This window comes from Pieris brassicae, chromosome 2 (assembly GCF_905147105.1).
Source record: "Pieris brassicae chromosome 2, ilPieBrab1.1, whole genome shotgun sequence".
Classification (NCBI taxonomy): domain Eukaryota; kingdom Metazoa; phylum Arthropoda; class Insecta; order Lepidoptera; family Pieridae; genus Pieris; species Pieris brassicae.
Window position 1 is genome coordinate 22,570,695 of NC_059666.1, and position 144,179 is coordinate 22,714,873.

At 34.3% G+C, this 144,179-nt stretch overlaps 10 protein-coding genes across 11 annotated transcripts; 5 read left to right on the forward strand and 5 right to left on the reverse strand.

Moving 5' to 3' along the window:
• Window positions 1–4,668: 4,668 nt before the first annotated feature.
• Window positions 4,669–95,119, forward strand: LOC123720355 (Kv channel-interacting protein 4). The gene is made up of 5 exons (XM_045676924.1): window positions 4,669–4,701; window positions 86,687–86,881; window positions 91,536–91,609; window positions 91,890–92,102; window positions 92,415–95,119. Exons 1-5 carry the CDS (start codon window positions 4,680–4,682, stop codon window positions 92,523–92,525), a joined length of 615 nt encoding a protein of 204 aa, XP_045532880.1. The 5' UTR covers window positions 4,669–4,679; the 3' UTR covers window positions 92,526–95,119.
• Window positions 89,449–91,278, forward strand: LOC123720356 (small ubiquitin-related modifier 3). The gene is made up of 3 exons (XM_045676925.1): window positions 89,449–89,610; window positions 89,757–89,873; window positions 90,731–91,278. Exons 1-3 carry the CDS (start codon window positions 89,593–89,595, stop codon window positions 90,866–90,868), a joined length of 273 nt encoding a protein of 90 aa, XP_045532881.1. The 5' UTR covers window positions 89,449–89,592; the 3' UTR covers window positions 90,869–91,278.
• Window positions 95,120–95,186: 67 nt separating the features above from the next.
• On the reverse strand, window positions 95,187–98,966 carry LOC123720455 (delta(14)-sterol reductase TM7SF2). The gene is made up of 3 exons (XM_045677063.1): window positions 97,486–98,966; window positions 96,980–97,400; window positions 95,187–96,685 (listed from the first exon to the last, which is right to left on the reverse strand). Exons 1-3 carry the CDS (start codon window positions 98,704–98,706, stop codon window positions 96,399–96,401), a joined length of 1,929 nt encoding a protein of 642 aa, XP_045533019.1. The 5' UTR covers window positions 98,707–98,966; the 3' UTR covers window positions 95,187–96,398.
• Window positions 98,967–99,527: 561 nt separating this feature from the next.
• LOC123720706 (probable phospholipid hydroperoxide glutathione peroxidase) lies at window positions 99,528–101,042 on the reverse strand. Its single transcript, XM_045677422.1, has 4 exons — window positions 100,891–101,042; window positions 100,523–100,728; window positions 100,052–100,215; window positions 99,528–99,795 (listed from the first exon to the last, which is right to left on the reverse strand). The coding sequence occupies exons 1-4, from the start codon at window positions 100,977–100,979 to the stop codon at window positions 99,652–99,654; spliced, it is 603 nt and encodes a 200-aa protein (XP_045533378.1). The 5' UTR covers window positions 100,980–101,042; the 3' UTR covers window positions 99,528–99,651.
• A 584-nt stretch (window positions 101,043–101,626) lies between these two features.
• On the forward strand, window positions 101,627–112,340 carry LOC123717565. Of its 2 annotated transcripts, none has more exons than XM_045673636.1 (8): window positions 101,627–101,931; window positions 102,806–105,209; window positions 106,739–106,997; window positions 107,640–107,756; window positions 108,302–108,411; window positions 109,294–109,426; window positions 111,611–111,852; window positions 111,924–112,340. In XM_045673636.1, exons 1-8 carry the CDS (start codon window positions 101,817–101,819, stop codon window positions 112,018–112,020), a joined length of 3,477 nt encoding a protein of 1,158 aa, XP_045529592.1. In that variant the 5' UTR covers window positions 101,627–101,816; the 3' UTR covers window positions 112,021–112,340. The 2 variants fall into 2 exon arrangements, with proteins under 2 accessions (XP_045529592.1, XP_045529602.1); XM_045673646.1 differs by lacking the exon at window positions 101,627–101,931 and adding an exon at window positions 102,206–102,241.
• An 8,006-nt stretch (window positions 112,341–120,346) lies between these two features.
• On the forward strand, window positions 120,347–121,529 carry LOC123720046 (pupal cuticle protein G1A-like). Its single transcript, XM_045676486.1, has 2 exons — window positions 120,347–120,416; window positions 120,488–121,529. Exons 1-2 carry the CDS (start codon window positions 120,405–120,407, stop codon window positions 121,463–121,465), a joined length of 990 nt encoding a protein of 329 aa, XP_045532442.1. The 5' UTR covers window positions 120,347–120,404; the 3' UTR covers window positions 121,466–121,529.
• A 3,629-nt stretch (window positions 121,530–125,158) lies between these two features.
• On the forward strand, window positions 125,159–126,035 carry LOC123720047 (cuticle protein 16.5-like). The gene is made up of 2 exons (XM_045676487.1): window positions 125,159–125,181; window positions 125,259–126,035. Exons 1-2 carry the CDS (start codon window positions 125,170–125,172, stop codon window positions 125,991–125,993), a joined length of 747 nt encoding a protein of 248 aa, XP_045532443.1. The 5' UTR covers window positions 125,159–125,169; the 3' UTR covers window positions 125,994–126,035.
• Window positions 126,036–129,160: 3,125 nt separating this feature from the next.
• Window positions 129,161–130,463, reverse strand: LOC123719979 (larval/pupal cuticle protein H1C-like). Its single transcript, XM_045676353.1, has 2 exons — window positions 130,438–130,463; window positions 129,161–130,235 (listed from the first exon to the last, which is right to left on the reverse strand). The coding sequence occupies exons 1-2, from the start codon at window positions 130,447–130,449 to the stop codon at window positions 129,246–129,248; spliced, it is 1,002 nt and encodes a 333-aa protein (XP_045532309.1). The 5' UTR covers window positions 130,450–130,463; the 3' UTR covers window positions 129,161–129,245.
• A 2,506-nt stretch (window positions 130,464–132,969) lies between these two features.
• Window positions 132,970–134,009, reverse strand: LOC123719981 (pupal cuticle protein C1B-like). Its single transcript, XM_045676355.1, has 2 exons — window positions 133,926–134,009; window positions 132,970–133,625 (listed from the first exon to the last, which is right to left on the reverse strand). Exons 1-2 carry the CDS (start codon window positions 133,935–133,937, stop codon window positions 133,050–133,052), a joined length of 588 nt encoding a protein of 195 aa, XP_045532311.1. The 5' UTR covers window positions 133,938–134,009; the 3' UTR covers window positions 132,970–133,049.
• Window positions 134,010–135,782: 1,773 nt separating this feature from the next.
• Window positions 135,783–136,611, reverse strand: LOC123719983 (cuticle protein 16.5-like). The gene is made up of 2 exons (XM_045676357.1): window positions 136,583–136,611; window positions 135,783–136,391 (listed from the first exon to the last, which is right to left on the reverse strand). Exons 1-2 carry the CDS (start codon window positions 136,592–136,594, stop codon window positions 135,855–135,857), a joined length of 549 nt encoding a protein of 182 aa, XP_045532313.1. The 5' UTR covers window positions 136,595–136,611; the 3' UTR covers window positions 135,783–135,854.
• Window positions 136,612–144,179: the final 7,568 nt, after the last annotated feature.

Below are 144,179 nucleotides of genomic sequence, written 5' to 3' on the forward strand. Positions count from 1 at the left end.
TCGCTGACTCTGTCGCTGATGTGGTCCTGCAGGGCATGGAACTTTTTATTCCATTCTCTGCGGTGCCGGTCGGTGGCAAGTCCCAGCCTTGGTTTAGGCGTTCGTGCAAAGAGGCTTTGCGCCGTAAGCGTGAATGCTTTAAAGCCTGGGCAGAAGCGGCGACATCCTGTGATGCGGCTATCGGCGAACGTAAAAAAGCATACAATTCAGCCTCTAGGTCCTTCAAACGGGAAATCGCTAAGGCAAAGTCAGAGCATATTGCCAGGTTTGGTGAGAAATTGGCCCACCTTCCTTCGGAAACTCGAGCCTTCTGGTCTCTTGCCAAAGCTGTCCAAGGGAATTTCTATCAGCCCTCTATTCCACCACTGCATAGGGAGGATGACTCACTGGCCCATACTGCAAAAGAGAAGGCCGATCTTCTAGGCTGTCTCTTTGCGTCGAACTCAACTTTGGATGATCAGGGGAAGGAACCACCGATATTATTGCGGTGTAATACTACGATGCCTGAATTTACATTCCGGCAACGTGCTATCCGTAAACATTTATTTTCCCTGGACATCCATAAGTCAAGCAGGCCTGATGGCATCCCCCCAATTGTGCTGCGTACTTGTGCTCCTAAGTTGGCTCCGGTCCTAACGCGCCTTTTCCGGTATCTGTACTCCCTCAACACTGTTACGAAGTGCTGGAAGACAGCTTTGATACATCCGATCCCTAAAAAAGGCGATCGCTCTGATCCGTCCAACTATCGCCCAATCGCAATAACCTCCTTGTTCTCCAAAATAATGGAAACCATTATTAACGGCCAGCTCTTGAGGTATCTAGAGGGCAGCCAGCTGATTAGCGATTCTCAGTACGGCTTTCGTCGTGGTTGCTCAGCTGGTGACCTCCTTGTATACCTTACACATAGGTGGGCAGAGGCAATTGAGTCCAAGGCGGAGGCGCTGGCGGTAAGCTTGGACATAGCGAAAGCCTTCGATCGGGTGTGGCATAGAGCACTGCTCTCGAAGGTTCCAGCCTATGGGCTCCCCGAGAAATTATGCAACTGGATTTCCAGCATTAAGGTCGTCATCGACGGAGCATGCTCCGACCTTAAACCCGTCAATGCTGGTGTCCCACAAGGCTGTGTCCTATCCCCGACCCTGTTTATTCTGCATATTAATGATATGTTGCAACTTAGCAACCTTCATTGCTATGCGGACGACAGCACTGGGGATACTTTTTACACGGGCTGGGCAGGTATTTCTCGGGCTGTTGTTGATGAGTGCTGTAACAAACTTGTGTCTGAAGTCAAAACTCTTTTACGTGGAGTCTCGGACTGGGGTAGACTAAATCTAGTCCAATTTAACCCCAAGAAGACACAAGTATGCGCGTTTTCCGCTAAAAAAACTCCCTTTGTCGCTACTCCCCTCTTTGAAGGCACTCTCCTTAAAGCCTCAGCTAACATCGGAATATTGGGCGTTGACATATCGAATAACGTCCAGTTTCGCGGTCATTTGGAAGGGAAGGCTAAATTAGCCTCCAAAAAGCTTGGTGTGCTCAGCAAGGCGAGACGGTACTTCACTCCGGGCCACCGCTTGCAACTCTATAAAGCGCAAATTCGGCCCCACATGGAGTACTGTTCTCACCTCTGGGCGGGAGCTCCCCAGTCCCAGCTCCTTCCACTAGACCGTATTCAACGAAGAGCGGTTCGAATCGTCGACGACCAATCACTTTCCGTGCGGCTTGATCCCTTGGCGTTGCGTAGAGATGTTGGGTCCCTCTGCATCTTCTACCGCATTTACCATGGGGAGTGTTCAGAAGAGTTGTTCGGTCTAATACCCGCAGCTGAGTTTCATTATCGGACGTCAAGGCAAAATACAAAATACCATCCGTATCACCTCGACGTCCGTCGTTCCACAACTGAGCGTTTTCTAAGGCAGTTTTTGCCGCGCACCACCACTATATGGAACCAGCTGCCCACTGAAGTATTTCCGAACCAATTCGACTTAGGGTCCTTCAAGAAAAGAGCGTACCAATTCTTGAAAGGCCGGCAACGCACTTGCGAGCCTTCTGGCAATGTGAGTGTCCATGGGCAGCGGTATCGCTTCACATCAGGTGAGCCTCTTGCCCGTTTGCCTGCTTTGACATAAAAAAAAATATCCTTTTTAGGTCCGGGCCTCAGATTTCTGAGTCTGTTTAATGATCATTTGTCAATCTAATTGGCCAAAAGGGGATACTTTTTGGGTCTAAGGCGTTTCACGATTTTTCCTTCACCGTTCGAGCGAATGTTAAATGCGCACATAGAAAGAAACTCCTTTTGTCCAAGCCGGGAATCGAACCTACGACGTCAAGGATGAGAGTCGCACACCACTACGCCAAATTACCAACCGTTTTGTTATTGAAATTTAAAACATAACTTTTACCATAGTTTGCTTACTATTTTTCGTTAGACTCACGCAATCACCGAATTTGTTCGTGTAATTAATTATTGTCTTTGTTATCTTTGAATTAATTGAGAAAACCCAAAAGGTTCTTTGATAATAAGGCGATAAAACGACCGTACTAACTAGTTTCTTTCACAAATTTTATTACTGACTACGTTCTGTTTAATCAGAATTTCTTTATTTGAAATGTTCTCCATACAATAACTACCTCTTTCATTTTTAAATTATCGTCATTTTAAATTAGAGTCTCCGATGAATCCGGGATCAGACTGCACTTTCAAAATAATTTATTAGAACTGTAGCATTTACATAACAGTATTTTTGTTCCAAGATACAATGTTTTTGTGATAATGTATCTTTTTATATAGAACTATATCTGAAGGTTCCTAATTGAAAGTCAAGCCCATAAAATAAAATAAATTGATAAATCATTGGCGCTTCAACGTTTTTAGGTCAGGGTGTCAGAGTTCTGTATCTGTTTCATGATCCAATTCAATTGACTTTTACGTCTGAGGAAGCCGGTTTCCTCACCATGGTTTCCTTCTCAAACCAATTGGTGCCAGTGATCGAACCTGCGATCTCAGGGATGAGAGTCGCACGCTGAAGCCACGAGGCCAACACTGCTCTTATTTCAACATTTTATGTAATCCGCGGAGTGTTATACAAAGTATGAATGGGTTCAGTATGCCAAGAGCCAAAGAACAAAGATGTGGTTTGTTTTTATTTTAATAGAGTCTTAACGAGGTCGCCTCTAGAAGGACTAGGCGACACCATTGTACATACTTGACATGGACTATTTAACGAAACATGAAACGTTTCAGAACGAAGCTAAAAATGTTTGGACACAAAGCTTTTAAATTACAGAGCGTTTTTAGGATGGATCCAGGATATTTCGGCATGTTTCTAGTTAAAAGCATTTCATGCATCGTAGCATATTTAGACGTTTTCCGTAATGAAAATCGTAAATATATAAAATAAAAAAGCCTTTTTATTTCTTGCAATAGAAGAAAGTCAACTTAATACTATTGTATAATTATAATGTCTATTTACTAAATCTTTAGCACGAACCCTACCGCAGGTGAAGGCCTCCTCCATGGATCTCCAGGTCTTGGGTCAGTTGCATCCAGCTAGAGCCAGCCGTTTTAGTAATATCATCCGCCAATCTCGTGTTTCGTTTCCCAATAGGGCCTCCCCACCATGTCACCCGTATAGTGCATCGAAGGTCAGACAGTCTTGCTACATACCCTTGAAAATCGCAAATATGTTATAATTGTGACTTATTTTACGTCGGGTTTCGATCTGTGGAAATGTATGTTTTTGATAGCGTATACAAATTTAACATTGAATAAAATTAATATAGTCAATCACGCTTTCTTATATAAAAAAATGTCTCGCAGTTACGGTGAAACTTATAACCAAAAACCAAACAAAATCATACTGTGGTTGTGAGGAAGTTGCATGGATCTGGTTAGCGGTGCGCCTTCTTATGTTCTCATGTCATTTTTACACATGTATATCTTTTCTATAACATATCTATAAGTAGGTATCAGATTGTTCTTGTGTGATGTTTGAGAGCAAAAATAAAATAAAAACATCATGTTCCAAATTGTGTTATCAACTGTCGGACTTTGTCAAGGTCTCATGTTAAATCTAATACAAAACCTAGGTATAAGAGAGTAACGAAACCTTTGACGGGTTTGAAGTACCCTTCCTAATTTTCTCCAAAACACGAGGCTACTTCTGCCAATGGTCGGCACCGTTACTCGCATTCTTAAAACGTACTAATAATTTAACAATGTACTCGAGAAATATTCACGTTTTATAATACGTTTCGTATGTATTAATAAGATTTATTATTTAAGAAGTGCTATGTCATGTTTACTTTTCACCGCCTTCAAAACACCCAAAAGTTTTTACATGTGTAATTTTCTTTTTTTATTGTTTATATTGAAGGATATATAGGATACCTCATCCATCGTGTCATAAGATTGTATTTGCAATTGTATTGTAAATTTATCCAAATAAATGTAAAAACACGAACTATAACTGGAGTGTACTCCTCTCTCAACGTCGTCGACGCACCAACTAAAAGTGGGTGTCCTGCGAAAATACTGCCCATTTTGGGCATCTCATAGGCTCCTTTGCCCGCCTATTATATAAAAAATACCATACACATAACACGTGCCTTATACCCGAAACATTTTTAAGATAAATGTATAGAAGTTTTTACATTTTCAGGTCAAAACCTTCATAAAGATGAGCTACAAAAATTTGGATTGTAAGTAGCATTTATGACACCTTGTAACAACTGTCCTAAAAAATACTAACTATTTACTCCACTAAGGTTTTTTTTGTAAGTACTTTACACAAAGATACAATGTCTCTTCAGTGAGACATTATAGCCATCCAGCCAACTCAATACTAATAAGTAATTTAAGTCTAGTCTAATCAACTAAAAATGATATTTAACATAAGAAAGTGTCCAATAACACTACTTACAGTTTCAATTAAATTAACACTCTGTTCTTGTGATCTATTTTCTCACTTACCACAGTTTAGCACTTACGACTAACGTGCACTAACACTAATTTACTAATTCAAATGGTACCACTGAGGATTAATCAATACATAACCGCGGAGCTTAGAAGTTACTCTAAGCGCTTCCCCGCGTTTTGTAATATAGAAGTGTGTATCGAGTGTTTATGTACACTTCATTGCACAAATAACACACAATTTAAGTTTTTCCATGTATTAACAAATTTAAGTAAGTACAGGAAGTATATGTTTGACGTATAGTATACTTTCGATTTACGAAACATTGTTATATCGGCAATTGCAGTTATTTAGTCATTGGTTATTATGAAATGTATTTAAAGTGATTTGTAAAATTGTTTAGAATTGATATACTACACTTTATATAAAAAAAGAATCATATTATGGGTGAGAGCAGTGCGCGAGTTGCAGCTTCAGCGTGCGATCCACCTCTGAGGTCGTAAGTTCGAACCACGTGTTCGTATAATATTTGCAAATGATTATCCAAATTATAATATTCGCTCCAACAGTAAAGGAAAACATCGCGAGGAAACCGGCTTGCCTTAGATCCAAGAAGTTGACGGCGTATTTCAGCCACAGGTGGCTAATTACGTGCCTATTAGATTGACAATTAATAATCATGAAACAGATACAGACATCTGAGGACGAGATCGAAAAAGGTCGTAGGGCCACTGATTCATTATTATTTATTGTACATTATAGGTATTGTGTTTAAGTTCGCCAATACAAATAGACAAATTAAATCTTTGTTAACGAGCGCATTTCATTGTGTCATATAATATTAATGAAAATTGCATTTTAACTGCGAAATAAATAACAAACGTTTCAAAATAGCACCTTATAAATTATATTGCAATTAACACCAAGTTCGCATGAAAATGAAAAATTTTCAAACCGTTTTAATTAACCGCTGAATTAATATAGTCTCATATTTTTTTTAAAGGTTTTTATTTGCTGTTCAAGTGGTTGATAATTACGATACGATTATCATTTAGAACACATCATCATTATTTATTGATCCTTTGAATTATTACTCTTCTCGTCAATGAGACTTTATTGTCAATGAATTATTAAACCAGTAGCTAACTTCATTTGCATGTCAACCGTAACATGTAATTAATATATACAAATGATGAAAACAATACTTTATTTATTTTTTATGGAACAGGGGACAAACGGGATGGAGCCTTATCTGATGTTAAGTGATACCGCCGCCTATTGACACTCTCAATGCCAGAGGACACGCGAGTGCGTTGCCGGCCTTTTAAGAATTGGTACGCTCTTGAAGGATCCTAAGTCGAATTGGTTCGGAAATAATTCTGTGGGCAGCTGGGTCCACAAAGTGGTGATGCGCGGTAAGAACTGCATTAAAAAACGCTGAGTTGTGAAACGACGAACGTCGTGGTGGAACTTTCGTATTCTGCCTCGACATCCGTTAATTATTGCCTATTACGTATAAAGAATATTTCATCAAATACAGATAACTATACTTGCTTTTATTTATGATTTATTTTAAAGTTTTATTGATATTAAGTAATTGATATTAAGTATAGAAAGAATGAAAAAGAACTGTTGGAGTTTAATGGGGTAATGATCGAAAGAGATTATTTTTAATATTTCTCAACCCTCACGTTTGGGATGAGCAAATATAATTAACTTGTACAGTAATGAAAAGATAATAAATTCATACAATAAATCCTATTCAAACAGTATACTTAATTCAAATATAACTTGGAGTTTTCAACCTCAAACAATATATGACTTAATCACAATATTTTTTTAAGTGTACCTACATTTTTTATAAAATAGCGATTACGAATATTATTTTTAGGTAGGTAAGACATTTATATTTAAACAATTTTTTTTCAAATACAGATTCTATATTATGTGAGAATCGTTACTAACCCACTATGGGTTTGATTTTAACATAAAGTTATGTTGTTTATGCGCCTTTATAATCCATGCATTGCGCAGTACAAATCTGACGCCTGTGATATGAGATCAGTAAATAGTATAGTATAGTATAGTATAATAGGAGTATAGTTAAGACAAGCCTCAGCTGACAAGGAGTACCAATTATATGTGCTGGAGTTTATAAGACGTGAACACGTGACCACCATGTTTCTACATAATAATCTAGTTAAGTCATTGGCATTTATTCGAATGCTTTGTACATTTTACATGCTCTGATATAAATATATTTATTAAATAAATAAAAAATTGCAGTTGCCTTAGTAGCTTCAGCGTGCGACCCTCATCCCTGAGGTCGTAGGTTCGATCCAATGAACTTTCTTTCTATGTTCGCATTAAACATTCGTTAAGGAAAACTACGTAGACAAGATGAGGGCGTGTGTCAGGCACAGAAGGATGATCACCTACTTGCCTATTAGATTAACAAATGATAATGAAACGGATACAGAAATCTGAGGCCCAGACCTAAAAAGGGTGTAGCACCACTGATTTATTTATTTAAACCGATTTATTACCGATGATTACATTTGAAGTCTAAGTATGTATCGAAATATTGTATCGAAAATATTAAAAAATGTATACCTATTTTTAATGTTTGTATTGTGTATTTGTTTTCCATCAAAAGATCTCCAAGTTTCTCGTGTTTGAAACTATCTATTTCACTTCTATTAATATTAATAAATTCAAATACAAATATGTTATACCTGTAGTGTACGTTTGTTAGTTTTATATTAACATTCATTATACGATATTTATATAAGAGTCTGATATTACTCGAGAGCGCTGAAAATAAGGTTCTTCGAAGATGTTCATATTAAATTTTTATATGTTATCAACAGACCTGAAATTCTAAGAATATTTTTTTGGTTACACAATGATCAAGGTTCGCTATTTTTTTCGTTGAAGCGGTATAACTATAAATCTATGAGTCCCATGTACGTACAAGCTTAACCAGCATTCTGAAGATGGTAAAACTGATCGGCACCTTCTTTTCGATTTATCGATATCCTCCAACTGCTCTTTGATTATTCTCCGTTGTCTTTCCCTTTGGAGTAGAGACTCTTGGGCTCTGGGGTTCAAATGCACAGGCGCTAATTAAAGATTTATGTTGGCGCTTGGTAACCCATAGCTGGACGCTTTACTTGCCTAACGACAACAGCGAGAAAATGCTGCCAGCATTATGGGTACACTGCCACAGAGACCATACGTCCTAAATTTGTTTCATATTTCTATTTATCAATTTATTATTATTATTTATGCATTTTTAAATTTAACATTCGTACATCTAAGGTCAGCCATATTGTGGAAGCTGGTTCTCCGATTCAAGTCTCTTTTAGGCCTTAATGAAGTTGAAGCACCAATCCACCAGTAGTACACCAATGAAGCTTTGCTTAGCATAAATGAACGCGTTTTTTTTAAATATTCTCCTATATATTTTAAGATGAGGTTCAAGTCGCTAGAGAATACCAAATACGTGAACTTCTCTCTTCATATACGTGAATCGACTGCTTATCTATATAAATGTTAGCTTCTATCTGTATTCGATAAAAAAACAAAAGCCCTATTCTGCCACTCCAGTCGCTCTTGAGTCGCAATTGTTTGTTTGGGATCGAGCTTCGTGATTAGCATAGAAAACAACTTCTCTTCATTGATATTCCGCCCCGGTCTACTCTATACTTTCACATAAACACACTTTCAAATCAATAGCAAACTTTTATTAGGTTTGAAATTTTAGTCCATACTTATGAACAATACAATATGTAAAATGAAACCATAATAATAAAAGCACTCGTTTCCCGTTATCATTTGGTGTTTTACGTATTTTATTGCAGAGAAAACAATTAATCTTTATATTCTAAAGTCTGATCCCAAAACACATTTATGCAATAGATTGTGGAACTTCATACATATATATATACTTTCGGGCAATATATTACTTTGCAGTAGAAACCTCAAGATGATTCACTTGTATGATAACTATAATTTATCTTGTATTTTATCCTACAATATACGGTGCAAATTGAATAAGACACTTTAGAAGGACTCAGCAGGTACATGACAGTCAGTGGCACAGTGCAGACAGGAATGGCGGGAGGAGGAGACTTTTGCCAAAAACGGGCACACAGATACTTAAAAAGGAAGAGATGCTAGAAATATAAATGTGTTTAACTGTAAAAGTATCTGAAATAAAAGGCTTTTATTATATGTATTAGTTTATCATTTAATATGAAGTTGTAGTCTTATATAATTTTGGTAAAATAATTCGGGGACCAACACAAATATGCCGGTTACTGTTAAACCTACAGGTTACTTTTACCTCTTAAGGACATTAAAATCTTTAACCTAGCTTAAAATGTAACCTTACAAAAGCTTCTTAAATTTGGTAATTTCGCATAACGTGAAAATCTCGTCATTAGCATTGTCAGCCGGAAATTAAATCTTCAACCATTGAATTTAAATTATCTCATAATTCTACGTCAGTGTTTAGAAGCATCCATATATTTCAAGGAAGTGGTCATCAAATGTTCATTTTGCAAGTTATTACGAAGCTTCCCTTCTGTACCTTGCAATGACAGTGACGCATGGTCTAATTCCAAGCCCCAAAGCATTTTATTCTTTATAAGGTCTCAATTCACTGGTGGCTTAAGGTTTATAGTCGTGTGGTGTGAAAAAGAATTGCCTGAGTGCGAATCTCTCAGAGGACCCATTGTCCCTGTATGAAATAAAACTACGACTCGCAGTTCTGCGTAATCTTATGCAGCAAAACCATGGATACATTTTGTTTTATATTGTCGAAGTAAGATAAATTTGGTTAGATTTGTTTTTTTGGCCTATTTTTGATGATACACATATTATTGTTATGTACCTAACTAATCTGAAAATCTGTAAGTTCGATTAGACTTACAAATTATTATTGGTTGAAATTAATTTTACCATTACTCGTTTCATTTGCATGGGCCCCGCCAGTATTCAATTCTAATGCAAATGTAGACCAAACAACAAAGACTCACTAACTGTGTTCATTCAATATAACATTGTCATAGATTTATTCTAAAGCAAATACATATAAAAATGTACCCATGTATCGTTTCATATTTTATTATAACAAAAATATGTACTTTAAATGTGTTTTAAACGTTACTAAACAGGGTTTCCTGTAGGTAGCTGTACTGCAAAATAACACTTTTACTAACAAACATATTTTGTTGCAGATTTTTCCAGCTTTATCGCTTGCCGCATGCATTGACAGTAACAATGGTTGTCGCTCACTAACTATAACCATACCTAACCATAGTGAATTCGTGCTGTGTAAAAGTGTGTTAACAATCGTGATCATATGAGTGAACGATGCCAGTGATGTGCTTACGATAAGCAGGCGAGTTGTTTCGATTAACGCTGGATGCAATAAGCCACGGCGTCTTCGTTGGAGGAACGAACGGGTGCGGGTGAGGCGGAGGCTTCGCCCGCGCCCGATGCGGAGGCTCCTGTGCGCCGGCGCCGACCGCGTCCACTCTATCGCCGACTCTTCCACTACGTTCGCACCGCATGGACTGGCGTCAAGTTTGCATTAGGTAATATTCAAATATATACACCATTCATGACAACGTAAAAGTGAGTAAAATAAAAAATGACGCTTGACACTATCATTTGATAAATGCTTAGTATTTTATCAAATATTTATTTTCTTGATTTTTTTAAAATTATAATTCTCGATAATTCCCCGACTATGTAGTCGTCGGAGGTATTTAATAGCTTAGTATGTTATTCCTAAACCGGATGGCTAAACACTTATTTTCTAGAATTATTATATATATAAGTATTTATTATATATAAGTATTAACTTTTTAAGATACGAGTTAAGTCACCCTATACTAAAAATACATTATTAGATTTTCGTTTGTCTAACATATTCAATCATCCATGAGCTCAATAATCATTATTTACACCCCAATCCGATCCAATATTGACAATATATTTTAAACCAATTTAAATTTCATTATCAGTTTTTATCGACTCAACATTTTCGCGATAAGAAATCTTTGTTCCCGTAGCAAAAGTTTTTGAACAACAAAACAGTAAATTAGGATACTTCAAAATTAAGTTAGGTTACTCGTTTACAAGTTGAGCGTTCTGAAAATATATTTTGTTCTTAACAATGTCAAGGTATATTGCTTTTGTTTCCTAAGGGCAATAACAAGCCTTAACGTTTAAAAACCTGGAAAAATGCAACTCCACCTTATTCTTATAAACAAGTACTTAAATACCTGACCTAGTGTTTTCTATTATAAACATAAGTTTGCCTATTTGCTTTGTCAAAAAGCAAATCAGCCTTGATACAATTGTCCTAAAAATGTTACAAAACCAAAATTCCTAAATCAATTAAAGCGCTACTTATATCGCTAAGGACTTATCCTTGTTTTATAACTGTTAACAAATATATCAATTATTTATATAAAAATTAGTAGGTACCTAGTCTAAAGCTATTAATTATTTCCGCTTAATTGTGTTTCCAACGTGTGTATCTAATATATATTTTTCAATATGGTTCATAAATACTAAACAATAGATATTATTATGAAAAATATAAAACTATCATGCAACATATTTAATATATGATATAGAATTTTATTCTCGGCAAGTTCACTTATCTACATTTAGTTTATATTTAAGAGCGCCCTAAAAGTCAACAGTTGAAACATAGCCAACTGTCGTCTAGACTTGTGTTGGGAATTATTAGCGTCATGGCACTACTCAGTACCGCATTGTATTGTGTACATAAAACACAAAGTTATTTCTCTACGTGTTTCGTTGTAAATTTAGGTGAAATTCCCTGTAATTTATTTGAAACACGGAGGTCAAAGAAGCTCAAAACGTGAATTTGAACTCGAAAAATGTAACCAATTACATCACTCATATCGCGAAATCAAATACATTAAGTGGGAATGTGCTCTAAGAAAGTGAATTTTTAAATAAAACTGAGTTTACTGAGAGGCAAAAAGACTGAAAGCGACAAATGTGAAGAAAAGCGTAAGGTTTGCGGAGCCCGCGACCCATGAAAAGATTCCGTTCAAGGAACGCTTTGTGAAAATTTTCCGCTTTTTGTGTAACCTCACTGCGACCGTTAAAATAGTGCAGCGTAAGTTCATTTCAATCTTCATCTGTTTTAATTAATGTGCTTTGCTTTGACATTCAAAAGTTAATAACTTTCTTGGCATAACAATTTCTTTCGTTTGCAAATTTTAAAATTAAATGATACGTCAAGAAATATTGATTGTTCGAAATACATAATTTCGATTTAATAATTTTTGATGAGGGTGATCCCAAATAATTTTTTCTCGGCCGATCGTCATATTTATGAGTCGAGTCTGTTGAGATTTACTCGTTTTACGTAAGACACATTTTTATTTTGATATATACTTTTTGTTAATTATAATTGATAATAGTTACATCCACAATTTAGAATTTTATAGTGAGTGTTTAGTGCGTTTTTGACAACTATCGTGAGAGAGAGAACTATTAGCATCAGTCTAACCTCTCTTTGTTCCCAAAGTAATAGAATTTCTCCAAATCCTTACGGCTGATAATATTGTGTGCCTTTCTTCCTGGTAAGAAGATATTGTAACGAGGTTTGTACTCAGGACTTATTATTCTAGTATAAGATTGTGTATCAACGGCATCGAACCGTTCTTTGTGGTACAATAACTTTCTTGGCATAACATCTTCTTTTGTTTTCAAATTCTAAAATTAAATGATACGTCTAGAAATATTGATATTTATGGAATTTCCTCTCGATTTATACATTATTATTCAAATCAGGGCTAGTGAAATTAGGCCTAGTGAGGCATGAGAAATAGCTTTAAACCTTTATTAGCCTAAAACTGGTCACAGGGTGTAACAAGGTAAAAAAATTATTTTTTCACACATTTATTGCAAATATCTCGTACCAACGGTTTATACATGTTTATATCGGATTATCTCCCATTCTGAGGTGAACTCTCTAACATTCCTGAACTATATTTGAAAATCGAATTGATAATGATTGATCGACTCAGACCTTTTTTTGTATAGAAAAGGAAACAGATATAAAATCTACTGTTAGTTATAGCATATTATAATTTATTGAAATATTATTGGAACTAACTAGTCCTTGAATACTTCTTCGGGCTATTACCGTTCAATAAAATTGTGCAACGAGAATACACAATCTCGGTCAGTAGATGAGTTTACGGTCCGTGAACGTTAAACTTAGTCAAACAAACTCTTCACTAGCTAATGAAATTTCTCATATCGATTACTTTAATGGACGTTTTTAGGTGAATAATTTAATTTATCAACCAAATTCACTCTCAATATGAATGATCCTATAAATAGAGATGATTTTATGCGCGTATTACAAGTGTTATTCACGTGGTTCAGTGCTAAATGCACATGACACTGGTTATCGTTGAAATAATACCTATTTTGGGAAGCACTTTTGCATACTTCAAAAATGTAATTGTTGCTGATACTATTATGAATACGACTTTTAAATATAATTTATTTTACGAATTATATTTCCATTATTATGTCGACACTTAAAAACTTTACAGTCATTTTCACGAACGTGCTCTGATGACGAAACATAAACTTATACCATACGTATAGAAAGACGTAGTTAAACTGAATCTCAATTTAATATATCTAAAGCTTTTTATGAATTTTTATTATAGTAATAATTTAACTCTTTATCTTTATTATGTTAGGTTAAGTTGCATAGATAATACTATCCAACTACAAAGTAGAATCCTCGACCAGTCTAACCCCTGACTGACCGGCCTTGAAGCCCCAGTGGCTGATGTCTAGATATTGTTTTGCGGGGAGCACTTTGATAGCGCAATTCGGTGAAATGACATCATCATACTGATTGTAGTAGCAGATCATATCGTCTATCGTCTATCAGATATCGTCACAGACCTTTTTATTTGAATAATTCATTTGAAATTTAATCCTTAAATTTTCTTATTACATTTCAATAAGCTATATGTTACCTGTTCTACCACATAAGCGAAACGATAGAGACGCCTATATAGATAGTTATATCAACGGCCTATTTAATCGATGCAATAAATATACCTACATTTCATTACGAACCCTCGAGCGTCGCATAAAGAAAAGAGACCAATAAATTCGTGGGTCATGTCATATCACCTAGACTGAGTCGTAAACTAGAAACACGCCGGGGACAACGATAATTTATCACATACCAAGGTCAAGACGTAAAATTTATTTGGACTTTTCAAAAACTAACGGATATTGTATATCTGGAATATAATATGTCTTTTTTTCATTTAAACTACTCGTAATACATGGTTATGCATACATTGGTAATAAATTACTTAACTTAATGTCCTAAAACCCCTAGATGGGGCAGACGGCGTCCATAGAGTCTCTATCGCGTTCGGTCTTTGGCCTCGTATTTCGCCTGGCTCCAAGTCTTTCTGGCCTCATCTGCAACTTTACGACGGTAAGGCCACGTTTCCGCTTTCCTTTCGGGTTCCAATCAAGCCGCTGCTTGGGGATATAATTGAAATCTCTCCGGAGTGTATAGCCTATAAATTTCCACTAGCGTTGCTTGATCTGCTGGCTAATCGGGGTTTCTCGGTCCTGGCACTCCCAAAGTTGCTCGTTAGAGATCTTCTTGGGCCAGTAGCTCGGGGCTTAGTAATGGAATGGAAGTTACTATGATAAGTCTTTATTGAGATAATTCATAAAAAAATGATAAAAATTAATTACGAATCATTAAAGTGCAGTCATTTAACCAATTAGATGATACTCATTAAATGGTAAATTATTAAAGGCCGGATTTTCCTCATGTATCGGTTACCGACCGATGTCCTCAGGTGCTTAACAGATTCTATGGATTCTTTTACATAATAAAGCCGATAATAACAAGGTTATTACTAGTTCAAACAATGCATAATGTAACGTAATTTATAAGGCTTGTTCAGTTAATTACGCTATCAGTAGCTGCCATGAATGATAAGAGATGCTTCCAATTAGCTACGTCTCAATTATACGGTCCAGTTTAATTGAGTCCGAGGCGAATACGTAACTCCTTGAGGAGTTGAGAAATTGCTTGGAATAGCACAGAATCCTGAGATTTCTACATAGATTTTTTATTGCATCTTAATAAGTCAGACTGTCTTGGGTCGTGCTACAATCTTTGTCTTATGGTTTTTGTAATGTGTGTTACTATGTCTAAAAATTGTCTTAGTCAATGCGAGACGATAGGCAAAAGCATCGTTAAAAGTTACGTAGGCTAGCTATGCTTGTATGTTATACTAATAAATACTGCACAAGGTACCTCGCCCTTATTAGTTGTGTGAACTTACTTCAAATCCGCTAAACAATTGACAATTTTAGGTTATTAGGTATACTGTCCCACGCCCCCAGGGATGCTATGGAATCACATGTATTATTCAACGACTACATTACGATTTATGTTATTAATAATAATGAAGTGGAAACAAAGCTATAAAATAATGATACAGACCAGTGATATGAGGTATATAGGTGTGGTCTCATCAAATGTATGAAGCTTAACACAGCTTTCAGCCCGTGAGTGGACATTTCCTGTCAGCGCTGACCTTTTACGTGTTTTTACGGTGCCCCGAATTAGTTACGAGCCGAATATACAATAGAAAAAACTTTATAAATAACACGTTCCGTTCAGAGGGACTTAATTAACTTCTGTAATTAATCAAAACACATACGTGTGATAGGTAACTAGTAAGTCTATTCGTTCGTTACGTTACTTTATGCGAAGACACAATAACTATTTAATAATCGTCTTCAAATTGAAACTTTCTAAAAATCAATATAATATACACTCAAAATATATATGTATGACTATGTAATATTATATTGCACTCTCTTGTTTTTACTGAAATATCACTGAATAAATCCAAAAAATCTCGTTAAATATAATTAAATTAAATATATAAATTTTTCGAATATTTAAATCATGCTAATCAAAGGATTTGTTCCAGTTCAAAATTTGTATGACTCAAAGTTTACCGATTAAAAATAGTAAGTAATAGAGAGTTTCTTGCCCGCTCTACGCCCTTGACTTGCGAACCGGAAGTAAATGTAAATTTAGAACTAATTTAACATCTTTTCTGTTAAATAAGTTCAGTTGTTGCAGTTGTTGTTCATAATTTGGTTCATAAGGACTTGTTTACCTATAGGAATAAAGTTATTTTGAGTTTGAGTTATATAATATTCCGTACAAATTTTATTGTAAACTTACACTGCTGTTATGTAAGCTACAGCCTTTCTATGTAAATAAAATACTAAAATAAAATTCAAACTATAAATTTTCTTACCAACAAATTCTTGAACTACTAGTACAGTTTTTAAATATCGCAGTTTTTAAAGCTTTTAAATATCGTAACTATTCAAATTTGATGATTTCATTCGCTTAATGGGCTCACTCAATAAATGCCGAGAATATTATTGTTATTCTTATGTTTAGTATTGAAATTATTATGACCGTACCCGAGTCGTGGCATATGTAATAATTTGTGAATATTAGAACAGTGCATGAAATTCTGAAATTGCTTTTGCGCGTAATAACCTAATGTTTATGTATTAAAAATGTTTTTTCCTGATTCTATAGATTTATAATTATTGCTTTTATTTAATAATTTAACTAAATATTTTTTTTGATTACAAAAAATGAATTATCACATGGATTTTAACATTTTATGCTGTATGGCAATATTGGATACAAATGTTTATATCATTACTGTATCAGTGGCCTAGAAGCTCCCCTAATGTTAAAATATGTAAATGGACAGATTGAATGATGGCTCACAAATAGTGCATGTATTAATTATAATAGTTTCTGTTTTATTAAGAATTGTCAGTCAAGTGATAAGGAGTGTGTTTTGAGACTACTGATTAAAATCTTTACGTATATTCTTCAAAATTGTTTAGTGTCAGAGTGCCCTTTAAGTACGGTTTAATGTTAAAATTAATATTTATTAATTCAAAAGTGAAACACTATAAAAAAATCTAAACAAGTTATAAATATGGAAAGTGTCCTTAGAATAAAAACCATAGGACACTTAGAAATACTACAAAACTACTACTACTACTAAAATACTACCACTTAGTTATACAAAAATATCAGAGTAATAATTCTTTTTATAAATAAGACTGTATTGTATTGCTGATAAATACTTAATATGTTTCAAACTATATGGGCCAGTTTATCTACATTAACGATGTGGTGTGTGTTAATAAATTTATTAACAAAATAAATAAACAATTTCGAGAAATAATAATTTAACCACATAAACTTTAATGTTTTGTGTCAATAAATGAAATGTCATGTTTAACATTAATGAATTTTATCCCAAACGAATTGAAGTTTACATTTAAGTATATCGAACAACAAAGATGCCAAGAGATGTCACATCTCTACGCAACGCCAAGGGAAAATGACTGGTCGACAACGATTCGAATCGCTTTTCATTGAATACGGTCAACCGGAATGAGCTGGTACTGTGGAGCTCTTGCCCAGTGGTGAGATCAGTCTATATCTATTGGTATAGTCGGAATTTGCGCTTTACAGAGTTGCAAGCGGTGGCATGGGGCGAAGTAACGTCTCGCCTTGCTCAGCACGCCAAGCTAATTAGCCTTGCCTTTCACTTGATCGGTCAATCTAGTTGGTGTACGGCCACGCCATCTTTTTCCAACCACGATCAGTTTCTCAAAGTTCTCCTCGCCTCGGAGCATTGTACGGCCGAAATAAGATGTCTGAAGAAATCCACGTTAAACAGGGCAATATACCGAATCTAGTCTAGACTAGATATACATACAGACATACGCAACACTGTCAAATAAAAACATTTTAGCTGGAACTAAACAACATTATCGGCTGCCATAAAAAATGCTACAATATTTACAGCATGGCAATGTTTCAGCAACCACGTTTAATTAGTGTAACTTCATTGTTCAAACGTTTAGTAGTCATAAAATTGCGTAGTTTTCTCGGACTCGGGCGAAGAATGGAAAAGATCTATCTACTTTTTATTATACATTTATTAAATTTAAGTTACATGCATTGTATAGGCTGGATCCAGAAGGTATCTAGCATGTAGGTTCTTAAACGAGTTGGAGTGTCGACAAAACTTATACAGAACATTAAACAACGGAAAGTTCTTTCATAAAGTATTATAGTACGGTGTGTTGGTAGAAAGAATAAAATATATGAACTGGTATTGCGACTGAAGAAGAGTTGCTGCATCTGAAACAAGACAAGATACTTTACGATACTGACGGCCGACCTCCAATTTGTGCGCAATTTAAACAGTTAAAGAACATGAAGAGAGACTATCGTCCTAGACCCAAAAAAATAAAAGTTTTGTGACTAAATTATATCACATTCCGGCCATATACAGCGCATAAGCGATGAGAACTTGGAGACACTGATCGTGGTATGTACCACAAAATACAAAAGATCATGTGACGTTCACAAACCAGATGAACCGGTCAAGTGAAAGAATCGCCCTCAAACTGTTATAAAAGAGGCGCTGGGCAGAAACCGGTGGAAACAGATTGCTTGCTCCAGATGTTTCCTTGCTGTCCACAACTCTCAGACATGAGCTACCGACTAAAGAGTGAAAACTAAACAAACCAAATGTATTCCGTCTTTGTCATCATCTAAGCGATAATTTGTTTCAGATAATTTCACTCATAATATAAACAATTTCAATTAACAGCGCGATAAATTATCGAATTTAAATTAACGATCCTGGTCGAAATATAAACATTCGATACCATACCTTTACGTTCTATACATCGGAATGAAGGAAATCCTGGTTCTAACATTTTGAACTCGCGTAAATATCTTTAAAATTAATCATTATATAATCAATGATGGATCATAGAAGCAGTCGAGATGATATATAATTTTTTTTAACGTTAGTAGTATTGCTTTGTCTTTACTGAGCATCTGTATGCCCAGTGGGAAGAAAAAAGAGAGAAAGCCCACCAGAAACCTGGGAAAATATTGGAAAATAGTAGCGAAGATGAGAGATGAATGGAAGAATTTGGAGGTGGCCTTCACTCCGTCAGAGGTCATGTACTAATATTAAATTAATGTAATACTTATGTATTAATATACAGTACTTGAATATAGACTGAATGTATCAAATTATCATATTCTAATTTATAATTAAAAAAATAGCTTTAACAATCTAACAATAATTATAATTAGGGTATACTTAAAAGCCTAGGAGACAATTTGTTTGCTAGATTCTGTTTTGACGCTATGTGGGAGAAACGCCAACGAACAAATCTTTTAAATCAAAATTATAATATTTGCCGACTGCACGCCTTTCTCTGTTCTCTTTGATCACTTTCCGCGTGTGAACTGACGTTTACTGATATGCATTTACCAGTTTATTCCCGTCTTCCCATACAAAAGGTATTCCGTACGATTAATGAGTTATCTGTGATGTCTGTGAATATTGACATGGAAAACTTTTCGTTCAGAAAGAACTTCCGACGGCGTACATTAAATACTCTAAAGTCCGCTGTCAGTGCGCTGAAACAAATTACAAGTGAGTTTGAAGTTTGCATGAAAGTTCATAACTATTATGTTTTAATTCTTTAAGCACAGTATAGCGTAGAATTTTCGGGCTTTTCATAATTTAATCCTTTAATTAAGAATTTTTCTTAAAACTTTTCAAAAATTGAAGTAATTATTCATTTATAAAAGATTGCCAACGCTCTGAACACTGATACATTGATACAAGAAAAATAAAATACAATATTTAATGTGTCCAGCACTTGTAGGCAAACATAACATACTACACTAAAATCGATTTCTAAGTGTGAGGGAAGCTAGGGATATCCAAACCTCGTTTATCAGAAACCTCAATCTGAATATCGGAGTGTTGTCCAAAGCACGTTCTTCTAAAAGGACAAAATATTATTTATTTTTTACTTTCGATGGTCCCATTCAGTCCCTGGTTCGCACTATAAAACATTTCTTTAATAGCCAATAGTTTCCGCAGCGTACGCTTATAAGGGCTTTTATTGCAATTTTTTCACATATTGGGCTATGCCGAACTTTTTGATTTCTATATTCATGATGTATAATGTAGAATACTGATGGAAATATTTTTCCAAATCGGTACAGTGATTTTAGAGCCAATTCACTTCAAACGATAAAATCATTCTTCTTTATAATATTAGCGGAGATATACTTCTTTAGATATAAAGTCTTAGTTATATTTAACACAACATCATACAAATATCTCTTAATATATTGTAGAATATCACATTGTCAAAATTAACTGCGTATAATTTTCGCTCTCATTCAAAGTACGCGACGACAGTTAAATGAAGTGTATTTTAGGCTATTGTTCACATTCTACAGACGACTTGTCACCTGCAAACAATTTTCACTTTAAGCAAATCGTGCAATGAATGTTTTCGCTTAAGTATTTTCTCGCTGAAACACCGCAATTTGTTGCCTATTCAATGAAATATTTGATATTCGTAAATATATAATAAATATACATATAAAACAAATTATTTGACGTAAGACGTTTTGATCGTTTTGGCGTTACTTTTATATCTTGTCAAATTATAGCTCTGCAACCCACAAATTTTCTTGATATGAGAATCTTCCAGCGCTCCCCGTCCTGTGCCACCGTCTTCTTAACACGATCTTCTGACGATCCAGCGGTACCAAGGTCGACCTACTGGTCTCCTACCCCGACTAATTTTAATGTATTATCAGATTAGGCTTGGCTGTATTCATTTTGAAATTATTTGCGTGTAATGTTTTAAAAGAAATATATCTTCACAAAACACCTACCTAAATTCACCTAAGAACTTAATGTGTTTTATTTATAAGCATTCCATATAACAGACAATTGTGTTTACCAGTTGTTGACTAATCAATAAACTAATTAACTGAATAATTTAAGACTGATACACTATTAAATCGACTTAAACAAACCCCGGTTTTGATTTAAGTCAACAACTCGAAACTTTTCTAAACAAATACTGTCGCACAATACAAACGCTATAATTGAGTTATTAATATAGTCATGACTCAAAATTACATAAATATTCATGAGTTTCTCGACTTTCTCTGCAGACAAATGCGACAGTAATTTTTTCTCATGACGAACACGACGTAATACATGGTAAAAGAGAATGGTTTTTGCACATTTTATTTACTAATCCATACTTAGAATATCTCCTTTAAAAGTTAACAATTACTTCTCTACTTACTGAAGGTCATGTCTGTCTTTAAAAGCCCTAACCGATACATCGATTGCACAGATTGTCTCAGTGCATTAGGGATGTTGAGACCCATAATTGTCTTAATTTGGTCGGACCAACGGGTAGGCGTTCGAGCACGACTTCTTCTGCCATGACTCTACCAGTTTACACTTTCACAGACTATTCGTTCTCTCCTGGCCAAAGTAGCTTAGCACCCGTTTGAAATCATAGTTGATAGTCTTATGGTAGGGTTTGTTGGTTAAGAATGGACTTATTGGTTCTTTTTCCAGCTCATGGTATTCGCAATCCTTCCATCATATCTTGAACGCCTCCATCTTTTTTCGGTCCACGGCACGACGCCATCATATTACTATAAATATATCTAGCATAGATCCAATGGAATGAAAAAGATTCAGTGTCCTTGAATGTGTGGATACAACTTGTTGAAATACAGTCTAAATCTATTGCAACTAAAACAAATTTACTGGGTTAAACTTAACAACAAGTTAATCATAGTGTTCGAAATACATAATGAGGGTGATCTCAAATATTTTACTCGGCCGATCGTCACATTTATTAGTTGAGTCTTTGTTGAGAGTTACGTTAGACACATTTTTATTTTTATATATACTTTTTGTTAATTATAATTGATAATAGGTACGTCCACTATTTAGAATTTTATAGTGAGTGTTTAGTGCGTCTTTGAGAACTATCGTGAGGCAAGGTATTAGCATCAGTCTAACCTCTCTTTGTTCCCAAACTAATAGAATTTCTCCAAATCCTTACGGCTGATAATATTGTGTGCCTTTCTTCCTGGTAAGAAGATATTGTAACGAGGTATGTACTCAGGACTTATTATTCTAGTATAAGATTGTGTATCGACAGCCACCGAACAGTTCTTTGTGGTACACATAGACATATAAATTGTTAAAGTTGCACAGACAGACCTAATAAGACATTTTCTTATTTGAGTTATTATGAGGTTTATATTATATGTATTTCATCTACGTGTATGTCGGAGCTATGGCGCTGGTATCAGCTACCATTGTCATTATATGTCACAAGAGCTCGCTACTACTATCTGACAGTCTGTTAATTTGTAGATTTAGTAATATTGGCTAATCGAATACACCATAAATATTAACGATTATAAACTGAGAAACTTTGTCGTTTTTAATCTACGAGATCTTATGACATATGATGACAATGACAGCTGATGCCAACGTCATAACTCCTACATATAGGTAAGTGTTGTAACTGTCAGCCTCTCTCATTCTTAATTATATGGTTTGAACTGAAATTTTAAGGACTTCCGGTTCAAATAATTTAAAGTATCTCAAAACTCCTACATTCATCTTTAATCATAGCATAATTTTCAATTATTTAGCTCCACACATTTAATTTCAATTGAAACCGAAATGAAAGCTAGTATTTTTAATATAATAAGGGAAGTTTAATCAGCGCTTAGCGCAAGCTAATTCGAAGACTTTAAGGCTTAGTGCCGAAAACCACGTAGAGTTATTTAAATTAAGTGGTTTTATCAGATTGAAATATTTAAACTAGCGAAAATTTTATAACGCAATTTATTTTACAATTTAAACTATTCATTCTAAATGTATAAAGTGTGTTTATAAAATGGTTATCGCAGTTTCACATCAACGTTTCCTTAATTTATTAAAATCTACAATTACAAAACTTATAATGCAATAACAGACCCATTTGCACCTTGTATTTTGTTTCTAACTCTCAAACATCACACATGTTAAAATTAGAACAATCAGATACTTATGAGTATATGTTAGAGAAATTATTTATATGTGTAAAAAGTACATAAGAACTTAAGAAGGCGCAGCGCTAACCAGATCCATGCAACTTCCTCACAATCGAGTAACTTCGATGATTTAATTTAATTTATTATATATATTAGCGGAAAAGGTAGAGGTAAGAAAAGCCCTCAAAAATTAATTCGGCAGGAATCTAACCTCAAGCATTCTGTCGCATTGATAAAGCTTAGTTTTTACTGCTATTTTAGGTCATGGGTCCTGTATCATGATGCACATCTCTTCTTTATTAAATTAAATTGTTGGTTCCACATATAGTTGCATTAAAATGAAGCACTTTGTATTTCATCGTAACCCCTTTATTGCCTATTAAGTAGGTTAATAAAAGCAAATCCATCAACATTACGCTCTTACCAACCAATCCTGCCACAAAGTCTCTAGAGCTTAAAGGTTTATATTAAATCATTTAACATTTTTAATGGGAAATATATACTTTTTGAATATGATAATAATTACTAATTACAATTACAAAATCTGATTATAAAATAAATAATAAAATTTGTGTGTTCTAGGCTTTATAATATTTAATGTTAAACTTTAATAATTGTGTGTAGTGTTAAAAGACAGAAAATATATAAGTTTGTATTCGACCTTTCTGTTGTCGCGCAAAACTGTTAAACAAAACTAATTACATGTTTCCAAACGTGCGGCTAACCAAAACTTTTACACAAATTAAACTGAAAGTACATTATTAAACTAGATATTATGATATATTATTACATTTCTAATTAATGATTAATTATATATCATAGTAATATTTCAATGGCGCTGAAGCTGTCCTCGCCCTAAATTGCATTCGTTTCGTTGATTTTAAAAGACAAGCGTTCTGATTCACGTGTCCATACTTGGGTTTAATATGTGTAGGTTTCCTTGATTATATTTTCTGAACCGAAAAAATTTGGAAACCACTAAACCACTGCCAAATACATCTCAAATATTTTTGTTATTTCATTTTAAGGTTAGTCATATCAGTGGATATGAGAAAATAAATCTTTTCAAAATTAATGTAATTTAATTATGTACGAGTTACTTAGAAGGGTTAATCTCATGTGAGAGATCCAGGGCTTACTTTTAAAATGGCAAAAGTCACATTCTATGGCTATGAGAGATTATTTCATGGTTGTTGTTTGCCGCATCAAACGGTTAGTCAAGTTCATCACTTGCGTTTAAAAAAACACAATGTATCAATCTGAAATCAAGAGCCAATAAGAGTTAACGGATATTATAATTATATCTGCAAAGGAATGTGTCATATTTAATAAAAATTGCCTTTATTCGAGTACTACCACTAAGTTATCATATTTTAATTACAACTATTATTGGTCGCATTAGTATAACATGGAGCTCAGTCCTCGTTCAGATAAATAAAAGTCATATACAAAACAAAGTGCTGCTTAATCGGAATTGACATACAAAGATGTAACATATTTCTTCCATAAAATTACCATACAACGCTTTCGTACGGAAAGCTGAAATCGTCGTATCCAATGCTTCATATAAATAAGAGCATATAAACCACTTTCCCATATGGAGAATGGGTGTGTTTGTTGAGTAAATATAATATATATTATGAGGATGTTGTATAAATTTTCTCTATACTAATACTGTGGTAATACAAATGAAATAAATTGTGATAGCGGATACATATTTAGGCGTGGGAGGCAACGCTAAGCCCGCCAAATTGTTATATAATGTCTATGTATTCTTAGTTTAATCCTGTAATTTAATCTCTTCCTTCATCTATGTAGTGTGAACTCAGTTTCCGCACTTAGACGCTTATATGATCCCGTAGGTGTAAAGACCTGGACCGTAAGACATCCTAGCTTAGAAGCTCAGAAGTTTCCTGGGACTTCACAGACTTTTCGGAGCAGCAAGGTCACTCCGTGAAGCCTGTGATGCCCAGGAAAGTACAGATTTATGTTCGTTGGGAAGCCACAGCCGCGCATTGCAGGACTACGTGGGTGACTGATTTCTGATTTAGAAGACATGACTGATACTCATGTCTTCTAAATGACAAACATCTTGATATTTAGTTTCTGTAAATTGTTATCGCGTTTACCATTATGTCTTTGTGGTAATAAAGTACTTCAAACCTTAATTGCATATCGTAACTTTTATTTATTTTCTATATTTTTATTTTTTATAGTCAAACACTACATTTTATGTCTAGCACACTTTGATTAAATGTATATGATGATGATATATCAGGGTTATTTGGTCCATTCTAGATATAGGCTTCCTCCATTTTCCACCAGTATGCCTAAAACTTTGTCTCCAATGGAAGCCAGCCTACATGACGATGTCGTCAATCCACCTAGTCGGTAGGCGGTATTTTACCGAGGTCTCCATTACAGAATCCTGCGGGTCTATCAGTTCTTGTTGTACCTTGTTTTTCGTAGGCGATTGAGAAGGAAAAACCAAGCATTGCACGCTCCATCGACTCTCAGGCTTTCCGCTGTGTTGTGTGAGCGTTATGGATCGGCAAGAAAAGCAAGATACACTGATTAAGGACCATTCTTTTGAGTGCTTTAGAGTGGGGTCTCCGGTTTATCCCTCCATTTGCTCCAAAACCTGTCCATATAAAGTTTATACACAATTTTAGATAGATTAGTAATTTACAGGAATTTTCGCGAAGGTTGTTATTTTTTCGGTTGTTTACTTTTATTCACCTATAATTAGCAATTAAATTCAATAAAGAAGTGATGTATTTAAATAGGTATACAATGTATGTGACACCAAAGGAAAAGGGTGTGGCATCTGACGAAGGTCCAATAATTTTCTTATGGGAGTGAAGTCTATAACTATTGTCCCTTTTCCTTGTCAAGAACTTTCAGCCCGCTTCACTAGCTTAGTCAATTTATGAGTTCCATACTGGGGTACGAGACAAACATGTTTTAGGATGCATATTACGTTTTTGTGATCCTCGTCTCGTGTCCTTTAAGGCTTACGCAAGTTTTATTGATAAATTTTATTAATGACATTGACTTGTTTCACTGCGTTATAGTGTTAGTATATTTTACTACGAGCAGTGTTGTACGAGAGGCTTTGTAGCTTCAGCGGGCGATTCTCATCCCTGAGGTCGTAGGTTCAAGCCCCGGCTGTGCACTAACGGACTTTCTTTCGTGTGTATATAACATTCGCTTGAACGGCGAAAGAAAACATCGTGAAGAAACTGGCTTGCCTTAGACCCAAAAAGTCAAAGGCGTGCGTTAGGTACAGAAGGCTGAACACATATTTGCCTATTAGATTAACAAATGATCATAAAACAAATATAGAAATCTGAGGCCCAGACCTAAAAAGGTGGTAGCGCCTTTGATTTATTTATATTTTACTGCGATATTTGGTAGCATGTTCATTAGCAGAACATGAGGTCTCGGGTTCGGATTACGACAAATACAAAAAAATAAAAACCCCATTGGTTTTTATTACCGATTAGGGTAATCCTATGAATATAGTACCTTCGTCCACTATAATACTTCCGTAAAACTGCAAAAGAATGTCTAAAGATCAGCCGTCATAGTCCAATAAGCCTAGAACATTTTTAATTCAAACCTAAATTTTCACTAAATGTTTTTTGCTAAGCATGATATACATATATAACTATTACATTATTTTGTTTGAGCTTTATATAAACTAAAGGACAAGTAATTTTTCCAACAAACTAACTCTAAATGCCCAATAAAAATAAGCAGTTTTCTGCCTTTGAGATCCCTCAACAGCAAATTATATTCTCGTAAATATTGGAAAAACATACCCAACTATCTTCCAGGTCGGTGAAGTTTGTGGGGTTTTCATGCCTCAGTTCTTTTTTTAACAAAACGCTTACAATGGGACCTGTTAATATTATATTCTACGTTCTGAGGGATAAAAAGGGGTTGTATTTGACCAATTGAATTTTGCTTATGAGCCCTATAAAGGAAAAGATTTTTATACTATAATTTCGTTTTGGGACGCTATTGCCTCCGCATTATCAATTATTCTGTACTGAATTTTGTCTGATAATAACAATATTTTTTATTTCCTTTCTTAAAGAATAAAATAAATATGTACAAAAATAAAAATAAGAAGCCGAAACTAAGAAATTCATTCATAATTCGCACTGAATCTCGTACATGAATATATCTTAGTCAGATTTGTGTTATACCATCTGTTACGCTGATCACAAACTTTTGTGACATGATTTTTTGTCGGGTACCATGTCAAGATATTACCTTCTAAATAAAAATTCTTTGCGTTCTTAAACATAAGGTTCTATGTTGTATGCATAAAAAATTGACTATGGTATTTGGCTAGTTGGAGTTTGATGGCACTCTTATATAATATTATGCCTATATACAATAATAATGTGATAAATATATATTTATAGCTATATAGCTAATATTAACACGTACTTTATACATAGTACCTCCAATTATAAAGCTTGTTACTTCGTAAAGGTGATTCGTGACGAGATCGCATCCACGTTCACTTCGTATTCGCAAAGCTGGAACCAATTAAACAGGGAGCACAGCAGGCTTTGGATGACAGCAATTTTCGGACACCTATCACTTGTTTTTTTAAAATGGGCATTTCAATCGTGAAAAACCTTGATACATGACTGTGCACTTTTCGTAACGATTACGACATCCGAAAACAGTCTGATTCATGCGGCAAAACAAGGTTTCCCGTTTGTTTTCGAGCATTGGTTTTAGGAAAATTGGAGTTTCTAGCCTAATTGGGTTTGTGATGTATGAAAGTTTACGTAAATGTACATCGCATATTGTTTAACTATTTATTCAAAAATATATTAGTAAGAATCTCGTGTCTATATATGTACATTATAAACCCAGGATTATTTCGTGGTTCCTAAAAATCTATATAATTAGCTTATTTTGAAAGATAACATTGTTTTTTAAAGATAATTAATAAATATGACTCGTCAAATTAATAACATCATCCGTATCAACATTAGTTAAAAACTAAAATAAAAAACCATCTTATTTTCTATTTCAATTTAAATATTTTTTTTTAACTTTGGCCAAAATCTCCATAATTCCCTATATATTGAACTAATGACTACGACGAGCATTGTTTTATCTCATAAAATGTCAACAAAACGTCGTCTACATTACAGGAAGTGGTTCCCAATATTTCAATTTACCAGGTAATCCGTGAAAATAGGTTATCAAGGGTCACGGAGGTCGTAATCCACGTTTTCAGTAAGTGCCGAATGACAAATGACTCGCTGAAAATAACCACCCAGCAACCGTTATTTTAGCTTCGATCAATCGCAATAAATTGGGACGTGAAAAAGGTTACATATTGTAATAGCGCCGGTTGAGAAACGAATATAAATCTACTAACTATACTGGACGTCAAGGATATATTAGAATATATATAGTTCTGGACTGCAGACTTCTGGATCTGTTCCGTGATCAGCCTTCTGAGTCTGACACACGCTGTCAAGTTTTGTGTCTAGGTCTAAGGCCGGCCTCACGATGTTTTCCTTCACCGTACGAGTGTTGAATGCCATCGCTAACAATGATTACTTAAAAATTACCCAAAATCTATTTTTCGTATAAGTACGCACTCGGGCATAATTCGCTAATAAGGCGATGAAGTGAATTTGCTAAAATTTATTTTATAATAGAAGGCTGTGTCAGCGAATGCCTTTGATAAGGTGTAAATGTCCTCAATGGAAATTTCCTCTAAGGGAGGATGAAGTGCTCTCGAAAACTGATGACGTGTAAAGGCTGATAGCCCGTCGGGGTTTCATTTAAATGCCACGCCACATAGCTAAGGCGTTCGCGGGTTTCGAGGTCACTTTTCCCTACTTTATATAGGTTTTCACTACGTTTATTGACAATTAGACATAATTTTGTAAACTGGATATAACTAAGAAACATTTGCGTTGGACGTTGAATAACAAAACGTATCAATATAATTTAACTGGTATGAGTACACATTAATCCCGAACAAATACTTGAGGCTTCGTGGGATTTTTACGATTAAATTGAGGTGAAAATCACTAAGAGTGATTTAATAATCTTAACTAAACTAACTAATAATTAAATAACAGGGCAAGGTGCCAATTTTGTATAAAATAAAAGGCAAAGGGGCCGGAGGTTCACCTGATGGCAATTGATACCGCCGCCCATGGACACTCACAATGCCAGAAGGTTTGCAACTGCGTTGGCGGCTTTTTAAGAATCGGTACGCTTTCTAACCAAAACACTTACAAAATTGTGTATGTAACGAAATAGTGTAAATGTATTGTGCAAATGTTCCCAAGACTTGGCAATTAAACAAAACTAATGATTATTCCAACATCGTTATATGTCTTTGCTATTCCATCTGTGAAGTGTTCAATTTGTCTATGCATCAATATTTATCTTGAGAGCCGAGTGAAGAATAGCGAGTAGGAAATGTTATATGATTTATCTTCCATTGCAGTATTTGAATTTATAACGTTAAAGATATATTCCTTGTATTAATTTTAAAACATTTAACAGTATTTTCTGTCTTATATATATAACTTGTCAGTATCCAGTGTAAATAGTGCAATAATGATATTAGTAAAGCCCGTTTATTTACGATCTTTACAAATGTTTAGATTTTTTTGTTACTCGATACTTCCTTCCTTCAGTACCGTTGATCGGAATTCCTTTACGGGTTAATCCTCCGTCTTTTCCCGAATATCTGTATCTATGGTTTTCTTTCTCCTTGCACTTTTGCCTAATGACTCTATATTATCCAACGTTTTAAAAGGCCTAGAGCGCCTTTTCCCTTGGTCCTTTCCTTTTAGTTCCATAAGGCAAACAGTGCAATAACTGGGTGAAAACACTGTTTTATAATTCTAACATATTGAGTGATTTTATTTCTAGATATTTTTTGGTTTAAGCTTTGTGGGGGTAGATTTTATTTCATACCTTAAAAATAAAAATGCCATCTAACGTTGTAAATTGTTACTGAAATTAAATATCTAATATGTATGACGTCCCAAACATTACTTGCTGTCTTTTGTATAGATTTTTATGCTGACGTCGTTTAATTCAACATTTTATAAATTCCGTTGTGTAATATCTTAAAATATCACTTCCAATTTATTTATGAAGTATTAGCTCTGTCTAATTTTCTGGTGAAATATATATTGCCTTTAAATATATTTTAAAGCCCCAATAAACAAAACACACTAGAGGCGCTAAATTAATTTATAGCAAATAGGCATGACGTTTGACACGTAATACAATATACATAGAGTCCAGACCTTTAGAGTTCCCGCCAAATACGTGAAACATTATAACTAATATTAATTTGATAACTTTATAATATATTTTGTTGATGTGAAAATGTAGTGTAAAAATAATATAAGAATTTACTATAATTATATGACGTATAATGTATATAACTTCTATTATACCTTTTAAGATAAATTTGCCATTATGTGTGGCAGAATATGCGAACTTTAGATTGTACCACCATATTATTTTGGTACCATATTCTTGCAAATCAAATATTATTATTGTAAATAACTTTTCTTAACTGGCTTTTAACAGTTTACACCGGCATTTTAACACAGTTTTCAAAGAATAAGACCACACACAATCGAATCGACACCACACTTTGACATATGACGGCGATGAAACTCAAGAATTATCAATAAAAAAAATTGTTGCCATTTAAAAAGAATAGTCTCAATAGTTTTCCGCAATATGACGAGGTTATATAAGAGATTGTAAGACGGATTTCATTCAAAAATAAAGCTATTAAGCAATCTCACTGGGTCGCCAAGTCAGTCTCATCGCATACATATTTAATGAGGGTCTGTATGTGATTTGACCAAAACGTAACGAAAATGTTATAACATGGTTTGAAGATAAAATTAAGACTAAGTGAAAGTCGTGACAGATTTTCATAAACATACGTTGCCTTGTGTCGTCAAGAATAGAAAATGGAAACAAATAATCTATTAAAATACTCAACCGTACCGTAAAATTATACCTAGTCCAGCCATAAGTTCATTAAATTAAAATGCATTTTTTTAATAAGTATACATTACTTTATTATTAAAATTTATACCTACATATTCATATTATATAAAAAATATTCAATTCGTAATGGCCACTTTTGGCTTTTATCAGGCCTTCAATCTGTCTGGCCACGAATCTATGGATTTACGCTTTAAGACTTTTTGCTTCCTAATGGGGTTTAATAACAGCCCCCTGATTTTTTCTGGTTTTCGATAGACGAAGTATCGTTGTATCTGTGGATAGGACGTTATGCGAACATACGGCTGATACCAGGCTTTTGAAGTTACTGGAATATTTCCAGTAATAATGATCAATAATTTGTTTATTAATTTAATAATTTCGAAAAGAACTTGACTTGAATTGACTTGAAACAAAAATCAACAAATTATGTTACGTTCACAAAGGTACGAAAATAAATTAAAACAGAAAAATATTCTAAATTTGAATAACACAAGGCATTTAATCAGAGCTAAAAAAATACTAAAACTTTCACCCAATAAACCAGCAAACGCACGCAAAATTTTTCACCTAAAATTCAGTGCCGAAAATCGCCGCTTTTGTTCACTGTAACACCTGTTTTTAATTACTCTCAAATATGTCGATGGACCACTGAAACACTCCATTCGCCATTACATTGCAAAATTACTGCGGACTCTGAAAATAGGACACGAATTCCTTTGAAAACACGAAAAAGTACTAAAGTTTTGCCATTTTTTATTATACAAACTGAACCCATAGTTTGGAGATTTTCTAGAATTATAATACGCTATAGTATCAAGATAGAGTGCATTAAGTTTTATAAATATGTCTTACTATAAAATTATTTTACTTAAGATACCTATGATTATACGATCTGCTACTTTTAATGATCCAGTGAATCTATCTCGCTCTTACAACTTAATTACTAACATTACTGAAAGTATTGCTATATTTTTCAACATTCTTCCAACTAGTATTGTCTTTTATTAACATAACTTTTACATATTTAAAGAAAAACCCTTTTTTACCGTCACCGTGACCACACAAGCGAAACGTCGGGAAAAAATTATGTAAAATAATTATAAGTTTATAATAATACATTCTTCTTCCAACTAACCGCAACTAAGTTTATTATGCAATTAGATTTAAATGTCTATTTAGTTTTAGTTATTATTATATTTTCTTTGTGGCTGCTTGTAAAAAATTTCCCCTAAATAAATATAATTGATGTGTATGTGTGTAAAATTTGTGATGTCATATTTTCTTGTATAATTTTACGTATACACTTTGTTTTATAACTCAATAATCAATTTCTGTTATGTACCAATAATTCATTTAAAAAAGCATACAAGATATCTTTTATTAATTTCAAAATTACGAGCTGGCTATATTTTAAGTACTAAAGCTATTTATAGAGTTGATCAATATAAGAAGTCTAAAACTTGAGCTTTCCCGGAAGCTTAGCTATACTGTTTGCTTTATTGAGTCAATGAATTTCCTTCCATTACTATACCAGTCTTAATAACACGCATGAAAAGACACATTTGAAACCTGGTTTCAAACCCCACGACTCAGTTGTGAGTCGTTTATTTAATAGGCTTACGCTGATCGCCTTTAGTTGGTATTGTTGTCTAAAACCAATTTATTAAGCCACTCGCAGGTTTCGACATAATATCTACCTTGATTGATTGTGATATTCATCAATATTTCTTTTCAATGTGAAGACATGATCATATATCACGCTAGCCGTTACGTGCTCATAAATTCATGTCTCCTGTTCGGGGAAAATGTGAATTTTCCTGAACACATAAGGCGTTTCCGAACCGGGTATTTCTATTTATAAACCAAGGTATGTATAACTAAACCTATAGATACGATCTCATTTAAGTTTCTGTAGTATAAATGTATATCACTAGTTTTTAATGAATTTCATTTTAATTAGAACTAACCGTTAACAAAACATTGATCCACTTTAACCGAAATTATGCCGCCAAAATTCTTGTATGCACGAATGGAATCTAGAATAAGATTTTTGCACGGAATGAAAACAAATAATTTTAAAAACATAAATTATTAATAATATTTTTTAACGATTACTACTTTGTGCATCATTTAGGATAGAATTAATTAATTCATAGTTTAGTTGCTATTAAAGCTATTAGGAAAACCTCAGAGAAAGGACTAGGTGATTTCGTTCAGGCAAATCAACAGTGTTGGCTCTCTCTGGCAACTGGAAGCTCCTTAACTTCGTGACGTGCGTAAAATATATGGGTCGTGTTACGTTTAAAAGTTTTATTACAAAAGAAATGTAAATTATGGATGACATCTCTTTGTCTATGTATAGAAAGCTCTATCAAAGCCTACCTATATGTGTAAGCCCACGTCACGTTTAGATTTCATCCTCATAAAATGTAAACATTCGTAAACCATCATCACAAATACACAGAAATTCACTTTTAAGAAATGTTACCTTTACACAAACAATCCAGTATATTTTGTATTTACATAGAGATGTTTGCGTAGTCGATATGAAATGTGGTCGTGTGTGGTGGCACTAGCAATTTTCTCAAGAAAATAGGCAGCGAACGTGAAGAACGAACTAATATTTACGTAATGTGAGTTTTATAGGCTATTACACAGGTTATCGCTCGTTAAATGAATAACGTCATTCGTTATTGAAAGCGAAATACATTAAATTTAGTAGAGCATTATCTTAGATCCAATAGCGTTTTAATAATGGGGTCAGAGTATGTAGCTTAACAAGTTTTACGTATCTACTCATTACTTTCTGGTCAAATCCTCGGCATATTTTGAACCGAGAGATTCTCTAATCATCTACTATGGAAGTTATGCAACGTTCAATTGGGAAATTGAGAGGAGTATAAACCGGCGAACGTGAAAGTGGGTGAGTCATACGCTGCAGAGGGATCGAAGTCCCATTACCAAGCAAGCTCTCGGAATTTCAAGACCGACAGAAGCACCTGGAATCACATGGAGTGATGTTAAAATAGACAGGTTATAAAACCTGTCTATTACGCTGGGTACCGTCTGCCTCATCTGGAACACATAGTCAGTCACATCTGTAAATTAGGCCATTCATGTATGCAAATATGTATTTTTATATACCCGTACAATTTTAAACTTGTATTTTTTTGACATATAAAAAACTCTTAAAACTACTAAATAACACATTTTCTGATTTAATTCTCTATGATCAGAACTTGTGTTCCAAAAACAAACTATACGTAGATTTTACGATTACAAAATGAACAACAAGTCAACTTTTGCCGCTGCTGTGCCATTCCGAGTAACGTAAGAGTGTTTTAATTAGTTTTGTGAAGGGCTCTTACGCAAAAGGACGCGAGGATTGAGGGGTATCATAAATTATAATTAGACTACAAATTTTAAACATGTTTTAACATTGTGAGCTCTGTTTCTATTTTATTGAAATCGCACTACATAACGAAACTCACGAACAAAGTTTAGCTTTCGAACGAAAACTATGGCGCATCCAAAACCTTTTCAATAATTTCCTCTATATCGTTCTGGTATCAATTCACTTTCCTATTACGAGAGACAAATGACGTTCTTTTTTTAGACTTAACAACCATTTTATTTTTTACAATTTAAACGAATGCTTCGTCAACTTGAACCTTGTTTATTAACTATGTTAATCTGTGACATATACGCTATAACAATGCAGATAATTTACGATTGCCTTTTTGTATTCATCTCATTGAAATTCGAATTTAGGATCGAGCGAATAACTGAGCTAAGATAATAAAAGTTAGAATTAAAGTCACCAATTTGCTTACGCTTATTGATTGATTATCACTTTTAGTATTTTCAATTAATAGTTTATTGTATTAGGATATATTCATATATATGTTTGCACTAATATTGTAAGTTTAGCTTTTATATACTATATTATATAGGTTTTACAATTAACAAGATTGCACCTTGCTCTCAGCACAACCCCATTTTCGGTGTTTTTCTTTGAACGAGGCTAACATGTATAACCACTAACTGCCTGATTTTCCCCAGGTCTCACAACGCAGTCAGAAAGTAAGACACTTTGGTCTAAGCATGATGTAGACTCATTCAATCATAAGGTTCTACATATCTGTGATAACACCACATTCAAGAATTTAGCTAATTTTTATTAAAATTACCATAGCAACATTATTTTTAAACATTTCCACAGTTTAACAATCCCTTTAACGTAACACCTATTTTCTGAGAAAAAAATACCCCAAATGTTTCTTTGTTTTTGTTGTTTTTAAAGCTGTTATTGGTCCCGTGAAAAATATGCAACATATATTTCTTTCATTGGCATTTTATATTTCTTCCCTAGATTAGAATCTAGTGACTAGTCACCTTGAAAATTACGTATATAATGTTTTAAAATGTTTTATTGATTGCTATGGTAATTTCCTTTATTATCATTAATCCCTTCTTATCAACATTCATAGAAATTGTTATACGCAACACTAAAATAAAACAGCATCATTTGAATGCCTTAGATACATTAAATCTCTATAGTCACCGATAGCCTACTCTATTACTGGGCTAAAAAGTTTTAATTTCATCCATTTCAAACTAAGCATGTCAATATTATTAACCAATTGACTTTTCTAGATTAAGATTGATAAATAATAGTTTCGTAGAATTTAGATAATTAAATTTGAATCCTTATCTCACACAAGAAAATTGTGTGTACTGTAGATTTAGAGTAGTAGACATTTCTATAGAAAATTATTATTGCCAACGACGTTTTCTCTACAAAAAGCTAACAAAATGCCGATGTTTTGGACGTGGAACCCATTAGTAAAATTCTGCATTGGCAGATACGGTAAGTGAGAAAAGATTATGTAAGATACAAAATACATAAACCGATAACACTTACATATACAAAGTAGTGTTAGGAGTATTATCTTTTAGTCTTAAGACAATAAAATATTTTATTTGGTGTTGAAAATTCTCATTTACAAATGGCTTATTAAACTCAATTGTATTGTTTATATTTCACCACGTACAACATAAACATTGATGGTCTTCGATTTTTCTCTGATCAACCATGATACCAAGCTACTAGGAAAACGTCAATAGGCCTTTTCCTGAAAAGACTTTTAGAGCATAAAGGCGTCAACATTATATTTATTAGAACTAGAAATTCAGTGAACAAAATTGAGCGATTTTGTAACGTACTCTTAAACCTTTGAAGAAAACGTAAACAGTTATATCGCCGAAGCTAAGTCTGATACTTAACAGAGGCACTTGGATAAATGAGAGTCGAATTTCATTGAATTACAAAATACTAAGGTGCTGTATTATCTACCAGTGAGGCTCGATTTCCTTTCGCTCTTCGTCCAAACAAATTAAATTAAAGCGGGGTTGTGCGCATCTGTTTTATTTTCTTGTTTATTTTCCTTGTTTGTGCATTCGACTATATTACACAAAGCAAATTATGTATAATGTGAAACCAAGATAGATGCATCGATTTCAAACGCTTCTCAACATTGCGACATTAATAATTTAAATAGAAAACCGTATTGAATACCTCTAACTAGAGTACAGCGATTCTGTAAACGTCAATAACCGAGTTCAGATATATTTACAGAATGCAGGAACTGTTGCAAAAAAAAAACATAACTTTGCCAAAATTATTATTCGCTGTCTGTAGTTACAGCATTTTGAAATGTTTGAATAAAAATATGGCGCGGGTTTACCATAACTACAATGTAGTACTAAAAGAATATTTTCCTCTAAAACTTGATACAGGACTGACAATTTTCTCGCATAACAAAGCTCCTGTCAGTTTTGATATTGCTATCTTAGGCAGCTAAACCTCTTTTTTATTAGATTAGATTTAATAAATTTAATTTTCCCAACCCCTTATAAAGATATTCCCTAGACAAACAATTGTGTGTCGTATGCAATGACTAAGTTTTTAACATAAATTGAGGAATGGGACAAATTTTTCAATTTTAAATTCTAAGCGTAAATAATAAAACCATATTTACATTTTTATAATAAATTGTCACTGTACAACGACATCATTTAACATCGATCTAGCCTAACTTAAGACTAATAAGTAATTCAAGTCTAACCTATTTTAATAAAAAGGATATTTAACATAAGAAAGTATCCAATAGCACTACTAACAGTTTCTATTAAAAGGAAGACTTTGTTCTTGTGTACTATTTTTTCCACTTACCACTGTTTAGTACTTAATACCAACGTTACCACTGATAGTTGACCAGATCACTGTACGGGAGGAAATTTATCTTGCCTTGGATTTTAATCACATTAAAGCAATATAGGATACGTTTTCATCATAAAAATAAGAGTAACGTAAGTAAACTTCTGAACACATAGGAGTCTCAATATTTGACGTAAGAATGGAATATTTTTCATCCAAAAATACCGTTTAATATTCATCGATGTGAACGGAGGCCACTTGTAACAAAATTGTTATATTTCTTAACGATTCTACCCCGCTTCTTGCATTTCCGATTAGCACAATGAAATTTATAAGCAAAATATTTTTGCCAAGTATTTATATACCGTTTTAAATATAACCAGAAACCGAACCCTACATAAAACCCTGGGGTTCAGATTATTCTTTGATTATTATGTGATCAACACTTTGTCTGATATAACACAACGTATAATTTACATTTTCGCAGTACGAGCAAGTTATCGTGCTCAAAGAAAGAAAAATCCATAGGTACACAGCTGGGATTTGAAAGTTGTATGTTCAAATCCAAAGTTTCTACAATACAAACTCAGTTGACACACGCTTTAATCACTTAACCTGATATTTTTTATTATATTAATACGCTGAAAATTATAACAACGTTCCTTATAACTCGCAAAAGAGATTCCGTTTGTCGACCTAGATTTTTCCTCAACAAAAAAAAGGATTGAATATAACAGATTTTCAATATTTCTCTTTCATAATGAAAAATAAAAACAATAAAAAATCCTATTATACAGCGACAGAAAGGCAGATAAATGAGGGTCCGAGCTCCCGGCTGCCTGCGTTTCAACATTTACCATCATTTTTATGCAGAAACTGTTATCTCGAGGGCGTGATAGATATCGTGGGAACAATTTATTTTGTAAACAGACGCATAAATAGCAGGATTTCATTGTTATGCATAGTATACATGAGTTCTATTTAACTTTTGTTTGATTTCACACTATATATAGATGCATATGCATATAGTTTGCACCTACACTTTGGATTTTAGTTTTGCCTCTTAGAATTTAGACTTATCAGCAGAGCTTTGTTGCATATGTGAGACTTTACTAATTGTCAATAAAGCTTTAAAAGCTTTTAGAAAAAGCATACATAAAGAAAGAACTTTTTTTAATGTGACCAGCGCCTACAATCAAACATAGCATTCATAAAATGAAACATAATTAAAATTACAAACACGAAAGGGAGCAATTTGAGATTTAAATACTTTAGAGACTTTGCTCATTAATCAGAGGCGAATCTATACATCAGCAAGTTTTGGCTAAAAGGCTTTCTTCTGCAAGGAGGGACAAATCCCATCATCCTTGGTTATGTCAAAAGGTGGGGAAATCTATCTGATTCTTAAATATTTTAATCTCAAACTGATTTTTAAAGAAGTATATTCTAATTAGAACCTACCGATAAAAAAAATTCTGCACTTTAACCGATAATACATATCCAAATTTGTTTCCTTGTACACATGAATATATTGTATGAAAGGAATATAGAATCTTGGTTTTTGCAAGAGTTAATTATTACATGAATAACGATGATTTAGTCTCTGTGAATAAAGTATTACACAAATAGGTACGTAAACTATTTGAGTGGCATTACACAGTAAAACCATTGTTTCTATTACAGAAAATAATTAATTGAATAAATTAAAAATTTATAAGAATCAAACCTAGTACCTACCCTCCAATACCTAGTACATACACTCTACTATTTAACAATTTTTATTGTATAATTTATACAGCTGTAAGATTACGATATAAATAAATAAAACTGAGTCAACTCGTTGCTTAGGTAATATTTAATTAATTCAACAATAGTTCAATCACCATTTTAAACTCCCTTCATTTTCTATTACCATAACTTTTAAATGGAAACGACGAAAGTGGAAAATTACAGAATTGAAAAAACCATCTGATTTGCAAGTTAAAACCTTTTTAATTCTTAACGTTTTGCTCTATTTTGTAATCTCGCAAAGAGATTAATCATTTTCCTATAAAGCTGCAGTGTATGTTTTATTAAATTTTTTAACACAGATGAAGTAGCAGAGTTCTGTTTTCCTGGAGCCGGCCTGAGCTAACGGCCTGGCCTTAAAGAAATTTGATGTTTCCAGCGCCATGGAGCTGAAAATTGATCTGTGAATTGGATCTGAATACATACCGTAAACAGATTTACGACCTCTGGTTTCCATTTTCCATACAACATCCAAATCGATAGCCTAAGGAAACGGTGATGGACATAATAGTGATGTGGGTGTAACTGTACAATGATAATTACATTATACAACTACTCTACAACTAACTTAAGTTTGGGACTGTAGGCGGGGGCTTTGAGCTTTTAGACGAAGGTAGAATTATTCAAATTTAAAATGTTTTTCATGTGAGCGCCCTATTTGGCCAATTGTATGGGTGGGAGTGGTATGAATTGATATTTTCATACATTTCCGTCTCGAAATTCCGGCTAGGGCTTGGGAAAATTTAACATTTCAAAGAAAATTCTCCATACATACCATTTCGCGGGCCGCGTGCAGCGAGACACGGCGTTTGATCCTCGACATAAGAAATTTCGGAGAGCAGAAGAAGAGAGAGAGAAGCAGAGCATTTGACTTTTCACGGGTATTGCAATTACAGAATTTAGTCCTTTATATCCTCAACATAAGAAATTTGCCAAGAACGGAAAGCGTTTAACATAGTATTTGAAAGCATTTCTACTTGACCAAGTCCACACACTAATTGCCACACACATGACAAGACCACAAATTATTTTGTAAGAAATTTGATTTATTTTCCTAATTCATAGGAATGAAACTCTTCAGACCCCAAAACGCTGACCGCATGCAGTCCAACACCGCGTAATCTCCACCAAAGTTATTAGCTGCGGAAATAGTTTCATTAAGTACTGGAAAGCATTTCAATAACTAACAGGTGTATCCGTTGCGGGCCGAGTATGAGTATCAGATCAGAGTTGGGTTGTTCTGTCTTTGAGGAGATGTGAACTCAGGTATAACGTGGTTCCTAACCCCTTACACCGCTATCTCACGGCCCAGAGCGCCGCGTGACAGGAAACGTCCTATAATATAAATAGGTTGTCTATGTTGTCTATTCTTGTATGTATGTATGTCTTACATATAAGTAATTTATAGTATATCAATACGAGCTACATAGTTTTTATTAAATAAATACCAAAACAATGGAAACGCGTAAAAACAAATACTTTGAACATCATTACAGACCAGAGTTTTCTTGTTCTTTCGAACTATGAAGATAATTAAAGTTTTAATGAGATTTCTGCAAACTAACAGCTGTAATCCATGCTTAAGAATAAAAATATAGCAGCCCTTTCAAAGTAGATTTTCCATAAGATCAACAGGAAACTTTATCCCGCGTTGGAAAACCAAAGAGCTCTTAATTTTTAAGGTCAGCAAAATATTCAGAGAAGATAAATATTTTATAAGCACATATTATAATATTCTACGCATTTTTAATTGTTAAACTAAGCATTTTAATGCTAAGATCTCACTTCCTTCGTGCACTTCTAGAACGTTCTTTTAACATTTAGATCTTTCTTTTTAATAAGACCACTGGCAATCCTTAACATCGTTATTTAACTTTAATGTATATTATATGTGTTTATGTCTTTGGATTCTAAACACTTGAGCTAAATTTGTTCGAAAATCACTCAACTTAGTCCACGAATCGAGCTAGTATACGAAATATTGATGCTCTTTTGGGAAAAGTTAAAGTTGTTATCAATTCGCGAATACAATTTTAATCTATTGTCAAAAAATGTAAGTTTTAGTTATCCGAGAGAGCTTCATTCATCGCTTTTACTCAAACCAATTTTTTTTTATATACATGTGTCTTTACTACGACATCATGGAACATTACAATCTAGCCTAACTTAAGACTAATAAGTAATTTAAGTCTAACCTAATTTACTAAAAAGGATTGTTATCATATGTAAGTGTCCAATAACGCTACTCATAGTCTCTATTAACGGGAAGACACTCTGTTCTTGTGTTCAATATATTTTTGTTTTCATTCACTGATTAGCACTTAATAATGAAGTTCACTAACACTAGTTCACTAGTTCAAATGGTTTTATCCTTTTCAATCTTCTCACTAGGTCAGTGGTGTCAAGGAGTTGAATAGCCTCGACATTCACGTGATGGTGGAGCCTATGTTCGTGTGCTCCAGCAGCCTTTTTTATTAATGTGGTGACGTCCTCTACATTAAGGTCCCGATGGAGGTCGTAATTGCGAATGTACCAGGGAGCATTGACTATTCCCCTGAGCACTTTGTTTTGGAATCGTTGGATTACTTGGATATTACTATTACTGGTACAGCCCCACAGCTGGCAACCATAAGTCCATACAGGTGTCAGGACTTGTTTGTAGATCAATAAATAATTTATTTTGTACTGATAACCGAGCAACCAGTACAATTTAGAGTAACGGAGTAACGTACTCAAACCAAAATGACACACGGGTATGTGAATTTGAACTTTCATTTCATTGAATGCCAAAGGTCGTGTATGGAACAATGGTTCATACAATTGTATAGTTAGAATCCAACCTACTCTTAAATATTTAAGAATATTTATACGTTTTTTGACTACATGAAGAGTATTTCAATCTTAGGCCTTGGATATTACAATTTGCAAACATAACATAGCATTTTTTTTGACGCGATAACGTCTCACGAAAATAATTGACTCATTTGTCACGTTCCGCTTGCACAAGCGAGAGCGCGGTACAAGCGATAGAGAGGCACGATCACCAAAAGCGTTTGGCTTGTGACGCTTATCTGAAGTTGTTAATAGCACATTGCTACTGGTAATTAATCTGTATAATTTAAGTAAAAATAATTGAATTACCGAGTGCAAATGTAGGTTAATTTATTGAAAAAAAAGTAATTTTCGATTAACTCCTTTGTATTATACATTATAATGAGAATTTGGTAATAACAATTCAAGTATCAATTTTTTATCACTGCGCTCCTCTTGACGTCTCGAAGTTATTAATTATACCAGTTATACACATATTTATAATGTATATTGAAATAATATTCTTTAAAGGATTTAAATACTAATGATTTAAATAACTAAACATAATTATTAAACAGAATTTCAAACTATATGAAAAAATGTAGTTAATCACAATACTTCCTGTATTGTATACATATGCAGTCGTTTAAGAAAACGTGTTATTGAATAAAGGCCCTGAAATGCAGTTAAAGACAATTTAACTTATAAAAACTAAACATCAAAAAAGGTCATATTTTCAACATCAATAGGTGGAATATCACTAAAATATTGTACGAGCCTGGAATATTTTACCCCGGGGTAATAAGATTAACATGATGCGGCATCACTCGAATATAATACATATTGTTTAATGCTTTTGTACTGATATTGCAAACGACATTTTTATTGTTTTAGTAGGCATCCCTACTCAGGGGGTTCTTCTAAACTATCATATCAAATTAAAAAAACAACTGAATATCATGAAATATAGTTTAGAAATTGTAGTCTCACGTTAGTAATAACGATTCCTTATTAGCCCGAAAATTAGTTCCTGACTCAAACCAATAGAGCTTTATAATATTCAGAAACGATTTATTAGGTCAAATTGCAGTTAAATTGCGGGTAGTTGTAAAAGTGGGACGTAATTTGTTTACGACCTTTTTTTTAAAAATTTAATATATAAGAATGACATTTTTAAATACCCCTGGCTGTTTTCTGCTTTAAATTTTACTTGTTCACTCTACACACATAAGACAATATAGAAGCTGTTCAAAATACTATCAAAGATCTTGCGTTTCTCTCAAAACAGGTATGACTGAATTCCTTAAGGACCGCCACGAACAGCCCTGAAGTTTGAATTTTTTCAGACTTTATGCATTTCATGATTCTGATCTCCGATTCAGATGCTGTTGGTTTGTGGAGAATCAGAGAGACAAAGAAGATCACCGCTGTGTTTACCAAAGTCACCGAAGTATCTCTGAAGATGATCTTCCAATAAGTCGTTGCCACCATTGTAGTTAGCCCAAGAATGATACCCCTAGGCCTGTGCTGGTGAAACTCCGTGATGTCCACATAAGAGATAGTATTTGGTTTGAACCCTTCCCAACCAAGTAGGGATGTCTACTAGGGATACTTGTATCATATGTTCCATAATAAACATATTTTATTTTTCTTTTTTGACGGGTACAACAATATCAGAATTTCTTAATAAAGGCTAGCATAATGATTTTATAGAGGTGAGGAAGATATTTGGAGTCTCTAAGCGGTAGACAAGGAACGGCACCATCCACATTATCGCTTCTATGGGTACCATACCCATCATCAAGTGATTTCTATAGTTTTTTTTTATGTAATAGCAGGCAAACGGGCAAGAGGCTCACCTGATGTGAAGCGATACCGCCGTCCATGGACACTTACATTGCCAGAAGGCTCGCAAGTGCGTTGCCGGCCTTTCAAGAATTGGTACGCTCTTTTCTTGAAGGACCCTAAGTCGAATTGGGTCGGAAAAACTTCAGTGGGCAGCTGGTTCCACATAGTGGTGGTGCGCGGCAGAAAATGCCTTAGAAAACGCTCAGTTGTGGAACGACGGACGTTGAGGTGATACAGATGGTATTTTGTATTTTTTCTTGACGTCCGATAATGAAACTCAGCTGCGGGTATTAGACCGAATAACTCTTCTATTGAGCTGAAAGCAATGCCTCTTTCTTCTTCTACTGCTACTATTTGGCCTAGTAATCAGACTGTCTCCAGGGTGGTCATAACATTAAGAAATTAATTTAATTTTTTAATATCCTTCTTATATAATTTATGTTTTCAGATGCCTCGTTCACTCATATCTTTCTATAAAAAAAATCGATTTACTTTAATTTTATACTTTAAAATAACATTTTTTTATGTTTAGTCACTGTTTTGTCAAAATTTCAGTAATTGTTGTAATAACAATAATAACTTACCTCTTGAGATGAGGCGAGTTTTTTTCTTCGATACTAGGGTTATACGATAGAACTCGCTTGTTTGCAATAAGGCCGTCGCCTAATAAGTTTACATAACTTATCTACCTTACCTTACCTGTGTTTTTATATGTATGTTTAAGGTAACAAAGGGTAAACAAATTAATATTTACGCATGTATTTTATGTTCATTGTTCTGTAACGAACAATTGATATAAGTAATAAAAAGGCTGAATAAAATTAGGTTTTATGACTACATAATGTAAGTGAAATAAAAACATAAAATTTTAACGGGTACTTTTAGAAATTAAAAATGAAAAAAAAACTCTTAAGTTAACTTCTAAAATTGCCATTATACAATATATTTTGTACTAAGATTGAAAGAATAACTTTTAAATAACTCAGTAGGTACGAGAAAAATAAATTTCCTTGTCTACATTAAGAGTTAAGGAAATTGTTTTTTACAACAACCGCAAAGTTGGGGAAGAAAGGATTCGTTTCCCAAGAGATTATGTTTGTATTGGAATAATATACCAAACCTTTTTCAACATTTTAGCTTGTAAAATCATAAAATGCAGATTTATCGACTGTAACAATACTATATTAGCGCATAAATTATTTGAAGAAGTCAATTAGGTTTGAGGGTGTGCAACGATTTAATCAATTACCATCTAAAATCTGCAATATTAGCGCGTTTAACAAATTCAAAATAAACTTAAAAGTAACGTTGCATAGTTATGCTTTGATGTACATGGTAACGTAACAGACAAAGAACCATTTTTACCACAGATGATACGAAACTTTTCATGCTCTTTACCAAAGAGAAATTGAATAAATCCAGACATAATTTTAAAACAGAAATTGCTCTAGTAAAAATAATAGCCTCTTGATTTAGTATAGTTTTGTCAAAGTACAAAATGAATTCTATAGCTTTAGTTCTAGTGTTAAATAGTATTAGTGTTAAGAGACGCTTGTGATTGCAAAATTAAGCAATGTTTTTTAATAATTATTAACGTCGATGACAAGCTTTTCATCGGCTATCTGTTATGTATATGATATTGATATGCTTATTTACAAGCCTCATTGTTTATAATTTAATCTAATTGTTACGTAGAATTGGGACGTGTATCTCGGATATACATAATATTAAGTTTCTAATGTAAATAAATATAATTTTGTAATGAGAAATAAAGCTCTTTAAACATTATATTCCTAAATGTGCTGTGCTAATTTGGTAGCAATATTAGTATGATGTTAATACCTAATACCCAGATATAATATTTTACACATATTTTTATTTTATGACACTGCTACATTACACTTTTAGTATAGTAGAAACTATACTGAATAAAGTAACAAATATCTTTTGTAAGTTTGCAATTGTTATGCCCGATTAAAAAACTTCAGAGCGTATTAGTCGCTTTATTTTCTTTTTATTTCACATAAAACTTAAAAGTAACGTTGCATAGTTATACTTTGATGTACATGGTAACGTAACAGACAAAGAACCATTTTTACCACAGATGATACGAAACTTTTCATGCTCTTTACCAAAGAGAAATTGAATAAATCCAGACATAATTTTAAAATAGAAATTGCTCTAGTAAAAATAATAGCCTCTTGATTTAGTATAGTTTTGTCAAAGTACAAAATGAATTCTATAGCTTTAGTTCTAGTGTTAAATAGTATTAGTGTTAAGAGACGCTTGTGATTGCAAAATTAAGCAATGTTTTTTAATAATTATTAACGTCGATGACAAGCTTTTCATCGGCTATCTGTTATGTATATGATATTGATATGCTTATTTACAAGCCTCATTGTGTATAATTTAATCTAATTGTTACGTAGAATTGGGACGTGTATCTCGGATATACATAATATTAAGTTTCTAATGTAAATAAATATAATTTTGTAATGAGAAATAAAGCTCTTTAAACATTATATTCCTAAATGTGCTGTGCTAATTTGGTAGCAATATTAGTATGATGTTAATACCTAATACCCAGATATAATATTTTACACATATTTTTATTTTATGACACTGCTACATTACACTTTTAGTATAGTAGAAACTATACTGAATAAAGTAACAAATATCTTTTGTAAGTTTGCAATTGTTATGCCCGATTAAAAAACTTCAGAGCGTATTAGTCGCTTTATTTTCTTTTTATTTCACATAAAACTTAAAAGTAACGTTGCATAGTTATACTTTGATGTACATGGTAACGTAACAGACAAAGAACCATTTTTACCACAGATGATACGAAACTTTTCATGCTCTTTACCAAAGAGAAATTGAATAAATCCAGACATAATTTTAAAATAGAAATTGCTCTAGTAAAAATAATAGCCTCTTGATTTAGTATAGTTTTGTCAAAGTACAAAATGAATTCTATAGCTTTAGTTCTAGTGTTAAATAGTATTAGTGTTAAGAGACGCTTGTGATTGCAAAATTAAGCAATGACGTAAAAACCAATAATGTATTATATAAGAATAAAATTGCCTTGTTTTTTAATAATTATTGACGTCGATGACAAGCTTTTCATCGGCTATCTGTTATGTATATGATATTGATATGCTTATTTACAAGCCTCATTGTGTATAATTTAATCTAATTGTTACGTAATTATTATATATTGTATAGTTTTTTATTATTTATAGTTAATTCGTTGTCCGAATAAATAGTACTACGTAAAAATACATTGGTTTTTATAACACTTTTTAAGCCAAATTACAGCTGACTATAAAATATAGATAAGCACTGCAATACATATAATGGTGCTCAAAGGCGCAAATTGATTTTGAATTCACTTCATTAGTTTTCTATAGAGCTGAAAGGGTCAATCAATTGATATTTTATTACACGTGTAATTTAATCTTTGTGACTTTCTAAATACAGAATTATGGTAAAAATTGTTAAGAAATATTACGTGTTATCTGAACTTGTCTCATATAATAATATAAAATATAATTTTCAATTACTTTAGTATATTTTTATGCATATCCGAGTATATGTTAAAGATATTACAAGTAGTTTCAACCTACACTTTTATATTTGGAACTGTACTTGTTACCTCGTCACGCCTTACTAATGTCTGTCACATATATTGTCTAACACAATTAATTATTATTCTAAACAAGGTTAATGAAATTAAAAGTATAATATTATGCAGCAACAATTCTGTTTTCATAAATGTTGCGTAAGTAGACAAAATTCTGGGCGAGATAATAAAAGGATTGCTTAATTAATTAAACGCTCTACTGAACAACGTGTCTGCTCTGACGGTGACTTTAATTAATAGGCTTTGATTAAAGGCATATTTTGCGTCATAATATGTAAAGGTAAATTAAAATCTTTAGCCACATACAATATAAATAATCGATATATATGAGTAAAAATTGTTTATTAAGTACCAATTTTTACAAAGATATAGTATATGTTCGAATCTCTAACAAACATAATGTTAAAAAAATGTTTGAAATCCTAAAAAAATAGAATATGTTCAAGAATTTACTCAACATGATTTTCTGCTGCAGAAAAGAAAGTTACTGTTTTGTTAGAAATACACATCAAGCTGTATATCTGGTGCAATGCAAACTTCATACTATAGATAAGAACAACTTTTACTGTGCTTATTATATAGAATTTTCAAGTATTAAGAGCTGACCTAACCTTTTATCTCTTAAGGTTCTAACATCATTACTCAATATTTATTATAATACACGTATTAATAAAAAAGTTAACTCTACTGAACGGAAGTGTGATTCGTGTCTTATACGTGGAAATTTAAGACGAACACTTCAGAAACTAAGCTCGTATATGCTTTCATCACACTTGAGTGAACGCCTTACTGCCAACGCCTAAATGTAACACATGCTACGAATGAACTTACTAACTCTTGAATTTATAAATTCACGGCTCAATTTTAATTGTTTAATTTGTAATGGCTTTTGCGCTAGTCATCTTTAAAGTAAAAAGATTCTCAGACAATACATACTGGTATTTAGGTGGAGTTCGATTTTAGGGTTAAAAAAAATCAGTGACACTACAACCTTTTTAGACCAATCTAGTAGTAGCCTCCTGTCCTGGTCCTGTGCAGGTCCTGTGCCTGTAACACGACATCGACTTTTTGGGTCTAAGGCCAATCCGGTATGTTTTCCATCAGCGCACATCAAAGCGCACATTGACATATAGTCCATTGGTGCACAGCCGAGGCTCGAACCTACAACTTCGGGGCGAGAGTCACGGTGAATCACTACTTTAATTCGTTGTAATTACATTTCCAACTTATTTTAAAAACATTTTATAGGCGGTGGTGTCTGTGCTTAATTAAACAGTATAAATTGGAATTGCGATGGGTACTGCATTGATCAAAATTGCTTTTCTGGGAACGATCGTTTGATGCGTTAAGTGATAAAGGGTAATTCCAAATGCCCATTTTCCTTATAATAAATACTTATTGATGTGGAAAGAAGGGGAAAGGTCTCCTGTAGCTAATGACTGTCACTTCGTTATATTGAACATGTCATGCAATACCTAATATATAGATATATATGAAGTTAATACAAAGTATATAATAGTTCCTATGTGAGTGCCAATTGAAGTCATCTATAAAAAATGAAATATTAGGGCTATTCGCATAAATCATACACTACGCAATACAAGATATATTACTCGTAAAGAAACTCTCTTGGACTTATTACGGCTTTATGTATTCTCAATAAAATCAATATGCTCTTGTAAATATATAAACAATTAATTTTGGTAATTTAGGTGATTGTTGAAATACGAAAAGGCTTCTTATTAATGTATGCTACTAAAAAACTTGCTATACATTAATAAACTATTAAGTAAAACACTCTAGCAACAAATAAATTTCTAGAACTTTGGTTACTTTTGAGTACTCGGAATATGTATTAATACAAATATTCTCCCATAAACTATTGTGTATTCAAAATTCTATTTTTTTTGGACCGTCAATGGCATAGGGAGGTATTATTATTTACATAACAAGTAGCTATTAATTCATATTTACTAAAACAATTTCCGAGAATGGCAACACACAACTTTTGACCCATTTGATACATTAGATTCACCGTGAATGCGACTTAAGTTCTACGGTTTGAAGGAAATCATCCGACATAGGAAGCAAATGAATTTACACTTTTTGTTGTCGCCACGTTCTGAACAATACTTTCTATATCTGAAGTCGAGTAAATAAATTGGTCTTGCCTACGTGAACCTATTGATTTCCATGTTGTTCTCATGGAAATGCGTCTATTTCTTACGTTTGCCAGATGGTACACGCTTGACGGAACAAAGAAAATATTACGGCAGTTAACCTACCAAATGTCTAAAGAGAATTCCATATTAAATTCCTTCTTTCGAAGTCGCAGAAATTGTGTTTGTTTTATGGTATCTTCTAGTTGGAGTTAATTATGAAAATTCATGTAATAAAGTAGAATATAATTTCATTTAATACTTGGCAGACATATTTGTTTTTCTTTTTTTCTTTGATGATATAAAAAAGCTATGAGTATGAAGAGTGTAAACTGTATATATACGAACAATAGAAGAGATTAATACCTATAATTGCATTGTTTTGTCGCCTAAGTCACAACTGTTGAAATGAAATCACAATGGCCGATAAATATAATTATATATTGCAAGAATCGTTAATTTAAAGTCATACTTTATACAAAACTTTGCTTTCATATTGTCATCACAGAAAAGCTGTTTATAATTTACAAAAAATGGAGTTCACTGTATCTTCAGCTTAATAGAGAAGGGATGGTCTAAAAATGAAATTGAGTGAGTATAGAAAGTGCCACTTAATCACGAACTGCTACTTGGAAACAAGTAAGAATGCACGAAATTCCTAAGAAGATATATCTGATAAAATATTACACACGTCTTAAACAATTTTGTTCGTATTTTTTGTAAATATTATATGAAATTTACGCCTGTGAAGTAATTGTTTAGTTAAAGTAAACACGTTCTTATTTTACGACTATGTGTAGTTAATTTTTAATATAAGATCAATAATGTTTGTATAGTGAAATTATAATATTAATTTAAGACATTCTTTTTTTATCTTAGTGCTAGAGCTTACTTTTTTCATATTACTTATATATATTTTCGAGTGACTAAACATAACAATCAAATATACAGTATTTACAACTTAACTTTTAAAGTAATAATAAAAATAATTTATACTAAAGAAATTTAAATAGGTCCCTGTGGCAGTATACCTTTAACGCTGGCAGCAATTCCTCGCTGTACGATTTATTCGTTGAGCGATAATGATAATTAGATTTCCTTAGACGCGAGTTTGGTGATGTTTTTTTTTAAATTTCAAATTTAAGTCGAGGTCAAATAAATTTAAAAAAAGCGATACATATCACCGTGTATACATCACACATACGTGCCCAATATGTTATTATGAAATAGACACAACAATGCTATATGCCCGTGGACACTCAATGACAGTGGGCTCACCGGTGCGTTGTCGGCCTTTTATGTATTGGTACGCTCGTTTTAAGACCGTTATATTTAAAAATACACTTCGACTTAAGAATAAATTATAGAGGTTTAATACTTTTATAAAAAAAAGAACGTCTTTATACAAACTAATCCAAACCTACCAATAGGCTTTATCTAGATTTGTAGAGCCTGAGCGCAATAAGCTTACGAGTCTACCTTAGCCAACTAGATTTATTGTAACAATTTTCTATTTCGTTTCTATTTAAGGAAAGCATTTTGTTTCATCTTGAGAAAAATGTGCTTTGAATAAAATTTTTCCCTTTTTCAAGCTTCGATAATAAGTAGATTTTATTCGTAACATAAATTTACAATAGTATAAGTAAACGCGTTGTGCTACGCGAGTATTTGATAAATATTATTGATTGTACATATATAAACGCAAAATAATATCTAAAGTGAAATAATATCGTTAAAACTAAGTTTTAACTTAGCCCTGATCTGTCACAAGATCGCCCTAATCGTCCTATAAGGATTCTTCATTGGCTTGGTGCGTTATCATGCTAGATATTATATATATTCCCTGGTATAACTTACACGACTGGTTGACTCTGCATAAGGTTTCCATACCTGGTTGCCTGCCTGAGTTGCTGCCTTTCCAAGGTATCTACGTACCCACTACACTGTAATAAATCATTTATTATGTATAAAAAAAATATTAACCAAATAATTGTCGCTGAGGACACTAATCGTCGAACCATATAAAATTTTTAACAAACGCGTTTTCACATTCAAGAGGGTTTATCAGAAACAAAATTACTTTTGTATTTTTTTAATTTGCAGTATAAAGAGCAAGTAAATTGGGGTATTCAATAAATATTTCGCCATTTAAAGTTTCGGATTGGTGTTGAATAGTCATTGGAAAATCGAAGTTAACCGACAATTGAGCGAGCTGGACGATTCCAAGCCATTTATCACGACATCCGTTTGTTACATAGATAAGTCGATACGTAGCTACTTTTTTGATGATATATTTTATTTAACTTTGTATTTATGTCTTAATGTAGAGGGAAATATGTCAAAACATCTATATTTTATTTTAACCTTTATATATAAATGGAATAAAATAATTTTTCGGCCTCGCGACATGACGACCCATAGCCCACTGGTGAAAGAACCTATGACAGAGGTTTTTCCACCAGTGCAATCAGTCAACCCCCTTCATAGTTGGAGTGCCATGCTGTTGCCTTCGGACTTCAGCCAAATGGGCAGGCACGACTGGTGCAGTACCACTGTGTCCCAGAAAACCGTCGTGAAGTGATGCAATAGGTTCGCTTTATTGTACTCGCATTTCGTACAGTGAGAGATATTCCCATGGCCCATCCCTCTTCCCCACAATATGAAGGTGCAGAACAAACAAAAACTACCCCAGGAAACCACACGCGCTCGAGTGGAGTATGTTCCGACCTTAAACCCGTGAATGCTGTGTCCTATCCCCGGCCCTGTTTATTCAGCATACCAATGATGTGTTTCAACTTAGCAAAATTTATTGTTATATGAACGACAGCACAGGGGATACTCTTTGCAGGTATTTCTCGGGCAAATGTCGATGAGTACCGAAAGAAACTTGTGTCTGGTGTCGAAACTCTGCTACGTAGAACAAAACAAAGTTTTGGGCACTTCCGCTAAAAATCTCCCTTTGTCGCTAATCTTCTGTTTGAAGGCGCTCCTGAAAGCCTCAGCATTGAAATACTGGGCGTTGACAAAAGAAATTATGTTCAGTTTCGCGGTCATTTGGAAGGCAAGGTTTAATTAGCCTCTAAGAAGCTAGGTGAGCTCAGCAAGGCGAGACGGTACTTCACTCCGGGCTACCGCTTGCATCTACACCGTTGTGTCAGTATTACCGGACCAATTCGACTTAGTCTTTAAAAAAAAAGAACATACCAATTCTTTTAAGGCCGGCTACGCACTTACGACGCGCTACCCGTTTGCCTCCTATAACATAATAAAAAAGAATCGGAACTTACCTTTTTAGCATACGAAGTAATAGCAAAATAAAATTATAAATTTCGAATAATATTTCTATTTAATGTCATAATTATGAGGGTAGCAATATAACGTAATTAGGATCATCCCTTGGTTATCCATGTTATTAGGGCTGACGCATATCAACTCTGATAAAGGCATAAAAATTTAATTATGTTTGGGTGAAACAAAAAAAGATAGGAAGGAACAATCATATGGTTCAATTTTTGTGAGACTTCCTGTAACTAAAATGTTTATATATGGGACATTTATTTGTTAATTTTTTTGAAATTTATTATATTACTAGTGGACCCGACAGACGTTGTCCTGTCTTAACAATTAATATTAATTTCGAATTGGTAAAATAAGTAAAAATATTTCAGAAACAAAGTGTTTATTTGTCTAATGTTTTATGATAAACAACATTCTTTGTTTGTTTTTCTGGCGCGTATATAAATAGTTTTGTTGGTATTCCGATACGAGAACAGGCGACATTAAACTGGCCATGTGCAAAACATAGATTCTCAAGATTAATGCCACAAACAATTAGCGACTGTAATTATTTTATCAATATAATAACTCCGATGGAAGCATTTGTTTTAAACGATATTCATTTTTCTTACAGCCTCTTCGACGATATTTTCTGCACGCATTCTATCAATGTTATGTTAAACGCCATAACGTTACCATAAAAAAGTTTGATTTATAAAGCGCTATGGACTGAAAAAAAATTGTTATCGTAACCAAAGTCATGATTACTTAATATGGTGGTTAAGTATTCTTAAATTTTCTAATTTGCCGCCCAATTTTCTTAATTTTTTCTTTCATAAGAACCTTCTCCTGACAATAACAAACACAACAAAAAAATAATTTGCGAAATTGGCGCAGCCGTCCACGCGTGATGCCGGGACCAAGGGAACTAGGGATTCATTTTTATATATATAGATGAGTATTTGGTTATTGAATCTTTATCCCTGCAATATTTGGTGTTTTTTTAATAAACATTTATGTTGGTAATTTGTTTGCACCAAATATTCGTGTCAGTTATACAACACAAAAATAAATAAGAAAAGGAATACTAAAGCTATCGCAGAATAGGGTTAAAATGTGTATTAAGCATATCCATAGCGCTGAATCACCTGCATCATGAGCACACCCCACGTACACACCCTCACGTACATACACTCACTTTAACACCGTAACCATTGTATAGTTATATACCATCTTTCGCTTTATCTTTAGTATAATCGTTTTTGTTGTTTATATTTATGTTAGCGGATGTACGAAATACATCAACACAAAGAAAATACAGACAATGAAATAGAAGTATAGTAATTTAACATATAACACACAAATCTATAATTAATTGTCAATCATAAAGCACGGCAAACGTCTCATAAAAGCACCAACTGTGTTGGAACTTGTAATCGACGCAAAGGTCAACAAAGGTCGACAATATATCTAAAAAAAATATCCTTAAAAATAGTATTTTATTTTGTTAACATAGCTTTTACACATTGAAACAAAACACTTTATTACCAGATTGATGCTATGTATTATTATAAACTTATAATTATTTTACATAATTTTAAGCGTGCGTGGTCACGGTGACTGAAGACAAAAGTTCTTGAATGTCAAACAGTATCACAGCTGTAGAGAAAGTTGTATCTGTATTTAATTCCCATGTAAAATAATTATCAGTTTATAATAATATAAGCTTCGATCCGGTAAAAAAGCGTTTCTTTCAATCCTTAAAAATACTTAAAGTTTTGATACTACGATAACTATTACTATTACTCAATAGTAATGTCAATAACAATGTTCCAATGAACATTGGCTTTTATGTCAATATATTTTCTACAATTACCAAGCATCAGCATACACTTAAGGAGCACGTCATGGAGTCTATTGCAGTGACTTATGTAAGGCTACTCGCTATTACCGCTAGTGCACCCCTGCACGCGCTCTACTAGAAATATAGCTTGCACATCGTTGCATCGTTTTATAGACATAGACAAAGATGAAGTAAATAAACTGAATATAATCTCTCGGGTAGAGAAACGTCCCACTTTTGAGAATGATTTATTTTAAAAAACCACGTAAAATATCCATATTTACAATTTGCATGACAAATACGAAATTGTGAACATGAATTCGTTCAATTTGCACACCGGCTGCAATTTATACGTACGTAGCAACACGCGATCATCGCTTCGATGAACGAAACAACGCGCCCGATAACAGATGCATTTTATTACTCTTAAAAATAAAATGTCAATAATACTGGGAGTTCGAAAAGTTTTAAAATCACCAATGCAGGTGTGTAATGTCAGTTAAAAATATAAAAATAAAATATTTATTCTACGCTTGAAGTTTACTAACAGTTTGGTTAGTGATATTGTGAATATGTAATTTAATAGTTATAAACTATTAGTTTATAGCATGTGTATATTTAATACTGTTAAAATAAAAGTTGTCTATAGTTTATACTGTATTCTTTCTATGACTATTAGCTCTCTCTTTGCTCTGTGACAGTATAAAAGACAGTTCGTTGTACTCCAAAACTTTCGGCCATAATCAGATTAGGGTAAAAAACCGCCATCACTGGGGAACCTTTGCTGCGAATTTCGCTCACTTCAGTGAGCTTCCGTCCTGCCCTTCAGGCGATTGTCCACCCCGCGACGGCCCAAGCCGAGGTTCGAGTCTAACAGGAGGCCCTTGCGCTAGCCGCGGGATAAACGCCAATTCAGGCCAAGCTACGCTCGCCAAAACTGCCTGAGCTATAAAGGCCCCTAAGGCCAACGGTGAGATTCCATTTCTAAAAAAAATATCTCAAATATTCAGTATCGGCTGCGCGGTGCGAGTAGAGACTGCGTCTCCCCGCGCTGCATCCCCCATCAAGGGCTACACAAGTTACGTTTACATTTTGAAGTTGAACTAAAATATCAATATATAACTTTTGGATATATACTTGATCTAAAGACTAACAAATATAATCACTTACATGCTGTTAGAAAAACACTACCAACTTATAATTTAAATTAAAGCTTTACATGTTACATAAGAGGAATATAACAAAAGCCTATTTATTAAATCTAGTACCCTTATTTAGTAAAACAAAGCCCTTTAAATCGTTCAACCGGGGATCGCTCGATTTTACAATAGTAAATCAAGATGGCGGCGGTATTTCAAACCCGTTTTCGAAATTCGAATTTCAACGCCACCCTACTTCCGATTCCTGTCCACATTGTCCGAATCGAATATGAATTAGCATTTTACGGATGTGGCTTTCCATGTGAAGTGTAACAAATAATTGGAGTTAGAGTTTGCAGGTTTTTTGTGCACAATACCTCATTACCACCGTGTGGTGGACTTAGTCAAGCGCTTGTTGCAATCAAAGTAACTTAGGGAACGTTCTTAGTGAAAAGAACAAGCTGTCTGAAGAGATTAAGACGTAATATTATAAAGTTATATAACCCGTATATATATTTTATTCAGGTTAATCTATTTTTTGAAAATCGGTACACGTATAATCATTATATATACTATACTAAGAAATCCAACAGACGTTGTCTTGTACACACGCTTTACATACAAAAAATCAACCATACAAGTTCAGTGATATACACATATACAGTAGAGTCATATACATATATTTGTAAAAACAGAAATCCGATCAAAATATAAACGAATAATTAAAAAATGGCCGTAGCCGTGATTAGCCTGTCTGCACTGTACTGATTTTAATAACTAAAGATTTTATTGAAATTATTGTGAGAGTACTAGAACAGAGAAAGCAGACTGTCACAGGATACGTGTAATCAGATTGAAGTTCATTTAAAATTCAGTAAAAGTATTAAGATTAACCCTTCCGAATCACGAGCCCTCAATAAACTTGTACCCCGTAACGTGCTAAATCTGTGTCGAACGTGCCCCAAAAATTGATTCACCTTTGGTCACTGTTATTCAAAAGCAAGCTTTTATTTACCGAATAATATCTGAAAATTCTAGGGTAGAAATTATGGAATAACAATTCCAAGTTATATAAAATTTCTAACTTACAAACACTACAAAATAAATTAATAAAAGCAATATTTAGGTACAATTTTTTAACACAGACTATCAAGAAACCAAAATTATGACGATTAAACAACTATACATTTATACCATCTGTATCTTGATTAAAAAAAAATTAAATAACTCTAAAAATCAAACCCACAACTAGACATAATACTCTTCCTTATCTACACATATCCTCTTGCTTATCTTGCCGATGTTGCACACAAATTATTTGAAGAGGTCAATTAGGTATGAGGGTGTGCAACTATTTAATCAATTACCATCTAAAATTCGCAATATTAGAGCGTTCTAAAGGGCATTAAAAATACATGTCAAAGTTAATCTACTAGACTAAAATTGGGACGTGTAACTCGCTCGTATATACATGTTAAGTTTCTCATGTAAATAAAAAACAATTTTGTAATGAAAAAATAAAGTTCTTTGAACATTAATACTTGAATGGCGTGGGCGTCTAATTATAAGGGTCAAGAGTTAATAGAATAGACATTTTCTAATGTCTAGGGCCAAAGGTCTAGGTAGGATCAATATCCATATATTATTTGATTTTCCTTTGCTTTCTTAGAGTATTGGTTAAATTATGTTTTATACAAGTTATTGTATTTCTAGTATCGTAGTCACGTATGTTGCTGTCATTTGACATGTTAAGGTTTTGGTGATGAGACATAGATGTTTGCGGTTTAGTAGTAGTTTAGAGAAAATAAACATATCTTAATAATACATGTGGACGTGCGTTTCATAATGCAAAATATATATGTATGTATTTATTTACAGGTAGAATTACCAATAAAAAATGAACACATGATATGAAATCCAGACATACAAAATAAAAAAGTAAAAACATGCTAAATAATTACTCTATAGGTATTAATTAAAATAATATTATTTGGTAATGAGAAAATATAATATTTAACTAGTTGACCCGACAGACGTAGTCCTGTCTTAACTTTGAATATTTATTTCGCTCTGGTATAATTAACTAAAAAAATATTTCAGAAACAAAGTGTTTATTATCTTATGCTTTATGATATACAACATACTTTGTTTGTTTTTCCGGCGCGTATATAAATAGTCTAGTATTCCGACACCGGAACAGGCGACATATAACTGCATGAGTTATATGTCGCTTGCGCAAAAGTCATGTGCAAAATATGGCCGTTCAAGATTGATGCCACAAACAATAAGCGACTGCCCTTGAGATTTAATTATCGACATTGCAAATAGTATTCTTAAATTTCGCCCAATTTTCTTTATATCTTTCTTTCATAAGAACCTTCTGACCAGACAAACACAACGAAAAAATATATATATATATATAGATTATTACCTGAAATTTTTTATGTCAGCTTTTCTATGTTTTCAATAATGTAATATTTACTATAAGATAACAGATAATATACCTCGATTAAGATCGCAATGCTTTGCTCGTTTTAATCCTGTAAGTAAAATTAATATGATTGCTTCTCTGATTCAAACCTAGGATCCCTACGTTGAATAGGCTGCAGTGGCGGGTAGACCTGAATAAAACATGCTGCAATATGCACACGTCGGATGCATGTTTGTGACAAAAGACAGCCATGAGGTTGTTGATCTCATAGACCGTATTGGGCATTCGTACTACATTGTAAAAGCGTCTACATACGGCCGTAAATCAGTGGTGATATCAGGACATTGGTGGTGGGGATGAATTCTGCTCGCAGTTCGAATGGGCATGGAAATGGGAGTAGCATACAAACGAGGGTACGATTTGCCTACACACGAGGCGATCTAGGGTGCTCACCACTTCGCCGATATTCTGATTTTAGGGCCAGGTGCTTTAAACCTTAAAACGTCTTGAATATTTTCAGCTTATTTTTTTTATTTACCAATGGTTCTACAATCCTTTAGGTTTGGGTCTCAGATTTCTCATAGCCAAGTAGGTGATCAACATTTTATATCTCACACACCGGGTAATTTTTGGATCTGAGGCATGCCGGTTTCCTCACGATATTTTCCTTCACCGTGCGAGCCATTGTTAAATGCGCTCGTAAGCAGAAAGTCCATTGGTGCACACCCATAGTTCGAAACTACGGCCTCAGGGATGAGAGTCGGACGCTGACGCTGGGCCACCACTTGCAACTCTATAAAGCGCAAATTACATGGTGGGTACATGGAATACTGTTTTTACCTCTGGGCGAGAGTTCCCCAGTACCAGATCCTTTCGCTTGACCGTATTCAATAGAGCGATTCGAATCGTCGACGACGACTCTCCGAGAGCCTTGATCCCTTGGCATTGCGTACAGATGTGGGATCTCTCTTCATCTTTTACCAGATTTACCATGGGGAGTGTTCAGAGAAGGTGTTCGGACTAATACCTGCAGCTAAGTTTCAGAGTCGGACGTCAAGGCAGAATACAAAATACCATCCGTATCATCTCGTACTACAACTGAGGGTTTCTTACTTTCTTAAGGCAATTTTTGTCGCGCACAACCACTTAAGTGGAACCAGCTGCCCACCGAATTATTTCTGAACCACTTCGACTTAGGGTCCTTCAAGAAAACAGCGTACCATTTCTTAAAAGGCTGCTGGCCACGCTTTAAGACGTTACACAACCAAAGAAGTATAAAAAAAGTATCACTATGCAATTTTTATCAATAATTGATTTTTTTGTATTATTTGATTTGTTATTCGATCATTACTTGCTTTTAAGATGACGTTACGGTAGGCTGACAAATCTAAGGATACATGATACATGAAAAAATGTCTGCATTTTAAGTAGAAGGCTGTAGCGCAACATTATGTGGTACAGCCAGGTAAAACGTTGAATGGATATTTTTGTGGTTACATTGTTACAAGCATTATACAGACCATGGAACACGAGAAACATCTTGAAAGTTTCGAAGTACCACTAAATCAAAATACTTGAGCTATTTAGGAACTATAACTGAACAATGAAAATCGACTGGATGTCAAACTTCGAAATGGGACGCAGGCGAGAGATGCGTTGAACAATAGCTTTGCTAAAACAATAATGGTTTATCAAGAATTTCAAATTTATAACAAAGGATACCCTTTTAAATTGTTATAATATAGGAAATATAAATTCTATTATCATACAGAATATATTTGTGTTACAAAGAAAAGGTTAGTACTACCTATTTATTTAACACAACATATGTCTAACATAAACTTGTACTCGTATAAGCACCACTAAACATAGCTTTGTAATTTAAAACCGCTGCTGTCAGCGAAGTAATTGTTTGTACGTAGTGTTCATGCTGTTAGTATTATTATTTATAAAGGGCATAATTTAGTTGAAAGGGGAAAGCTAATATTATGGAAATTAAACCTTTGTGATATTATTTTCCGTATAAATTTCAAAGTGAAAATAAATAAATCATTGTCGTTACAACCTTTCTACGTCTAGGATGAGATTCTGTATCTGATTCATGACGATTAAACTTTTTGGGTATAAGGCAAGCCGGTTTCCTCACGAGTCATGATGTTTTTTTTGCACATAGAAAGAAAGGCCATCGGTGTACAGCTGGGGATCGAACGTACGACCTCAGTATGAGGGTCACACGCTGGAGCGAATATTGCTGTCGAAGAATTACAATTACGTCTGTAGATGAGGTAACTTTATAGTCCGGAATATATATCAGAAGCCTTTTATGCACATCTCAAATGTAGGGTATAATAAATGACAATCTACGAACCTACCACTCGGCCTGTTAAAAATTGAGTTAGGTATTTAGGTTGGCTATTAATCGAATGATATAATCCCAAAGATAACACTTTCGTCAACATCTTGACCAGATTGTAAAAGTAAAATACAAGTAGACGTAATTCAATTTCACTCGACCCTTGGATAATGTGAAATAAGATTGAATTTTCCATTGGCGGCCATTTTGAATTACGGGGACCGTGTTCACAAATTCAAATCGATGCCGCAGACTTTTAAATGGGATAGGGGCTAAGCCGTATTATCTTAACTGACTGACAGAGCAGATTTCAATCTGATCAATTAATTCCTTGGAGTCTTTGGATTTTTTATTGAACAACCCATAATAAAATAAATCAATGGCGCTACAATCTTTATAGGTCTGGGCCTCAGATTTCTGTCCTGTTTCATGATCATTTGTTAATCGAATAGGCAAGTAGGTGATCAGCCTTCTGTGCCTGACACACACCTTCGACTTTTTGAGTCTAAGGCAAGCCGGTTTCCTCACGATGTTTTCCTTCACCGTTCGAGCTGATGTTAAATGCGCACATAGAAATAAAATCCATTGGTGCAAAGCCGGGGATCGAACCTACGACCTCAGGGATGAGAATCGCACGCTGAAGCCACTAGGCCAACACTGCTCAGCCCGAAAGCTGAATAGCCCATAATAGTGTCGTTTATAATAAATATCTATAATTCAACTTTGATTTAAACTGACTGAATCGGTATTATTACTTTCGTGTTTTTTATTTAAAATTTATTTTAATTTAAAATAATAATATATATTAAGATTTCTTAACTAAGATCTTAAATCGCGAAATAAGGGTGTTTTTACGAATTGATGTGAAAGCTATATTTTATATTTCAAAGATAAATGATGTCCAAACAAGTCACCTTCGAGGAGGGTTATAAGCTTTGTGAACACAAGTGCTATTATAAGACACATAATAATATTATTGATCCCCTGTTTCTCTCCATGATTTTAGATTATTGATGAGATTTGATATTATTAATACACAATATTTTCTTATTTATTGTCGTTAAATAATAACAACTGTGTTGCAAGTTGTTGAAACGTCAAGTTTTGTAAATCTAAAATTAGAAGCATTTAATATGTACTTATTTATTACAACAAACAAAGTAACAAAAAAAGCAGCTCTTTTCTCTCCCTTCGAACCTTTTTCTCTTAATTTTTTTTAATAGGCGATTCATCTTCTGTCGCTGATAGACGCTATCAATTTTTGGGTCTAAGGCATGCCGATTTCTTCCTGATGTTCTCCTGTTCACAGTACACACTGTGAAAAGTCAGGTGGTGCATAGACGTGATTACAATGCACGACTTCGAGCTAAAAGGTCAACACTGCACGTAAATACAGCCTTAAAATACCTAGCCCGTGTCAAAGGAATCATTAACCTTTAAACTAATAATAAATTACCACAAATCAGTTTATTTCTAGATGATTAAGATCTCTCAAACTTTAAATGGTAAAAGTTTTCGTGCTTCTAAAGTATTATACAGCGGTCACAGGTGGTTAATAATAAAACAGCTTATTTCACAATTTACATCCATTTTTATATATTTTATAGATTTTGTAAACGGGTACTATTGCTTGATTATAGGGCAGTTAGTCTCAGATAGTTCACGCGTTTGCTTTTTTATTATAATTGTCCCTTTCATTGTTTACATAGATTTTAATTGATTTTTTGTTCCATTAGTTTTGACAAGTAACTATATGTATTATGTAGCTTAATGATTCTTGTGATCACTTAAAAAAAATCTCATAGTGTATACTTGCAACGAAGTGTTACTACATTAATTACATAAAAGATGTTTGTCAGTTTCTCTGTGATATAGATATATATATATATATCACTATTTATTTAAAACTACAGTTGACCTGCATTTATTTTATTTGTACTGAGTATATGAATATTTTTAAAACGATATTAAATATAGTATTGTCTTTTGTGGACATAGCTTTTACACATTACGAAAACACTTTTTAAACGGATTGAAGCTATGTATTATTATTATAAACGTATAATTATTTCCATAATTTTAAATTGCCACAGTGACCACGCACGCTGTAAAGCAAGCGAAACGTCGGAAAAAATTGAAATTTATGTAAATAATTATAAGTTTATAATAATAATACATAGCTTCAATCCGTTTAAAAATTGTTTTCTTGATATTAAATATGCTACTATAATATTGTGCTGAACGAACATAGGTCGAGAAATTCATGTGGAATTTTCGTGGAATCACTCACAATATTTTTCTTTACCGTACGAACGAGTATAAATAAATGACTATCTGTGCGCGTGCCACATTTTGCGCCATGACAGGGTAAAGTCATGGCTACGCAACGTTAGGGAGTGGATGGGTATTGTGACTGAGGAAGATATACTTCACGAGACTGACGTCCAAACTTCACTAATGAAGAGGCATCACACATTCAAGGTTCATTCAGAGTTAACAACCGCCCGTTAAACCACTAAGCAAAATGATTTTGTCTGATAAATATTTTTTGTATATCCTTTTACTGTATTTCTACAAGTAAAGTCTAATAAAGCTATAATGTACTAACAACTTGCAATTGTATAACTGCAGGTTACAATTAAAGAAATCTCTAACTACACTTAAGTGGCCACCTCGAATTCAGTCGCTCTGGAGTTTCTTTATAGTTTGCCGAATTAAGTTTCCTTTGTGAAATGTTCGTAATAGCGGCTAATTTTCGAGATGTAAACCTTAAATGAAAGTTGCACTTTTACGTTTTTCTTCTTCTTCTTCTTTCTTCTTGGAAAAATTTAGCACGAGACCAACTTTTCTCAGATTATTTTTTACTTTTCGAACTGACCGACTTACTCATCAATAATTGAGATACTTATTTTTCCTTTGAAATAATAATCCTAATAATCCTACCATTTTTAGTAGTGTATATAAAATAATTAAACTGCATATGAAGTAATAATAATAAAGGCTTGCAACGGACACACCTTCACAGAGCCTTCTAGAAGGGGTCAAGAGTCTATAGGCGGCGATTTCATCGAACAACAGGTAAACTTGCTTTCCGTTTGCTCTTTAAAAAATCCATTTTTTTTCTTTCTTTAGTTAACGCGACTTAATAAAAATGCAAATATCATAGACAACCTCGTGTTTGATAATAATAATTTTAATAACGTCGTGTTCCTTATATTATTTGAATAACATGACGCATAATATGTCACTATAAGAATAATAATAAAAAAGACTTTAAATTCAAGTACTTTACAATTATAGACATTTATATATTATCTATTTTCCTTTTTTAGCAAAAGCCTCCACCAAATTCCGCCATTTCTATATGCACTGTGTCACTCTCTGCCATGTGCCATATACTTTTTCGTTAATTAGTTAAGACTCACTTTCACGTTCTAAATTGTTTTCCTTTTTTGTGTTTAATATACTTTTTCATTTCATTGTAATTTTAAAGTGTAAATTATTGTATTTAAAAATTTTACTAACAACAATTTACACTTTGTAACTTGCACCGTATAAGTGCTAATTTACGAGCGTTAATTATCCTTCTCAAGTTATCATAAACATTAAAACAGCTTTCAGAATATATTCTAAATAAGTCTCTCGTTTATATAAAACTAACTTAATATCTTAAACATCCTATACTAGTTAAACAATGGCTATACTAGTAACAGTTTGATTTGACAGATTTGTGTTTTTTGTATATTTGCAAGCGAAATGAATTAACCCAAAAACGGTCGGGCCGATGTCAATAATAATTTCCCAATTAGAATTATATATTACCCTGAGTAAAGTATTGAACTGATGTCCATAAACGAAGAAGAGGAATACAATTTGGAAGGTGGAGGCCAAATTAAGGAAACCAGCCGGTTTTACATGGCAGAGAGTGGCACAGTGCTGAAAAATTTTTAAATTACCAAAAAAGGGCACACTGATAAAAAGAGATTTAGATTATAAATGTGTTTAAGTGTAAAAGTATGCGAAATAAACGGTTATTATATTATCCTAAGTAACACAGGCTATATTTGTTTCTAGAGCTTTAAAAAAAATACCAGCTCTGTGAAGCTGGATCGGGCCGTTACTTATACTTATTTTCTTAATATACAAACACATTTATTCACATATTCGTTTAATAGATTTTAGCTATATATTGTTTACTTGCATACCTTAATTGAAAATCCTTCATATTATTACGCCCCGAGGCTTATGTCTGAGACATTACTGAGTAATTTCATTTGCTACAAGTTGCCCGAAGGTACGGTACAGCGCTATACCACGAAGGCGTCTGTAAATTAGTCCCTGGATTAACAAGACACTCGCTCTGGATTTATATACCTGAACATATTAAAAAAACTTACAAAGAAATAAACACATTCATTGTTGAGTTGAACATTACCTATAGTTTTATTCCTCAGTGAATATTTTTATTATAGGACGCATAAACTGTACAAAATTTGTCACTTGTTGCTCAAGACAATCAGACCAAACACTCTCCATATACATGATGACAGTATGAAACCTCTTCTATTAATTTATTTATGTGGTACTCTTACTTAAATTAAATATAACAAAAAACAAGTATGCTAAATATAGAATAAATAATGTTTACATAAATGTTCAAATATTTACGAAACTTAAAAATTACTAAATTTCTAAATACATTTAACTGAGTAATACCTTAGTATTGTCTTTTGTTAAAATAGCTTTTACACGTTAAGAAAACAACTTTTTGAACGGATTAAAGCTATGTATTATTATTAAAACTTATAATTATTTACAAAATTCTAAATTTTATCTTTTTTACCGACGTTTCGCGTGCTTTTCAGCGTGCATATACAATAATAATAATATAACGTAAATACAGATAAAACAACTTTCTCTGCAGCTGTGATACTTTTGACATTTAACACCTTTTGTCTTCAGTCACCGTGACCACGCACGCTGATAAGCACGCGAAACGTCGAGAAAAAAATTAAAATTTTTGAATTATGTAAATAATTATAAATTTAATAATAATACATAGCTTTAATCCGTTCAAAAAGTGTTTTTCTTAAGTAATACCTTTTTTTTGCTGTGTTATGTAATGGTGTGAAAGTGAGGGTATGTACGTGAAGGTGTGTATAAGGGGCATGGTCATGATGCAGGTGATTAAGGGCTATGGATATTCTTAACACTCATTTCAAGCATATTCCACGATAGCTTGAACAAGTCAAAGCCTAAATCGTGGTCGCTGTATGTCCGCAGATAGGAAGTCTAGTAGGTAGGCACATGGAAATGCAATTTGTCTAGTAGTAATTAATTCGTATAAGCAACGTCATATAAACAGTGTAGACTTAAACATAAGATATTTTTATGAGTTTCAAATTACAGTGAACGTAACTGAACTAACGCGTTTGTATTTTAGGTTTAGGACCAAATTAAATTTGGCCAAGATTAATCAACGTCATCCGAAACCCCTAACATCTAAATAAATCTCGGTGATATGGCCAGTAATAAATCTGCTCAATTTGCCCGCCGCGTCTGGGGACAGACCACAAATGGTGTCGAGTTACTTATGTTCTATGTAAGAGAGGACAATGACCTCATCTTTTATTTTAAGACTAAACCTATATCGAGTAATTGTTCGAAGCAAACTGATTCCCACAAAAAGTAACTCACTACTTGCACATATAAAAATATAAAACACATTCATTTAGAGGTTTATATATCTAGTACTCTACTATATTATAAGCTACTTAAGTAGTAGTATAATATCTCCAAAATGCTAAATGACTGTGCCAGGCACAGCATACAAACTCGCATACAAACCCAGTCCTATTTTATTTTTATTTATAAGAGTTTCGTGTCGTTTGAGGAAGCGCAACTTTTTAATAGCCTGCGTCGATTACAGATACAACTGTGTTGGCAGTTGTTAAGAGACGTTTGACGTGCTTTATTAGTGACAAATTAATTATTTCTTTGTTATTTATTACATTACTTCTATTTATTATCCATTGTAGTTGTTTTCAAAGTTATACTTCTTTTAGCGCTTTAGGGAAATATGATGAGAGTAAATTTTTCCAATGCTGGCCTTCCGCTAGCTTTCCGTTACAAAAAACCGACATCCTGAAGTTAGAATAATCAATATTTTAAAATAAAGAATGTCCATTTCTTTAATTATGTAGAAATATTTTTTGTAATATTTAAATAAACTTGAACTACAAACATAGAATAATTTTTTTAAAGAGATTTTTATGTTGTTACACCACATTAGTACATACACTTTTTTGTGTTTGATATTTTGTGTTGTGTAACTGTGTATAACCGGTAAATCATATTCCCGTTAATTTAACGATACTACATTACTTACGGTTTAAGATATTCATTTCTAATTAAGAACATTACAACATTCACTTACATGAAAAAATATAATAGTATAATATAATGGTCTTACCTGACCATGTAATCAATTACTTAACAAGTTTGTGAAAAATCAGTGCGCACAGCCAACATAATCGGGTAATTATTGTTTAGAAACGTCATATAGTTAAGCTATGTAAGTGACAAAGAAAATACAGAGAGAAAATCTAAGATAAGTCAATAACCAATATCACTTGTTGCTACACTAACGTCCCACCCACGTTAGGTCATTACAGCTCATTTACATTTCATAAGCGCGCGATCGTACCGATTTACATAATAGATACCTTTAGTGATTGCGAATTGTTCTCGTTTAGCCATTTTGCTAATTATCACTGTATTGGAAATAATTTTATACAAATAGTTGCATTGTCATGTATTAAAATTCTCAGTTATACTATGTATTTATATAATCTCATTTCATCACAGCACATTCGGAGCGAAAGAGACGAAAGAGTACTTTAATAAAAGTACTATTACAGTGATTTAACTTCATGAATAGGAATAAAGTTTATATGTATGTTTGGTAAATCCAACATAGACAATAATATGTATTTTCTAACTAGTAATAGCTCATACTCTTTATTTAATTATATGCAATATTTATAACCATCACACATACAAAATTTACAATTCTTAAGCTACTTAGTAATAATGATGATGAATAAATAGAAAATAAAAACAAATTTTAAAAGTTTGGTCAATAAATTATTAGTTCCTGTTCAAATAATATTCACATAATTTACGGAATACATACCTTGATGCCCCTGACTGCATATTAGATTTCAAATATCAATGTTTCCCGTCCTTACTTCGTACCATGCCATACAGATTATAATACCGTATAATAATAAATAATTAAAAGCAGCGTAGGCCTACTGAATTCGTGCGACTGTCATTCCTGAGGTCGTGCGATCGATCCCCGGCTATCTATGTGCGCATTTAACATGCTCGTACGTTGAATGAAAACAACGTGAGAAAACAAGCATGCCTTAGACCCAAAAAGACGGTGTGTATCAGGCACAGAAGGATGATCACCATTTACCTATTAAAAAAATAATCACGGAACATATAGAGAAATGTGAGGCCGAGACTGTATATAGAGGTATATATGTATATAAGAATTATAAATATAACAATACAAATATCAACTAGAATTAAACCTGTCAGAGTATCCGTAGCTGTCATAACTGTCAGCTGACAGATCCATGCCGTGCATAGAACAACCAAAACCGCTCATTACTAAACGATAATGTACATTTCATTAACCAACGAATCACACTGATTATCGATAAAGCCAACAGATTTTGAGCGTCAGTTTGACGGACTAGTTTAATCCTTTGTCCAAATTTATAATCTATGATCTCTCTTTAATACTCTGTTGTAAATGAAGCTTCATTTTATGGATAAGTGGATGTTCTATGTGACCTTTTTTTCGGTTTTTAAGTGGAATTAAAACTTTCTTCACTTTAAAGGTATTTGTTTAAAAAATCTATATTGAAGTTAAAAATAGTTTAGGATGTGTGCAATTTTATTTGTGTAAGTAAAAAATGTAACTACCAGTTACTTGCCAGTGTTCTAGATAGAAGAAAAAGTCAAAGATGAATTAGCTAAATTCAAAATATAAACGCGAACAGTATCGTTTGTATATGTTTTATACAGGAAAATCTATTTAATTTTTCTTTTTTTTTAACTCTTGATAGATAGATAATACAGTCATAGAATCTTTTAACTAATAATATAATATTAATAATAATAGTGTGCTACAATTAATACGTTTTGTTTGTGAGTTTAATTAAGGTATTACCATTATTGCATGAACAACGGAATCTTCAGAGTTCCGACATACACGCCATTTCGCACCTGTCCAGCCAGACTTAACCACAGGAAATTGAATCCCATTCTAGTTACGGATAACAATGCACTTAAACAGGGCTTGTGCACAAATAACACTCTTTAATGAAAGATTTTTCCTTTTTAAGGTCGTAAATGCTTTAGTTTAAAAGGGGTAATATTAACTAAATAAAATCAGATCTCAATAAATTGTTCTCCGTATTTTAACTATATACTCGTATATAATAATTATTAATTCTAAAGATTATTCTTAATAAAGGTAAGTTATTTTTCTTTTTAATTACGCTTTAAGACGCCACGATAAACTTAGCAAACAGATGACGTGATCGAAATAACTTACTTGCGTCTTTTGTCGTTACCTACATGTAATGTCTTATTTACATTGTGACACATTTTGTGTGCCAAAAGTAATTTTATGATTAAATTACAAATGTTAATCAAAATTTTGTGGCTTTAATATAACAATCATCATAATTTATGGTATATCAAAAGTTTCTTAAATCAATATTCCTACTATACATTTTTTGTATTTTTTTCAAATATGCCGCTTGTTTTATCCGTATATACTACACAAGTAATCAATACACGTCTGGTTTATTCGCTTGCGGTTAATTTTGCTGTACACAAAAGTAAATATTGACGCAACGTGATCGTTACTCTGAACACGGGAAAACTATTTGGTATATAAATATGAAGCAAAGTCAAAGCTGTATTGTTTTTCAATTATCTCTGATCTCGAACATTCTCAAACATTCATAGCTTCATAACAAAATCGTTATCACTTAAGGATTGTATATCCTTGCATTGTATGTTCCTAAACATACCACTCACTTAATAAATGGATGCCATCGAACTCGCGCTCTGGTTAACGGTATTAGAGGCGGTTCAATTCTGTAGTTAATTAGTTTATTAAGCCTGTAGATTAAAAGCTCAATTTATATAAAAGCTTCAGTGACTCCCATACCTGAGGTCGCTGATTCGAACCCCAGCTGTGCACCCATGGACTTTCTTTCTATGTGCGCATTTAACATTCGCTCGAGCGATGAAGAAAAACATCGTCAGGAAACCGACATGCCTGAGATCCAAAAAGTCGACGGCGTGCTTCAAGATCACCTACTTCGCTTTTAGATTGACAAATGATGATCTGTTAGATACAAAAATCTGAGGCCCAGACCTAAAGATCATTATCAAAATCATTTATTCATATAGGTAACACAATGCACACTTTTGAACGTCAATAAAAATACATAATAAATGCTTTTAATTTCACATTTACTGTCATTTCACTAATCAAGGACGTAGAACGGAAGAGAAGAACTGGCAATAAACTCTGCGCCACTATTTACAGATTTTTGTTTTACACAACGTTTGTAAGCTACAATTATAATGGTGGAACATGGGTTCCACATGACTTCTCAAAAATAAATTGAAAACAAAGATTCGTCCTCTATCAGCAAGAGGCATGGTGAAATAGAAGCACGCACTTACATTCTAGAGGGAACAACACGCAAAAAAAGGTCACTGATTAGTAGTGATACTAGTGCGTACATGAATTTAAAGATAAAAATAATATAATGTATCAGATGATAAAAACAAACAAAAAAAATCAACTTTTTAACGGTTCCTAATTGGTGCTTCGTCTAAATAAAAGTTGATTGTGATCATTTTCTTAGCTACTAAACACAATGTTCGTGATTTCGTTAGATTAAAAAAATTGGGATTCAACTTGGTTTTAAGTAAAAAATACGTGTGTCAGTCAGGGTTCGAACGAAGCTTTTCCATAACGAGCTTACTAGTTAATTCCACAACCACTATTTTTTAACTGACTACATCTCCAATTTTTTTTTTAAATCTTTTCGCAACGTTTATCACGCGTGATGTTGGGTGCATACAAGTGAATGATGAGTGTGAAGTGTGATGTGAACTACATGTTACAGGTCTCAGGAGCATCTCCAACTCCGCGTAAGGATTGTTCAAAAACCAGTCCTTTAACCCCTTTTTTATGTGTATAATATTTAGGAAATACAGCTTCTTATAGTATAAAATATTTATATTTTATTGAGAGAGAGAGAACACGCCCTTTCTATACTTATGTATAGAAAAGGCATTGTCATACAGTCAAAACTTTGCCGAAATACCGGTTAACTAGAATATGGAGCTTACACTAGCTTTTGAGTTAGTGGTAAGAACTTATTTGGTCGCTTGCATTCTCAGACTTTGTCCACTTATAAAGCAGGAATTTTAACTTTGCTTTACAACTAAAATTAGTTCGGGTTTTTACATTGACAACGAAAACAATGCTAAAAAAACTTTTCGTATCACATTTCAAAATTTACACTAGGTTTATTGTAAACACATTACTATCGTTTATCAAAGTATTCTTACTATTCCTAATAAATAATATTATAAAACGTAAAATGTATTACTATCATGCCACTATCAACTGTTTTTATGATCACAGATCCTACTCTCTCTGCATAAGAAATATCTACAAAATAAGTTTTAGGCCTAAAAATTCGTGGTCATAGAAAAAAAAGGCAAATTCCTATGGCGTAACTATTAACATAATAATAATATTAGTTTATTTTATTTCATAAAAATACAAACACATACGAAACGAGACATTAACAGTTAGTTATTATATAAAATATTGTATTTTATTTGATATTTACTTATATAAATGATAACATTAAATCATATTAAATTCATTAATATATATTGACAAGATTACTATACGTTACCGTTCTTAAAAATAAGGCCTTTAAGTTGCCTTTAGCATAAACATTATGACAACTCATACAGAATACATTCTTCTCACCTCTGGGCGGGAGCTCCCCAGTACCAGCTCCTTCCACTAGACCGTATTCAACGAAGAGCGGTTCGAATCGTCGACGACCAATCACTTTCCGTGCGGTTTGATCCCTTGGCGTTGCGTAGAGATGTTGGGTCCCTCTGCATCTTCTACCGCATTTACCATGGGGAGTGTTCAGAAGAGTTGTTCGGTCTAATACCCGCAGCTGAGTTTCACTATCGGACGTCAAGGCAAAATACAAAATACCATCCGTATCACCTCGACGTCCGTTGTTCCACAACTGAGCGTTTTCTAAGGCAGTTTTTGCCGCGCACCACCACTATGTGGAACCAGCTGCCCACTGAAGTATTTCCGAACCAATTCGACTTAGGGTCCTTCAAGAAAAGAGCGTACCAATTCTTGAAAGGCCGGCAACGCACTTGCGAGCCTTCTGGCAATGTGAGTGTCTATGGGCGGCGGTATCGCTTCACATCAGGTGAGCCTCTTGCCCGTTTTCCTGCTATTACATAAAAAAAAATACAGAAAGATAAAATCTCTTGGCACGTATCGAAATGGTAAACACACAGCAAACAAAGTGAAAACTATCAGGTGGCTCCTCAATGGTTTTATCGCTGGCCCAGATTCAAACTAATAAATCTTAACTGGAACCGTGTAGTGAATTAAATTGACCAATGGAATTCCTGTTCACATATCTTGAGTAATACATCCAATTTTGTTTAACCTATGACTTCATTTTTCATTGCTTTTCGTCCGTCAAATGTCTGGCGTAAAATAAATATTATTTTAATAGTTAAAGTATTTCTCTTTGATGTTCTAATACTCGCAGTCGTTCGTTCAAGATCATACTAGTGAAAGTACACCAGTTAATACATTCACTTAAATCAATCGTTTAGTATCAGACACTTAGTGCATCGCTCCGCCATTATAGAAAGAAAGAAAAACTTTATTATACACAATAAATAGGATATTTAGGTAACTAAGAAAATGCTCTAGCCCCCACAGAAGGATTCCTTGTGTCGTGGGCAGTCTCTTTCCATTGGCATGTTAACTTCAAATTGATACTTGACAATAAATTCTAAATTTATAATAGTAGTAGTATAGTAGAACGGGTTGAGAAGAAGTCGCTAAATGTATGTAATGTGAGTCTTGAAACGTTAGTGAATATTTTGTTTTTAAGAAATAATATGATATTTAATGAATGACTCTGACATATCTGTATATGTCTTTAGTTCCCTCATACACGTATTTACACAGTAGATAGAGATTCAGAAAGCAATAAAGCTGTGTATTTACGCTAGCTTGAAGCCAATAAAAGTGTATTTCGCTGCCAAACAACTGATTACCTACAAGTTATTTTATTTGGGCGATGGCAACAATCGTAGTCAAACGTTGATAGTTGGTAAATATTTGCACGTTATTTGAACAACACTTTTCAATTTCGCTTTTGCTGATATTTATCGTATAGTTGATAGTAATTAATTGTATGTTTACGTTTTATTATCATTAACTATACGTAATTATTGTCAATTATTCAAATTAAACGCCAAACGTTCAGGTTTTTCAATTTATTTTTTAATTATACAGAAGAATAATCGTCGTAACTTTAAAACAAATACAAAAATGTTTGTAGAGACCCAAGGGTCTTTTTGTACATAGGTGTTAGTGTTAAATACCGAACTGTGTATGGCATAACATTACATATATACATTCAATTAATAGTGTGTCAAGGATGTATTTAGTTCAGTGTAGATACACACTTGAATAAAACAGCTTAATGTAGCAGTCTCTCGCTGACCATGATGTAACGTTGAGAGCAACATGATGTGCGCTACAATCTTTTTAGGTCTGGGCCTCAAATTTCTGTATCTGTTTCATAACATTTATGTGCCTGATGCACACCGTCGACTTTTTAGTTCTACGGTAAGCCGATTTTCTCACGATGTCTACCTTCACCGTTCGAGCGAATGTTAAATGCGCACATAGAAAGAAAGTCCATTGGTGCACAGCCGGGGTTCGAACCCACGACTTCAGGGATGAGATTCGCACGCTGAAGCCAGATAGGCCAACTCTGCTCAACTGCTGAGCTATGTCCAATGTCCTAATAAATTCGCGTTTTTCCGTTTAAGAAGTTTAACTTAACTATTTTAAAACATAAAACCGTTTAAATTTTGTAAACCGAGAATCAGTGAGGCGTATATTCACACCTGATTATCGGATGTACCTTTGTGAACGGTACTGCTGCATTGCTGATCAAATTAATTTCGAGAGATTATTCCAATTATGTTTCGATTGATCATTGTTTCGACTATTTTGTTAATAAAATATAGATTCAAATTTCTTTAAGAAAATTAAGATAGACATAACACAGCATGGACGATAAAGGTTTTCTTATTTCAAATTCACGAATAAAGTTTATAACGTAATCGGTGTCAGTGTCCTTTTGACTTTTAACTGTGAATTAATACTATTAAAAAAATCAAAATAGCCTGTATACGAATATTATAAACATCACATTAAGTTTATGTTAATGTTATTACATTTAATATAAATATAGGACTTCCAACGGAGTGAAGGTCTCCCTCCAATTATTACATTTGTCACTCATCTTCGCTTCTATTATCCAATTTTTCCCCGCTATCTCCTTTATCTTTCCAGGTTTCTAGAAGGCGTCCTCTATTTTTTCGTCAAAGCTTATGTTATATAATATGTTTAATATTAAAATCAGTATTATGACTTATAACCTAATAAGAAAAATAAGCCCCAATAGGAGGTGCATTTAAAGGACACATTTAAACATCCGTGTCTTTTGAAAAGATTCGATGTCTTGTGTCAGAATGCGGTCTGACATACTCTCATTTTTTGGTACAGAATGCCGGTTCTCTCACGACGTTATCACCATGCCTAAGCGGACGAAACATCAATTATGAAGCAGTTTATTAGATATTTGTTTTATAAATAGTCACACACATTTTATGGATACTTCACACGAAATGATTTTGTGGATTTCCAGGTTTTATGAAATGTGTATAAGGCACCGCAAACTTTAGGCTATAACGTCTCATCACGCGATCGCGTGACTTATCCTGTCTTTAGACAATATTTGCTGGGTTTGGTTATGAGTACTTAAATTATGGTATATAGTTATTAGCACCATCACCACGTTAGTCAATTTCTAGGCGTTGGATTTTTCTTTATGTAACAGGAGCCAAACGGGCAGGCTCCTTGCCTCACCTGATGTAAGGTGATACTGCCCGTTGACACTCACATTGCCAGTAGGCTAAGCACAAGGTGCGTTGACGGCTTGTAAGAACTTTTACGCTCTTTTCTTGAAGGACAGTCGAAACACTTCAGTGGGCAGCTTAAAAAGCACTCAGTTGTGGAACGACGGACGTTGATTTTGTGATACGGTATGTTGTATTAGTTGGCGTTCGTTGATGAACTCGGTTGCAGATGAAGAATCACGATTTCTGTGGTGGGAACCCTTTCGAGCAGGGAATCTGGTCACCGTTTGGATGTGCTCGACAGTGGGTCAGTTTCTTTTTTTATATTTATTATTTGCTGGATTATGTGCTCGACTTATGAATAAGAAAAATGTGGCAATGAGCAGATCTGAGTCAGGCCTTTTACCAATTAGCTTATAAAGAAAAAAATATCAATGGTCAAGTTAAAAATATAGAACTTCTAAACGTTATCCAGATATGATATGGTCTCCGCCATTTACATATAATATACAATAGAAGATCATTATACTTGATTTCATATTAAATGACAACAATGTATGAACGGTGTTAGTACCAATAACCTATAGTGCCTTCCACAAGTGTATTCAATCACAAACTAACCCACATCTCAATAGATTGTCTATTGTTCAAACTCTGAAGGATATATTATTCTAAACTATGTATTCCACTCCAATCTATATGAAGGGTCCCTATACCCTTTGTTCGGAAACCGTTCGATAAAACTTGCCCTAAAAAGAATTTTCTAGAAGGCCCGATATCTAAAAAACGAAAGGCATTCGTTTTCCTAATCCAAGCTTTAGTATAAAGGACATTGATACATTTTCAGATTGGTAGCATTGATGACAAATAGTTTTACGTTAAAGTTTTTCTATCTGAATTATTAGTTAACCTAAAAGTTTGCCTATACAGAATGTGAAACACTACAAGCAAGTGAAATTTCTATTTTTTAAGCAAATGTTTTACTGGGGATCTACATGCCATTGAATTTGGAGTAATGGTTTTACAGTAGCATGTAAATAAAGATAATATAATTAATAACACACACACATGTTCAAAATGTATCTGAGCGTCTATTACTCGAAGAGTTTTATAATAAAGCGCTCACACATTTGTTGAAAGTTCACAGTGGATTCTCATTGTATCTTCACAGATTTAGACTTAAACATAATGCCACCTGTCCTTGCAATTATACAGCTGAAGAGACGGTATTACATGTTCTAACTGACCGTCCAATGTATGGCTACGACAGGTACAACACTGAACAAATTATGGGAATGAACATAGTGACAGTGACAGTAACAGACATGTTACTGTCACTGTCACTTTGAAGAAATAATGTTAAACAAACGCTTAAGAGAAATTATTTTAAAATTTGCTATAAATATAATACAAAAAGTTGTTAACAGAAACAAGTAGTGCCTACTCATACAAATGCTATTTTTCTAATGATTATAATATAGTTGGGATGTTACGTCAAGAAAATATATATAAAAAATACACCGCTCTACGACAAAAAAATTAAATAGATTAAATGTTAATAGGCATAAAACTATTTGCTTATATTATTGATGATCTAAGTGTATCTTAAAGAATTTTGATCAAAAATATAAAAATACACAGAAAATACGACGAACTCCGCTTCCGGTTAGCCTCAAGGCAAAACCAAAGCATTTGAAAATGTATTTCAAAAATATTGGTCCATTATAGATCTTTATCAAAAGCACATCCGTTGCACTCAGGAAATTGTTCTCGCGTCTATGAACTACATAAATAATGATATTGTAACGAGAATGTGCATTTTTACAATGCTTAAGTTTGAACCACACGTTCGCTGTATGAATACTTCATTTTAAAATAATGGATTTATTATCCTAGCTTTGAGTGCCTGACTGAGCGGACAATTGAGTCTCGTTTTAGTATTTCAATATTTTAAATGGAAGCGGTTTTGTTAGAGACCCTGGCAGACCAAGAGAACATGGCCGTGGCTCACCTTTGATATTAAGTGACAATATTCTTAAATATTTTGGTTTTAAATGCTTAGAAAGAACACGGTCATACTGGATGACCTCCATCTTCCTCCAGTATTCTTCTCAGGAGTCTTCTGGATTCAGTCATCTGAATCCTTCTAGAAGCACAGAAGTCTCGCAGGCTTCACCTACTGCTCCGAGTTTTTCTCTATGTTGGTTAGCCACAGCCCCGCAATCCAGGACTACCTGGCTCCTCTGCGCTAAAGCAGCCTCTGTACATGGCTGGGCTGTCTGTCACGCCTAGGACAAAAATATTTTTATGAAGGAGACAGTGGCCCGTAATTGTCCATGTCATTGTTTTGAGATTAGTTCTGTTTAGGCTTACAAGTCGCTTTGTCATAAGCGGGTTAACTGCTGGCAGTCATTTCGGACTGTCTGCTAGGTATGAAGAGAGGAGAAGGGAGAAGATATGAAGAGCTTACGGTAGTAGCAGTAACGTGATGAAAGAAATACTAAACTCTTTTTTTGTAATCCATAAAACGCATCATGAAATTTGTATTACACTTAAAAATGAGACTATGGCAATGCGTCAATCTTACCGCGTCTCATGTATGTATGACAAACCTAGCCCAGTGTAGCAAAAACAATCAAAAACTTACAGTTTGCCAACGGGACACGGAACGGAGTATGTTAAACATACGGTGAAGTGACAGATGGACGATAACAATAATAAGGAAAAGGCCAAAAATATGCGATGTATTATATATGGAAGATACTTATGGACTTGGAAAGGGCGTATCTATCGAGGTCGAAAAAAAAATGGATGCAAGAAGATAGAATGGTATACCAGAGATGGCAGAAGGAAAAGACGGCGTCAAATAAAGAGATGGAAAGATGATCTGCCGTAAAGATGGAGAAGATCTCGTAAAAGAGACGAGTGGAAACAACACGGGGCAGTCTAGGGACGCTGTAAGAAAATAAAAATAAATAAATATAGTTAAAATGTAATAATATTTTATCGTTTAGGTTAAACTTTTGTATTGTATCTGTATTTGATAAGAGAATAAATTTATTATTGTATTATTATTATTAGTAGTTGTTCTTGTAACCCAGGATAAAATTATATTAAATATCCTCTTACAGAGAATCCTCTGTGAGCTTGAAACCTGATTTTAAGGACAACCCACTAAGACTGATGAGCACCCCTGAAAATTTAATAAGGGTCATTACCGTCTGAATAATATAATTCCAAACAGTTATCTGTCTTCATAGTTAAATATCTTATCCATTAATTTATTTATATAAGCTTGATTTGTGGCAAAAAAAGATTTTGATGTAGAACATTATGATGGTTATATTCTATGGAATATTAATTATATTAACTACCTACTTCTCGCCTTAATTAGATAATTCCTTTACATTATTCAGTAGTTCGTTATCTTAATGTGGATACAGTTCTAAATATGTTCTAAGAACAGTCTACATAAACGCAAATGCCGAGCCAATCCAACTTCTTGATACAACAGGAACAAGACGCCTATAGAGAACTAAACCTTTTGAGTTAATAAACCTAGAAGAACAAGAGCCCATGACGGCCAGACCTTCGATATTTTATTAAAGCTGAAGGTATTCCGTTCTGTGTAGTCGTTCTTACCTGTATAGAGGAAACTTTGTGTGTGTTTCCTCTATACAGGTAAGATCGAGAAGGGACTACAGAGTTTGTGTTCTGGTTACTTGGGCAGGTAACATGTAGCAAAGGTGTATAAAATAGCAAATTAAATTCGTTTAACTTTAAAGCTCAATTTTTATTTTTTATTAGAAATAACTTTAGAAATCACGTCATCTATTACACACTTATGACAGTTGCTACCCCCTGCTAGACACACTTAAACTTTAATAAATTATAATCATACAGTTACTTTCGTTTCGATTGAATATTTTTTTACATGCGATAATACTTTATTTGTATTTTATAATAATAAAATCACATATTTTACTTTATATAAAATGGCAATGAACCTTATATTTTTTTAATTGAATATCTTTTAATATCGCAATCAACTAATCACACGCGCATGCACCTACAGCGGACCCTCAATGTATCTGGGAAGGGGTCAAAATTTAGTGGTTCAATTTCATGAGCAGTTAGATATCTAGTGAACTTTCTGCTGTAAATATATTCTAATGCATAATCGTCTACTTTCCTATGGTTCATCAACTAAACGTATATAGATATTTTAAAAACAAATCTAGATACATAGAAACAGTTATAAATAATTACAGGTGGGGTATGAAATAATTAGTACATTTAAAAACATAACATAACACAAAGGATATTTTTTTGGTAATTAAGTCAGTCCAGTTAATCAAACATAACATTTATAGTAGACGTTGTATATCTACGTGCACCTTATAGAATAATTAAAGTAATTTAAATGAAATAAATTTATCAATTCTTGCAAATTTTATAAAAATAATTTTGGGTATGGTTTCATCCAAAATTCATAATTAAAATCCTTCTATGTGCTACGCAAAACGCTACGAGATTGCTACGAAATATCCTTGTACGAACGACATGTTTCGGAAAAATAAAAGATACGGCCCGAGAACGCGATCAATCTTATATACATGTAGTATTAAACAAAGGCTTATAACATAATATTAGGGGTTACACCGCTGGACTATTTAAAAAAGTAACTTGTCTTACTTATGGGTTCCTAAAACAAAGAAATACATCTGTTCCCTATAAAGAAGACAAGCGTAGTTGACCTATTGGTATTACAATTTATGAGATGATAGTTGATATTTTGTTTGCATTTTATTTGGCTAATATATATATGTAACTTAACTAATGTTAGGTAACCTAACTCACGTTAGTTCAAGTTATTATCACCAGTCATGTGAACTTCTACATCTCACTAACTTGAAGCTAAGCAGTACCTAGTGAATTGGTCAACATACGTTTCGATACTGTCCAGCTTCGATTTTGTTGGTAGCTTGGTTTTCTAGGATTAAGTACTACTGATAAAATAGATTGAAACTTTTTCGAAGCTTTGGACATCCAAGTAATGTATGCCAGTTTTTATTTTACCTTTAAATTAATTTATATTTTCTTTTTTTGAGAATCTTTATATACTCTGAATATCTTCTAATTGTATTCGGTAGCTTATAGCGTTAATATATGTATAAAGTTGTCTATTTTGCATAGTTTTAAATACCTGATATAACTATACCATAGTAAAATAGGGTGAGACTCGTGAGACAACGGTCCAGTCTTATCAGTGAATATTGGAAAAGAGATTAAAGAAGATAACATTAATTCAATAGTTATGTACTTTCAAGCAATATAAAATACCAACAAAATCGCTCTTAAGAATGATACACGTTTAGTAGATGTTCGATATTATCTGTATTTCATAAAATACAGTCCACTCACTGCGAATACTTCCGCACTACTAGCAAAAAGCAATTTCCTGTTGTCAGTGCCAATGTGGTGTGACGTCATGTTATCGGTCCCAGTAAGGCTTGAATCAATAAATAGGGATATTTACGACCTAGACACAATTAGTGAGTGTTAAAATATTGACTACGGTCCTTGCGATACGGATTTACGAAAGAAAGTTATAATGAAGACGTTAAGAAAAAGATAGTTTAGGAAGAAATGATACAACTTGAATTTAAAATGGTTCAATTTGTGATTCGTTCGTCAAAACCTAACAAAGGCTAGGCTCACTATTTATGTTCTTGAATTTTATAATAAATTAAATGTATTCTTGTCCTGTATTCTCAATGGGAAAATGAGACATGCCCGTTTCAAAAATCAGAGTAATAATTTTAAATTGTTGTTAATATTAGGCTTTTAATGGATCCATACAACGATAATCAACACAAAAGATAGAATTGATATATTCCCAAATACGTTCACATATTTTATATTTACGAAAAATTAATATAGTACAACGTTTCGTTCCACACAAAAATTAATCAGCAGCTTATACGTAGATTAAAATATTGTGGCTTTTGTGCTGTCGACGATTCATCGAAATATTGATATTATCATTACTAATTAACGTCTGCGGTCCATTTGCATCGTTTATAAATCAATTCATCATGGAATTATTAACAGAAAGTTATTAAATACATAAATTGCATGTGTTTATAAGTTAACTTAAACCTAACATAATGTCATTTAGTAAATTATTAAGTCAACGAAAAACTTTAACATCTAATAAAACATAATCTAACACAGTACAAAAACAACACTAGTTTTCTTAAAACTAGTAAAGTATTAAACTCTTTAAAAACACCATAACTAATAGAATTTATGTTTGTATAAATTCTCTTTTAAAAGGTTAACTATTAACTATGGATATTTATGAGAGATGTATAATAAACGGTATCACAATACCTAATGATAATTACGGTCTATTTAAAATTACAATTGAAGTAAATAAATTATTCCTTCAAACTATACTTAATTTAGCACTGATTGATTGATGATCTTCATCATTTAAACATACTTTAATATTTCGAAAAAGACTGCGGCTACTTAAAAAGCTAATTTGGTAAGCACCCCTGTTCCATACTAAATTAAAACAAAAGAAAAACTGGCAACTCTGCAAAGCCTACTAAGTTCTTGATCGCGAACACCTGGTGGGTCTCGGATTTATTTTCATACAAATATTTCATACCTTTATTCAGTTAAAGACGCAATGCGACAAACGTGCTCAGAGTCCAGGCCAAAATATGCGTGTCACATTGTCTGATTATGAAAATAGCCACCTTGCGCCACTATATTTCAAATATTACCAGGTAGGCTAAAATGTTCGCAATTTTTATTTAAAAAAAGATTGATACAACCGGCGCAATCAGCCATTTTATAATAGGCATACCAATATAAAAAATATATAAAATTATTTGTTTATTTAGGATTTAAGCCTACATAACAGCTGAGCTATAATCAGTTTTTTATAAATATTATAATTTATTTTTCTGTAAACTGTATATTTACACTCATCTCTGATACATGCCAGAACAATAATTTGTATTAACAAACCCAGACTAGATTACACGTGGAGCTTATTCAGAATGTAGCCCACGTAGCATCCAGACGTTAAACCGAAGTATAAAAACTGAATCAGTTAGGTGAATCTGATCGAAGTATCGGTGGTATTTAGTATTCATGGTAGATATCTAAGGCTACGCACGTTCACCGCACTCCTGAAAGTGTCACACCCGAGAATTTCTGAAACAGTGTGAATATGTAATTGAGTTACGGACATTTGCTATGAGATTATGAAGGCCAAACGTTTGTAATATGACACGTGAATAAAGTAACAAAACTAAACTTGATTTAACACTAGAACATGTTTAATATTATAGAAGAGGATAATAAATTAAGTTTAGTTTTTTATAAGTGCGATTTTATAATTCACTTTTCATAGTCTTCATTACTGAAGGTCGTGTCTTGAAAAGCCCTAACCGATTTTCAATCTTCACACCACTCTCTCCTCAGCTTTTGTCAGTGCATTACATTCTACATAATGAAGGCGAAATAACATTAAATATCAATGGGCTTTTGATATACAAAGTACAACACATTTAAATACCGTAACGAAATATCCGATATGGGTTTTGTGGTAAGTGCCAACAACACTATGAAATGTAGGTGAGCACACTGCGAATGGCCAACTTGCATAATTTTACCAACTAAGCTGGAATATGAACAAAATTCCGGGAAAATCTCAGCGTGCAACATTAATAATTATTATCTTCATGCGTGTTATATATGTGTAATTCCTACAATATATTTTGAATGAAATAAATCATTTTTAAGGGCGTATCTGATACCGAATCCGCTGTTTTGCACAATAAGCAAAAATTACTAGTTTTACATTTTAAAGTGGATGCGTAATGTTTTTATTGTATTTATGTAACATTTATGTTTACCATAATGTCATATATTTAAAAAAAATATCTTGCAACATATACTGTATAGCTTTATCTATGATGTGGTGATCTTTAAAAAATAAATAGAATTAACTATAATTTGTAATTATCGTATATCCGTCCGTGTTGATTGGCGCAAAGCTGTCAAATTGGATCACGCCATGACAAATTATCACTCTGCGAAGATCGCAATGTTTGGAAGATCTGAGTCAATTCATTTTGTCTTACTATAAAGCCAAAGTCAAAAATCCCTTATTTATACAGCTTACACAATGTACACTTATGAACGTATATAACGTAAATATACATTAAATGCTTAAATGTTCTCAAATCAAGGGCGTAGAACGGAAGAGAAGAACTGGCAATTAACTCTCCGCCACTCTTTTTAATCGCCAAGTTTTTTTATATATTACACAACGTTTGAAGGAACTGCAACCAATACAGCATGTTCCACATGATATCAGCAGGAGGCATGGTGAAATAGGAGCACGCACTTACATTCTCGTGGGTAAGTGCGTGTATAAGCTGTACTCTTTTAATCAATTATTGTTCTTTAAAATATTTTGGTCCCACAAACTGTTGTTTTCATTCAATTTACATTATGAAAGGATAAATCTACTGTCCAAAGCAAACATTCAAATGAGACAGCCCGTCACCCGTGACGTGATTTGAATAATAAATATTTGTATTTATACGAATTATACTTTTATATAGCAGTTTCAAAGCTCTCCATTTTTTTATTTGTCTATTATTTGAAATGTATAATCATAATATTATATTCGTCTAATAGACTTCAAAATTACCATACTAGTATATATCAATAAATTTTTCATGCCATTCCCTGACCATAAATAACGCTTTCGTAATAAATATTCAAAACTTGGTCCATATAAAACTATTCATTACTCCTGAACAAAACTAGCAAATTGGATAGACAAAGATACGTGGAATGCCAAAATAAAGAATAATTTGGTAAAGCCCAACATTCCTTCGTACGGCCTTCATTAAACACCCACCGCCTTTACTTTGGGAATGCAATAAATTTCACGTTATCAGCCCTCACTGTTGGGGAATGGGAACGAATCGGCTGCCAGCAATTAGTTGAAATACCAATTAAAACGAATTTGTCGTGAAAACCGTAACTTTTCAAAGGAGTCGACACATTTTGGCAAAATAATAGGTATTAAGCTCCTTCGAGCATTTAGTTATTCTATTTTAATGGGTTTGATATAATTTATGGAGCAATTTTGCGACTTTATTGAGGTACGTTTTTCGATAGAAAACTTTTGAACTTTTTTCTTTGAAGATTTCCATCCAATAGATATTAGATCTAAAGAAAGATACCATTTCTAACTGGAACCATCTTTTAATGACATTCAATTTTTCATTAATCCAAAAAGTTAAATCAAAATTTGTTATATCCCGGATTTTCCCGCTTTCCAGCCGGCTACTGGCTTCGGCTATATCGACATGAAACATTACAATACAATTGCGAAAGACAGTAGGTATGAAGTGTTACTTACAAACGTACACTTCTCCAAAAATAAAAATACGAATTTAAGTACGTTTAAGAGTCAATAGTAGATTATATATAATATTTGTTAATTTGTTGGCCAGCCAAAATAGACAGTAATTTGTTCACAAAGCTCGGCTAAATAAAGGCATAAATTGTCTTATACTCTCGTCAAAACGTAGGTTTTTGCTTTCCCAAGTGACAAAGTTTCAAAACCTGCCAGTTTTATTTGTTTGTATATAGACAACATTACCAAATAGGTTGTTATCGATATACCATTCCGTAAAACTTTCACAGCGTATCGAAAGATTAGGAAAAAACAATCTTGAAATAGAAATATAAAACTATCTCTTTTCCTCTTTTGTGTTATTGATTTATTAGTTCACATATCTATTATAAATAATCATGCAGGATGCTGACAAGCGGATCTGTGGTTAACCAGCTATAATTATAGCGCGATAATTACAGATGTATTGTTATTTTACTGTTTAAAATTATTATAACCTACAGAAAAATATGATATTGATTTAAAAAATCTGCTTTAACTTTTTTACTATTTTAATGTTTATAATCTATTACTATCAAAGACTCTACTCACGTGATTGCTGAAGACAATCAATTCTTGACCCCATGGGCCTAGTGATTCAAAAGGACAAAACCATTCGATTTAGTGAATTAATATGAGTACGTTAGTCTTAAGTGCTAAACAGTGGTAAGTGGATAAAAAATAGTACACAAGAACAGAGTGTCTTTCCCTTATTAGAATGTAAGTAGTATTATTCGACACTTTCTTACGTTAAATAATCTTTTCAAGTAAATAAGGTTAGTTTTAAATTACTTATTACCTAGTCTTAAGTTAGGCTAGATCGTAATGTTATTAATGTCTATGTGCAGAGACAATTTATAATTGCAAATAATATGGTATCTATTCACTATATATGCTATAATCTACTATAATCTGATTAGAGGACCTACCATGGTCGCAAATCTCATATTACATAGTACATGTGTACCTGAATTATATAAAAAATTATACCTAATAATATTTAAATTATTGAATTAAACTGAAGTAAAGTATGTTACACGATATGTTGTATTATACAGAATATCAAAATAGAAATCCATCGTTGCTTAAAATAATGTTATGAAACACAATACACATAGTTTGTATATCAAAAGAGTTTTCATTAATATTTTGACTAAAGGCCGCGCAATTTCTATAGTCTATGGTACAATTTAATTTTAACTGTGGCTGCATTTGCATTTATATGAAAGATTATGCAGTAATTACCTGATATTACGAATCAGAGATACAAAAGATATGCCTGTTAATATTGGCTACAAATTATTTTATCAAAATCCGTCAAAAAAGAAGAAAAGATATCCTGCTCTATGTCTATCAACAATACGAAGTTTGCAAGTTGTACAGAAGTTATAGTAGCCGGTAATTTGCGCTCACTGTCAGTGAATAAAAGTTTTCTTGAATACTTTTTAGTTGTTCACAATATATAGTTCAGAAGCATGTTCTGCTTTCTTTTGTTAATATTTTATGTTGCCTCCTATCGTATTGCTGCCAATTGTGTGCATATGCAGCCACTCTCTAGGTTGTTTTGTATTAGTACGATTGCGCGAATTACTTTTAAGTGAATTAGTCTAAATTAAGATTCCGTCAAGACTATAATTTGACCTACTCGAATTTTGGTAGATATTAACAAAGTTCATGATAAAGAAACTTAGCTTCGGGTAAAGCACTCAAATAATAAATGATAGAAGTTCTGAAGCCTTTTATCATAATTGTGTCATTACCGTAAATTTTATCGCAATATACGTTGAATAAACAGAAATTGTTTCTTACAACCCCATTGTTCTTTTCTATTGTTAAGCTATAAAGCATCCTTCATCCATAAAACAGCAACCGTATATAAGCAAAGAGGAACGCTTTCATCTCAATGCTTTTAAGACGTCACTCCTGATTTTTACGACTCCCATAAAGATGTTTCCAATAAAATAGTTTCTCTTATATATGTGACGATACGAGATAAAAGACCTTTCCTTTCTTAAGTCTTTAATAAATAGCATATAATAAAGCCAATCGTTTTTAAAACTAGTTTTGTATCCGTATGAGGCAAGGTGACGACTTGAGTTTTCCCACAAAAACTATCTTTAGACTAAACTTTAAACTAACTTTCAAAAGTTAAGCAATTAAAAATATACATAGATAATCTTTTTTTATTCATAGATTAAAGACCTTTGTCGTAGAGCGGCATTGTCTATTTTTACTATAGTATTTCTTTAGTTCGGGTAGGACCATTCATAACACATGTTCCTATAATCAGATAAATTATTATTTCAGATTCAGAATTTGAGGACTTGGGTGAGCAGCTCCCGCGGTATCGGCCCGACTCAATCGCAGCTTTACGGCGGCTGACAAGGTTCACAGAACCAGAGCTAAAGAGACTCTATCGAGGGTTCAAAGCAGAATGCCCAACCGGTGTCGTCCGAGAAGAAACCTTCAAACTTATTTACTCCCAGTTCTTTCCACAAGGAGGTAAGTCATCATTCTACTAAAACATATGAAAAAATTATCTAAATTTTAGGTTTGGAACCTATGGAATATGTTGTACTCGTACTGATTATTTAAATTCCTCTCAAAAGTTTAGATTCAAGGTTACCAGTTTGACTTCACCAAATTGTGCTTTCTGACAACAAATGTCACAAAAAAAACCACCATGATTCAACATCAGATGTCGAGGCAGAATACAAAATTCCACCAATATCGCCTCGACGTCGGTTGTTCCACAACTGATCATTTTTAAGGCAGTTTTTGCCGTGCACCAGTGCTATGTGGAACCAGCTGCTCACCGATGTAATTCCAAACCAGGATCCTTCATGAAAAGAGCGTACCAATTCTTAAAAGGCCGGCAACGCGGCGAGCCCTCAGGCAATGACAGTGTCTTTGGGCGGTGGTATCACTTAACTTCAGGTGAGCCTTCGGCCGTTTGCCCCTTGTTAGAAAAAAACCCCAAACCGCTTCAAGTGCGCACACAAATTTTCCATTTCCTTGAATCCCCCATATGAGAGCCCGGCCTGATGCACTAGAGTGATCTCTAGATCAGTGGGAAGTATTGTTGTAATTCTTGTTAGGGCCCGAAAATTATACACACAGTATCCGTAATAAAGAAATATATTCACTGTTTAACTTGGAAGTGATATGTCTGCTTCCTACCATGATACAAATTGGAATGAATCAAAAATGAACTGGAGCAGAGTGAGGTAAAGACAATTTGGCGCCTCGACAAGATGGCGGCTCGATCGCTCATTCAAATGACAGGAAATAGTCAATACAATGATTAATTTTTGCAATCTTACTCAAATAAATCAACACAGGAAATAGTCAATACAATGATTAATTTTTTCAATCTTACTCAAATAAATCAACAAGTATCATTCAATCATCAACAACACAAAAATCATTCTCCAAATCGATGGAGGCGCATTTGAGTATTCAGGAATCGTACATAAAAATGGTTCCGACCGTTCACATTTTGATCTCAAGTATCAGATGCGCCATCTAGTTTAGAGTGTATGAAACGTTCACACTTACAAGACTAATCTGTCACCGCAGTGAATTTTATTGGTTCTTATGTTTGGGACAACAACAAAAAAACAATTTTTTATCGTGGTAAATTTTAGTTTTGGATCGCATTAACATTTACAAAACCGATTGAGGTTAAGGAATAAGTTACATTGCGTAGCATAGTGAACTCTACTCTTAACAAATGCGAGAAGTTCTTTGCATAAAAAAAACATTTAATGAACCAATTTTGGTGAGTTTTGAATTGATAACGAAGAGCGCATTGAAAATTACATTAATCAAATTTCATGCGTTAACTAGTATCGAACACAATTGAAGCATTGTATAAGTATATAAGGCGGGTTTCACAGACTATTTTAAGTAATAGTTGGGTATGATTAATAGTCATAGATAAAAACATAACCAATTTTTAATAATTTTCATATTGTTATTATTGTATTGTTGAAAATTGCGCCTAATGAAATTGATTCGGCTACTGCTGTAAATATTTTTACCTTTTTACTAGGCGCAGTAAATATCTACGCTATTTGATTTAGATAGAAATAAAATTAACTTATATACAAAATAAAGACCTTTTACTAAAAAAATAATATTATTATTCAGTTATGCCAAAAACCAAGCCACACAATTATTCTTGGGGATTCCATGAGAAGAGTAAATGTTGGAGCACATATTATGCAGCTCTTCTATTGTGGCGCGCTAGCATAGGTGCTAAAATGTAAAACAAGAAAAACACATAATAAATAAGAATACATCAAAATTTCAGTAAGCAATATTGTTCCAAAAATTAGACTCACTTTGACATTGAGATGATTATCTCATGTTTATAGTATAATATACTTATTTTTACATAAAAGTGGTATGTTGTGTAAAATTTCTAAATACTTATCAAAGTCCATTTTCATCGGTGTGCAGGTTTAGCCTACAGGTAGTGCGTTGGATTCTTGATATCTATAGAAATAAAAACGGTGCCAAAGGTTGAGAAATACAAGATTTATAAAAAAAATATTTGTTTAATTTTACTTAATTTCTAAGTTTAACCAGAAGAGAATCAGAAAAAAATACCGATAACATTGTATCGATAGAGCACAGACCAGCTCTACAGAATCGGTAAATAGCACATCACTGACCTCTACGTGGCAAGAGTAAAGGTACATCACTAGCAATGGCGTCAATTTTTAAATATTATGTTGGCATAACTTCTTTAGGATACGGAAATTCAACAATAATATCTTATTAATTTATACACTTAATCTTTAATGTTTTAAATTATTTTGAATATATTTTAAACTATTCAATAAATTAATTAAAACAACTTAAAATTTTAAAAAATGCATGATGGTATATAATGTATTTCTAAAATACTATACAATTACGCACTGTTAAAAGATATTATGCGTGTTATAAAAAAAAATTGCGATATTATTATTCGTCGTTTCTTAAAAAATAGTAAACAGCGCAGCAGCGCGGCAAATTGCGCCGTTGGTTTCGCGCATTTATGTTGGTAGCCCTGCTTTTCAAGCCGCTGTGAACGGTAGACGCCATTTTCGTTTTTCATTCCTCTAACGTGCCGCGAGTGTAGTGAGATTGGTTTAGTTTTTGGTCAATATTGTGCTTCAAATTTACTTCTGATTTTTATACAGGTGGTTTACTAAGTTTTAAGAATGGCAGATGAAAAAAAGGTAAGAAATGTACTAAGTATTTGTAGTTATGGCCTCTGAAGCTTTGTTCATGTTCAGATATGGCGTTCAGTTGCAATGTGGTCAACTAATATTTTTACTAGCTATTTCGGCACGTAATAACTTCATATTTCCCCATTTAATTTCAGGGCGAGAGCGAGCACATCAACCTTAAAGTTTTGGGACAAGATAATGCGATTGTCCAATTCAAAATAAAAAAACACACGCCACTAAGAAAGCTCATGAACGCGTATTGTGACCGTGCTGTAAGTACTGTTTTATTTTGTGAGAAAATCAAACATTTAAATTAATATCGTGCTTTATTTATGTATTGATAATAATATTTTCTTCCACGTATACAATTAATGTGTTTTCCGAGCAACCGGCAGAAGTGATGGGAATAGTTGAGGTTAAACAGGGGAAATCTCTGGCACTTAAACAGGGCGTTAACATAATATTTTTAGTGGATGATTATCAATATCTCTAAAAAAGCCTTCATTTGGTTATTTGAAAACATTAGCATTATTCAAATGTTTTCAAAGATGTCAATAATGTAACTGTAGCAGGATATGCCACTTATTTTGCCATTGGTAACCATAACAAATTTTCTAAAATAATATATATATAATGTAAAGTATGCTATTTTTTTATTTAAAGGCTTACCCATTAATAAAAGTTAATCTTCACCAGCTATATTGAAATTCCTAATGTATGTCTTGAAAAGCAGTTGTTTCATTCCTCTACACCTGTATTCTTTGCTTGTTAGTTAAAATGTTTTGATTTCTTTCTGCTCATATTGTACTGTATGCCATTTATGGGTAATCTTCACCTTCAACTATACATACAAAAACGTGATTAATCGTTGAGATTTACTCATTTTGTGCACATCTTAATGTTGGTATTTGTGCTTTTATTTAATGCAGCTATCAACAATGTAATAAGAATTAAAGTTATTGTCGTTAAACTTCCCATATTGATTACCCTAATGCATGCAAGAGCGAAAAGCCATAGTTAATATAGTAATGGCCATACCCTATTTTGAACGGTATAAACATGTAGTGTTCACGGTTCAGTGGTAGATAAATGGATTTTCATTTATAAGTAATTCATACTCTTTTTTTAGGGACTCTCAATGCAAGTTGTCAGATTTCGATTTGACGGACAGCCAATTAATGAAAACGACACACCTACATCACTAGAAATGGAAGAAGGGGATACAATAGAAGTATACCAACAGCAAACGGGCGGAGTATTAGTGTAAATTGTTGTTTAAGGAACTGTCCAGCTCAGTGGGAGATAGAGGGTTTACCCTTCTCAAAACCTAATTTAAGTTAATATTAATAACATATTTTTAATAGTATTGAGACTTGAAGCTTTTCATTGTTCACTCCATCTTTGACAGTACTACAAAATGTCATACTTTTATTCTTTAATAATTAAAAAACGAGAAGCTATTCACAGTAATTTGTGAAGTTACCTAGCGATCATTTGGTTTACCAAAATGTGTAAAAAATTATTAAAAATTTATGTTATGTATTACAGCTATTGTAAAAGCTATGCCAGCATTATGAGACCTAACATTGTAATATATCTCTTATGTGAATCAAAAACTCTGTTCAAAAAAACAATATGTATGTATGTACCTTTGAAATAAAATAAATTCAAAATAGACTTATTTTTTTAATCCTTTGTAGTGTAATATGGCCCTAGAAGACTATTTAGCATACATTATTATCTCTTAATACTTATGCGAAATTTAGTTTTATTTTACGATCGAACATGGGATGGCATTGAGGTGTGTATGTGGCATATGGATGGCTGTAAGTTATGATTCTATTGTCACGTGGCAGACTCGAGACAAAGCAAAATACTGTTACATACCCATTAATATAAAAATGTATAGTAATATTAGATCTCACGACTTTCAGCTAATACCGCTCAATATGCACATTATGTATTCAACACATTGGACCAAGATAGGAGTGGACTGCTCAGTTTTGAGGTAAGATATAGATAGAGATACTTTGGATGACTTTAAATAGCGAAAACTACCTAGTTTTACGATACTTGAAACAAAAACGTTTCAGTTATAATTTCATAAGTAACAAACCAAAAGGCGTAGCTGACACCAGAATGACGTAGGGCTAACGATTCAAAATTCTAGATTGAAACTTCAATAGTTATTTATTTATCACTCGGCTGGCTCGACGACCCAAAATGATATGTGGCCTTCATCTTAGTATACGCCTATTTCATTGTTCAAGTTTCATAATATCCTTCAGGAATTTGTTACTGGTTTATCGGTGCTATCGAGAGGAACAATAGAAGAGAAGCTGCAGTGGACCTTCTCGCTTTACGATATCAACGGAGATGGATATATAACGAAGGAAGAAATGACTGAAATAGTAACCGCGATTTATGATCTAATGGGCAAGATCGTGGAACCAATGATAGACGACGATGCCATTCGAGAAAAAGTTGAAAGATTGTTTCAAGTAGGTTTTTTTGCTGTTTAACGAAAACAATTTTAGAAACGGCAAAGTCAATGAATATTTATTTCAAAAAGATCAAAATAATAACATACCGTTAACCACCACTTTATGTAGTTTCGATTCAAATTCAATACATAGATTTATATATTACTTTTAAAACGCCTGATACAATTTCATACTGCCAAATGTTACTAGAGGGTTTAATTCCAATATCCTTACTTTCCGTGATTTAATCTACTCTTAGTTAATAGTAGGCTACTAAGAGTAACTTATCCACGTTAAAAGTCAGCAATAAATAAGAAAATCTGTTTTCAGAAAATGGACTTAAATCGTGACGGGGTCCTTACACTTGACGAGTTTTTGGACTGCTGTTTACGCGACGAAGATATAATTCGCTCAATGGGAGTGTTTGACAGCACCTTCTGACGCCCTGCCTCAAGGCGACCGAGACGCCGCGCGTGCTAAACCATCATAATAATAGGCCCGGTTTTTTTATTAACCCTAATTGATTACGAGTTCTGTAAAATCTCAGGAAGTCAACGTGTCGTAGTTAGTACCGAATATAGTGAATTAATGTATTCCTTCAATTTCGATGTCATAATGAATGTAAGTAGTTTTACGGAAATTATATTGAAAAATATTTTTGTAACAATAAAGTAGAATGAATGTCGTGAAATGTTCAAATTTTCCAAATAAATTCTTCTTTCGAACTATTACACTTTTAATGCCTAGGAAAAATTGTCTCTCGTAGTTTATCAACCTATTGTAGGGCATCTTTAAGAGAGCTTATCATAAGAATTTCTTCAACTAATCCCTGATATTTAAAGATGTCGAAACGCTTTTTGGATTTCTACGAACATGTTTTCATTTCGCATATAGATACTTGCGTCTACTGTTTCTAGCTAACCTCTCTCTTTTAAATTATTCCGGCCATTTTTTCGTAGATAATATGTAATGAAGATATTTCTAAATATATTATTATATACCTGTCTTGTTTGGAATAAATCGTATCATACATCAGCGCCTCTTTAGGTTCCAATAGCGATACCTATCCAGATGTTTTTGTATGGAAGTTCGGTTTAGTTCTATCAATATCCGTAGCGCTGTAGTCGTATCCACGCGAAAATAAATAATTATTGTGATCGCTATAAGAAGTGACAGAGTAATCCCAAGTCCATGACTTTGTTATGTAAATTTGGTTGATAATAAACTGTAGCAGCATTAGTCTTTCATTTAAAACCACAAAAATCTTTTGTGTTATAAATTACAAATCATTTCCTTAAAAAGTGTTAAATGGAATAATGCCGGATATGGTAAAGTTATTTTATTGTGAACTTACACAATTGTAACATTACAAGAACTGAAGTTTATTTAATTAATGTAATGTGTAATAGATAATCAAGGACAGTGCAATTCGTTCAGCGCTCCCTGGGACTCTTTGTCAACATTGAATAATCGCAATACAAACCTTTGAATTCGTTGTCTGTAGTATTGGAAAATTTACCATCCACTCATACCCTATTTAATAAATTGTGGAATCTGCAATTATTGTAAATATACTCGGGTGTAAATATTTGATCTAGACGTAAATGTATATTTTCATAGTGGGTGTTAAAAGGAACCAAATAAATAGAGTAAAATAAACAATGTTATAAAATACTTAAATATAAACATGTAATTTTTACGTAGTTAGGTGTGACACAAGAAACACATCGACCACCCTTGGCTGATTAGTAATTATCGTCATTCCTATATTGCAGTTGGTACCTTCTATTTTATTCAGATTCGTTTGTCACTTATTCTATAAATAAACCTTCCGATGGTCGAGCTTAAAATATCGTCTTCCCAAAGTAAACTACTTATTTGCAAAGAAAGCCCATTCCTACTTATTTGTTGCTTTATAGTATTTATATGGCTAGATTAAAACAAGTCTTATGATAAATTAAAAAATAAAGTTGGTCCTAAGAAGTTACGCTATTTAAAATATAGTCTTCTATAGTTCAAAAGTAATAAATGTAAATAAATTATGTACATTGTAATTCTATACCTATTATTCGTGCCAAAAAAAATCTGCGTGAAAATCTGCTGACTAATTTGAATAGATAGAGTTCAATAGATGTTCATTTAAAATGGCAGTACATGGCCTATATTGTGCGTTAATGTCCGGTTACATTATTTGTATATTCCTAATAGTTTGATACTAATCGTTGTAAGTACATTGTCATTGTAATTAATACAAATTTTGTAAAACGGTTTAGAAAAAACATATCACAACTAAAATTGTTCTAAGTCTTACCGAACACCTTCTCTACAAGTAGCACGTTGATGGATTTGTAATAACATCTTATTCGTTATTAACTGTGTATAAATAGATTTAAAAAAATGGACATTCTTGAGCACCATATTTTCCGATGTTAAGGAATTGCTTTTTCTATTAAAATACTTGCTAAATTTTATTGAAAATAATATTGCCTGATATGAAACGTTTACGACGAAACACGCTTTCTCTTCGATTTTAACAGGCGTTACTTCATAATAAATAATTGAAAGGGCCGTTTTAATTAAACAATTTAAGGAATACATTTCACCTAGATAGAACCTTCCACTTAAATAATTAGTATACGAAATCCTAAAAGCTGAAGTGTCATTATAACTTTTAGAAATTAATGTCGTTCCGGTAAATTCTCGAAATAGCCAATAGTAAAAAGCATAGTAACACTGAGAAAGCCATCAATCATAGTAGTTTCGCCGCTTTCATTCATGAGAGCTCTAAGAATGTTTAATTATTATGTTTTTAACTTTAAATATGATTGAACCTAAGTATAGAGTAAAAATAGTTTTTTAGCTATGTCCATAAACGGTAATGCTTTTTACTATTGACAAAAATATAAAATGTAATTCATACTATATTCCAAAATGTTTGTGTGTTGACATGAATGTTGTCTAGAGTTGACGTGCAATTTAAGTATTTGGAAATACTAAATTGTTTATTTACAAATTGTATGTGTATTTTATAGAAAAATAAATAAATATATAAAATTGTTTTTTTTTTGTAAATCCTTAAAAAATTCAAGTCATTAAAGGCAAATATTTTATTGGAAATAAACACACTATTACATAAACATTACAAAGTTAATATTGCATAAAAATCTAATTAGTAAACTAAAACTGAAATGCTTTAATTTCAAACTACGTAGATACTTTGAATTAATTGTACTCCATTTTCACGTGGACTTTGGCATCTATTTTTGTTTACACACTTTATTAACTACATGAGCATTGTTCACAAATATTACTATCGTTATAAGTACTTATATTATCAGTATATAAATCCGTATAAAAACTGTCTTACCGAAATTAAGATTAATTCAAAATACATGCTTTTCAAGCGCTTACGAGGCACAAATTGTCAATTCTTATATCTAATAATACATAAGAATAAAATACAACAAGGTATTTGTTTAAATTTGTGAGACACCATTTGAGCAAACCTTAAAACTAATGATAATTTTATTCACTATAGACAATCGATCCGCACTAATTTATTTGCAACTATACTCGTCGCTACCCAGAGTCATTATGTATCTTGAGAAAACACAAATATTCCGGTGCAATAAATAATTATTGGAGCAAATTTTGTAGCTTTTATTAAGTTTATATTGGGCGACTCCGTGTACCGTAAGGCTAAGTAATGAGACAATAATACAATATCATAAATAAAATGTTGTATCTACGTCGTAATTATCATTCGTCATAATTAATAATTTTATTTCAATATATTTATTTGATGTTAGGATTATAAAACTGTGCTTTTCGCTTTAAGCATCCGCGTGAATGAGACCTTACCACGGAATATGGAATACCAGTTTATAAATTGATTAGTCTATTTGCATACACATTATATTTTAATTAACTACGCACTAAATCATACGAAACATAAATTTAAACTAATATAAACCCAGATCTAAAACCGGTGGTACCAAAATGGCAAATATAATTCATACCTATATTATTTTTATACGTTATTAAATAAAATCTAAATTTAACAGACCACAATTTAATGTAAACTAACTATAAATGTATATAATCTGTAAAATATTTTTCTATACTTTATCTAAAAATTTAAATTATAGATCGGCATTTTTGTATAATAATTACTAAAAATGTCGATCAATAATTAGTTAGCATTTCGTTTGTGATTTGGCCCCGGATTAATTTAAAAGGCATGACCTGAAAAATATACTTTGCAAAGACTACTAAAAGTACACAAAATAATTATCTATTTACTATTAACATATACTAGAGTATTTTAGGCAATAATAGGGAGGGTACTCGGTTGCAGTATCTCTGCCAGGCGGCCCCGTAACGCCTCCTGCATCTGCAATGGTCCCGCCAAGCTCGATGTATCAAAACGACTATTGGAAGTAAAGCCGGAAGAGCAGCCACGGGCCGAGAAGACAAAATGCCAGGTAGAGCTAAAGCTAAATGCATAATAATATCCCCCAAATAATTTGGATGACGCACGAAGCCCCACAAGTTGGAGAGAAGAATCTTCTTACCGTGAAAGGTTGGCATCGAGTCGAGATCTGAAACGGAATAACGACTTTATATAGTCTGTTACGACTACGTTAAACCGCTGAACAAATTTTAATAAATTTGTAAACATTGAAGAACCAAAGATATCTTATGCTACACAAAAAACTATTAACTACTAAATATTTATAGGAAGGCCAATCTTTAAACTTTCTACATTGAATATACATGCATATAAGGGCGACATCTGACGTAATTTTTATCTAATACAACAAACCACTAAGTCATAAGAACATTTATAAGTTATTTAGTTTAATAAATCATCTGAACAGGAAAATGTTACTTACGGACTGTCGTCGGGTCTAGTGGATTTTTCCTGAACCTGTACTTTATGTCATTACTCATATACATAAAGACAAATCCAAATAAGAATAATGCAGTTGCTGCTATTAAAGTATTAGTACGTAAACTTAATCCAGAGTCTGCGACGTATTTTGATATACTTGTAAAATAAAATGGGTATAATGCAGTTGCAGTTAACTGCATATAACCCAGCCCCTCATATTGCCAGTAAAATGTAGATATAACCTTGTATTCGCAGATAACAAAGTATAGGGCATACATTATTTGCATCAATGTGAATACAGCGAGTGTTGGCCTGTATTGCACCTTGCTTAGTATTTCTTGATAATTAGTCAAACTTATGTTTTCAAGGTTTTTCACTTCAACATAAAAACTCTCTTTTAATATAAGAACCAGTAGTGTAAGCTGAAACAAATATAAGACATTGTAAAAAATTATTCTGTATCCTAACATAGTTTTTTTATAACATTACTTAGTAAAGTATACTTACAGTGGTAATATTGCACACTCTATAGGTCCATAACTTTATATTAAATTTCTTTATCTGTGGGTAGACTTCTCGACCAATAAAAAAATTGTAGATTGCATATTTAGAGTTTCCATATGGATTCAAATCATTCTCATTCATATTTATGGCTTTTAAATAAAGAAACACAGACAAAACCAATGCTATTAGAAAAGATACAACTCCCAGCTGTAAGTGAGACTCCAAGATCGTATTAATATTAAATATTTTATAGAAATTCAGAGAAAACAGTATGATTTGTGTAACAATACTTGCGAAAAGAGCATTGAAGCAAAACTTTTTACCTACACCGTCTACTTGCTTGCTTCCAAATACCGGTAACATATGAATACCAGCTTGTAAAATATTTTGAACAAGAATAATCTCCAATGAGGGCACAGTTAGCCATATTGTATTTTTAAACTCAGTTAAATCCAAATGTATATTGTGATAACACATTTTAGTACATGAGCTTAAAATCCCAAATGCAATTAGAGGAATAATAAACATCAAAGCTATAGCACCAAATACCCCACCAAACTCAAATTTGTTATTAACTTGTGCTAATGAGACTGTGCTTGGAACAGGTGTAGATAATTTTCTTACAACAGATATTGATTTTCTTCGAATAAGCAATTCAGATTCATCATCGGAATATGTATCTATACTTTTGCTAATTGACTTGCTTAAGGATTTACTTAAACTCCTTCTTATGTCTGGTACATTTTCCACAAAGTCTCGAAGCCGACTAGATCGTCTAGGAGCGATATCAACAGAACGGCGGTCTCTTAAACTATATTCACTAAAGTCCGTGCTATCAATACCATTTAAATCATCTTCAATTGATTTTATTGGGATATCTTTGATAGTATACTCAATACGTTTGGACCGCGTACTGCGAATAACTTCGAGTTTAGCAGAGAAGTCTTCCAACTTAACTTCTGCATTCTGCATTGGTGCGCGCTTTGCGGGAGACTTTAAAGCTGATTCGTCTTTCTCTTTAACCGTTCTTGAGGGAGACTTACGAGCTGGGTATTTCAAAGTAGGTTTACGACTGGGAGACTTTCTAGGTGATTGGCGAGTTATACGCTCTGTAGATTCTTTACGGTTTCTGGCGGGAGATCGCGATGGCGATGCAACTTTTCTTCTCCGAGAAGGGCTTGTATCCGCTATACTAGCGCGAACACGTCCACTTCTTGTAGACATTTTCAATAATTTACAATGATGCACAACTTATTTGTTGAAATGGCTAAAATTATCACGCCACCACACGCAACGAGATCGTTACTACATTTAGACACATATTCACAACACCAAATAAAATTATAAAATGAATTTTAATATTGGGAGACACAATCGTTGTGCCTGTAGTACGTAGAATTCAATATTAATTACAAAATATTACAGTTCGACAAATATTCAAAACAATATCAACAAGCAACGCTATAACAGGCGTGATGCGTAAGTCTACAACGACGCTTGAATAATTTGAAAAAAGAACTGTCCATTCTGATTGGTCTAAAAGACGTTGTGATATTAGGATTTCGGATATGGTAATTGCTATCTCTTTTCAATATGCAAGTTAGAAAGAGAGAGGTATAAAGCCAGTAACAGAAGCGTCACAACCGGCTTGGGATAGTAGTAAACATAGATAACAGTAAACGCTATTACTAAATCTGTGGTTATTTTCCTCTATATCCATTTATTATAATTGTAAAAATAAATTTGTATATTCCAATATATTAATTACATCATCTACAAAACTAATTTCTAATAGACTGATAACAATACATTATAACCTTTTTTAAATCGATTTAAAATCAACGGCCACGGCAAGACCACTCCAGGTAGGTAAAGAACCAGGTGATCTGAACCAAAATATTAGCCAATAGCTATAAGTTTGAGATAAATTAAATAAGACAAGAGCATTTTATTTCAAGGTGTTGGGATTTATTATATTTAAATCCCAACTGTTAAAAGGGTTTCATCAAACAAATTTTTCATATAAATATATATTTATTATTATTTTATTTTTAACAAAGAATATAACTTATAACAAATGCTTGAAAACATAAAAAAATCAAAATGCACAATATTCAAGATGTGATATCAAACAATGCTCAAATAAATATTTATATTTTTGTGAATATTTTACCAATATTTTTCAAGGTGTTGGACCAGGTTTGTGGGATCTACATTTGGTCCATGTCTTTCCACAGGCACTCCATCTTTGTCAATGATGAACTTTGTAAAGTTCCACTTAATGAACGAACCCAGTGTTCCACCTTGCTTATTCTGCAAAAAAAGTGAAATACTTTTAGGAATAAACGATGTACAGCATTTAGATGCTTAAACAGTATTATCTACTAAGTGGAGGCAGATTACTAATTGTACAGAGACCAACTTATGTAAATGAATAATATGTCCTTTATAAACAAAAAATGACATTGAATATGCATGGAAAAAATATGTAATCTCGACTTTTAATTCTCATATTAATATTTAATCTATGTTACTTAATAGATAAAGGATAAAAAATAAAACAGTGCACCTTCAAAAACTTCCACAATGGATGAGCTGAATCACCATTTACATCAATTTTTTCAAACAAGTCAAATTTGACTTTACGCTCTGAAGCAAAACAAACAATGTCTTCTGAATTACCAGGTTCTTGTCCAGCAAACTGATTGCATGGGAATGCTAAAATCCTTAAACCTGAGAAAAAGTCCAATATTATACATTATTTTGCTACCTTAATGCAGCATAGTAATTTTTTCGTAAATTAATAAGCAACAGTTTAAGTATTATTAATTTTATCAGACAAAACATGTTTAGTAATGCCGTCTATAATTATAATAATGTAAAATATCTATAAGTACTTTTATCTAGAAGGTAACCACCACCTCCACCTTCATCATGATTTTGGTTGTTAAGTAAAAAAAAACAAAGTAATGTAGGTATAATAAACAGGGGTGAGATATAATATATAATCTGATGGTCATTTGACATAATTGCAACATACCTCGACTTTCACCATAGTGATCGAATAATTCATTGAGTTGTTTGTAATTATTTGCTGTTAAACCACACTGAGATGCAACATTTACAATAATGCAAACATGACCTTTGTAGGCGTCCAACTTGACATCTTCACCTTTAATGTTTTTTACCGTAAATTCGTGAATGCTTGAAGCACTTTTGTAATCAGGGTTGTTATCTGTCATTTTCCTGAAATATCGCCATAATGCGCAACAATTAATAATAATAAAACGAATCTGTCGTGCAATTACATTGTCATTAGGTTATTTCTGCATACGGCCAGTATTGCATAATCCTTAACAGCCCACATAATGAATATAAGAATCAAGATACGAAATTATATAAACTCACAAAGTACTTATTTGTAGACGTGAAACACAATATAAATTGGTTACCGCAGGTACTACCAGCTTCGTTAGAGACCTAAATCCGATTGTCATGTTTATTTATTTGTCGGCATTCGATAATTCGGCTCGTACACAGATGTAAAATACGGTATTTTATCCATGAGGTGACTCACGATTCCTGACACTTGACAGTAACAAATAATATATTATGTAACCTTTAGTAAAGTTACAGTTTGGGGCGGGTTTTTGGATATTCAAATAATGATACTTTTTGGCTAACTGGCAACTGGCTATAATTGTTTAAAACAAGAGTTTATAATTAACATAAAATTAAAGGTAGTGGGGTTGCGACTAGACTAACTTAAAATTAACTTGACTTATTTGAAAGTTTCGTATATAATATAAGTGTAGTTGACCTATTGGACATTCACGGAAACGAGAATGTTATATTACAATTTATGAGTGTATGAAAAACTAAAGGGCTCTTAAATTATACATTTGGTTTGCCCTTCTAAACATTAACTAAAACATATTTAGGTAACTTAACTAATGTTTGGTTACATAACTAGCGGTTATAATATTTTTTTATTACAAAAATTAATTGTCGCATTTATTCGTAATAAATGCAAAATATGTTAAAATGCAGATGTCACATTAGGGTGTTGAATTATAGATACAGCAAAAACATTATAACAATATTCCTTCAGTCACAGACTAAATAGGAATGTTGTTGTTGGCAAATCAGCGATAGCACCGTCTAAAAGTTACAAAATACCAGTGATACAATCATAAATCTTTATCAAATTAGAGGCGGAAAAGATTGAACAGAACAAAAAAGTCAGCCCTCGAGAAATATATTTACTACCTACTCTATGTTCAGAGTAATTTTAATTATAGACCTATTACTTCAATTAATACAAATTCGCAAGTATGGAAGACGATGTGACGATTTTTGGCGATATTATTGATAAACTTTTCAATACTTTTAGTGGCGTTGTTGAAAGAGATGTAATTGCAGCTGTTGTTATTAGCTATAATGGAGATCGTAAGTTAATGTTTCTTTCGTTCTAAAACTTGATGGCCATAGGAAGCTAGATATTGTTTATTTATTTTAACCTTCATATATTTGATAATTATTCCGAACTACATAGAATAAAGTATACATCCGAGTACATAGAATAAAGTTCATTCAGTAGTTATATCATGTTCATATAGATTCATGTTACTTCAACAGTTGGTGGAATACCAACATAACATGATCACAAGTTATTGATTTCTTTGTTTAGACTGTTTATGTGGCTTGTACAGAAGTTCATGAGCTTCAATCCACTGAGTTAATTTACTCTCTTATAACTGTAAGTTTCTTATAGAATTTCCATGTGATATTTTGTTTTTTTACTTCATTTTCTGTAATGTGTATAAATATAGGAGTTTGCTAATTTTAAAGACTTTGAGAAAGAGGGTTTACTATGAAACCTATTTTTTTAAAACTACGAATGAAAACTAAAATGTGACTTATGATAGTAAATTGTTGATCTTGATATAATTATTTTGGTTAGCCAACTTGTTACACAAAAACAAGAAACAATTTATAGCAATTGTATTAAATATATTAGTACATAGCTATAATATATTAATTAGTTACATGATATACTTCTAAGAATGTACTCAAGTGTGTGATTTGCATTATGTTACCCATTCCTATTTTGTTTTTAAATTTTAGCTATACCTCTATGCTGTATGATTCAAATATTGTTCAACATATACTAACCTTGAACCTATTATTGTAATAAATATTGAGTTATTATTTTAAAAGACATAAGTTTCACATGTTTGTGTTTTGCCAGTCCCAAAAGTATCAACAACAAGAACATACATATGTGCAACATTGGTTAAATTATAACTATTGTTTGTTTTAGTTAAGCAATCTGCCAATGCACTTATGAGTATCATAGGTGACATAAATACTGAAGCATCAGTGTCACAACAGCCATCACAATTTCATGATGAATATACTTTTACTCCTGTTGCTGAGACTTCTAATAATATGAATACTACGCAATCAAAGATGTCTTACTCTCATATATCTCAAAATGTGCAAACCCATTCACAAAATGCAAAGAAGACTACACAAATCGGAATAAATAGTATAAATGATGTGAGCAAAATAGTGACCCAATGTAATAATGGTTGGAGGGTTTTACTTTTAATGAGGGGTCCACCTGGCTGTGGCAAGACACACCTAGCTCGTGAAATACTACATAAGACTATTGGTGGTACACAAATAAATGATCTTAACACACATTTACTTAGTACTGATGATTATTTCATGTTAAGAGGGGTTTATCGATTTGATAAGTATAAGCTACCAGATGCCCATTTATGGAATCAATGTAGAGCATTTAGAGCAATGACAAGAGGAGTAAGTCCTATCATCATTGACAACACTAACATTGAGCCATGGGAGATGGAACCTTATGTAAGGGCTGGAGTTTGCAATGGTTATTTTATACATGTTATTTATCCCAAAACTCGTTGGGCAAGAAATGCATATCAACTGTTTAAAAGAAATTCTCATAATGTACCAATTCATACAATAAAACGAATGGTGGATAATATGCGGGAGGGTATAAGTGGTGAAGAAATGATGAAGAGTTTAGGATTACATTATTCAGCAGAATTAACACCACCAGTTTTGAGGCAATATCCTGAGTTGCCACCCATAGTAGCATCCCTTCCCAGTACCAGATCTGCTGAAAGTGAATTTAATAATGGCAAAAACCAAACCCTAGGAAATGAGGGTTCAAATATTACAACCTCAGTCCCTGATTCACATTCAATTGAAAACTGTGTATTAAAATCTGAAGAAAAGCTTTCAGATCCTTTAAATATCAATTGTGACATTGAAAAGATATCAGCTATCAACAGCTCCAATCTTAAAACAGAAGCTACTGCATCTTCTACGGACTGTGTTGATATTGAAAAACGTTTAGAAGAGATTGAAAAACTAGAGCAAGAATGGGATAACGGAGAAAACTGGGATGAAACTAAGAAACTTGCAGTACTAAATGCCGAAAAAGCAACAACAAGTCCTGGAATTGCTGAAGCTTCAACATCTAAACCACAGAGAAAAAGGCAAATAGAGAAATCACCGAAAGTTGTTACTGACCAACTTGTAATCCCTACAGTACATTCAAATGATTGGAGCAGGTTCCTAACATTAGACACTCAAACCCCCCCTGAGATTGTTACAGAGGATACATTGTCCCCAGAAAAAACATCAAGAAGTACATGTATTGAACCAGGGGATATGGATTTCTCTCATGTGAAAGACCATTACAAAGTTATTTCAGGTATACCGTGGGACATAAATATATTTACTATTGCGAAAAAAGAAAAAATACCTATAAAGAGAATGCTTGACAAAAGTACTACCACGAGTAATGAAATAATTTCTATGGAACCCTTTCGATGTCAAAATGCGGAACAGCATTTCAAAGCTTTTAGGAAGATGTTTAGCAATATTCCTTCCACAGAACTAAGGGATATTTTTGAAAATTGTTGTGGCGATGTTAACTGGGCTGTCGAAATTGTAATAGATGGCATGACCAATAATCAATTTTGTTCAATTCAAGAGGAGGCCCTATCGGATGATGAGGAGGATGCAGAAAACGTCGAGCAGTGCGAGTGCCTAGCCGCATATAACATTATACCTGATCATCGTCCTGTTATTCAGAGAAACAACCCCATAGTCACAAAACTCAGCGCGGAAAATACGCCAAAAGCGACACCTAAAAGAACACGAAAAGATGCAGCCGTATCTGACGCTTCATTACAATTGAAGCGTCAAATTGAAGAAAATATTGTCATTTCTGAAAATCATTATTCGGAGCATCACTTAAAGATGAAAAACGCACGTAATGGCGAACCATGCGCGAGCTCAACTGTTGATAGTACACAAGAAAAAGAAGAAAATCCACAGACCAACTCAACTGCCAATTTGCCAAGCACTTCTGGCTTGTCAAATAGTGCAAGAGACGAGATATCGCAGTCAGACACATCGGACGACGACGACGCCGGCTCTTCGTGTGATGTCGTGAAATCTATTAACATTAATGTCGGAATGGATTTTATAAAACAGTTGGACGGGATTTTCGGTAGAGAAGGTATGAAGTACCCTGAAAATATTGAGCCAAAGTTGGACGTGCCTGTGACAATTTTAAACGAAATAAATGCCTTGTGGATGGAGTCGATGATGCATCAGATCGAGAAAGATTCGAAACAAAGCCAAGAAATGATCGAACAGGATGCAGATTTCGCCAGGTTTGTGGTCCTTACAAATTCTCTCAGTCTTTTTAGTAAAGTTCGTTTCCCTGGTACCTAGGTAACACTGAAAATGTTTAGAAAATGAAAAACGACTTAATGTAGAAAGTTACCAATACTTTTATTGTTTTTCCAAGTAATCTCTGTTCCTCTCTACACACGTCGCATTCGATGGAACCACTGAGAAAAGCAGTGGGCCCATTCTTCAATAGGGTCTCTTCTATGGCATTATTATCGTACGCTTTCACCGTATCTTCAGCGCTCGTTAAGCGAATACCTCAAATTTTATCTTTAGTTCTTGGGAATAAATAAATGTCACAGGGCACCAGGTCAGGACTGTATGGCGGATGACTCAATATCTCGACACCTGCAATAGCCAAATATTCAACTGTCCGTTTTGAGGACTGCGCTAAATCATTGACGTGGTAAAGGAAGATCCTCTTTTTATTTCTTCCAAGACAATAGGCAAACAGCGAATTGACATACCAGTCTGCAGTAACTGTCCTTCCATCTTCTAGCACAACTGTCGCGAAATGACTTTTCCGACCAAAAAATGCGGCAATCAACTTTTTTCCTTGACTTCTTCCTTTCTTTACCTTAGTTGAACGATCCTCGAAAGGAATTGAGCTGATTGTCTTTTGGTTTCGGGTTTGTTTCAATATATCCAGCTTTCTTCATCTGTGACGATGTCAAATACAGCATTTAAGTCACGGCCATTGAACTTATCTAACATTTGGCGACTCCAGTCAACGCGAAGGTGTTTCTGGTCGTCGGTTAAAGTATGGGGAATCCATCTGATACATAGCTTCCTGACGCCAAATGTTCGTGTACTATTTTTTGTACTTGACTCATACCAATGCCTAGGCTTGCCCGCATCTGCTGATAGGTCACTCTTTTATCTTCCTCTATCATGCGTCGCACAACACTGATGTTATCTTCAGTAGTCGCTGTTAAAGGACGTCCCTCATAGGTATCAGCATTGCTACTGCCTCGCTTAAACTCGTTAAACCAATTGTAAATAGTGGCACGAGATGGAGCTTCATTAAGAAATGCTAATCGCACAATATCATAGCTTTGTTGTTGAGTAAGCCCACAAGGAAAGTCATAATAAACCTAAAAAATTCTCGCGTTACGTTCATTTTCACGTGTAACAAGAGTTTTAGATTTAATTTTCAAAAACAAATGACAAATGAATGCAATATGCTACATTAGGTTACAAAAGAGTTTTCATTAGTAATGTTTCTAACTGGCCAGTTCTATACATTTTCAGTGTTAGCCACAGATTGCCTCTTAGATGAAATACGTGGGTATTTGATCTAAGAGGCAATCTGTGTGGGTAATTGTACTTCATCTATTTATTAAAGTTCACCACATCATATATAATGTTTATCTACAGTATATGTTAGAATCTACACATTCTAAAACATACACAACACATAAATGTTTTTTTTTAATAATTGATCAGCCCACTACCGCGAGGTTCTCTTTCATAAGTCTCGTTTCGTTTCTTTAGTTAATTTTATCAACAGGTTACTAGTTGCAAAAGAAGAGGAAATGCTCCTGAACGGCAAGGAGCCGGAAGTTCCGGATTTCAAAGAGATCATGGACTTGGATTTCGCTCTTTCGTTGTACCAAAAGGACATTGCCGAATGGCGCAACAGAGAGCCACCAGATTTGGCGGCAAAGATGACGAGGGAGAAACTCTACAACCTATTCCCGGACGTGGCTCCCGATATTTTGTCGGAGCTCTTGATGGCGCACGACAACAATTTTCGAAATACTGTAGAGGTATGTTTCATTAAAATCGGAGGAACGTTTTAATGACAACGCCATTTCAATGATAGGTGAAAGATGTATGTCAGAGACCAGGTGGTTCTGGAGACTTACGTAGAGACTTTGACACTGAAGTAAAAACATTATAAACTTCACATATTCTGCCACACATAATGGCGTGCAAATCTGTCTAACATAATGAAAAGGTAGAATTTTACATATTATATCACAATATTAATTATATCATCTTAGTCAATTCTTATATTATATCACTACATTACCACATTATTAAAATATATATATATATATGTTCCACTCAAATAATCGTTAATAGAATAATATTTTTTTTTCCGAAAGTCATAAATTCGGTGCTTTTTAAAACTCTAGTATCTTTGAATGTTTTTGGTAAAACATTATAAATTTAGATTTTCATACAATAGGCGTTTTTCCTATACAATTCCAGCTTAATTTTGGGCTGATTCTCCCCATGTTTACTTCGACGGTGGCCCATTCCCGATGACTTAAGAATATTTATGTTTTTGTGAACGAATTAACGACATTTCTAGAATATACACACAGGGAAGAGATTTGCTCCAAAAATTGGGAATGAATAGATGTGAATCATGTCTGTTTAGTTAACCTGTCGTTTGTCGTCAGGCCCTCTTAATGTCGACGGGCAGGTCCAACATTGTAGAAATGAAGAATGGCGTCAATAAGTTCGTTATGGAGAAAGAGATGGAGAGAAAGAAGCGTTTGGTTGAGGAACAGCGTAAGGTAATTCAGTAAATAAAATCATTATTATTAAATATGCAAATCGTCCACCTAAGGCCGGTGACGCACTCGCGAGCGCTCTGGTATTGAGTGTCCATGTACAGCTATATCACTTGACATAGGGTGTTATATAATAAAGAAAAACTAGAACATTTAGGATCTAACGTGGATTTAATTTAATTTAATGAAAATTTATTGCTGACGTAGTCTATTTACTCAAAATCGTGTAAATTAATATTTTTTTTCTAAATTTAAATCAAATACGGTTTATAATTTAAAAAAACCAATAACGATTGTGACCTCTTGCCAGCTTCAATCTTTCCGGTAGTCCTTCAACGATGTTTTTAATTACGTCGTGAGGAACGCGTTCCCAGTCTTCTGCAATTACTCTTTTTAGTTCTTTGACGTTTTGTAGATCAGTGTGTTACTGAGTTACTATGGGGTAGTTCTTTTTTTTAAAAGAGTAGTTCTTTTTTTATGTCTAATTTCCCAAACTATCATCTTCAATAGATGCTTTTTTAACTAACCGCTAGTCTCGGGCATTCCAGGCTCTGTCCGAAGTGGAATGGCCGTTACTTCCGATGGAACCGAACCTAACGATGGCAGACGTGGAACGATTCAGGAAAGAGGCGAATGGTCATCTGGCAGTGCGAGAAAAGTAAGTGCTTGTCGGTTTAGTTCCCAGAAATCGCAGCGATTCGAACGAGTCGTTTTAGGTATTTTCGCCGTCCACGTTGGTCTGAACGATTTCGGAAGTAGATACGTAATAGCCATTCGTCGCTTTTGTTTATTTATTTATTTATATGTAACAAATTAAGATATAGCCAAAAAAGTTCAACATTTAGTAAATTCTAGATTTGTCAATATACTTTATCAGAATGTTGCTTCAAAAAATATATTTCTTTCTGATTTTTACGAAACGATTTGATATATTGTGATATGGTTTCAAAAGTTTCAATTAAACCTTAATCATTTCAAGTACCTCGTAAAAGTTACTACTTTAGTAAGTAGAATTTTCTAATTTTTATAAGTCAAGAATGTGACACCAAACCGTCACAGTTAGCAAAAATTGCCATGTTACATGCAAATTACTTTCGATAACACTATTGTTTACACTGTCAAAGAGCCTTATATATGGGTCCATTCAATTTCGTCGCATCATCAAAGCGGGAGTGGAAAGATTTTCAGTCTCCATAGAAAAATGTTGCGGTAACTAATGAATCCATACTAAATTCCATTTTTGTCAATCCTTAATTAGTTTTGGGATATAAAAACCATTTTCTGGTATAAATTTTGACATTTAACGTCAGCTGAATCTTACTTCTTCACAAGTTGGCTGTGCTCAATACAGATTTCCAATTTAAGTAACGAATGACAGAAATAGTTTAAAGAGGAAAATTTTGTATACGCATACATCCCTACGTACATTGCCTACATTCTAGTTTCTGCTTGAGAAATAAATCATCACTTTACGTACTACAATCGTGACAAAAGTACGGCTATTGAACTTGGAGAACAATGAAGAGGCCTTCGGTTCCAGGAACTACCGCAAGGCGCAGGAGTACATCCAACGCGGGATGCTGCCCGTGGCCTCTTACTACTCGGAGCTGGGAGCCATGCACACGGCGCTCCACGAGCAGGCAAACAGCAGGGCCGCCAACTCGCTGGTTTACGTGAGTGTTTTGGCTTTACTTACGGTTACCATGGTAACCATTTCTGTACTAAAATAATCTGACACACGTAATGACACCACGCCCTACCGCCCCCACCATAGAACCGACTTCTCATTTTCTTTCAGAGTTCTTCTCCATTACTGGAGGTAATGTAACGTAACGTCAGTTTCTCGAAGCGGGTCTTGTGATGTGCCAGATGCAGCAACTCTTCTGCAATCGCTGTAACCGTCCACTGACGTTGCGAAGCCAATGCTTTTTTTCTTCTACCCATACAACATTTACCCTGTATATAATTAAAGATGGTGGTAGCGGTCATGGCGCAACACGTGGCCCAGGTACGCCACTTTTCGTTGTTTAATGTTCTGCGTAAGTTATATGACATTCCGACTCCTTTAAGAACCTTCTGGATCCAGCTCATACGAAGCATGCGACGATGGCATCGCATTTGAAATGCTTCTATGCCCCGCCGGATATCTTCTTTAATTGTCCAAGCTTCACAGCCGTACAGAGTTTACGAACAGTTTCACATGTTGTCACAGTTGTCGAAAGATCCAATTCGAGCAATTTCAATTCGAGACCTAATTTCCCGATCAGGACTACGGACGGACCACGCGTTTGTTACCCGAGCTGCCAAATACTTGTATTGCCGCATCTTCTTTTTTCTTGTTTTTACTTGGGAAAATGCATTGCGCACACCCAACCGGCGCGATCGCTGACGGTGTATACCCACTAAAACCCCAAGACCACTTGGTTCTTTGCGTTCAGATCCCGGTGACTCCATTACACCAGACTTCCCGGTTCGTTTAGTGAGGCCTCAATTTCAGCCATCAGGGAAGACGTGAGTGCTAGCGATACAAATGTCACTCAACACCCAACATGCTGCCACATAGCCGGGGCCTCCTCCGACTGGGCAATGCAGGGCGAGCCGTCTGCCGGCGTAACGATAATGGCGGCCAGACCGTCGAAGTTTTACCCAGTTTGTTTCTTTGGGTTGTCAATGTTGATATTCCACTACGCCAGACTCTGGGATTGTAGGTCCTGCGCAGCAGTGCAATAGTTAAAGTTGCTCTGGAGAAACCGTAGGGCCATGTTATTTTGCTGCGGTTTCCGTGACCTCCATACGCGCGTTGTTACGCGGAGACGTCGTCGTCGTCGTACCCTCACACCGGGAGCCTTGCACCCGTTTCCACCCAGCTTATGATCCGTTTTCCTACCGGCCTCGTCGCAGAGTGGGCACTTGGGTTTTGCGCTGCAGGAGGCTGGCCCGTGATCGGCTTGACCGTAAAACAGTTGGCTACGATCAGTATCGCCCGCCAGCCAACTGAAGAAGAATCGTCCTGCTAAGAGTTTCTTGGCGGTCTCTACCGGGCCACCACAGATACTCCAGGCTGCGCCAAGACTCGATCTGCCCCGTCGTATGCGGCTGATCCTAATTTGATCAGCCGAGCACTCTCCCTTTGCCGCATTCACCTCGCGCAGTTAATCCGCTGTAAATAGTCGTCCGGGCCAGAGATGCGGCCTTGGGCGCATCGGACGGGCCGTGTAATGTCGATTCCGCAGTCACTCAGTACTGTTTCGAGTCGCTTGGCTAAAGTCTCGGCTTTTCCCCTCTGCCAGCTCCGGGGATCTGAGTTACAGTGGCTTCTGTTTCCGCTCGCCGAAACTTAACACCCTCAATGCCAGCATCCTCTAGATCTATTTTGGCCCGCGCTTCTTTTAGGGCAGCGGCGTTGGTTTCACCCTTACCTTCGGCTTCTTTAGGCAAAGTCAGCACAATTGCAGCGGTGCCAGGTGCCGCTCTCACATTCTTTTGCGTCGCGGTCGGCGCTTTTGTCCTGCTTTTAGTAACCATCGACCAACCTTCTTCATTGGTAGATTCCTCTCGTTGCATTGCCGCACCTGTTCCGACGTCAAAAGCGTCATCGAACCACAATAAAATCCCCGAAAGTTTTGGTTGTATACACGGTTCGAAAGGTAATTTCAAATATACACAAAAATACATTAACTTAGATCTCGGCGTATTATAGCTTAAAAGTTAAAGTTGTGCTTACGTATAATGTTTGTGTATGGTTACGTTATTAGAAGCGGTGTCGACGCCCTCTAGTGTGCGTTCGAGCTGAATATTACGTAATACATTTTCTATATATATTTCCGATCGCGGCTCAATATACGACGATTCCGCAGGTGAACGCCCAACGCTGCAAGAATAACGCCACCATAGACCTGCACCACTGCCGCGTGGCCGAGGCCCGTCAGTCCCTGGACCTGTTCCTGGACGTCCACATCAGGAAGCTGAAGGAGATCGACGGCCGCAACGGGGTCACCGCCCACACGCTCTTCTTCCTCACCGGAAGGGGCAAGCACAGCCCCGCGGGGCCCAAGGTCAAGCCGGCCGTCATCCAGCGCCTCAAGCAGAGGGGCCTCGCGTGAGTCTCCGCTCCCGGAAGTCATTTGAAAGGCGAAAAACAGTTACTCGAAGACCAAATCTCATTTCCAGGTTTTACGAGCTGAACCTGGGTTTGCTGGCCGCCAAAGTCACCGCCAAACACCGTCTGACGGACGAGATCAGCTCTCGGGCTAGGTCCACGGATTGAGCGTCTCGTCCGTGAGGATGAATGTGAACTAATTAGCATTCGGGGTTTTCATTATGAAGTTTGGGTAATTTGTATTATATATTGTTTTATATATGTCCAGATCAAAGGAGGCTCGGCTATGGACCGTTCGATTATGTTGATGTTCAGTAAAGTCGTTTGGATGCGGAGCCCCAAGTTACCGATGTTTTTTTTTATATGTAATTATATTTTATTTTAAATTAGATATATAGGTTAAGTAAGTGTCGTATGACAAGATTCTATAAAATATTTAATATTACGTAAGCGTCGAAATCCATTTTTTCGACCTAAACAGGTTATCATTGTTATTTTAAAAAAAAAACAGCTCAACTGTAGCTCAATTGTGTCCAAATAGCTATTAAATTTAATGACGTCACAAAACCTCGGACCACAATTTATTGTTAAAACATTTAGTTTATAAACCTCTATTACACTATTATCGGCTTTGATGACGAGGACCGTGTGTCCCTTTTCATCATAGCGTAAAAAGGATTCGATAGAAAGAGACGGCGATACGCTACGCGTAGGCCGGAATGGCGCACAATTATATGACACAAATTTACCGAATTCAACGGTAATGTATTATTTTTACGGGTTCTTTCGTCACGGTCAAACCTGGATAAGCGGGAGCTCCAGGGACCGCGATCTCATTTCTCTCAAAGAGGATTCTCACAACCCTGTGAGCACCCGAAGGAGTCCGTCTCTCATCTATAGAAAGTGTCAATGTCTCTTATAGGACGGGAGCCGGTAAGTACTATCGTTCATACGAGTATGAGTCCTCTCAAGGTGCGTACGGATAGCGCGTTCACAGGTTACGCGTACAGCTCCCGTACGGACCTCCGCGAACCTGTACGCGAGGTCAATCGATCCAGACCGATCTTTTCTATTAGTTGCTAATAAAATTGTCATCTTTTTTTTTCATTCACCCATTGGAATTTTCAGTTTATTCGAAATCGCCCTCCATGCATCTTGGCGTAAATCGTTATTTCGATAATCAACTAGTGTGCCCACAAGACCCGGTGAAGTTCATAAAGCTGAATCAGTCTGATAATAGTTTCATTATTAAAACTCGAAGAACACGCGTGTTTATTCATTTTGCCGTTCAAATGTAGCGTAGCCGGCCCCGTGCGTCCTCTTTGACGCGCGACAAAAGACCGACTGACGATCGGCTCGCGCTCGAGTTGGCTCGCGCGGTACGCGTACCCCAACAGTGAACGCGTAGCTGCAGGTTCCGAATACGCGTAAACTGAGTACGCGTAAACTGAGTGTGCGTAAACTGAGTACGCGTAAACTGAGTACGTGTAAACGTAGTATGCGTAAACTGAGTACGCGTAAACTGAGTGTGCGTAAACTGAGTACGCGTAAACTGAGTGTGCGTAAACGTAGTATGCGTAAACTGAGTACGTGTAAACTGAGTACGCGTAAACTGAGTACGTGTAAACTGAGTATGCGTAAACTGAGTACGTGTAAACGTAGTATGCGTAAACTGAGTACGCGTAAACTGAGTGTGCGTAAACTGAGTACGCGTAAACTGAGTGTGCGTAAACGTAGTATGCGTAAACTGAGTACGTGTAAACTGAGTACGCGTAAACTGAGTACGTGTAAACTGAGTATGCGTAAACTGAGTACGTGTAAACGTAGTATGCGTAAACTGAGTACGCGTAAACTGAGTGTGCGTAAACTGAGTACGCGTAAACTGAGTGTGCGTAAACGTAGTATGCGTAAACTGAGTACGTGTAAACTGAGTACGCGTAAACTGAGTACGTGTAAACTGAGTATGCGTAAACTGAGTACGTGTAAACGTAGTATGCGTAAACTGAGTATGCGTAAACTGAGTACGCGTAAACTGAGTACGCGTAAACTGAGTACGTGTAAACTGAGTACGCGTAAACTGAGTACGCGTAAACTGAGTACGTGTAAACTGAGTATGCGTAAACTGAGTACGTGTAAACTGAGTACGCGTAAACTGAGTACAAGTAAACGTAGTACGCGTACTAGGGTACGCCCAATCCGTACGCACCTTTAGGAGTCACTCACCCAGGTTTGACTGTATGTTGTGTACGTTCACGAGAATAGTTATTTTAATACCACGTAGTCGATATACATTATCTATAATAATGACGCACTTTAATCACTTTATACGTTTGACCATTGTTGTGTAAGATATAAGTACAGTTGACGGTACCGTACAAATGTAGTTAGTTTTTTGGTATATTTGTAATGTTTCAGGTGAGAAGCGACTTTAGGAACGAGTGCCGATTTTAATTTCTTTTAATATCTAAAATCTTTATTTTACCTATTCCTTTATAGTCTATATACTAACAGTTTATAATATAACTTTATTAATTTTACTTTCAACTAATATTTTATATAGAATTTTGACGACAGTTAAAAGTTACTCACTTCGTACATATTAAACGCAGAGGCGATGAGAATTTGGAGAATCTGCTCGTGATGACTCCAGAAGGCAAAAGATCAGAGAGGCTGACCGATCAAATGAAAGACTGGTCGACCTCAAAACTACTCACTGGTAAAGGAGTGGCGCTGCACAGAAACCGGTGGAAACGGAAAGTCTGCTCTAGATGTTTGCTTGCTAACCACGCTCAGACATAAGCCACCGACTGAATTGGATGCAGAGGATCATCAGGTTTTTGGATTGCCCCCGTGAGATTGTCTATATCCAAAGTTAAAAAATTGTCTATGGCCGCGTTTGTTGCTCATTCTAAAGTCGCTCAGCACCTTTTAACTGTTGTATTATGTAAGAATTTTATGTACATCGGGTAGGTGGTGAGGTATCACTGTTAGTGTATTGTAGTTATGATAACCTGAATGTGTACCGATGCGTTGATTTTGTCTATTAAGTCGAGGACGAATTAGAAAAATTGCTCAAAAACTGAAAACATTTTATTATCTTTTAAGTTAATGGAACTTTTTTAAATTCTAGTAAAATGTCCGAGTAACGCGGCGTATCGGTAGATAGTAGTTTTTTTGGTAGTCTGTATTTTCTACTATTACGGGTGAGTATGAATGAAAGATTGCAGGGTTACGATGAGGGCTTTAAATATAGCTGAGTGCATAACGATAGTTATGGCTACGGGTGATACTTTTACGGTGCCCATATTTACCTTCTCTTGTAATTTAAAGTTAATAGGCTGGGTACACACCGTGACACTTGACAGGAATCAAACAACACGGGTTTAATTTGAACGTACGTTTAAAATTGTTCATATCTTATAAAATGTTTTAGTTATTCCTGGCTATTGTTGCCCGGGTTAACCCTTATGTTAACTGATTTGATATTTATGCAGAGGAGTGTTAATATATATATATTTCTTATGTAAAGTGTCGCAATAGTGAGTATCCAGTTTGGTCCAAATTGTTCGCTACGTTTCTATTTAATAAATAATTTCATATTTAATACGTAATATACAAGGCTGATGAGATAAGACGTTTAGGTTGCCTTAAGTTACTTAAACTCAAAAGTTTATTTAATAAATTTGAAAAAAAAAAAATTGATTTCCACAATCTTTCACATAATTATTACCTAATTTGTCGACTTGTCCTAATAAACAAATGTCGCTACAACTCTATATGGGTCTTGGACGTCAGATTGCTTCCGTTTCCTGAATCATTTTCATTTTGCCTTCCTTTTAGTTTCGCGTAATACAAATATTGTACACTGCCGGGAGATGAATGCACGACATCAGGGTTAAGAGTGTATCTAGTCTGTTAATTTGTCTGAAAATATCAAACCATTTTTACCCAATTATCATACAGAACTTTCATTTCGTACGAAACGATTCAATATTGTAATGGAGACTTAAAGTGTAGACTCTGGAAGATTTCCAAGAACTTCAAATGCTTTTTACATAATAACGGCTCTGGTTGGCTTCCGCAGTAAATAGGCAACTCTTGAACAAGTGTGTAGTTCACCTTATTTCATTAGCCTTGTATCACGAAATCTGTTTTTAAATAAATATAATTTTAAGAGTAGTTTTAAAATTACAGGGATTAATTTTAATTAACGAGACTCTTGACAATCATATTTTCGTAACACTTTCTTAAAATATACAAAGGAAAGATTGTATCAAGGTCCTCTGGTTTTAAAGATTAAATCTTTATTAGGCTATACGGAAATACGGACCTAGTTAATTCCGCCTTAATTTAACTGTCTAAGTACGGAACACTTGCCACTAGTTATATCAATATTGGTATCGGCATGTAATTTCGGCGAATTTACGTGCCGAAAATATACGAAATTGATTAATTAGTTTATAGAAACACAAACGAAGCTTTTACAATTATTATAGTTATAATCTTTCTACCGTATTAACTATTTTTGTATGAACAAAAATTGACCTTTTCTGACTTTAAGATGAGATTGAGTGGATGTAAGGACCACCTTTGAAATTTTTCAAGGCTCTTTGGTAGATTACCTTTGATATATTTCTACACCGGAAATCCTTCTAATTTTTATCGTTAATTAAAAACCGACAGTGTTTCGTTATACCATTTAGCTCGTTCAAGGAATATATTTTGGAAAGTGTAACTTGTTCCTATGCAGTGTTTCTAATATGGCACGGCGAACTGTTAGCTTGAACGCAGTTGAGAATGCATTATGTGTTTTGATGTTAAAATTGATGTTAATCTATCGTTATTTCTATGAATTAGAAAAGCAAAATAAAATTGGCAGCTCTTATGGCCGATAAGAACTCTTATAAATAAAACTTCAGGTCGCGTCGCTTGACTGTGATTGGCCAACAGTGTTAAACCAATCATATTTAGGCGGCACAGTGCGTCGTTTTTGAAAAACGCAATCTAATATGCGAAAGATAGGTGCGGCCATTTTAAATCCGTTTTTTAATGATAGACGAATAATTGATGTGCATAAAATAAGTTGCAATTGTGGCAATGCCTTTTTAGAGCTTTGTCCAAGACTTCGTAATGTTAAGACGAGCTACGTACGTATCTCGTTAAAGCGTCCGCTGACCACTAGACTTAAGCTTACAAAATGTTTTATAACTTTTATTGTATGTTTTTATCCTTAAGTACGTCATATGGGAGACATATATCCTGAATCCCTTGGCTCAAGTGACAGCAATTTGTTTACGCCTACTACCTAATCTTAGACTTATTACACTGTTGTAAATTATTGTTATGTTATAATTGGGAGATTTCATTGTATGGCGGCCGTACATACTCGTCAAAAGCCACCCTTAGGGTGGAGATACCTTGACTTTGAACAAAAAATAGACTAGCTGGCTGCTGATGCCTGGGCCAGTATGTACAGCCACCGTTCTTTCATATGACAGTCTCAAGACATTTATTTTCCCCCGAGTCAGTTCTAGATGTAGATATATGTGTGTATAGTCATACCCGACCAGTCGAGTTCGGTTAGATGGAGCAAAATTTTAAAGGCTCTTGCTAATTTAATGATTTATCTATCTCTGAAAAATATTGTTTTTATTTACGTCATTTAATTTCCCTTTGACTTCAATCTCAGCGTGGTCTCGGAGTCGGTGGTAAGCTTGTTAGCTGCACACGAGCAATTAAAAGGTGAATCACATTTTGTACCCCTTGTATTGACATAAGTTGGTGTTTTTTATTAGATAAGTATTTTTATTTGTTACATGTTTTGCTTCTTGATTGTTAACAATACAAATTTGTGTCGAGTAGAGTCAATTAAAAGACAAATAAAGACAATTATTGATGTGACTTATATTTCATTTTTAATACCAATATGAAACATTTAGTTTTTCTTAGCTCTCCTATAGAATTTTCGTGAGGTTACTAAAAAAGGTATATAGGTAGTATACCTTTATTCAAACGTAGTCCTGATTCAACACACCACTTTACAAGTACAGCCTAGGTAAGTGTCATCGACAAAAAATGTGAATGGTTATACTATCAGGATCTAATATTGTCTAACAATAGTGTCTGAACGCAGTACATTATATACACGTGTTCGTTATAGGTCAGTCGTAAGAGTAATTCACATTTATAATTATTTTTAAAGGTTAGTGGCATATTTTCATAAAGCATTTAATAATTGATGTGCACGGAAGTACAGCTGTTGGAACATATACATTACTTCATTCTTGTGTCACAGTAGGTGTTACGATTGCGATTTTTTCCTAAATACAATAATTTCACGAGTTGTAAATGGGACTAAAACTTAGTTATGTTTTAATGTTATTTGTAATGTAATTATTTATTTATCTCGTAATCTAGATATCTTTATCTATCATTAGACATTTAAGACAGCGTGTGGCAATAACTAAGTGCAATGTCTAAGTTTACATTTTAGATTTTTATGACTCATGAACCGACAGGCAAGTAATATTTTAGCAGAACCGGTCTTCAAACTTCCTGGCTTTAATGTTTATAACGTTCTAATAATTAACTGAATGCTAATGTTTATTCTACAGTTGCGACTGACTAGTATAATAGCAGTAGCCACGTCAAAATTAACTTGTTAAGTAAAAATACAAATAGATAAGAAAATCGTGAGGTATACACCAATAAATCTGTTTATGAAACAATCCATTGACCACGTGTGTCCACAGAAGGCCCACTTGATTATAAGGAAAACTGATTAATATCTGAGATATAGCCAGGTTTTAAGCGCCACTGGTTAGATATACAGTAGTAATCTATATATCATAGGCAGAAGATCCCAGTAATTGCCTACAGCTTATCGCATGTAAAAACTTTAAGCCTAACAAAATGGAACTCGAATCGAACTCAAGGTTTCAGTTGTATATATAGACTTCCTTAAGTCACAATTTTTAAGGTGTTTTATTACGCTGTCATTGTCTGCTTAAATAAATAAACCATTATTATTATATCAAAAGACTGGTTTTGTCTGTTTCCTAGTACAATAAGATAATTGTCAGTACGTATACGTTTGGTCATCGACCCTATATCAACGAGTAAATGTTACGATGCTTTAAACAAGTAGTAACTTACGTAAATGTGGAGCGAGTGATTGTAGTATCAGTTAAAAGTCAACTTGATTTTAGAGGGTTGCTCTCGATATCGCAAATTATGATTACATTAAGTTTATAAAAGCATGTTGCGTAATATTTTAGCCATTCTCGAAATAAGTTTTTGGTAAAATATATTCCTCAATTGAAACATTTTTAATATAAAACACCAGAACAAACGTTGATGCGGATTCAATCGATACATTGATTAATTAATAATAAAACTAAATAGTAGAGAAAAGCCCACAGTTGAACTATTATTGTAATTTCAAATTCACCACACGTATGAAACGCTGTTTTTACGGATAATCTGTTCTTTAATTAGTTCTATTCTTGTGAAATGATTTTTATCTATTTGTTGCATGCACAAATTCAGTTATAGTCTAGTTAATACTATTTAATACATTAAATATATAACGCCTCTATTAAGAAAACTAAACTCATCAAATCAGTACTCACCTATCTCTTTTTATTACACCGGAAACACAAATTGACAGAAAGAGATGAAAAACTAATAAATAATTTATAAATATTAATAAGGAACTATCAAATCATTTTTACCTTTAAATATTTAAGTAACATACTAATTAGTATAATTTACTAAATGTACTTGACCTATGTTCAAGTGATAAAATATATTTTTATAAGTATCAAGCAATTAAATGTAAAATGAAAGGCAAAGGTTGTTGAAATTGTTGGATTTAACGAAAATAACTTTCAAAACTGCATACTTGAAAGTAATAAGAAACGAATATGAACCTAGAACTTATTTTTTCATCAACTTTTGTATATGTACTTAAATCAAACTAAGGTTTTTAGGATATTTTGCAGCCATATAAGAGTGTGTATATGAATGATTTTTGCTAAGTAACAATGATATCAGGGTAAATCCGTAATTCAATATATATTCTAAAGACATATACCCGACGAAGCCTTTTGTTTTAGATATGTCTGTTAACTAGTCTGATAATAAACGATCTGAATTTGAATGTTGTCTGATGCTTGGAAAGAAATTGCCTTATTAAGTAAAATGTCAGTCCTACGTTCATTTAGCTACCTAAATAACATTTTAAAATGCGTCAGATCCGTATAGATTTGGTCCCTTAAGTCAGAACATAATGTAAATCTTTTAATCAACGCCCTATACCGATGAATATAACCTCGGCGGCAAACTGCCCCATGCCGAATGCCGGCAGTTCAAACAAACGGAACAACATTGAAATTGAAAGTCTATCACTGACTCACTGTTATTGCTTACAACCCACGGAATACTAGTCCACCTTGACAATGAAAGTAGAAACATTATGGACGTACGCTTTGTATAAAAACCAGAGCGATCCTTGCAGAAATTATTCAGTTGCCAACATTAACAACAGAAACATGTACGCCAAGGTGTGTAATACAGTGATACAATTAATTAATTATAAGAATTCCAGCGGTTGCTAACCATTTCTTTCTTACAGTTGATCGTCGCTCTTTGCGCCCTAGGCGTCGCCCACGGCAGTGGACTGTTGGCTGCCTCCCCGGTGGCTTACGGCGCCCACGGCAGTGGACTGTTGGCTGGCTCCTCAGTGGCTTACGGCAGTGGACTGTTGACTTCCGCCCCAGTGGCATACGGCGCTCAAGGCATCTCCGCCTACAGTGGCCACGCTATCGCCGCTCCCGCCGCCGTTGTATCCCGGACGATCACCCCCGCCGTGTCCTCTGTGTCCTCATACTCTACACAGACCGCTCACGCCACACCTGTGGCTTACGCGCCCGCCGTCGCCCGTACTTACGCCGCCGCCCCTGCTGTCGCCACTTACGCCGCAGCCCCCGCTGTCGCCACTTACACCGCCGCCGCCCCAGTCGCCGTAACTAGGACCATCACCCCCGCAGCCACCTCCTACTCTTCTTACTCCACCCAAACCGCTCACGGATCTCCCGCCGCCACCTACGCCGCTGCTGCCCCAGGAGTCGCCACCTACGCCGCTGCCGCCCCTGCTGTCGCCACCTACGCTGCTGCCGCTCCCGCCGTCGCCGTGAGCCGCACCATCTCCCCTGCCACCACCTCTTACTCTTCTTACTCGACCCAGACCGCTCACGGCGCTAGGGCCTACGTTGCCGCCGCTCCCGCTCTCGCGTCTTACGCTCGCACCTACGCCGCACCCGCTGTGTCCACCTACGCCGCACCCGCCTACTCAACTTACTCCGCCGCGTCTCCTGCCTACTCTACCTACGCTGCCGCGTCTCCTGCCTACTCTACCTACGCCGCTGCGTCTCCAGCCTACTCTACCTACGCCGCCGCCTCCCCCGCCTACTCTACCTACGCCGCCGCCGCTCCAGTCTACTCCGGCTACGCTTCAGCCGCCCCCGTGGTCAGATCATCTCTGGCGTACTCCGCTGCTCCCGCCGTCTCTCACATCTCCTACAACGCCCACGGCGCTAACTACGCTTGGTAAACTGAATCAAATTATAGAACTTGTTGTGTAAATAAAATATGATTTAATAAAATCTTGCCATTAATACTTGTCTATTGATTATAACACACTATATACACTACACATATGATATTAATAACACTACATCATCATATAAATTACCCACAAGTAATCCATACAAAACTATAATGTCGTTTCTGGTTCATAATCAGAAGCAAAGATCAAAGAAGCTATATCAATGAAATATCGGCAATGTTAAATACAATGAAAAATGTGGAGCATGTATTGTTTGGTAATAATTTTTTTTGGTAAAATACGGTAATTTAGAAGCCGAATATTTAACGTTAAATATCTTCTGACAATAATTCATTCTCATTTCTCGCATTTGGTAAAATAGTATTAACGTGATGAATATAATAGTTAATAAAAAGGTTAATATATGAAGGAATATACCTTATATTTGTTTAGTATCTTTAATTAATATATAGGATAAGGAACTTCAATTTCACAGTATGATCTTCGACTCCGTTCTTGTTTTAGCTAGAAAGGCGTAATCCAAAAGGTATATCTCCATCTGAATAGATTTCTTTCACTCATAATTCGTTGATTCGCTTAAAAAGGGTATTTAAAAAAATGTTGCTCTTACGATATATCTAAAAATAGGAATAAATCAGAAAGCTGTCTGTTAAACTAGACGAAATATTTGCTAATTAGAGTAATAACAAAAAAACTAAAAGATTTTTGTATTTTATATTTTTGTTGGTCGCGCTTTAAATACCAATGACGATTTTTCTTAAGATTTAGACTCGTCTAGTGTAGACTTTTATGCAGGTAGTATGATATTATCATTGTATTGTATTTTAATTGTAGTGTATTTCTTGCAACGAAGTGAAAATAAATAATGGAATACGGCCTGCATGAAGGTTTTATATAAATAAAAATCTGTAGAAATTATATAAATAAAACAAAACGTAAAAACACAACTCTAATACTAAATTCAATGGAGCGTTGAATGAGATTGGAATGAGGTAGGCGATTTAAGGCACTTCCAGATATCTTCCTTTGAAATTTTTACCCAATTTTAATTAGTTCTAAACACATTGGCTTTTCATTGGTTATATTTCTTTCGGTATCTACTCGCATCATACTTTGGTCAGGAACGGAAACTTCCGGTTATACGCCATGTGCGTTGAATCCAGATTTCTTAAATTTAATTTCTAAATCCAATCTGGCTCCAGAAGATAAACCACTCCTTATGTTGAAATTGCATTCGTTTTTACAACAAACTCCCAAGCGAAATTTGACGAATATTTAAGTAATCCTAATCCTTTGGATTGATTTGCTCTAGTTCAAACAATTTGTATGACTCAAAACGTAGCGATTAAAAAGAGTGGCGGAAAGTTTCTTGCCTTGAAAATTGGTAGTAAATGTAAATTTACAACTAATTTAACTTCTTTTCTGACGTTCATAACTACTTCTTTACCTATATGAATAAAGTTATTTTGAGTTTAAATTAAATTAAGTGTATTCTCAACACCGAGGTCGTGCGTTCTAATCATGACTGACCACCAAAGGATTGTTCATTACATGTGCGTAATTAACACTCGCTTGTATGATAAAAACTGGGATATGCATCTTTTTTTGAAAAAACGACTTTAAAAAATTTCAAATAAGTTTATCAAAATTTACAGTTTTATGAATTGACCTTTTAATTACTCTAGCATCGTTGGTTTAAATAACAGTTTAACGTATATATTTTTTTCTCTTTTATTTATAATTTATCATCATAATATTTGTAGATACAAACTACTAGGATTTACAGTAAACAGTCAAGCAAAATGCCGTAGTAGTATAAGTCATCAGTAAACATATTTGTTCGATCTTGCATTTCATTACACTAAAAAAAAATTTTTTTCTTCTCACAGTGGTTTCCTGGAAGATAAAGCTCGATAGCGATAAATAATTTAACAAATTTTCATGTCCAATTTCATCCAGATTTGGTTAGAAATTCCAAAAACGGCAAAACAATATTTATTTATTTCAAATTCGTTGCCTAAATACAAAGTTTCTTTCTTGGTTTTGTCTTTTAGTGATAGTACTTATAGATACTTTAAATTGTTATAATTATAGACGGTAAAACATGTTTTGTCTGATAAAATTACAAATGTCTTGCTTATTAATTTTTAATAAAAAATACTATAGATTATTATAATTCCTATGCATTAAGTTAGCAAAATATTGTATAGTATTGGACTTTTTTTCCAAGTTTAAGTATTTTAGCATTCCCATACAATCAGTTTTCTGGACAAGAACCTGGTAATTCAGAAGACGTTGTTTGTTTTGCTTAAGAGCGTAAAGTAAAATTTGACTTGTTTGAAAAAATGGTGATTCATCCACTGTGGAAGTTTTTGAAGGTGCAAAGGTAAAATCTAGGTTACGTATCTTTTCCATGCATATTCAATGTTATTTTTTTATTTATAAATGACAAATTATTCATTTACATAAGTTGGTCTATGTACAACCAGTACAATAAGCAATCTGCCTCAATTTAGTAGATCATACTGTTCAAGCATCTAAATGATATGCAGTATATAGAAGTGTATTGTAATTTACTAAAGAAATATTTCACTTTTTTGCAGAATAAGCAAGGTGGAACACTGGGTTGGATCATTAAGTGGAACATTACAAAGTTCATCATAGACAAAGATGAATGCCCGCCCGTGGAAAGATTCAAATGTAGTTCCTACAAATAAAATTAAAATAAACCCTATCCTCAAGTATTTCCCTATACCAAGTTTTATTAAAATCTGCTCCTCCGAATGCCAAACACGCCGTGTATGCGTGAATGCGTAACCGACTGACCCTTACTTTCGCTTTTAAAATATAGTTGGGAAGTAAATGTAACAAATCAGGGAACGTTAAATCCACAATCTTTGTCTTAAAAATTGCACTAAAATCAGCACATCGAGTCAAAACAGGAAAAAAATCACAGGAATAATAGGAACCTAAAACAGTTCCCTCACACTAATGGCAATAGGAACCTTCCCTCCAGACTGAAACATTGTAAAATTATTTACTTGGTTAGTGAAATAAAGTGTTCATGATAAGTATTTTAAATTCTTGTTCGTCGGATCACCACTCATATTACAAAATGAATTTTTATAAGTTTTGGTTGGGTGGTTTTCGTTTTGCTTAATAATATCTAAGAAATCATTGTATAGCTGTTTGCTAATTGCATACGAAGTCACGGACAGTACTCAAATGATTGCTTTAACATTACCATGAACAACTACAAGAATGAAGAGATGAGAGAGACATGAGAGGCCTCTGTTATGCATCCACTTCTAAACGAAAATCAAATTCTCACATGACATGCTGAAAACAGGTCAGATATTTGTAATTATATTGCAACTTTCATAGCCAACATTTATAAACGCTATTTCTATTAAATATAATCTAGTACACATATTAATGGGAGATTGGGTGTAGCTTCGCCCTGACATTGTTACACTTTATACGGACAGGATCTAGGCAAAGAATTGTAAACATTAACCGAGCAAACTAACCCTTATTGCCTGATATGAGCTATTATTTTTCGATAACATTCGTTGCCCCACATGTTGCACAAAACTTAACTCAAGATTGGATACCAGTTTGTACAGATTGGTATAAAAGTGAATGCGTGTGCTTTTGGAGTCACAAAGTAAACCTAACTCAACCCTATCATGTATTCCAAGGTATTACATGAAGCTTTAACCAGCTTTTTGTGTTTCGTTTTGGTATTATTTTTTCTTAATTATTTTACTTATTTCAGATTTTGATCTTCCTGTGCGCCGCGGGCATTGCTTCCGCTGGTAACTTATATGCCGCAGCCCCAGCTGTGGCTTACAGTTCCCCGGCTACTTCGGTATCCTACACCACACACACCACAACATCTCACGGTGGTCCCGTGGCTGGATACGCAGCGGCCCCAGTGGCCACCTACGCCGCAGCTCCGGTAGCTTCTTACGCTGCACCTGTAGCCACATATGCGAGATCCTACGCTGCCCCAGCTGTAGCCGCCTACTCCGCACCCGCAGCTAGTGTTTCATACCAGTCAGTGCAGTCTCACGTAGCGCCTGTCTCTTATGCCGCAGCCGCTCCCGTGGTAGCCAGAACATACGCAGCACCAATTGCCAGGACGTATGCCGCTGCCCCAGTTTACGCGAGGACCTATGCCGCTGCTGCACCTCTTGTGGCTAGAACTTATGCTGCTCCTGCTCTTGCGTCGTATGCTGCACCAGTGGCCCGCATCGCTGCTCCTTCAGTGTCGTACGCTTCTGTAGCCACCCAAACTTCTCCCATCGCTACTTACGCTGCTGCCCCAGCTTACTCTTCCTACGCTGCTGCCCCATCTTACTCCACCTATGCTGCCGCTCCGGCTTACTCCACCTATGCTGCCGCCCCAGCTTACTCCACCTATGCTGCCGCCCCAGCTTACTCCACGTACGCCGCAGCGCCAGCAGTAGCTTACGGAGGCTACGGAGGTCTGGGAGCCCACGGCTGGTAAACCACCAAAGCATTTTATTATGTACATAAATTATCTAATCACTAGAGCGTAATATAAACCATTGACTGTATATTATATGAGAAATTTTTATAAATAAATTAAACATGAAATTATATATTTTACCGTATTATTTATAATTCCTATGAATCTAGCCAAAAATAATAAGGATGTGAAGTAATCAAAAGTGCAACTAAATTATGACCTCGGATAACGCGAATCGCTCAAAAGCTTTTCGATATATCAGCGTTTCCTAAATAAATAACTAAACATTTGGTGACACCTTAATAAATCTTTTACTTGTTTGAGGATAACAATTACAACTCTTTCTATTCGGAAAAGAAAGTGTAATAAAGCACAATTGCAAAGAATAAAACTCTAGGCGCCAACAAATTCTGGCTTAACAAAAGACTACAAATGACGACGAGGCCATTGTTGTTTTAAGTTTTGCACGCGCGTACTCTTAGAATCGTGTGAGTAAAACTGGAAGATAGTTCCAAAGTTCTTTGTGTATGACGTTGCTTATTTTCGAACAAATACCATCATTTACAATAAACTACATTAAATTCAAAGCTATGTATAATACGCCCTCATTCATGTTTTCTTTTCTCTACCAAGTTGTCCTGTGCAATAGCTCAATATAGAGAAATTAATTTTGGACAAGGAAGCAGTAACTACTTAATATTGTTACGAAGACGGGTCGACTGCATGTTTCTAGATTTTTCCACTAGTTAGAGAACTTTTCAGCAGGCTGTAATATGATTTCTGACCGTTTCAGGAGAGGGTCAATCACATATTAGAAAATTGTAATTTTCATAATGTTACCCTAGTTTTCAGGAAGCTGAAACCTTTTTTCAGTCGGTTTCAGAACAGGTGTAGTCGGTTAGTGCAGTTTTCAGGAGACCCGTTTTCAGGCGTTTTCAGGCCTAGTTATACCCCTTTGATGAAGGAATATTCTAGACCAAACTTTCTAGGTGTGAGACAAGGACGAAATGATACGAGAGAGAGAGAGAGAAGATCAGATCTTTCTCGAAACTAGACGAGCACTCTAGAACGCCGTAAGACAAGGACGGAGCAACGTGCGAAAGAGACAAAGAGTGCGAACGTTCTAGAATTGTGCAATCGCTACTCAGTAGCAAGCCCGCCTAGAAAGTTCTCGAATATTGTTTAGAATTATTCCCAGGGATATATAAGCGAGCCGAAACGCGACTAGTCACTTAGTTTTGAATGCGATAACAAGAGCGAAACACCGAAGCGATAAAGTGCGAATAAAGTGAATATAAGTGATAAAGTACTGTGTGAAGTGTGCATAAGTGAAGTAATTAGTGACTGTGTTTTGGTGTGTGTAATTAGTGCATCTCTGCAATTAATTTGTGCCCATAAATTCCTCATTTGATTTACCAATAAATAAACCCTTGAAGAAATCCACGGCATTTTCTATCCGATCCCCTAGCTCGTAACAATATGATAAACAGCAACCTTGGATGGGATTTGTGTATATTTTTACACTGTGATATGTAATACTTTGGATTAACTTAATGATAATAATCTCTTCTTAATTAACATATTCGAAAAAAAACTCGACTACTCAATGAAAACAAACTGAAACAGCGTAGGAGTACCCGGAGTTTCAAATATGGTAAAGCTATAAAATATAACAAAAAAGGTGCGTGAAAAATCAATGTTGGCAATATGTTAAGGGGCACAGAAGGAACTGTAACGAATCTACTCAGTTTTCAGTGGCGGATGTACCAGCAGGCTAAGTAGGCTGGAAGGCTCCAGCCTAGTTTGGGCGGCAATTTTGGGAACCGATAATTTTTGATACCTCATAGAATTCAAAAAGATTTCTGCATGACGGAACTGAATGCGAACTGGATCGTTTGTGAATAATTTTGTGCTCAAAAGTCAATCCCAACATTTTCTTTACGTGCAATATCAATGAAATTGTCAGATTGTAAAAATAATCTAGGACATGACAACTGTAGGCAAGGCAACTTCACAGCCTGGGAAATTTGTGAATCCCTCATTGCCACTTTCGATTATGATACGATTTCTTTCTTCACTTTAGAGGTGAGGGAAGCTCTAGAGCGATTGAAAATTAAGGCCATACCACCGAAAAGGTTAGGTTTGTAGAGACTGTGAAAGACAACCGGCAGCGCCTCTTCAACATATATTTAGCATGTGTATAAAATCAAAGCCAGCACAATGGAAAACTATTAGGTGTACCTTTACCTCTTTCAAAGGGAATCTCGACACGGCTGTAAGCGGTTGTAGATGGCTGTATTGCTTGGCAAAGGTTTTTGGACTATTTTGTTGTTGAATTAATTGGGTTAGTAACAAGAATTTTGAGCAGGACTGACTACGACAATAGGATTTTGTTGGACTTGATGACGTATTTGATGCTTATGTGGATGCTAGGAGTCAACTTGATTTAATTTACCTGGATGTATAAAAAGCATTTGGCACGGTGGACAATTACATCCTCCTTGAGAAACTGGCGCAAGTCGGCTGTAAATCAAAACTGCTACATTTACAGCAATAAGATAATATGAATTCTGTGTGCAAATCTCGGTCTATTCGAATTTGTGCTTATGATTAAGTTCTTGCCTTAAGTTCTGCGTTCTAGCAGATGCCTATTGTACGTAGATGATGAACCAAAAGATGTTTAAATATAGAAAATAAGTGTGATAACGAGCATCTTCAAAGCGATCTTTGAACTTTCATACTTTTCAATGTTATGTTTGCTATACGTCTGTCCAGTTCTGTATAATTTTTGTTTATTATGTTACTCAACGAATTACATAGGACCGTTTTTATTGTTCTTTGAGTGACCAAAGTTATTCCAATTGTTAGTGAATATAATAATTAGTATTTTCTTTCATTTTGTAAATATTCTTGATCTAGTTTTTTTAATTAATATCTTATACTTTTTTTAATTCGTGTGTATTTTTTTGGAATTATTGGTAACGTAGTATTAAACATTACTAAGTTACAATAATTTTATCACATAATAATTAATAATAATAATAAGATTAAACATTATTAATGTATCCTCATAATGCTGTCAATTAGAAAGGAATATTATAATTTTAAGGATATTCCTAACAAAATCCCCTTTTATAGAATGCAAATTTTAAATTGCTTAAAAATGATAAAAGACAAATACATAATTACATTCTCATATTTTTAATATATTCTACTTTGTACAGTTTAAATATTTTACAACAAACACGTAACAACACTGACAAATGATTTCTACCAGGCATATTGTGATCCTAAGCCGGCATATGAGACGTGGGACACAGCTGGGGCAGCTGAGTATGTGATGGCTGATTTGACAATGGGAGCGGCATGGTAGGCAACGGGAGCGGCGATTGTCTTGGTCACTACGGGGGCAGCGTGGTAAGTAGCTACGGCTGGAGACGCGTAGACGGCTGGGGTGGCGGCTGCGTAAGTTGCTACAGCGGGAGCAGATACAGATGAATACGACACAGCTGGGGACAAGGTCTTCGTTACGGTTGCTACGGGAGCAGCGTGGTAAGAAGAGTAGGCAGGAGCGGCGGCGTACACAGCAGGAGCGGCAGCTGCGTAAGTTGAAACAGCGGGGGCAGAAACTATGTTAGAATGAGATACAGAAGAGTACGATACAGCTGGAGACAGAGTCTTAGCAACAGTCGCTATGGGAGTGGTGTGGTAGGTAGAGTAGGCAGGAGCGGCAGCGTAAACGGCAGGAGCGGCAGCGGCGTAGGTTGCGACTGCTGGGGTAGACACAGTCTTAGAGTGTGACACGGATGAGTATGACACAGCTGGAGATAGAGTCTTGGCAACAGTTGCTACGGGAGCACCGTGGTAGGTAGAGTATGCAGGAGCAGCGGCGTAAACGGCAGGTGCGGCAGCGGCGTAGGTGGATACAGCTGGAGCAGACACGGTCTTAGATTGAGATACAGAAGAGTAGGACACAGCCGGGGAGAGAACCTTGCCAACAGTTGCTACGGGAGTAGCATGGTATGTAGAGTAGGCTGGGGCAGCACTGTACGTGGTGTATGCAGGTGCTTGGTAGGTAGTGTAGGCTGGTGTATTATATGTCTTAGCCAGAACTGGGCTAGAATAGGCTAATGCTGGCGCACCATGGGCTGTTGTCTGGGAAGAGTAGGATACGGAAGAGACTGGAGCCGTGTAAGCGAGAGGGGCATGGAGCAAGTTGCCAGCGGTTGCAATGCCCGCAGCGCATAGAAAGACTATCACCTATAACAAATAAAAAGACAGTTATTAATAAAGCCGCACTGGAAATTTACAATAGCTTAGCTTACAATAGCTTTAAGACTTAAGATCAATAGAACTCAATCAGTGATAATTTTCAGGAAAACAGGCGCAAAGATATGTTTTTGAAACATTATTACTAATTTCAAGTTTCACTGAATCCATCTTAAAAAACTGTAACACACACCTTGGAGTACATGTTTCTCAGATCCGTAGCTGTCGAAGGAATAATTTCAGAACCAAAAGTATATGCTTATATACTCATATCAAACTCACGCCCATCGCCTACGGGCTTTCCTCTCAATGTCAAGGTGGATCACCATCTAAAAGTCAAGCTACCGGTCCTAGTCGTAACGACATTTGCTCTTATTACACGCTGCTCATTTGTTATTTATGTTTAAGCCTTGATTGGCTAATCTTTAGAATATCATAACAGACGCTAAAATGTGTTACACAATTGATTATATTATCGTTGACTAATCGCACAATAGCTAATGATGCCTAAGAATATCATAAAATGTCATATAGTCAGGCGAAATCAAGAAAATACGTTTAATACATAAATGGAAAGGACCAAGGGGTAGGAGAAGAGAACGACTTAAAAGAAGTTGGATAGAAGATATAAAAGCGTTAGCACGAATGGAGAAAGTCTATATTATATTTGGATATTTGAAAAAGGCTGGAGGAGGCCTCTACCTCAATAGTATTGAAGGAAGTTTAGGATATCGAGTAATAAACGGGCTTTATTATTAATATAATCCTTATACGGTTTACTCATAAAAAAAGTAAATTAACCATTAGAGGCCCTGCCATACGGCCTTGTAAAACTATGCGTTTTATTTCAGTGAATTTTTATGTCGGGAAGTAATAAAACAATTGCTACAAGTAATTATTTGATGATTAATAGTTTAGGTAGTTCGCCTTGTTCGTCGTCCTCGACTAAGGGTTCTTGGTTCATAAATGTCAACACATTGTAAAGACTGGACAAATTGTAAGTCCAAAATGTTTTGATAAATTAGACATATGTGTGCCGTATTCATGTGGAATTACAACAAATGTCTAAATGTCAGTATATTTTCTCATTTTTTTGTAGTTCATTCAGCATGATGCATTATAATATTAATCCTATGATGATCATGCTATGGCTCGAATCCACAATCTCAGGATTGAGAGCAGCGCGCATGCCCACTAGGCTAACTCTCTTGTGCTCAATTTTTCATATTTTTTAGTACAGTACACGTAAAAACATCTTAATATATGCCTCAACAAAATAGCTGTGATTTAATTAATTTAATTTATATTGTTCTGTTAGCTAGTTGGGATAAATAATAATATCGTGTGTACACTAATATCACTAATTATTAATATGCGCAATTTTTCTATTTCAATTTAACCTTTTGTATATTACTTAATAAGTCATAAATTAGCCATATACAAATAGCAATGGAAATGTACACATATAATACAGTTAAGTTATTTATATTTGTTGTCAAAATTGCCTTTAAAACCTTGATCACCTTCCCCTTAAAATTAAAACACGGGAGTGATATACAGTAAAACCCGCTTAAGACGATTTCTCAGGGACCCTACCAAAAACGTGCGTGAAAGCAAGAAAGCGTATTATGCGGGATAAGGAGACTAATACGTACTACATATTATTATATATTATGTTCTAATTTTGGTATATATAGGTATTAAATTATTCATTTATCATTTATAAATAACATTAAATATGTTGTGTAATTATACACATTATTTAAAATAATCACTTATTTTGATTTGACAGAAAGATTTTAATACATTAGCAAATAAAATAATTTCAACATAATTCAAGTTTTGCAGTGCGTCTTCGATTTGATCCAAAGAAGCTACATAGTGTCTTAAATCATTAACAGCTGATGCCTGGGCGTTTGACAAAACCGGAGTTGACTGATCTTCGTCTTCATAGTTATCAATTAGGGCTTCGTTTTGTGATTGAATTTGGTACGGTGCTACATTGTCATCAATGGAAGAATATCCAGGAAAACCCTGCAATATCTCGGGTTCTTCACGAGCGGGCGGGGGGGGGGGGGGCTTTTCTGGGCCTTCTAACGAGAGCCTCGTTAGAGCGCTCGACTCGAAACCATGACGAATCGTATTAAGCGTTAAGAAATATATGAAAATAAGTCCCAAGTTGCAGAAACTGGCGTAAAGTGGCGTAGTATGCGAGAAATCGTATTAAGCGTGAATCGTCTATCTCTATGACGTCTGGGAAGATAATTAAATAGTGTGATAGTAATAGCGTAACATTTTAAATACATCGTGGTGCAACATGCAGGCACCCACAGCCGTGTTGGATCACTTGGTAGATACAGGCAAGCTCATTCATATGTTTTGAATAATTTTGGATAATGTGTTAAAGTCGAAGCTTCTAGGATTATAAACTTGGTACTGTCAAAATAGAAAGTTTGTAAAAAAATGGTCTACAGCTTACAAGGGGTCCAACGCCGATACTACCCCTAATAACTTCTTAAATTTCACAAAAACAAACTATTTCTATTAAATTTATTGAGCTAAAATAAACGTTTTAAATTAAATAAATTAAGCAAAAATAAACCGACTTTAAGTACCCTGTCCAGAAATGCGGTGGATGCCTAAAAAATAACTATTCCCATTTTGATTAAACTTAGACCCTAATTAATTTAACATACAGGTTTACACAGCAATTGAAAGAAAATAATATTTTATATATAATTTATTAATGAATATCATTCATGATAATAATTTAACCAGGAGTATAAAGAGTTAATCTTTGGTTTTTCACCAGCCATAAGTGGCGCCCAAACCAGCGTAGGACACATGTGACACAGCAGGTGCGGCTGAGTAAGTGATGGCTGATTTGACGACTGGAGCAGCGTGGTAGGCCACGGGAGAAGCGTGGTAAGCCACGGGAGAAGCGTGGTAAGCCACGGGTGTAGCGATAGTCTTAGTTACAACGGGGGTGGCATGGTATGTGGCAACAGCTGGTGAGGCATAGACAGCAGGGGCGGCGGCGGCATAAGATACAGCTGGGCTGGAGATGGTATTAGAATGAGATACTGACGAGTAAGAAACAGCTGGAGACAGGGTCTTAGTGTAAGCTACTGGAGCAGCATGGTAAGTAGAGTAGGCCGGGGCAGCGGCGTATGTCGAGTAAGCTGGTGCGGCGTAGGTTGCTACAGCAGGGGCGGCGTATGACTTTGCGACGATTGGGCTTGAGTATACAGCTGGTGCTCCATGGGAAGTCGTTTGGGAAGAGTAAGAAACAGAGGAAACAGGTGCGGAATAGGCGAGAGGAGCAGCGTGGAGCAGATTGCCAGCGGAAGCGATGCCCGCAGCGCACAGGAAGATTACTACCTGGAATATAAATATAGTTTAAATAATTGAAAAGAAATCACCTCATGACGACACATATTTAAAAAAAACTGACATGATAATTCAATCTCGTTTGAAAGTAATGATTACGGTTGCTTTTGACGTCAATTAAGAATTACATCCTGATTAGATACTTTCAATTACATAAGTCTAACGTCACCAATTCCAGTAATCCCAATTGACCTACATTGATATTATAATTGTCTGTTGGCATCAGCCATGGTCTACCCCAATCACCCACGCAGTACCAAACAGCTAATTTAATTTTACAAATAACTGTACCTTGGTGTACATGTTTGATTGTTCCTTTTCGTAGTTGGAATGTTTTTTTCATCGGTAGTTGATGCTTTTATATGGGCACTGTAAACTGGTATCGGGCTGTGGTGGACTCATCGCCGCGAGCGAATTGCTTCAATGTCAAGGTCGAACCCCGCCCAAATGCGTGATTTTATTTATCGTATTCAACGTTGAACGATAAGAACTAAGTTGGCAAACAACCCGTTAGTATATTTTTAGATTTTACGATTTCATTAAAATATATATATAATTTACTACATTAGTTTAAGGTCAAGATAACAATTAGTGAGTATTTAATCATAGAATAAATCAAGGTAAATACGTTTCTTGTATCATTAAAAACATAATTTTCTTCTTTAAAAAAATGTGTGATTTTTATTGTTTTTAATTAAATTAGTGTATTGTTTACATATGAGTACTTTTGTGTTGAATGCATTTATTTGTGTTTGTATTTTACTGATTATTAATAATTAATAGTCCTTATTTTACGTATATAATAAATGTATGACGGCAATTAATTAGACATTCAACAAGGCTCACTAGTGCGTTGCTGCTATTTCACTTGTATTAACGATAATATAATATTTTACTGTTACAGGTTTTAATGACTACGAATAAGAAAGGCACATATGGCATGTTTTTTTTTAATTTTAATTAGAAAAATGTTCTTAAATCTTACTTTCTTCTCATATATCACAATATTCTTTAGTTTTTTGACAAGGCTGAAATGATATTTTTAAAGAAGTTCAAGGAAAGTAGACATTTTATAAACAAGGTTATGTTTGTATGAACAATTTAAATAAGAAGGATTTAAATCAAAACAATACCGCAGTAATTGTATTTTAATTCAAACTTTAATTATATAAATGTTAATATTCGAAAATGGTTGTTTAAAATTTGTCCTTGTGAATTTCATAATTGATTGTAAAATTATGAGTTAAGGCTTAGCCAGCTTAGTTTTTTTAACATCCAATACGTCTTTGTCATACGGGAGTGGTGGAAAAGAAAAAGACTGTAATCCTGTTTTCAATCGTATACTGCGTTTATAAATTTTAGTTTATATTTATATACTATGTTTATACATAAGATACTTTTATATAACAATTACTATATAGGTACATATCTCGCTATAGTAATACAATATTGTTATCCTTCCGGTGCAATGTCTCTCTTTGTTGTCGTGCATTCGCTTGTATACCCCGCTTTGATATTGCATTGTTTCGCGTTAAGTTAATCCATAAAAGACTGCGTATATGGTTAAACATAATAAAGTTCCGTCTTAAATAATTTATTTATTTACTTAAAGTAGTCAGTTAAATGTTTATTATATAAATGTGAGCAAAATGCTACGAAATCCATAACAAGTTATGTTAATAAGTACGAATCACAGGATATGATAAACTTCCGGTGATGGCAATGGTGTTAATTATGAAGGAGATAATATTAATTATAGCTTATGTCAAGGACAAACTAGAATTATATAGAAGGAAATTTCAAATTACATTTGTATTAAATTATTTAATGAATGAAAATGATATACTGCCGGAATTGACAAATTGAGTTTTCGTTACCTACTTTCAAATAAAATGCTTTTTCCTAGTTTACTGTCAATAGTGGAAGATGGGTGTAATTTTACATCTACATTTTCAAACAATTTTACACAGTTCATTTTCATTCCTATTTTATTTCCTTTTTGATATATGACTACAATTGTATTGAAAATACATCCAGTATATTTTCAATAAGGTTAAATGATAGCTTAAATTACTTTAATGTATATTAAGTTCGTTAGTTTTCGGTAAACGAATGGAGACATATTTTAAATAAAATATAAAATTGATATTAAATTTTATTTTTATAATGTAAAAAAATAAATATTTAAAGTATCACAATTGGCAATCGCTTTTAAATTAATCACCAGCCGTAGTTGTGGGAAAGGTCACTGTATGAGACATGGGAGACAGAGGGTGCCGCGGAGTACTTCAACAATGGGGCGGAGTAAGCGACTGGAGCGTGGGCAGCGTAAGTTGCTACTGGAGCGGCGTGAGCAGCGTATGTCGCTACTGGAGCGGCGTGAGCAGCGTAGGTCGCTACAGGTGCAGCATGGGCGGCGTAGCTTAAAGGAGCGGAGTAGGCAACTGATGGAGCAGCGTAGCTGGTGTATGCGACTGGAGCAACGGCCTTAGTCAGGAGTGGAGATCCGTGGGAAGTGTGAGAAGAGTACGAAGAGACTGATGACACAGCTGGTGCAACAGTCTTCACAACTGCAGGTGCAGCATATGCGGAGTACGCGGGTGCTGCGTAGGACACAGTTGGAGCGTAGCTCTTGTAGACGGGGGCAGAAGCGTATGCCAGAGGTGATGCAGCGTAAGCAGCCACTGGGGCAGCATATGAGGCGCCATACAGGCCACCGGCACGAGCGGTCGCTACCGCGCACAAGAGAACGATGAACTGTAAATGAATAAAAATAATTGTTATACCACTTGATGTCTATAAAAACATAATTGTTGTAGGAATAAAAATGTTTCATAATCGCAAACGATTTTATAATATTTTCCTTAATTATGAAGCTTTAGTCCACATTAGTATTAGTGATCACAAGTTAACACTTTAACTTTATAAGGCATGGTAAAACATCGTACCTTAGCTGCCATTTTGGTTTATTCACAACTGTAAATGATACATTCGAAGTGCGGAGTATCACTTATATACTATTCAAGAGACATCCCCAGCCGTTAGGCTGACGTCACGTTAGAACTGCCCTGGCCGAGACCTTCAACATTTTCGTATACTTGTTAAAATATCGACCTTCATTTTATTAAAAAGCGGATGTTCGCTTTTCGATCTAATTCACATTTGATGAAATAAAGTATTTTCCTAGATGTATTAATTTTTCTTCTTTGTAGAGAAAATACAATAAGGTCGTTAGTAGACTTTGAATTAAAATGTTTTTCTCTCCATCTTGGGTGTAAAAACTAGAGCTTTACTTTATTTTAATTAAACATTTATCTACAAATCATTCGCCGATATAACCTAACTAGTTATTTAAACAGCTCCCAACTGAAATGTTCTCCATGTGAATAATCTGTATTTTATTACCTATAGTAGGTAAACTATTGCGATGAAAGTTAAAATACGGAGGCTTGTTAAGTTATGTTAAGCGTTTTGCGCTATCATGAATTCCTAAAGAGCATCAAAGATCTTAAGGCTTAGCAATAAAGGGTTTAGAAGAAAATACGTAAAGGAATTCTCTTGAAATTTTCTAAACCACTGGACTGAGTAATGATAAATCAGTCTTCTATGATGTTTACTTACAAACTCATATATTTATTTAATATACTCGCGAGTCTGAAAATATAATTTGGAGTGTTAGTAATAACACGTATAGCTGTATGCCCCGGCAGCGTTGGTCTTGGACGTATGATTTTTGACTATGAGATTGTTAGTGTGAAACATCGGTGTTATTTGCGTTATTACCACTTGTACGAAGAGAACTATTGCAAGGAATCGGCATTTTAATACCGAATTTGGATAACAGAAAAATATACAAATACAGTATTTTCCATAAACCTTAACAAAATTCACTTTTAACACAATAAAATCCTTATTTATCGTGGATTACTTGTTTAACGCTGACCTGTATACACCAAGAAAGCGTTGGTGTAAGGTAAAAAATAAGAATTGTGTCAAGGTAACGCTTTTTAATTGAGTAAACGAGTATACCTAGTATTTTTAGGCGCACTATAACATTTACTCAGTCAAAGGCTCGAAGGAGATTTATAATTCAATTTTATTTATTTTACTTACGGAAAGTATTCTATTATAAAATATATATTTTAATGTCTATTTGGCAATTTAAATACAGTAATAATGCAATACTAACCAAACTAGACTTCTATACCCGTAACTAAACTATGTCATCATTTACACCTTTGTGCTCATAACTTGTTTGACAATTGAAATTTGCCAAGATAACTTATTTCAAGTTGGAGTTCATACGTTGTGTATTATACACAACTTAAAAGCTTAACATAGCTTTTAACGGTTATAGGTATGTTATAATCATTTATATTTCACCAAAGATATAGTCTAATCTTTACGTATTAAATTCGTAGATAAATTCTTTAATACAGTATTAAAGTTTTGAGACTTTTTTAATATTCAATTTCGAATTAAATTTACTTATAATTTTCTATACTTAAAATAAGTGGGCAATTAAACCAAAAATGGAATCTAAAAATAATTAACATAAATCTTATTTCAAAAGCATTTTAATAACATAATATACTTAACATAGTTTAAAACATAATTATAAAACATAATTTAAACTTAAGTCAGTCGCGTATTTCATAATTTAATAGGAGGAGGTTGCACAGGTAGAACTTACCAGGCGTAATTAGTACCAAGGCCAGTAAATGTCATATGGGAGACTAATGGAGCTTGTGAATAGGTCAAAGCTTTAATAGAATGATCCTGGACTAATTGAGGGGAGTATGACACCTCCGGACCTTTAGTGAGAACTGGCGTTGAATAGGTCTTAGTCAAAACTGGTACTCCATGGTGATATATAGGAGGAGTATATGCGTTCACTGGTGAAATTGAATATTGTGGATATGTGTGAATCGGCGTTGAATAGACAGGGTAAGTATGGGTTATGTAAGCGCCATTGTTTGCAATTTGGGTGTATTTATCGTTGAATAGTGGGGTTCTAGATTTTTCTGCTTGGTCCTCATGAATTGGGGCAGGATTCTTGGGAACAAGGTGGTTGGCGTTAAGAGATGATTTGTCGATGGCCGCACAGTTTGCGACTGCCAAGTAAGTGATGATGATGAGGATCTGTAAGTAATAAAAGTAAAGTAAAAATACACTTAAAAATAAGAAAAAAAATATTAGGAAAAGTTCTTTATTTATATAAAGTGCTATACACAAGGTTAGTGAAGTATATGTAAGTGATGTTCAAATTATTTAAAAACTATTGGTTAGCGGGAAATTGGGTAAATATTAGCCTCAAGAGAAAATATATGAAAATTTAAACGTTATCATTTTTTGATTTTCATGAACCTTAACGAAATGTTTTGGTTTACTACATATATTTATGATTTACTTCTCGGTTAGTTATATATAAATTAAAACAATAAAAAATATTGAAATATCATACCTTACGAACCATTTTGTGTCGTAGTCCCAACATTTCAGTAACCGACTGACAGTAATTATTAATCGCAAGCTTTTTATAAGACATTTAATCGTTCCTGAGAGAATTTTAAGCTTATTTTGCAAAGTAATGGACCATACATCACTGGTAAACGTGTTAACCTTAAAATTAACCTTTGACATATTTTTAAACTTCCAAAAAAGAAAAGTGGTTATATGGTGTTAATTCTTCATTCATATCTCGTTTTGATGACCGTGACTTGACAAATTACAATTATTGTATTCATATGTCGACGAATGTATATGGAAATGCCAACTTCAATAATCTGTTTTTATAATAATACTTATTCAGGACAAATACGTAATAACAAAAGACTACTTTAACAATGAGTCAGTACATGATTAAATCAGTTTTTTAAGAAAAAGTAGGTTTAGTATTACAACTAATCAAACACAAGTCTTTCGTGAGTAACACTGAAAATGTTTAGAACTGGCCAGATATAAACATTAATAAACAATTTTCTTTTGAATTTCAGTTTCAAATAGAACTGTTTGGTAACCTAATGTTGCATTCATTTGTTTTTGTGAATTGGCGGCAAATCTAAAACTCTTGTTACACGTGAAAATGAACCTAACGCGAGAAAATGTTCGCATATTGATTTATTATGATTTCGTTGTGGGCTTACTCAACAACAAAGCTATGATAGGCTGCGATTAGCACTTCTTAATCCTCATGAACACGAGTTGTGCCACTATTGGTTTAACGAGTTTAAGCGTAGACGTAGCAATCTCAATGTTGATCTCCGTGAGGGACGTCCTTTAACAGCGACTACTGAAGCTAACATTAGTGCTGTGCGACGCATGATTGAGAAAGATAAGAGAGTGACCTATTAGCACATACGGGCTAGCCTTGGCATTGGTATGAGTCAAGTTCAAAAAATATTACACAAATAAGACGTCAGGGACGAGAGGTCAGCTTTGTACCAGATGGATTCCCCATACTTTAACCGACTACCAGAAACACCTTCGCATGGACTGGTGTCGCCTAATGTTAAATAAGTTCAACGGCGGTGACTGTATTTGACATGTCACAGGTGGAGTAAGCTGGATATATTGCTACGAACCCGAAACCAAAAGACAATCAGCTCAGTGGGTGTTTCATTTCGAGGAACGGCCAACAAAGGTAAAGAAAGGAAAAATGACGATTGCCTCAGTCTTTGGTCGGAAAGGTCATTTCGCGACAGTAGCGCTAGAAGATGGAAGGACAGTTACTGCCAAGGTATGCAGTAAGGCCTCTGTAGATTCGAAATCAAATTCCGCTAGCGTAATTTTTTTGTGATTTGTGGGTTTGTATCTGGATAGTTTGGCTATCTCTCATAATATATTCTATATATGTATATATCATACGCCCTTAAAATCTTGAATCGACCAGCATTACCTATAAATATTCAAATAATACGATAAAGACAGCGCTAGTCACCTTCATCAGATAATCTGCTGCAAATTGGTTCTCTGAGGGAAACGTAAGAAAATGTGTTTGTCACGGTATTGCAATGAAACCTCTAAAGCTTGGGTTGTGCAACAATACAGAATTGCATATACGAAAACAGTATTTGGAGAAATTAATATTTAAAGGCATAATCATAATTACAAAACAGCTTTATACAGCCGCTTATTTGCACTCATGGTCAATGAAACACCTAAAATATTAGCACCAGTTAGCAACAAACGTGGGCGTAACCTAAATTACAGCTGGTAAACAAAATATCAATGTATGAATCAGAGTCACCTGCGATTGCATTTTGTGTAAGTAAAAACTTAAAACTTAACTAAAAATATTTGATACTGGGTCGTCGTAGCCCGATGTTAGCTTACTCAGCCTACCAATAAAAAAAAATCTGTATAAACACAGACAGACAAAGATACAAGTAACGACTGTATTTACCATTTCGTAAGATTTCATTCATGCTTCGGATCATTATATTAAATAAATACTACACTGCACTACAACTTATTTAGGCCTGGGCCTCAGATTTCTGAATCTGTTTTCTGATCACTTGTCAATCTAATAGGCGAGTAGGTGATCAGCCTCCTGTGCCTGACGCACGCCGTCTTTTTGGGCCTAAAGCATGCCGCATTCCTCACGATTTTCCTTCCTTTTCCGAGATTCCTCACGGTTGTCTTCATCGTTGAACGAATGTTAAACGATGCGCATATAGAAAGAAAGTACATTGGTGCACGGCCGGGGATTGAAGGTACGACCTCAGGGATCAGAGTCTTTCGCTGAAGCCAACCAACACTGCTCAGCTCATTAATTATATGAATTTAAAAATTTAAATATAAAGCCCATAGGTCTGAACTAACTTAGCTTTAAAAATATATTTTACAGTATCGAAAGATTTTAAAATGGGAACGCAATTTTCATATTTGAGTTTGCGGTTTAATTTTCTTTCCCCGGAATAAAATCTGAGAAGATTTTTATAAAATTTAAGGAAAACACTGCAAGTTCAGTACATACAAGAGCCTCGTAATAAAGCTATGAAAATTTAGTACGACGCGGTCCTTGAACGACATCAATAAAACATGAAATGTAAGCGACAATCCCTGTACGAGTGCTCTTTGTTGAATATATTTGTTTGATGGCTGAGGGTGACACATGAATTGTTAATTAAATGTCAAATCCAAGTCCGACATATAAAAAATGCGCTCAAAACTTCACGTCAAACACTAATGATAAAATCACTGCCATTCTAATGTTATTATATGTTATAACAGATATATTGTGGCCTATGCCATTCCATAATTTGCCATTTTGACTGTTTTATTTAGAGAACTTCTAACCGAACTCGTAGTACAATAGTTATGGCCCGTTTTTTCGAATTATAACCTGAAAGTCTCGCGGTCACTTTCAGCCGAATAACTGTATCTAAGAAGGTACAGTGATAATTTTCCAGTAGCAAAAATGTGTCTGCCTCACACTCAATTACTATGTAAGATTAAATTTAAAGAACTTCGGAATATATTAAAACAAATACGATGATTAATTGTAACTGTACTTTTACGAAATCATTTGCAAATGTTTAAATCTGACATGTGTACATTTGTAGTGTAATTTATTATTATTACTAAATCATTTTGTCTTCAAAGTAATTAAGCTTTACACACGACCTCGCTATAGTTATGATTCGTCTTTGAAAAGAAGATGTTCTAATAAGAGCAAGGTACTTTCAATACAAGATATAATATTATTTGTAGTCATAAGCAAGAATCTTAATATTGAATAAATAGAAAGTCATATAGAAGTCTAAATTTTGACTACTTTTAATTATACACTAGCGCTACACTTTTAAAAAAAAAATGAATGGCACTACAACTATTGTAGGTCTGGGTCTCAGATATCTGTATCTGTTTTATGATCATTTGTCAATGTAATAGGCAAGTAGGTGATCGACCTCCTGTGCCGGAGACACGCTGTCGAGTTTGGGTCTAAGGCAAGCAGGGTTCCTTACAATTTTTTCCTTCACCGTTCGAGCAATGTTAAATGCGCATATAGGAAGAAAGTCTATTGGTGCTTAGCCGGAGATCGAATCTACGACCTAAGGGTTCAGAGTCGCACACTGAAGCCACTAGATCAGCACTATTCCCCATACTTATGTCGCCTCATTTCACGCCTCACGAAGGTCATATTCATCAGTATTTAATAGAATAAACACTATATTATACGTATATGTATATAAAGGAAAATGAAAAATGTTTTAGTAGAGAAAGTAATACATTATCTGACCTTCGTTTTTGACCATATACACTAAGTACATTAGTAGAACTACCAATAAAATAACCATTATCTAAATGTTTTAAACCCTGACCTTTGTATAGTGTTGCCAACATCAAAGCCTCCATCAGGGAATCGACTAATTGCCACCTTTGTCAATTGTATTTGGACCATCGCCAGTTATTCAACCCGAAAGCCGAAACTGCTTTTATCGTCTATAAAAAGGATTAATGTTAGCCCTAAATTGAAGATCAGATCTAGTCTAGATTCTTAACAATTTTACTGAATGTTATGTTATGTTATGTCTTTGAATTATTTACGATAGTAATCCAACACGAAATGGAAAAAGCATTTACCACTTTATCATTAAGCTATTTTATATTCTATATTGATTTGTCGACGCTACATTTACTTAAGGGCTTATAAACGCAGTTCATATATCTAAAGCACAGCATCAAAGATATACTGGTCCCACTGGAAAGAGGTATACATCTCTTTCGCCGACGACAGAAGAAGAGATGGACAGATGACGTAAGACAAAGAGAAATTAAAAAATATGGGGGCTTTTACCCTAGATATATGAAATGGGGCCAAAAAATACAGGAACACTAACCAAACGAACGAAAATGTGTTAACTTAACAATTATTGTATGGATTTATTAATAAAGATTTAAAAAACGTATATAGAGCAATATGTATTTGTTGTAACACCAATCTTAGTTTAAGAGAACTGGATATTGTAGTTATCGTATCTCAAAGACAGTCGTGACGAAGCAAAAAAGGCTATGTGTAAATGTATCATTCGTCATTTTGGATTGAGCAAGATATGCCCGTAGCAGATATCAAAGATATAATCTTCGCGTAACCTCGGCGATGGAGGCCGTTATATTTTTGAAGGATATAAAAATGGCAACATTTAGTGGACGTACAGTGAATTACTTGAAATTGCGTTTTTGCGTAATTTGTTTAAAAATAACTTACATTAATTTCAAAGGTTATCATTATAATAACAATGGCCGCGAACAAAATTAATTGTTCTATATTACGTACAAGGAAGTTTTGAGCTATTTCTATCCCGATTTCATCATTATAACGAAGATTAATTGTATTACAATTGTGAAGTAATTATTAAAATAAGTACAACGATGTAATTGGCATCGTAATGAATAGCTTCATTTATAAGTCCTGCGTTGAATATCTCAATTTTATTTGGAATTTATGACATCGTTTTATAGACTCGAAACTAGAAGACGTAATAAAAGAAGGCAATCTATATTTTTGGATGCCGTCAAAGTACTTTTCTTTATGTTTTG

Coding starts and splice junctions, on each gene's coding strand:
- LOC123720706 (XM_045677422.1), bottom strand. CDS start 100,979: ATGACAATCGGATTTAGGTCTCTAACGAAGCTGGTAGTACCTGCGGTA. Junction 100,729..100,890: donor CGTCTACAAATAAGTACTTT/GTGAGTTTATAT, acceptor GCGATATTTCAG/GAAAATGACAGATAACAACC. Junction 99,796..100,051: donor CATTGTGGAAGTTTTTGAAG/GTGCACTGTTTT, acceptor CTTTTTTTGCAG/AATAAGCAAGGTGGAACACT.
- LOC123720355 (XM_045676924.1), top strand. CDS start 4,680: ATGAGCTACAAAAATTTGGATT. Junction 86,882..91,535: donor CCAGTTCTTTCCACAAGGAG/GTAAGTCATCAT, acceptor CACGACTTTCAG/CTAATACCGCTCAATATGCA. Junction 91,610..91,889: donor GTGGACTGCTCAGTTTTGAG/GTAAGATATAGA, acceptor AATATCCTTCAG/GAATTTGTTACTGGTTTATC.
- LOC123717565 (XM_045673636.1), top strand. CDS start 101,817: ATGGAAGACGATGTGACGATTTTTGGCGATATTATTGATAAACTTTTC. Junction 108,412..109,293: donor CATCTGGCAGTGCGAGAAAA/GTAAGTGCTTGT, acceptor CTTCGGTTCCAG/GAACTACCGCAAGGCGCAGG. Junction 111,853..111,923: donor CTCAAGCAGAGGGGCCTCGC/GTGAGTCTCCGC, acceptor TCTCATTTCCAG/GTTTTACGAGCTGAACCTGG.
- LOC123720455 (XM_045677063.1), bottom strand. CDS start 98,706: ATGTCTACAAGAAGTGGACGTGTTCGCGCTAGTATAGCGGATACAAGC. Junction 97,401..97,485: donor GAGTGTGCAATATTACCACT/GTAAGTATACTT, acceptor TATTTGTTTCAG/CTTACACTACTGGTTCTTAT. Junction 96,686..96,979: donor ACTAGACCCGACGACAGTCC/GTAAGTAACATT, acceptor ATTCCGTTTCAG/ATCTCGACTCGATGCCAACC.
- LOC123720356 (XM_045676925.1), top strand. Junction 89,874..90,730: donor ACGCGTATTGTGACCGTGCT/GTAAGTACTGTT, acceptor CTCTTTTTTTAG/GGACTCTCAATGCAAGTTGT.